The 144179-nt window shown below is 54.6% G+C and overlaps 1 protein-coding gene across 1 annotated transcript; it reads right to left on the bottom strand.

Moving 5' to 3' along the window:
• Nucleotides 1-67983: 67983 nt before the first annotated feature.
• Nucleotides 67984-125478, bottom strand: ZNF513 (zinc finger protein 513). Its single transcript, XM_083178988.1, is given in 5 exon segments — nt 67984-68868; nt 75752-76381; nt 117242-117370; nt 125344-125397; nt 125400-125478. Coding segments are annotated over 5 exon segments (1632 nt in total). The 5' UTR covers nt 125464-125478; the 3' UTR covers nt 67984-68113.
• Between the last annotated feature and the right edge of the window lie 18701 nt (nt 125479-144179).

Below are 144179 nucleotides of genomic sequence, written 5' to 3'. Positions count from 1 at the left end.
TCTTTCCAAATGATTACCCACACTGTTCTATTATGTAGTGTCAACTAGTCACATTTTAGCAGACACGGGACTTTGGGTTGTGTGTGCTTATTTGTCATGGAATTTTAAGGAAATAGTCACATTTGAAGGGGATAAGCATTGGGAATTGCATACTATATGTAAGCGCCACTTGTTTTGCTACATTTCAACCACCTCAGCTCAATGATCCATGTCACCTCCATCCATTAAGCCTATGTTAATTTGTATTTGCCAACATTTGTACACACAGAAAACTACAGTACTTACTTGACATTGGTATAGGTGGTATCATGTTGCCAGGCATAAAGTATGCTGTGGTGGGGTAGCTTGCAGGTGTTGCCCATCATTGTTGGTCTGCTTCTGGGCAATTAACATGGACAGGGAAAAATGTAATGTTACCAATGTATGTGTGTTACAGGTTCCCCTTTACTATTCATTGTACGCACAAAAATTACCTGTGAAATGCTGCAGGATCATCCGTGTACGAACCACATCCCCCCTCCGTGTACTTCGCACTACAACATCAGTAGTTTGAGCTTCCTGCACGACTGCTGCAGGGGCCACATCAACATAATTTGGTTGACCCAAAGCTATTTAATGCAGCATGCAGCAAGCCTGGACAACCAAAACCACTTTGGCAGGGTGGTATAGCAGTGTACCTGCTGACCTGTCCAAACACCGAAATCGGCTTTTCAGCACCCCAAAGGTGCGTTCCACTACATTGCGGGTAGCAATGTGTGCAGCATTGTAGCGGTGCTGTGCAGGGCTTTGTGGGTTCCGCAGAGGTGTCATGAGCCACGAATGACACCCATATCCTGAGTCACCTAACGTGTAAAGGGATTTGTGTGGTCACATATCATGTGGGTAATTGGTACATAATAGTAGCAGCCTATACTACATTGTTTGGGCTGGTATAAAGAATTAAAACAGAAATGACTCTTGATTAGAAGGTCCCACACATGGATGTTAAAGGTAAAGACATAGGTAAGCAAACAACATGTAAACAGTGGTAAGTGACTTACCAAGTAGCAGGCCCTCTGGCATGGTGTTGTTGTGGAAACGGTCCCAGAGAGCTGAGTGCCGCAGGATATAGGCATCATGGCAGTTCCCGGGGTAGCCTGCAACCACACTGAGAATTCTGAGGTTGGCATCGCAGACCACCTGCACATTGAGGGAATGTCTGCCCCTGCGATTGACATAGACATGCTCCCTCACGTGCGGGGCCCGAATCCCAATGTGGGTGCAGTCTATGGCTCCAAGCACATTTGGAAATGCTGAGAGCCGATAGAATGCCACTTTCAGGTCCTGCCACTCGGACTCACAACGTGGGAATGTGATATATGTGCGCCACAGCTTCTTTAATGCATTTAACACTTGAGAAAAATGTTTAGAGAAAGTGGCTTGTGACACCCCCAAGGCCCATGAGCTCACAGACTGAGTGGAGCCTGTGGCAAACAAGTGGAGGGCACACATTAATTTCTGCAGCCCAGACACTGCATAGTTGGCCCCCCCACAAGGGTCCAAATCATCTCTCACCTGCTCATATAAGTTCAACAGGTTCTGTCGGTTCAACCTAAACATGTCCACCACCTGTTGATCAGAGAGGGAGTCCAGGTACACCCTGGCACGGTACCGACGAGAAGCACGGAGTGGTCGGGGTACCTGGATCTGGTGGGCAGCATCATCCCTCCTGCGTAGCTCCTCCAAACGCCCCAGCTCACACACCTCCAGTCCACTCTGCAAAATGTCCATCTCAAACAGCCTCACAGGTGTCCATAATCATGTGGGGGTATATGTAGGGGAGTTAGTAAGTGATATGTGGGTCACCTGTGAGAGATTTAACCGTTTCTACGCTCAAACGCTGGTGATTTTAAGCAAATCGCCACCCTGTACTTGGTCTATTTTTTTTTTGGGGGGGGGGGGGGGGGGAATCACATTTTGCTGCCGATTTCCAAATGCGGCAGACATTAAATTAGCGATTTGTATCTTTTTCAATGGGAAAACATCAGGATGCGATGTTGTAAATCGCCACTTCAGAAAGTGCGAATTAGCGGCAAAAAGTGCAATTTATGCCGCAAATCGCCACACATTAAATAGTCGATTTGGGAAAAAAATGAAAAAACGGCCAAAAACCCAACATCGATCTCTAATGTCACCCATAGTATATGATGGAAGTGTTCCCTGGGAAGGAGCCATGTGCTGTGTGTCACAACTAATTCCATACCCCGTAGCCAATCGTTGCAGTGTTTTACAGGGTGCCGCGCCCTGCCCATTTTTGGACTTCTAAAGCGTCTGCACCAATACCCATCCCTACTCTGCAACAGGCAAAAACCTTTACTACCCCTCATGCCCACACACCTCTATCACTGCCCTGCCTCCTGTTCTCCTGCCCCGTAACTTCCGCCAGTGGGGACCCGCTCACCCTGTGTTGCCCACATTCCCCTATCATGTTTTACCACCCAGCCTCCTGCTCTCATGCACCCTAACTCCCACCCAGTAGGAGGAGACACTGACTCAGGGGCACCGTCCTGTACTCCTGTGCTGCCATGCTGGACCCTCACCCACTGGCAGAAGCTGCACAGTGTCCCCCACCCTCCTCTTTGGTCCCCCGTATGCCCACACACCCCTATCACTACCCAGCCTCCTGTTTTCCTGTGTCGTGACCTCCGCCAGTGGGGAGCCGCTAACTCAATAACACCCTACTATACTATTGCACACACACACACACCTAAACAACACGCACACCCCCCACACCCACAAATGTCACTGTACCACCACACTATCAATGTACATCTTACTCTGTAACCGCTTTTTAATTAAACAAAACAATACACACCCCCTTCCACATCATATGCTCTCTATTTAACACATTTCACCTATAACTCAAGTTGCAATACAGGCCATCTTTCATACAATTCTAACCATCTTTCTCATATACAAATGTTCACAAATTAAGGGGGCGCAGCCCCTTACGCCGGTGTGAAGAAGATGAATCACCTAGTGTATATATATATATTGACTATAACAATGACAAAGGATCCCAACGTGTCCCAGCTTGTAGTGCTTGTATGGACCTGTGTGATGACAAACCTGAGGATCTGGAAACATTCACGGACTATGGTGCCAATACCCATCACCAGTCACGGATGGGTAATAAATGATTGCCCTTACATGGCAAAGACCGAGAACAGATGCGCCGAGTCAAATTTGCCGTAGATATCACCAGGTACCGCCACAAGGGTTAGGGACGTAGCTCCATCTGACTCTGACATAGGAGTGCACCCAGGAACTTCCTCTTATAGCTGAAAATCCCTTCAAACAGAACCTCCCTTGTTGGTGTCTTTACCCCTAGCAACAAGCACATCCTCATGTCGGCCAGGACCACCTGTGCCGGGAGCTGCTGGAGAGCAGGACACAGTAGCAGCCGGGCACCATAAGCTGCACATGCCCCTTTCTCCCGATCTACCAATCCTATCACCTTGTACGGACCACGTGTATCATAGGTGGGTCCTGCCAGACAGACGTGGTACGCTCAACACCAGGCACACAGTGGGGAGGTACCACCCTGCTAACCTGGCCTGCAGCCCAGCTTTAGCACCTGAGATTGGCATTGGTAGTGTTCCCGCTAGGCTTATTTCACAGGGCGCTGCACCCTGGCCCTTTTAAAGACGCTGAGTTCCGCCCTGCCCATTTCTGGCAGCCCTGCACCCTGCAGTTAATAAGGTCGCTGACACTCCGGCCGTTGCAAGAGCGGCATCAGGCGCAGGTCCGTGTGTCCGGGCTGCCCGTACGCTCAGATGATCGCTGTCATAGATAAGGCAGGTGTGTGATGCTACTGTATGTGCCGCCTCCTCCCGCTCTCACGCACAGGGACGCAGCTGCTCACAGATCACCAGCCAATCCCTGCTACTACTGTATGTGCCGCCTCCTCCCGCTCTCACGCACAGGGACGCAGCTGCTCGCAGATCACCAGCCAATCCCCGCTACTACTGTATGTGCCGCCTCCTCCCGCTCTCACGCACAGGGACGCAGCTGCTCGCAGATCACCAGCCAATCCCCGCTACTACTGTATGTGCCGCCTCCTCCCGCTCTCACGCACAGGGACGCAGCTGCTCGCAGATCACCAGCCAATCCCCGCTACTACTGTATGTGCCGCCTCCTCCCGCTCTCACGCACACAGGCACAGGGTCGCAGCTGCTCGCAGATCACCAGCCAATCCCCGCTACTACTGTATGTGCCGCCTCCTCCCGCTCTCACGCACAGGGACGCAGCTGCTCGCAGATCACCAGCCAATCCCCGCTACTACTGTATGTGCCGCCTCCTCCCGCTCTCACGCACACAGGCACAGGGACACAGCTGCTCGCAGATCACCAGCCAATCCCCGCTACTACTGTATGTGCAGCCTCCTCCCGCTCTCACGCACAGGGACGCAGCTGCTCGCAGATCACCAGCCAATCCCCGCTACTACTGTATGTGCCGCCTCCTCCCACTCTCACGCACACAGGCACAGGGACACAGCTGCTCGCAGATCACCAGCCAATCCCCGCTACTACTGTATGTGCCGCCTCCTCCCGCTCTCACGCACAGGGACACAGCTGCTCGCAGAACACCAGCCAATCCCCGCTACTACTGTATGTGCCGCCTCCTCCCGCTCTCACGCACACAGGCACAGGGACACAGCTGCTCGCAGAACACCAGCCAATCCCCGCTACTACTGTATGTGCCGCCTCCTCCCGCTCTCACGCACAGGGACGCAGCTGCTCGCAGATCACCAGCCAATCCCCGCTACTACTGTATGTGCCGCCTCCTCCCGCTCTCACGCACAGGGACGCAGCTGCTCGCAGATCACCAGCCAATCCCCGCTACTACTGTATGTGCCGCCTCCTCCCGCTCTCACGCACAGGGACGCAGCTGCTCGCAGATCACCAGCTAATCCCCGCTACTACTGTATGTGCCGCCTCCTCCCGCTCTCACGCACAGGGACACAGCTACTCGCAGATCACCAGCCAATCCCCGCTACTACTGTATGTGCCGCCTCCTCCCGCTCTCACGCACACAGGCACAGGGACACAGCTGCTCGCAGATCACCAGCCAATCCCCGCTACTACTGTATGTGCTGCCTCCTCCCGCTCTCACGCACACAGGCACAGGGACACAGCTGCTCGCAGATCACCAGCCAATCCCGCTACTACTGTATGTGCCGCCTCCTCCCGCTCTCACGCACACAGGCACAGGGACACAGCTGCTCGCAGATCACCAGCCAATCCCCGCTACTACTGTATGTACCGCCTCCTCCCGCTCTCACGCACACAGGCACAGGGACGCAGCTGCTCGCAGATCACCAGCCAATCCCAGCTACACTGTATGTGCCGCCTCCTCCCGCTCTCACGCACACAGGGACGCAGCAGCTCGCAGATCACCAGCCAATCCCCGCTACTACTGTATGTACCGCCTCCTCCCGCTCTCACGCACACAGGCACAGGGACGCAGCTGCTCGCAGATCACCAGCCAATCCCCGCTACTACTGTATGTGCCGCCTCCTCCCGCTCTCACGCACACAGGCACAGGGACGCAGCTGCTCGCAGATCACCAGCCAATCCCCGCTACTACTGTATGTGCCGCCTCCTCCAGCTCTCACGCACACAGGCACAGGGACACAGCTGCTTGCAGATCACCAGCTAATCCCCGCTACTACTGTATGTGCCGCCTCCTCCCGCTCTCACGCACACAGGCACAGGGACGCAGCTGCTCGCAGATCACCAGCCAATCCCCGCTACTACTGTATGTGCCGCCTCCTCCCGCTCTCACGCACAGGGACGCAGCTGCTCGCAGATCACCAGCCAATCCCCGCTACTACTGTATGTGCCGCCTCCTCCCGCTCTCACGCACAGGGACACAGCTGCTCGCAGATCACCAGCCAATCCCCGCTACTACTGTATGTGCCGCCTCCTCCCGCTCTCACGCACAGGGACACAGCTGCTCGCAGATCACCAGCTAATCCCCGCTACTACTGTATGTGCCGCCTCCTCCCGCTCTCACGCACACAGGCACAGGGACGCAGCTGCTCGCAGATAACCAGCTAATCCCCGCTACTACTGTATGTGCCGCCTCCTCCCGCTCTCACGCACACAGGCACAGGGACGCAGCTGCTCGCAGATCACCAGCTAATCCCGCTACTACTGTATGTGCCGCCTCCTCCCGCTCTCACGCACACAGGCACAGGGACACAGCTGCTCGCAGATCACCAGCCAATCCCCGCTACTACTGTATGTGCCGCCTCCTCCAGCTCTCACGCACACAGGCACAGGGACGCAGCTGCTCGCAGATCACCAGCCAATCCCCGCTACTACTGTATGTGCTGCCTCCTCCCGCTCTCACACACACAGGCACAGGGACACAGCTGCTCGCAGATCACCAGCCAATCCCGCTACTACTGTATGTGCCGCCTCCTCCCGCTCTCACGCACACAGGCACAGGGACACAGCTGCTCGCAGATCACCAGCTAATCCCCGCTACTACTGTATGTGCCGCCTCCTCCCGCTCTCACGCACAGGGACGCAGCTGCTCGCAGAACACCAGCCAATCCCCGCTATTACTGTATGTGCCGCCTCCTCCCGCTCTCACGCACACAGGCACAGGGACACAGCTGCTCGCAGATCACCAGCTAATCCCCACTACTACTGTATGTGCCGCCTCCTCCCGCTCTCACGCACAGGGACGCAGCTGCTCGCAGATCACCAGCCAATCCCCGCTACTACTGTATGTGCCGCCTCCTCCCGCTCTCACACACAGGGACACAGCTGCTCGCAGATCACCAGCCAATCCCGCTACTACTGTATGTGCCGCCTCCTCCCGCTCTCACACACAGGGACACAGCTGCTCGCAGATCACCAGCCAATCCCCGCTACTACTGAATGTGCCGCCTCCTCCCGCTCTCACGCACACAGGCACAGGGACACAGCTGCTCGCAGATCACCAGCCAATCCCCGCTACTACTGTATGTGCCGCCTCCTCCCGCTCTCACGCACAGGGACGCAGCTGCTCGCAGATCACCAGCCAATCCCTGCTACTACTGTATGTGCCGCCTCCTCCCGCTCTCACGCACACAGGCACAGGACGCAGCTGCTCGCAGATCACCAGCCAATCCCCGCTACTACTGTATGTGCCGCCTCCTCCCACTCTCACGCACACAGGCACAGGGACGCAGCTGCTCGCAGATCACCAGCCAATCCACGCTACTACTGTATGTGCCGCCTCCTCCCGCTCTCACGCACACAGGCACAGGGACGCAGCTGCTCGCAGATCACAGCCAATCCCGCTACTACTGTATGTGCCGCCTCCTCCCGCTCTCACGCACAGGGACAGGGACGCAGCTGCTCGCAGATCACCAGCCAATCCCCGCTACTACTGTATGTGCCGCCTCCTCCCGCTCTCACACACAGGGACACAGCTGCTCGCAGATCACCAGCCAATCCCCGCTACTACTGAATGTGCCGCCTCCTCCCGCTCTCACGCACACAGGCACAGGGACACAGCTGCTCGCAGATCACCAGCCAATCCCCGCTACTACTGTATGTGCCGCCTCCTCCCGCTCTCACGCACAGGGACGCAGCTGCTCGCAGATCACCAGCCAATCCCTGCTACTACTGTATGTGCCACCTCCTCCCGCTCTCACGCACAGGGACGCAGCTGCTCGCAGATCACCAGCCAATCCCTGCTACTACTGTATGTGCCGCCTCCTCCCGCTCTCACGCACAGGGACGCAGCTGCTCGCAGATCACCAGCCAATCCCTGCTACTACTGTATGTGCCACCTCCTCCCGCTCTCACGCACACAGGCACAGGGACACAGCTGCTCGCAGATCACCAGCCAATCCCGCTACTACTGTATGTGCCGCCTCCCCCGCTCTCACGCACAGGGACGCAGCTGCTCGCAGATCACCAGCCAATCCCCGCTACTACTGTATGTGCCGCCTCCTCCCGCTCTCACGCACACAGGCACAGGGACACAGCTGCTCGCAGATCACCAGCCAATCCCTGCTACTACTGTATGTGCCGCCTCCTCCCGCTCTCACGCACACAGGCACAGGGACACAGCTGCTCGCAGATCACCAGCCAATCCCCGCTACTACTGTATGTGCCGCCTACTCTCGCTCTCACGCACAGGGACACAGCTGCTCGCAGATCACCAGCCAATCCCCGCTACTACTGTATGTGCCGCCTCCTCCCGCTCTCACGCACAGGGACGCAGCTGCTCGCAGATCACCAGCCAATCCCCGCTACTACTGTATGTGCCGCCTCCTCCCGCTCTCACGCACACAGGCACAGGGACGCAGCTGCTCGCAGATCACCAGCCAATCCCCGCTACTACTGTATGTGCCGCCTCCTCCCGCTCTCACGCACACAGGCACAGGGACGCAGCTGCTCGCAGATCACCAGCCAATCCCCGCTACTACTGTATGTGCCGCCTCCTCCCGCTCTCACGCACAGGGACGCAGCTGCTCGCAGAACACCAGCCAATCCCCGCTACTACTGTATGTGCCGCCTCCTCCCGCTCTCACGCACACAGGCACAGGGACGCAGCTGCTCGCAGATCACCAGCCAATCCCTGCTACTACTGTATGTGCCGCCTCCTCCCGCTCTCACGCACACAGGCACAGGGACGCAGCTGCTCGCAGATCACCAGCCAATCCCCGCTACTACTGTATGTGTCGCCTCCTCCCGCTCTCACGCACACAGGCACAGGGACGCAGCTGCTCGCAGATCACCAGCTAATCCCCGCTACTACTGTATGTGCCGCCTCCTCCCGCTCTCACGCACACAGGCACAGGGACGCAGCTGCTCGCAGATCACCAGCCAATCCCTGCTACTACTGTATGTGCCGCTTCCTCCCGCTCTCACGCACACAGGCACAGGGACGCAGCTGCTCGCAGATCACCAGCCAATCCCCGCTACTACTGTATGTGCCGCCTCCTCCCGCTCTCACGCACACAGGCACAGGGACGCAGCTGCTCGCAGATCACCAGCTAATCCCCGCTACTACTGTATGTGCCGCCTCCTCCCGCTCTCACGCACACAGGGACGCAGCAGCTCGCAGATCACCAGCCAATCCCCGCTACTACTGTATGTGCCGCCTCCTCCCACTCTCACGCACACAGGCACAGGGACACAGCTGCTCGCAGATCACCGGCCAATCCCGCTACTACTGTATGTGCCGCCTCCTCCCGCTCTCACGCACACAGGCTCAGGGATGCAGCTGCTCGCAGATCACCAGCTAATCCCGCTACTACTGTATGTGCCGCCTCCTCCCACTCTCACGCACAGGGACGCAGCTGCTCGCAGAACACCAGCTAATCCCCGCTACTACTGTATGTGCTGCCTCCTTCCGCTCTCACGCACACAGGCACAGGGACACAGCTGCTCGCAGATCACCAGCCAATCCCCGCTACTACTGTATGTGCCGCCTCCTCCCACTCTCACGCACAGGGACACAGCTGCTCGCACATCACCAGCCAATCCCCGCTACTACTGTATGTGCCGCCTCCTCCCGCTCTCACGCACACAGGCACAGGGACACAGCTGCTCGCAGATCACCAGCCAATCCCCGCTACTACTGTATGTGCCGCTTCCTCCCGCTCTCACGCACACAGGCACAGGGACACAGCTGCTCGCAGATCACCAGCCAATCCCCGCTACTACTGTATGTGCCGCCTCCTCCCGCTCTCACGCACACAGGCACAGGGACGCAGCTGCTCGCAGATCACCAGCTAATCCCGCTACTACTGTATGTGCCGCCTCCTCCCGCTTTCACGCACACAGGCACAGGGACGCAGCTGCTCGCAGATCACCAGCCAATCCCCGCTACACTGTATGTGCCGCCTCCACCCGCTCTCACGCACACAGGCACAGGGACACAGCTGCTCGCAGATCACCGGCCAATCCCGCTACTACTGTATGTGCCGCCTCCTCCCGCTCTCACGCACACAGGCACAGGGACGCAGCTGCTCGCAGATCACCAGCTAATCCCGCTACTACTGTATGTGCCGCCTCCTCCAGCTTTCACGCACACAGGCACAGGGACGCAGCTGCTCGCAGATCACCAGCCAATCCCCGCTACACTGTATGTGCCGCCTCCTCCCGCTCTCACGCACACAGGCACAGGGACACAGCTGCTCGCAGATCACCGGCCAATCCCGCTACTACTGTATGTGCCGCCTCCTCCCGCTCTCACGCACACAGGCACAGGGACACAGCTGCTCGCAGATAACCAGCTAATCCCGCTACTACTGTATGTGCCGCCTCCTCCCGCTCTCACGCACACAGGCACAGGGACACAGCTGCTCGCAGATCACCAGCTAATCCCGCTACTACTGTATGTGCCGCCTCCTCCCGCTCTCACGCACACAGGCACAGGGACGCAGCTGCTCGCAGATCACCAGCCAATCCCCGCTACTACTGTATGTGCCGCCTCCTCCCGCTCTCACGCACAGGGACACAGCGTCTCGCAGATCACCAGCTAATCCCCGCTACTACTGTATGTGCCGCCTCCTCCCGCTCTCACGCACACACACACAGGGACACAGCTGCTCGCAGATCACCAGCCAATCCCCGCTACTACTGTATGTGCCGCCTCCTCCCGCTCTCACGCACACAGGCACAGGGACGCAGCTGCTCGCAGATCACCAGCCAATCCCCGCTACTACTGTATGTGCCGCCTCCTCCCGCTCTCACGCACAGGGACGCAGCTGCTCGCAGATCACCAGCCAATCCCGCTACTACTGTATGTGCCGCCTCCTCCCGCTCTCACGCACAGGGACGCAGCTGCTCGCAGAACACCAGCCAATCCCGCTACTACTGTATGTGCCGCCTCCTCCCGCTCTCACGCACACAGGCACAGGGACGCAGCTGCTCGCAGATCACCAGCCAATCCCGCTACTACTGTATGTGCTGCCTCCTCCCGCTCTCACGCACAGGGACACAGCTGCTCGCAGATCACCAGCCAATCCCCGCTACTACTGTATGTGCCGCCTCCTCCCGCTCTCACGCACAGGGACACAGCTGCTCGCAGAACACCAGCCAATCCCGCTACTACTGTATGTGCTGCCTCCTCCCGCTCTCACGCACACAGGCACGGGGACGCAGCTGCTCGCAGATCACCAGCCAATCCCCGCTACTACTGTATGTGCCGCCTCCTCCCGCTCTCACGCACACAGGCACAGGGACGCAGCTGCTCGCAGATCACCAGCCAATCCCCGCTACTACTGTATGTGCCGCCTCCTCCCGCTCTCACGCACAGGGACACAGCTGCTCGCAGAACACCAGCCAATCCCCGCTACTACTGTATGTGCCGCCTCCTCCCGCTCTCACGCACAGGGACGCAGCTGCTCGCAGATCACCAGCCAATCCCGCTACTACTGTATGTGCTGCCTCCTCCCGCTCTCACGCACACAGGCACAGGGACGCAGTTGCTCGCAGATCACCAGCCAATCCCCGCTACTACTGTATGTGCCGCCTCCTCCCGCTCTCACGCACAGGGACACAGCTGCTCGCAGAACACCAGCCAATCCCCGCTACTACTGTATGTGCCGCCTCCTCCCGCTCTCACGCACAGGGACGCAGCTGCTCGCAGATCACCAGCCAATCCCGCTACTACTGTATGTGCTGCCTCCTCCCGCTCTCACGCACACAGGCACAGGGACGCAGCTGCTCGCAGATCACCAGCCAATCCCCGCTATTACTGTATGTGCCGCCTCCTCCCGCTCTCACGCACACAGGCACAGGGATGTAGCTGCTCGCAGACCACCAGCTAATCCCGCTACTACTGTATGTGCCGCCTCCTCCCGCTCTCACGCACACAGGCACAGGGACGCAGCTGCTCGCAGATCACCAGCTAATCCCCGCTACTACTGTTTGTGCCGCCTCCTCCCGCTCTCACGCACACAGGCACAGGGACGCAGCTGCTCGCAGATCACCAGCCAATCCCCGCTACTACTGTATGTGCCGCCTACTCCCGCTCTCACGCACAGGGACACAGCTGCTCGCAGAACACCTGCCAATCCCCGCTACTACTGTATGTGCCGCCTCCTCCCGCTCTCACGCACAGGGACACAGCTGCTCGCAGATCACCAGCCAATCCCTGCTACTACTGTATGTGCCGCCTCCTCCCGCTCTCACGCACAGGGACGCAGCTGCTCGCAGATCACCAGCCAATCCCCGCTACTACTGTATGTGCCGCCTCCTCCCGCTCTCACGCACAGGGACACAGCTGCTCGCAGATCACCAGCCAATCCCTGCTACTACTGTATGTGCCGCCTCCTCCCGCTCTCACGCACAGGGACGCAGCTGCTCGCAGATCACCAGCCAATCACCGCTACTACTGTATGTGCCGCCTCCTCCCGCTCTCACGCACACAGGCACAGGGACGCAGCTACTCGCAGATCACCAGCCAATCCCCGCTACTACTGTATGTGCCGCCTCCTCCCGCTCTCACGCACACAGGCACAGGGACACAGCTGCTCGCAGATCACTAGCCAATCCCGCTACTACTGTATGTGCCGCCTCCTCCCGCTCTCACGCACACAGGGACGCAGCTGCTCGCAGACCACCAGCCAATCCCGCTACTACTGTATGTGCCGCCTCCCCCCGCTCTCACGCACAGGGACGCAGCTGCTCGCAGATCACCAGCCAATCCCCGCTACTACTGTATGTGCCGCCTCCTCCTGCTCTCACGCACACAGGCACAGGGACGCAGCTGCTCGCAGATCACCAGCCAATCCCCGCTACTACTGTATGTGCCGCCTCCTCCCGCTCTCACGCACACAGGCATACGGACACAGCTGCTCGCAGATCACCAGCCAATCCCGCTACTACTGTATGTGCCGCCTCCTCCCGCTCTCACGCACACAGGCACAGGGATGCAGCTGCTCGCAGATCACCAGCCAATCCCCGCTACTACTGTATGTGCCGCCTCCTCCCGCTCTCACGCACACAGGCACAGGGACGCAGCTGCTCGCAGATCACCAGCCAATCCCCGCTACTACTGTATGTGCCGCCTCCTCCCGCTCTCACGCACAGGGACACAGCTGCTCGCAGATCACCAGCCAATCCCGCTACTACTGTATGTGCCGCCTCCTCCCGCTCTCACGCACAGGGACACAGCTGCTCGCAGATCACCAGCCAATCCTGCTACTACTGTATGTGCCGCCTCCTCCCGCTCTCACGCACAGGGACGCAGCTGCTCGCAGAACACCAGCCAATCCCCGCTACTACTGTATGTGCCGCGTCCTCCCGCTCTCACGCACACAGGCACAGGGACGCAGCTGCTCGCAGATCACCAGCCAATCCCCGCTACTACTGTATGTGCCGCCTCCTCCCGCTCTCACGCACACAGGCATACGGACACAGCTGCTCGCAGATCACCAGCCAATCCCCGCTACTACTGTATGTGCCGCCTCCTCCCGCTCTCACGCACAGGGACGCAGCTGCTCGCAGAACACCAGCCAATCCCCGCTACTACTGTATGTGCCGCGTCCTCCCGCTCTCACGCACACAGGCACAGGGACGCAGCTGCTCGCAGATCACCAGCCAATCCCCGCTACTACTGTATGTGCCGCCTCCTCCCGCTCTCACGCACAGGGACGCAGCTGCTCGCAGAACACCAGCCAATCCCCGCTACTACTGTATGTGCCGCCTCCTCCCGCTCTCACGCACACAGGCATACGGACACAGCTGCTCGCAGATCACCAGCCAATCCCCGCTACTACTGTATGTGCCGCCTCCTCCCGCTCTCACGCACAGGGACGCAGCTGCTCGCAGATCACCAGCCAATCCCCGCTACTACTGTATGTGCCGCCTCCTCCCGCTCTCACGCACACAGGCACAGGGACGCAGCTGCTCGCAGATCACCAGCTAATCCCGCTATTACTGTATGTGCCGCCTCCTCCTGCTCTCACGCACACAGGCACAGGGACGCAGCTGCTCGGAGATCACCAGCCAATCCCCGCTACTACTGTATGTGCCGCCGCCTCCCGCTCTCACGCACACAGGCACAGGGACGCAGCTGCTCGCAGATCACCAGCTAATCACCGCTACTACTGTATGTGCCGCCTCCTCCCGCTCTCACGCACACAGGCACAGGGAAGCAGCTGCTCGCAGATCACCAGCCAATCCCCGCTACTACTGTATGTGCCGCCTCCTCCCGCTCTCACGCACACAGGTACAGGGACACAGCTGCTCGCAGATCACCAGCCAATCCCGCTACTACTGTATGTGCCGCCTCCTCCCGCTCTCACGCACACAGGCACAGGGAAGCAGCTGCTCGCAGATCACCAGCTAATCCCCGCTACTACTGTATGTGCCGCCTCCTCCCGCTCTCACGCACAGGGACGCAGCTGCTCGCAGATCACCAGCCAATCCCCGCTACTACTGTATGTGCCGCCTCCTCCCGCTCTCACGCACAGGGACACAGCTGCTCGCAGATCACCAGCCAATCCCCGCTACTACTGTATGTGCCGCCTCCTCCCGCTCTCACGCACACAGGTACAGGGACGCAGCTGCTCGCAGATCACCAGCTAATCCCCGCTACTACTGTATGTGCCGCCTCCTCCCGCTCTCACGCACAGGGACGCAGCTGCTCGCAGATCACCAGCCAATCCCCGCTACTACTGTATGTGCCGCCTCCTCCCGCTCTCACGCACAGGGACGCAGCTGCTCGCAGAACACCAGCCAATCCCCGCTACTACTGTATGTGCCGCCTCCTCCCGCTCTCACGCACACAGGCACAGGGACGCAGCTGCTCGCAGATCACCAGCCAATCCCCGCTACTACTGTATGTGCCGCCTCCTCCCGCTCTCACGCACACAGGCATACGGACACAGCTGCTCGCAGATCACCAGCCAATCCCCGCTACTACTGTATGTGCCGCCTCCTCCCGCTCTCACGCACACAGGCACAGGGACACAGCTGCTCGCAGATCACCAGCCAATCCCGCTACTACTGTATGTGCTGCCTCCTCCCGCTCTCACGCACACAGGCACAGGGACGCAGCTGCTCGCAGATTACCAGCCAATCCCCGCTACTACTGTATGTGCCGCCTCCTCCCGCTCTCACGCACAGGGACGCAGCTGCTCGCAGATCACCAGCCAATCCCGCTACTACTGTATGTGCCGCCTCCTCCCGCTCTCACGCACACAGGCACAGGGACACAGCTGCTCGCAGATCACCAGCCAATCCCCGCTACTACTGTATGTGCCGCCTCCTCCCGCTCTCACGCACACAGGCACAGGGACGCAGCTGCTCGCAGATCACCAGCCAATCCCTGCTACTACTGTATGTGCCGCCTCCCCCCGCTCTCACGCACACAGGCATACGGACACAGCTGCTCGCAGATCACCAGCCAATCCCCGCTACTACTGTATGTGCCGCCTCCTCCCGCTCTCACGCACACAGGCACAGGGACGCAGCTGCTCGCAGATCACCAGCCAATCCCGCTACTACTGTATGTGCCGCCTCCTCCCGCTCTCACGCACACAGGCACAGGGACGCAGCTGCTCGCAGATCACCAGCCAATCCCGCTACTACTGTATGTGCCGCCTCCTCCCGCTCTCACGCACACAGGCACAGGGACGCAGCTGCTCGCCGATCACCAGCCAATCCCTGCTACTACTGTATGTGCCGCCTCCCCCCGCTCTCACGCACAGGGACGCAGCTGCTCGCAGATCACCAGCCAATCCCCGCTACTACTGTATGTGCCGCCTCCTCCCGCTCTCACGCACAGGGACGCAGCTGCTCGCAGATCACCAGCCAATCCCCGCTACTACTGTATGTGCCGCCTCCTCCCGCTCTCACGCACAGGGACGCAGCTGCTCGCAGATCACCAGCCAATCCCGCTACTACTGTATGTGCCGCCTCCTCCCGCTCTCACGCACACAGGCACAGGGACACAGCTGCTCGCAGATCACCAGCCAATCCCGCTACTATTGTATGTGCCGCCTCCTCCCGCTCTCACGCACACAGGCATACGGACACAGCTGCTCGCAGATCACCAGCCAATCCCCGCTACTACTGTATGTGCCGCCTCCTCCCACTCTCACTCACACAGGCATACGGACACAGCTGCTCGCAGATCACCAGCCAATCCCCGCTACTACTGTATGTGCCGCCTCCTCCCGCTCTCACGCACACAGGCACAGGGACACAGCTGCTCGCAGATCACCAGCCAATCCCGCTACTACTGTATGTGCCGCCTCCTCCCGCTCTCACGCACACAGGCATACGGACACAGCTGCTCGCAGATCACCAGCCAATCCCCGCTACTACTGTATGTGCCGCCTCCTCCCGCTCTCACGCACACAGGCACAGGGACACAGCTGCTCGCAGAACACCAGCCAATCCCGCTACTACTGTATGTGCCGCCTCCTCCCGCTCTCACGCACACAGGCACAGGGACGCAGCTGCTCGCAGATCACCAGCCAATCCCCGCTACTACTGTATGTGCCGCCTCCTCCCGCTCTCACGCACAGGGACACAGCTGCTCGCAGATCACCAGCCAATCCCCGCTGCTACTGTATGTGCCGCCTCCTCCCGCTCTCACGCACACAGGCACAGGGACGCAGCTGCTCGCAGATCACCAGCTAATCCCCGCTACTACTGTATGTGCCGCCTCCTCCCGCTCTCACGCACACAGGCACAGGGAAGCAGCTGCTCGCAGATCACCAGCCAATCCCCGCTACTACTGTATGTGCCGCCTCCTCCCGCTCTCACGCACACAGGTACAGGGACACAGCTGCTCGCAGATCACCAGCCAATCCCGCTACTACTGTATGTGCCGCCTCCTCCCGCTCTCACGCACACAGGCACAGGGAAGCAGCTGCTCGCAGAACACCAGCTAATCCCCGCTACTACTGTATGTGCCGCCTCCTCCCGCTCTCACGCACAGGGACGCAGCTGCTCGCAGATCACCAGCCAATCCCCGCTACTACTGTATGTGCCGCCTCCTCCCGCTCTCACGCACAGGACACAGCTACTCGCAGATCACCAGCCAATCCCCGCTACTACTGTATGTGCCGCCTCCTCCCGCTCTCACGCACACAGGTACAGGGACGCAGCTGCTCGCAGATCACCAGCTAATCCCCGCTACTACTGTATGTGCCGCCTCCTCCCGCTCTCACGCACAGGGACGCAGCTGCTCGCAGATCACCAGCCAATCCCCGCTACTACTGTATGTGCCGCCTCCTCCCGCTCTCACGCACAGGGACGCAGCTGCTCGCAGAACACCAGCCAATCCCCGCTACTACTGTATGTGCCGCCTCCTCCCGCTCTCACGCACACAGGCACAGGGACGCAGCTGCTCGCAGATCACCAGCCAATCCCCGCTACTACTGTATGTGCCGCCTCCTCCCGCTCTCACGCACACAGGCATACGGACACAGCTGCTCGCAGATCACCAGCCAATCCCCGCTACTACTGTATGTGCCGCCTCCTCCCGCTCTCACGCACACAGGCACAGGGACACAGCTGCTCGCAGATCACCAGCCAATCCCGCTACTACTGTATGTGCTGCCTCCTCCCGCTCTCACGCACACAGGCACAGGGACGCAGCTGCTCGCAGATTACCAGCCAATCCCCGCTACTACTGTATGTGCCGCCTCCTCCCGCTCTCACGCACAGGGACGCAGCTGCTCGCAGATCACCAGCCAATCCCGCTACTACTGTATGTGCCGCCTCCTCCCGCTCTCACGCACACAGGCACAGGGACACAGCTGCTCGCAGATCACCAGCCAATCCCCGCTACTACTGTATGTGCCGCCTCCTCCCGCTCTCACGCACACAGGCACAGGGACGCAGCTGCTCGCAGATCACCAGCCAATCCCTGCTACTACTGTATGTGCCGCCTCCCCCCGCTCTCACGCACACAGGCATACGGACACAGCTGCTCGCAGATCACCAGCCAATCCCCGCTACTACTGTATGTGCCGCCTCCTCCCGCTCTCACGCACACAGGCACAGGGACGCAGCTGCTCGCAGATCACCAGCCAATCCCGCTACTACTGTATGTGCCGCCTCCTCCCGCTCTCACGCACACAGGCACAGGGACGCAGCTGCTCGCAGATCACCAGCCAATCCCGCTACTACTGTATGTGCCGCCTTCTCCCGCTCTCACGCACACAGGCACAGGGACGCAGCTGCTCGCCGATCACCAGCCAATCCCTGCTACTACTGTATGTGCCGCCTCCCCCCGCTCTCACGCACAGGGACGCAGCTGCTCGCAGATCACCAGCCAATCCCCGCTACTACTGTATGTGCCGCCTCCTCCCGCTCTCACGCACAGGGACGCAGCTGCTCGCAGATCACCAGCCAATCCCCGCTACTACTGTATGTGCCGCCTCCTCCCGCTCTCACGCACAGGGACGCAGCTGCTCGCAGATCACCAGCCAATCCCGCTACTACTGTATGTGCCGCCTCCTCCCGCTCTCACGCACACAGGCACAGGGACACAGCTGCTCGCAGATCACCAGCCAATCCCGCTACTATTGTATGTGCCGCCTCCTCCCGCTCTCACGCACACAGGCATACGGACACAGCTGCTCGCAGATCACCAGCCAATCCCCGCTACTACTGTATGTGCCGCCTCCTCCCACTCTCACGCACACAGGCATACGGACACAGCTGCTCGCAGATCACCAGCCAATCCCCGCTACTACTGTATGTGCCGCCTCCTCCCGCTCTCACGCACACAGGCACAGGGACACAGCTGCTCGCAGATCACCAGCCAATCCCGCTACTACTGTATGTGCCGCCTCCTCCCGCTCTCACGCACACAGGCATACGGACACAGCTGCTCGCAGATCACCAGCCAATCCCCGCTACTACTGTATGTGCCGCCTCCTCCCGCTCTCACGCACACAGGCACAGGGACACAGCTGCTCGCAGGACACCAGCCAATCCCGCTACTACTGTATGTGCCGCCTCCTCCCGCTCTCACGCACACAGGCACAGGGACGCAGCTGCTCGCAGATCACCAGCCAATCCCCGCTACTACTGTATGTGCCGCCTCCTCCCGCTCTCACGCACAGGGACACAGCTGCTCGCAGATCACCAGCCAATCCCCGCTGCTACTGTATGTGCCGCCTCCTCCCGCTCTCACGCACACAGGCACAGGGACACAGCTGCTCGCAGATCACCAGCCAATCCCCGCTACTACTGTATGTGCCGCCTCCTCCCGCTCTCACGCACACAGGCACAGGGACGCAGCTGCTCGCAGACCACCAGCTAATCCTGCTACTACTGTATGTGCCGCCTCCTCCCGCTCTCACGCACACAGGCACAGGGACGCAGCTGCTTGCAGATCACCAGCTAATCCCCCTACTACTGTATGTGCCGCCTCCTACAGCTCTCACGCACACAGGCACAGGGACACAGCTGCTCGCAGATCACCAGCTAATCCCCGCTATTACTGTATGTGCCGCCTCCTCCCGCTCTCACGCACAGGGACACAGCTGCTCGCAGATCACCAGCCACTCCCCGCTACTACTGTATGTGCCGCCTCCTCCCGCTCTCACGCACACAGGCACAGGGATGCAGCTGCTCGCAGATCACCAGCCAATCCCTGCTACTACTGTATGTGCCGCCTCCTCCCGCTCTCACGAACACAGGCACAGGGACGCAGCTGCTCGCAGATCACCAGCCAATCCCCGCTACCACTGTATGTGCCGCCTCCTCCCGCTCTCACGCACACAGGCACAGGGACGCAGCTGCTCGCAGATCACCAGCCAATCCCGCTACTACTGTATGTGCCGCCTCCTCCCGCTCTCACGCACACAGGCACAGGGACGCAGCTGCTCGCAGATCACCAGCCAATCCCCGCTACTACTGTATGTGCCGCCTCCTCCCGCTCTCACGCACACAGGCACAGGGACGCAGCTGCTCGCAGATCACCAGCCAATCCCCACTACTACTGTATGTGCCGCCTCCTCCCGCTCTCACGCACACAGGCACAGGGACGCAGCTGCTCGCACATCACCAGCCAATCCCCGCTACTACTGTATGTGCCGCCTCCTCCCGCTCTCACGCACACAGGCACAGGGACGCAGCTGCTCGCAGATCACCAGCCAATCCCCGCTACTACTGTATGTGCCGCCTCCTCCCGCTCTCACGCACACAGGCAAAGGGACGCAGCTGCTCGCAGATCACCAGCCAATCCCCGCTACTACTGTATGTGCCGCCTCCTCCCGCTCTCACGCACACAGGCACAGGGACGCAGCTGCTCGCAGACCACCAGCCAATCCCCGCTACTACTGTATGTGCCGCCTCCTCCCGCTCTCACGCACACAGGCACAGGGACGCAGCTGCTCGCAGATCACCAGCCAATCCCCGCTACTACTGTATGTGCCGCCTCCTCCCGCTCTCACGCACACAGGCACAGGGACGCAGCTGCTCGCAGATCACCAGCCAATCCCCACTACTACTGTATGTGCCGCCTCCTCCCGCTCTCACGCACACAGGCACAGGGACGCAGCTGCTCGCACATCACCAGCCAATCCCCGCTACTACTGTATGTGCCGCCTCCTCCCGCTCTCACGCACACAGGCACAGGGACGCAGCTGCTCGCAGATCACCAGCCAATCCCCGCTACTACTGTATGTGCCGCCTCCTCCCGCTCTCACGCACACAGGCAAAGGGACGCAGCTGCTCGCAGATCACCAGCCAATCCCCGCTACTACTGTATGTGCCGCCTCCTCCCGCTCTCACGCACACAGGCACAGGGACGCAGCTGCTCGCAGACCACCAGCCAATCCCCGCTACTACTGTATGTGCCGCCTCCTCCCGCTCTCACGCACACAGGCACAGGGACGCAGCTGCTCGCAGATCACCAGCCAATCCCCGCTACTACTGTATGTGCCGCCTCCTCCCGCTCTCACGCACACAGGCACAGGGACGCAGCTGCTCGCAGATCACCAGCCAATCCCTGCTACTACTGTATGTGCCGCCTCCCCCCGCTCTCACGCACACAGGCATACGGACACAGCTGCTCGCAGATCACCAGCCAATCCCCGCTACTACTGTATGTGCCGCCTCCTCCCGCTCTCACGCACACAGGCACAGGGACACAGCTGCTCGCAGATAACCAGCTAATCCCGCTACTACTGTATGTGCCGCCTCCTCCCGCTCTCACGCACACAGGCACAGGGACACAGCTGCTCGCAGATCACCAGCTAATCCCGCTACTACTGTATGTGCCGCCTCCTCCCGCTCTCACGCACACAGGCACAGGGACGCAGCTGCTCGCAGATCACCAGCCAATCCCCGCTACTACTGTATGTGCCGCCTCCTCCCGCTCTCACGCACAGGGACACAGCGTCTCGCAGATCACCAGCTAATCCCCGCTACTACTGTATGTGCCGCCTCCTCCCGCTCTCACGCACACACACACAGGGACACAGCTGCTCGCAGATCACCAGCCAATCCCCGCTACTACTGTATGTGCCGCCTCCTCCCGCTCTCACGCACACAGGCACAGGGACGCAGCTGCTCGCAGATCACCAGCCAATCCCCGCTACTACTGTATGTGCCGCCTCCTCCCGCTCTCACGCACAGGGACGCAGCTGCTCGCAGATCACCAGCCAATCCCGCTACTACTGTATGTGCCGCCTCCTCCCGCTCTCACGCACAGGGACGCAGCTGCTCGCAGAACACCAGCCAATCCCGCTACTACTGTATGTGCCGCCTCCTCCCGCTCTCACGCACACAGGCACAGGGACGCAGCTGCTCGCAGATCACCAGCCAATCCCGCTACTACTGTATGTGCTGCCTCCTCCCGCTCTCACGCACAGGGACACAGCTGCTCGCAGATCACCAGCCAATCCCCGCTACTACTGTATGTGCCGCCTCCTCCCGCTCTCACGCACAGGGACACAGCTGCTCGCAGAACACCAGCCAATCCCGCTACTACTGTATGTGCTGCCTCCTCCCGCTCTCACGCACACAGGCACGGGGACGCAGCTGCTCGCAGATCACCAGCCAATCCCCGCTACTACTGTATGTGCCGCCTCCTCCCGCTCTCACGCACACAGGCACAGGGACGCAGCTGCTCGCAGATCACCAGCCAATCCCCGCTACTACTGTATGTGCCGCCTCCTCCCGCTCTCACGCACAGGGACACAGCTGCTCGCAGAACACCAGCCAATCCCCGCTACTACTGTATGTGCCGCCTCCTCCCGCTCTCACGCACAGGGACGCAGCTGCTCGCAGATCACCAGCCAATCCCGCTACTACTGTATGTGCTGCCTCCTCCCGCTCTCACGCACACAGGCACAGGGACGCAGTTGCTCGCAGATCACCAGCCAATCCCCGCTACTACTGTATGTGCCGCCTCCTCCCGCTCTCACGCACAGGGACACAGCTGCTCGCAGAACACCAGCCAATCCCCGCTACTACTGTATGTGCCGCCTCCTCCCGCTCTCACGCACAGGGACGCAGCTGCTCGCAGATCACCAGCCAATCCCGCTACTACTGTATGTGCTGCCTCCTCCCGCTCTCACGCACACAGGCACAGGGACGCAGCTGCTCGCAGATCACCAGCCAATCCCCGCTATTACTGTATGTGCCGCCTCCTCCCGCTCTCACGCACACAGGCACAGGGATGTAGCTGCTCGCAGACCACCAGCTAATCCCGCTACTACTGTATGTGCCGCCTCCTCCCGCTCTCACGCACACAGGCACAGGGACGCAGCTGCTCGCAGATCACCAGCTAATCCCCGCTACTACTGTTTGTGCCGCCTCCTCCCGCTCTCACGCACACAGGCACAGGGACGCAGCTGCTCGCAGATCACCAGCCAATCCCCGCTACTACTGTATGTGCCGCCTACTCCCGCTCTCACGCACAGGGACACAGCTGCTCGCAGAACACCTGCCAATCCCCGCTACTACTGTATGTGCCGCCTCCTCCCGCTCTCACGCACAGGGACACAGCTGCTCGCAGATCACCAGCCAATCCCTGCTACTACTGTATGTGCCGCCTCCTCCCGCTCTCACGCACAGGGACGCAGCTGCTCGCAGATCACCAGCCAATCCCCGCTACTACTGTATGTGCCGCCTCCTCCCGCTCTCACGCACAGGGACACAGCTGCTCGCAGATCACCAGCCAATCCCTGCTACTACTGTATGTGCCGCCTCCTCCCGCTCTCACGCACAGGGACGCAGCTGCTCGCAGATCACCAGCCAATCACCGCTACTACTGTATGTGCCGCCTCCTCCCGCTCTCACGCACACAGGCACAGGGACGCAGCTACTCGCAGATCACCAGCCAATCCCCGCTACTACTGTATGTGCCGCCTCCTCCCGCTCTCACGCACACAGGCACAGGGACACAGCTGCTCGCAGATCACTAGCCAATCCCGCTACTACTGTATGTGCCGCCTCCTCCCGCTCTCACGCACACAGGGACGCAGCTGCTCGCAGACCACCAGCCAATCCCGCTACTACTGTATGTGCCGCCTCCCCCCGCTCTCACGCACAGGGACGCAGCTGCTCGCAGATCACCAGCCAATCCCCGCTACTACTGTATGTGCCGCCTCCTCCTGCTCTCACGCACACAGGCACAGGGACGCAGCTGCTCGCAGATCACCAGCCAATCCCCGCTACTACTGTATGTGCCGCCTCCTCCCGCTCTCACGCACACAGGCATACGGACACAGCTGCTCGCAGATCACCAGCCAATCCCGCTACTACTGTATGTGCCGCCTCCTCCCGCTCTCACGCACACAGGCACAGGGATGCAGCTGCTCGCAGATCACCAGCCAATCCCCGCTACTACTGTATGTGCCGCCTCCTCCCGCTCTCACGCACACAGGCACAGGGACGCAGCTGCTCGCAGATCACCAGCCAATCCCCGCTACTACTGTATGTGCCGCCTCCTCCCGCTCTCACGCACAGGGACACAGCTGCTCGCAGATCACCAGCCAATCCCGCTACTACTGTATGTGCCGCCTCCTCCCGCTCTCACGCACAGGGACACAGCTGCTCGCAGATCACCAGCCAATCCTGCTACTACTGTATGTGCCGCCTCCTCCCGCTCTCACGCACAGGGACGCAGCTGCTCGCAGAACACCAGCCAATCCCCGCTACTACTGTATGTGCCGCGTCCTCCCGCTCTCACGCACACAGGCACAGGGACGCAGCTGCTCGCAGATCACCAGCCAATCCCCGCTACTACTGTATGTGCCGCCTCCTCCCGCTCTCACGCACACAGGCATACGGACACAGCTGCTCGCAGATCACCAGCCAATCCCCGCTACTACTGTATGTGCCGCCTCCTCCCGCTCTCACGCACAGGGACGCAGCTGCTCGCAGAACACCAGCCAATCCCCGCTACTACTGTATGTGCCGCGTCCTCCCGCTCTCACGCACACAGGCACAGGGACGCAGCTGCTCGCAGATCACCAGCCAATCCCCGCTACTACTGTATGTGCCGCCTCCTCCCGCTCTCACGCACAGGGACGCAGCTGCTCGCAGAACACCAGCCAATCCCCGCTACTACTGTATGTGCCGCCTCCTCCCGCTCTCACGCACACAGGCATACGGACACAGCTGCTCGCAGATCACCAGCCAATCCCCGCTACTACTGTATGTGCCGCCTCCTCCCGCTCTCACGCACAGGGACGCAGCTGCTCGCAGATCACCAGCCAATCCCCGCTACTACTGTATGTGCCGCCTCCTCCCGCTCTCACGCACACAGGCACAGGGACGCAGCTGCTCGCAGATCACCAGCTAATCCCGCTATTACTGTATGTGCCGCCTCCTCCTGCTCTCACGCACACAGGCACAGGGACGCAGCTGCTCGGAGATCACCAGCCAATCCCCGCTACTACTGTATGTGCCGCCGCCTCCCGCTCTCACGCACACAGGCACAGGGACGCAGCTGCTCGCAGATCACCAGCTAATCACCGCTACTACTGTATGTGCCGCCTCCTCCCGCTCTCACGCACACAGGCACAGGGAAGCAGCTGCTCGCAGATCACCAGCCAATCCCCGCTACTACTGTATGTGCCGCCTCCTCCCGCTCTCACGCACACAGGTACAGGGACACAGCTGCTCGCAGATCACCAGCCAATCCCGCTACTACTGTATGTGCCGCCTCCTCCCGCTCTCACGCACACAGGCACAGGGAAGCAGCTGCTCGCAGATCACCAGCTAATCCCCGCTACTACTGTATGTGCCGCCTCCTCCCGCTCTCACGCACAGGGACGCAGCTGCTCGCAGATCACCAGCCAATCCCCGCTACTACTGTATGTGCCGCCTCCTCCCGCTCTCACGCACAGGGACACAGCTGCTCGCAGATCACCAGCCAATCCCCGCTACTACTGTATGTGCCGCCTCCTCCCGCTCTCACGCACACAGGTACAGGGACGCAGCTGCTCGCAGATCACCAGCTAATCCCCGCTACTACTGTATGTGCCGCCTCCTCCCGCTCTCACGCACAGGGACGCAGCTGCTCGCAGATCACCAGCCAATCCCCGCTACTACTGTATGTGCCGCCTCCTCCCGCTCTCACGCACAGGGACGCAGCTGCTCGCAGAACACCAGCCAATCCCCGCTACTACTGTATGTGCCGCCTCCTCCCGCTCTCACGCACACAGGCACAGGGACGCAGCTGCTCGCAGATCACCAGCCAATCCCCGCTACTACTGTATGTGCCGCCTCCTCCCGCTCTCACGCACACAGGCATACGGACACAGCTGCTCGCAGATCACCAGCCAATCCCCGCTACTACTGTATGTGCCGCCTCCTCCCGCTCTCACGCACACAGGCACAGGGACACAGCTGCTCGCAGATCACCAGCCAATCCCGCTACTACTGTATGTGCTGCCTCCTCCCGCTCTCACGCACACAGGCACAGGGACGCAGCTGCTCGCAGATTACCAGCCAATCCCCGCTACTACTGTATGTGCCGCCTCCTCCCGCTCTCACGCACAGGGACGCAGCTGCTCGCAGATCACCAGCCAATCCCGCTACTACTGTATGTGCCGCCTCCTCCCGCTCTCACGCACACAGGCACAGGGACACAGCTGCTCGCAGATCACCAGCCAATCCCCGCTACTACTGTATGTGCCGCCTCCTCCCGCTCTCACGCACACAGGCACAGGGACGCAGCTGCTCGCAGATCACCAGCCAATCCCTGCTACTACTGTATGTGCCGCCTCCCCCCGCTCTCACGCACACAGGCATACGGACACAGCTGCTCGCAGATCACCAGCCAATCCCCGCTACTACTGTATGTGCCGCCTCCTCCCGCTCTCACGCACACAGGCACAGGGACGCAGCTGCTCGCAGATCACCAGCCAATCCCGCTACTACTGTATGTGCCGCCTCCTCCCGCTCTCACGCACACAGGCACAGGGACGCAGCTGCTCGCAGATCACCAGCCAATCCCGCTACTACTGTATGTGCCGCCTCCTCCCGCTCTCACGCACACAGGCACAGGGACGCAGCTGCTCGCCGATCACCAGCCAATCCCTGCTACTACTGTATGTGCCGCCTCCCCCCGCTCTCACGCACAGGGACGCAGCTGCTCGCAGATCACCAGCCAATCCCCGCTACTACTGTATGTGCCGCCTCCTCCCGCTCTCACGCACAGGGACGCAGCTGCTCGCAGATCACCAGCCAATCCCCGCTACTACTGTATGTGCCGCCTCCTCCCGCTCTCACGCACAGGGACGCAGCTGCTCGCAGATCACCAGCCAATCCCGCTACTACTGTATGTGCCGCCTCCTCCCGCTCTCACGCACACAGGCACAGGGACACAGCTGCTCGCAGATCACCAGCCAATCCCGCTACTATTGTATGTGCCGCCTCCTCCCGCTCTCACGCACACAGGCATACGGACACAGCTGCTCGCAGATCACCAGCCAATCCCCGCTACTACTGTATGTGCCGCCTCCTCCCACTCTCACTCACACAGGCATACGGACACAGCTGCTCGCAGATCACCAGCCAATCCCCGCTACTACTGTATGTGCCGCCTCCTCCCGCTCTCACGCACACAGGCACAGGGACACAGCTGCTCGCAGATCACCAGCCAATCCCGCTACTACTGTATGTGCCGCCTCCTCCCGCTCTCACGCACACAGGCATACGGACACAGCTGCTCGCAGATCACCAGCCAATCCCCGCTACTACTGTATGTGCCGCCTCCTCCCGCTCTCACGCACACAGGCACAGGGACACAGCTGCTCGCAGAACACCAGCCAATCCCGCTACTACTGTATGTGCCGCCTCCTCCCGCTCTCACGCACACAGGCACAGGGACGCAGCTGCTCGCAGATCACCAGCCAATCCCCGCTACTACTGTATGTGCCGCCTCCTCCCGCTCTCACGCACAGGGACACAGCTGCTCGCAGATCACCAGCCAATCCCCGCTGCTACTGTATGTGCCGCCTCCTCCCGCTCTCACGCACACAGGCACAGGGACGCAGCTGCTCGCAGATCACCAGCTAATCCCCGCTACTACTGTATGTGCCGCCTCCTCCCGCTCTCACGCACACAGGCACAGGGAAGCAGCTGCTCGCAGATCACCAGCCAATCCCCGCTACTACTGTATGTGCCGCCTCCTCCCGCTCTCACGCACACAGGTACAGGGACACAGCTGCTCGCAGATCACCAGCCAATCCCGCTACTACTGTATGTGCCGCCTCCTCCCGCTCTCACGCACACAGGCACAGGGAAGCAGCTGCTCGCAGAACACCAGCTAATCCCCGCTACTACTGTATGTGCCGCCTCCTCCCGCTCTCACGCACAGGGACGCAGCTGCTCGCAGATCACCAGCCAATCCCCGCTACTACTGTATGTGCCGCCTCCTCCCGCTCTCACGCACAGGGACACAGCTACTCGCAGATCACCAGCCAATCCCCGCTACTACTGTATGTGCCGCCTCCTCCCGCTCTCACGCACACAGGTACAGGGACGCAGCTGCTCGCAGATCACCAGCTAATCCCCGCTACTACTGTATGTGCCGCCTCCTCCCGCTCTCACGCACAGGGACGCAGCTGCTCGCAGATCACCAGCCAATCCCCGCTACTACTGTATGTGCCGCCTCCTCCCGCTCTCACGCACAGGGACGCAGCTGCTCGCAGAACACCAGCCAATCCCCGCTACTACTGTATGTGCCGCCTCCTCCCGCTCTCACGCACACAGGCACAGGGACGCAGCTGCTCGCAGATCACCAGCCAATCCCCGCTACTACTGTATGTGCCGCCTCCTCCCGCTCTCACGCACACAGGCATACGGACACAGCTGCTCGCAGATCACCAGCCAATCCCCCGCTACTACTGTATGTGCCGCCTCCTCCCGCTCTCACGCACACAGGCACAGGGACACAGCTGCTCGCAGATCACCAGCCAATCCCGCTACTACTGTATGTGCTGCCTCCTCCCGCTCTCACGCACACAGGCACAGGGACGCAGCTGCTCGCAGATTACCAGCCAATCCCCGCTACTACTGTATGTGCCGCCTCCTCCCGCTCTCACGCACAGGGACGCAGCTGCTCGCAGATCACCAGCCAATCCCGCTACTACTGTATGTGCCGCCTCCTCCCGCTCTCACGCACACAGGCACAGGGACACAGCTGCTCGCAGATCACCAGCCAATCCCCGCTACTACTGTATGTGCCGCCTCCTCCCGCTCTCACGCACACAGGCACAGGGACGCAGCTGCTCGCAGATCACCAGCCAATCCCCGCTACTACTGTATGTGCCGCCTCCTCCCGCTCTCACGCACACAGGTACAGGGACACAGCTGCTCGCAGATCACCAGCCAATCCCGCTACTACTGTATGTGCCGCCTCCTCCCGCTCTCACGCACACAGGCACAGGGAAGCAGCTGCTCGCAGAACACCAGCTAATCCCCGCTACTACTGTATGTGCCGCCTCCTCCCGCTCTCACGCACAGGGACGCAGCTGCTCGCAGATCACCAGCCAATCCCCGCTACTACTGTATGTGCCGCCTCCTCCCGCTCTCACGCACAGGGACACAGCTACTCGCAGATCACCAGCCAATCCCCGCTACTACTGTATGTGCCGCCTCCTCCCGCTCTCACGCACACAGGTACAGGGACGCAGCTGCTCGCAGATCACCAGCCAATCCCCGCTACTACTGTATGTGCCGCCTCCTCCCGCTCTCACGCACACAGGCACAGCTGCTCGCAGATCACCAGCCAATCCCTGCTACTACTGTATGTGCCGCCTCCCCCCGCTCTCACGCACACAGGCATACGGACACAGCTGCTCGCAGATCACCAGCCAATCCCCGCTACTACTGTATGTGCCGCCTCCTCCCGCTCTCACGCACACAGGCACAGGGACGCAGCTGCTCGCAGATCACCAGCCAATCCCGCTACTACTGTATGTGCCGCCTCCTCCCGCTCTCACGCACACAGGCACAGGGACGCAGCTGCTCGCAGATCACCAGCCAATCCCGCTACTACTGTATGTGCCGCCTTCTCCCGCTCTCACGCACACAGGCACAGGGACGCAGCTGCTCGCCGATCACCAGCCAATCCCTGCTACTACTGTATGTGCCGCCTCCTCCCACTCTCACTCACACAGGCATACGGACACAGCTGCTCGCAGATCACCAGCCAATCCCGCTACTACTGTATGTGCCGCCTCCTCCCGCTCTCACGCACACAGGCACAGGGACACAGCTGCTCGCAGATCACCAGCCAATCCCCGCTACTACTGTATGTGCCGCCTTCTCCCGCTCTCACGCACACAGGCATACGGACACAGCTGCTCGCAGATCACCAGCCAATCCCCGCTACTACTGTATGTGCCGCCTCCTCCCACTCTCAATCACACAGGCATACGGACACAGCTGCTCGCAGATCACCAGCCAATCCCCGCTACTACTGTATGTGCCGCCTCCTCCCGCTCTCACGCACACAGGCACAGGGACACAGCTGCTCGCAGATCACCAGCCAATCCCGCTACTACTGTATGTGCCGCCTCCTCCCGCTCTCACGCACACAGGCATACGGACACAGCTGCTCGCAGATCACCAGCCAATCCCCGCTACTACTGTATGTGCCGCCTCCTCCCGCTCTCACGCACACAGGCACAGGGACACAGCTGCTCGCAGAACACCAGCCAATCCCGCTACTACTGTATGTGCCGCCTCCTCCCGCTCTCACGCACACAGGCACAGGGACGCAGCTGCTCGCAGATCACCAGCCAATCCCCGCTACTACTGTATGTGCCGCCTCCTCCCGCTCTCACGCACAGGGACACAGCTGCTCGCAGATCACCAGCCAATCCCCGCTGCTACTGTATGTGCCGCCTCCTCCCGCTCTCACGCACACAGGCACAGGGACGCAGCTGCTCGCAGATCACCAGCTAATCCCCGCTACTACTGTATGTGCCGCCTCCTCCCGCTCTCACGCACACAGGCACAGGGAAGCAGCTGCTCGCAGATCACCAGCCAATCCCCGCTACTACTGTATGTGCCGCCTCCTCCCGCTCTCACGCACACAGGTACAGGGACACAGCTGCTCGCAGATCACCAGCCAATCCCGCTACTACTGTATGTGCCGCCTCCTCCCGCTCTCACGCACACAGGCACAGGGAAGCAGCTGCTCGCAGAACACCAGCTAATCCCCGCTACTACTGTATGTGCCGCCTCCTCCCGCTCTCACGCACAGGGACGCAGCTGCTCGCAGATCACCAGCCAATCCCCGCTACTACTGTATGTGCCGCCTCCTCCCGCTCTCACGCACAGGGACACAGCTACTCGCAGATCACCAGCCAATCCCCGCTACTACTGTATGTGCCGCCTCCTCCCGCTCTCACGCACACAGGTACAGGGACGCAGCTGCTCGCAGATCACCAGCTAATCCCCGCTACTACTGTATGTGCCGCCTCCTCCCGCTCTCACGCACAGGGACGCAGCTGCTCGCAGATCACCAGCCAATCCCCGCTACTACTGTATGTGCCGCCTCCTCCCGCTCTCACGCACAGGGACGCAGCTGCTCGCAGAACACCAGCCAATCCCCGCTACTACTGTATGTGCCGCCTCCTCCCGCTCTCACGCACACAGGCACAGGGACGCAGCTGCTCGCAGATCACCAGCCAATCCCCGCTACTACTGTATGTGCCGCCTCCTCCCGCTCTCACGCACACAGGCATACGGACACAGCTGCTCGCAGATCACCAGCCAATCCCCGCTACTACTGTATGTGCCGCCTCCTCCCGCTCTCACGCACACAGGCACAGGGACACAGCTGCTCGCAGATCACCAGCCAATCCCGCTACTACTGTATGTGCTGCCTCCTCCCGCTCTCACGCACACAGGCACAGGGACGCAGCTGCTCGCAGATTACCAGCCAATCCCCGCTACTACTGTATGTGCCGCCTCCTCCCGCTCTCACGCACAGGGACGCAGCTGCTCGCAGATCACCAGCCAATCCCGCTACTACTGTATGTGCCGCCTCCTCCCGCTCTCACGCACACAGGCACAGGGACACAGCTGCTCGCAGATCACCAGCCAATCCCCGCTACTACTGTATGTGCCGCCTCCTCCCGCTCTCACGCACACAGGCACAGGGACGCAGCTGCTCGCAGATCACCAGCCAATCCCTGCTACTACTGTATGTGCCGCCTCCCCCCGCTCTCACGCACACAGGCATACGGACACAGCTGCTCGCAGATCACCAGCCAATCCCCGCTACTACTGTATGTGCCGCCTCCTCCCGCTCTCACGCACACAGGCACAGGGACGCAGCTGCTCGCAGATCACCAGCCAATCCCGCTACTACTGTATGTGCCGCCTCCTCCCGCTCTCACGCACACAGGCACAGGGACGCAGCTGCTCGCAGATCACCAGCCAATCCCGCTACTACTGTATGTGCCGCCTTCTCCCGCTCTCACGCACACAGGCACAGGGACGCAGCTGCTCGCCGATCACCAGCCAATCCCTGCTACTACTGTATGTGCCGCCTCCCCCCGCTCTCACGCACAGGGACGCAGCTGCTCGCAGATCACCAGCCAATCCCCGCTACTACTGTATGTGCCGCCTCCTCCCGCTCTCACGCACAGGGACGCAGCTGCTCGCAGATCACCAGCCAATCCCCGCTACTACTGTATGTGCCGCCTCCTCCCGCTCTCACGCACAGGGACGCAGCTGCTCGCAGATCACCAGCCAATCCCGCTACTACTGTATGTGCCGCCTCCTCCCGCTCTCACGCACACAGGCACAGGGACACAGCTGCTCGCAGATCACCAGCCAATCCCGCTACTATTGTATGTGCCGCCTCCTCCCGCTCTCACGCACACAGGCATACGGACACAGCTGCTCGCAGATCACCAGCCAATCCCCGCTACTACTGTATGTGCCGCCTCCTCCCACTCTCACGCACACAGGCATACGGACACAGCTGCTCGCAGATCACCAGCCAATCCCCGCTACTACTGTATGTGCCGCCTCCTCCCGCTCTCACGCACACAGGCACAGGGACACAGCTGCTCGCAGATCACCAGCCAATCCCGCTACCACTGTATGTGCCGCCTCCTCCCGCTCTCACGCACACAGGCATACGGACACAGCTGCTCGCAGATCACCAGCCAATCCCCGCTACTACTGTATGTGCCGCCTCCTCCCGCTCTCACGCACACAGGCACAGGGACACAGCTGCTCGCAGGACACCAGCCAATCCCGCTACTACTGTATGTGCCGCCTCCTCCCGCTCTCACGCACACAGGCACAGGGACGCAGCTGCTCGCAGATCACCAGCCAATCCCCGCTACTACTGTATGTGCCGCCTCCTCCCGCTCTCACGCACAGGGACACAGCTGCTCGCAGATCACCAGCCAATCCCCGCTGCTACTGTATGTGCCGCCTCCTCCCGCTCTCACGCACACAGGCACAGGGACACAGCTGCTCGCAGATCACCAGCCAATCCCCGCTACTACTGTATGTGCCGCCTCCTCCCGCTCTCACGCACACAGGCACAGGGACGCAGCTGCTCGCAGACCACCAGCTAATCCTGCTACTACTGTATGTGCCGCCTCCTCCCGCTCTCACGCACACAGGCACAGGGACGCAGCTGCTTGCAGATCACCAGCTAATCCCCCTACTACTGTATGTGCCGCCTCCTACAGCTCTCACGCACACAGGCACAGGGACACAGCTGCTCGCAGATCACCAGCTAATCCCCGCTATTACTGTATGTGCCGCCTCCTCCCGCTCTCACGCACAGGGACACAGCTGCTCGCAGATCACCAGCCACTCCCCGCTACTACTGTATGTGCCGCCTCCTCCCGCTCTCACGCACACAGGCACAGGGATGCAGCTGCTCGCAGATCACCAGCCAATCCCTGCTACTACTGTATGTGCCGCCTCCTCCCGCTCTCACGAACACAGGCACAGGGACGCAGCTGCTCGCAGATCACCAGCCAATCCCCGCTACCACTGTATGTGCCGCCTCCTCCCGCTCTCACGCACACAGGCACAGGGACGCAGCTGCTCGCAGATCACCAGCCAATCCCGCTACTACTGTATGTGCCGCCTCCTCCCGCTCTCACGCACACAGGCACAGGGACGCAGCTGCTCGCAGATCACCAGCCAATCCCCGCTACTACTGTATGTGCCGCCTCCTCCCGCTCTCACGCACACAGGCACAGGGACGCAGCTGCTCGCAGATCACCAGCCAATCCCCACTACTACTGTATGTGCCGCCTCCTCCCGCTCTCACGCACACAGGCACAGGGACGCAGCTGCTCGCACATCACCAGCCAATCCCCGCTACTACTGTATGTGCCGCCTCCTCCCGCTCTCACGCACACAGGCACAGGGACGCAGCTGCTCGCAGATCACCAGCCAATCCCCGCTACTACTGTATGTGCCGCCTCCTCCCGCTCTCACGCACACAGGCAAAGGGACGCAGCTGCTCGCAGATCACCAGCCAATCCCCGCTACTACTGTATGTGCCGCCTCCTCCCGCTCTCACGCACACAGGCACAGGGACGCAGCTGCTCGCAGACCACCAGCCAATCCCCGCTACTACTGTATGTGCCGCCTCCTCCCGCTCTCACGCACACAGGCACAGGGACGCAGCTGCTCGCAGATCACCAGCCAATCCCCGCTACTACTGTATGTGCCGCCTCCTCCCGCTCTCACGCACACAGGCACAGGGACGCAGCTGCTCGCAGATCACCAGCCAATCCCCACTACTACTGTATGTGCCGCCTCCTCCCGCTCTCACGCACACAGGCACAGGGACGCAGCTGCTCGCACATCACCAGCCAATCCCCGCTACTACTGTATGTGCCGCCTCCTCCCGCTCTCACGCACACAGGCACAGGGACGCAGCTGCTCGCAGATCACCAGCCAATCCCCGCTACTACTGTATGTGCCGCCTCCTCCCGCTCTCACGCACACAGGCAAAGGGACGCAGCTGCTCGCAGATCACCAGCCAATCCCCGCTACTACTGTATGTGCCGCCTCCTCCCGCTCTCACGCACACAGGCACAGGGACGCAGCTGCTCGCAGACCACCAGCCAATCCCCGCTACTACTGTATGTGCCGCCTCCTCCCGCTCTCACGCACACAGGCACAGGGACGCAGCTGCTCGCAGATCACCAGCCAATCCCCGCTACTACTGTATGTGCCGCCTCCTCCCGCTCTCACGCACACAGGCACAGGGACGCAGCTGCTCGCAGATCACCAGCCAATCCCAGCTACTACTGTATGTGCCGCCTCCTCCCGCTCTCACGCACACAGGCACAGGGACACAGCTGCTCGCAAGTCACCAGCCAATCCCAGCTACTACTGTATGTGCCGCCTCCTCCCGCTCTCACGCATACAGGCACAGGGACGCAGCTGCTCGCAGATCACCAGCCAATCCCCGCTACTACTGTATGTGCCGCCTCCTCCCGCTCTCACGCACAGGGACACAGCTGCTCGCAGATCACCAGCTAATCCCCGCTACTACTGTATGTGCCGCCTCCTCCCGCTCTCAGGCACACAGGCACAGGGACACAGCTGCTCGCAGAACACCAGCCAATCCACGCTAATACTGTATGTGCCGCCTCCTCCCGCTCTCACGCACAGGGACGCAGCTGCTCGCAGATCACCAGCCAATCCCGCTACTACTGTATGTGCCGCCTCCTCCCGCTCTCACGCACACAGGCACAGGGACGCAGCTGCTCGCAGATCACCAGCTAATCCCCACTACTACAGTATGTGCCGCCTCCTCCCGCTCTCACGCACACAGGCACAGGGACGCAGCTGCTCGCAGATCACCAGCCAATCCCCGCTACTACTGTATGTGCCGCCTCCTCCAGCTCTCACGCACAGGGACACAGCTGCTCGCAGAACACCAGCCAATCCCCGCTACTACTGTATGTGCCGCCTCCTCCTGCTCTCACGCACACAGGCACGCAGCTGCTCGCAGATCACCAGCCAATCCCCGCTACTACTGTATGTGCCGCCTCCTCCCGCTCTCACGCACAGGGACACAGCTGCTCGCAGATCACCAGCTAATCCCCGCTACTACTGTGTGCCGCCTCCTCCCGCTCTTACGCACACAGGCACAGGGACACAGCTGCTCGCAGAACACCAGCCAATCCCCGCTACTACTGTATGTGCCGCCTCCTCCCGCTCTCACGCACACAGGCACAGGGACACAGCTGCTCGCAGATCACCAGCTAATCCCCGCTACTACTGTATGTGCCGCCTCCTCCCGCTCTCACGCACACAGGCACAGGGACGCAGCTGCTCGCAGATCACCAGCTAATCCCCGCTACTACTGTATGTGCCGCCTCCTCCCGCTCTCACGCACACAGGCACAGGGACGCAGCTGCTCGCAGATCACCAGCCAATCCCCGCTACTACTGTATGTGCCGCCTCCTCCCGCTCTCACGCACAGGGACACAGCTGCTCGCAGAACACCAGCCAATCCCCGCTACTACTGTATGTGCCGCCTCCTCCCGCTCTCACGCACAGGGACGCAGCTGCTCGCAGATCACCAGCCAATCCCCGCTACTACTGTATGTGCCGCCTCCTCCCGCTCTCACGCACATGGACGCAGCTGCTCGCAGATCACCAGCCAATCCCGCTACTACTGTATGTGCCGCCTCCTCCCGCTCTCACGCACACAGGCACAGGGACGCAGCTGCTCGCAGATCACCGGCCAATCCCGCTACTACTGTATGTGCCGCCTCCTCCCGCTCTCACGCACACAGGCACAGGGACGCAGCTGCTCGCAGATCACCAGCCAATCCCCACTACTACTGTATGTGCCGCCTCCTCTCGCTCTCACGCACACAGGCACAGGGACACAGCTGCTCGCAGATCACCAGCCAATCCCCGCTACTACTGTATGTGCCGCCTCCTCCAGCTCTCACGCACACAGGCACAGGGACGCAGCTGCTCGCAGATCACCAGCTAATCCCCGCTACTACTGTATGTGCCGCCTCCTCCCGCTCTCACGCACACAGGCACAGGGACGCAGCTGCTCGCAGATCACCAGCCAATCCCCGCTACTACTGTATGTGCCGCCTCCTCCCGCTCTCACGCACAGGGACACAGCTGCTCGCAGATCACCAGCCAATCCCCGCTGCTACTGTATGTGCCGCCTCCTCCCGCTCTCACGCACACAGGCACAGGGACACAGCTGCTCGCAGATCACCAGCCAATCCCCGCTACTACTGTATGTGCCGCCTCCTCCCGCTCTCACGCACACAGGCACAGGGACGCAGCTGCTCGCAGACCACCAGCTAATCCTGCTACTACTGTATGTGCCGCCTCCTCCCGCTCTCACGCACACAGGCACAGGGACGCAGCTGCTTGCAGATCACCAGCTAATCCCCCTACTACTGTATGTGCCGCCTCCTACAGCTCTCACGCACACAGGCACAGGGACACAGCTGCTCGCAGATCACCAGCTAATCCCCGCTATTACTGTATGTGCCGCCTCCTCCCGCTCTCACGCACAGGGACACAGCTGCTCGCAGATCACCAGCCACTCCCCGCTACTACTGTATGTGCCGCCTCCTCCCGCTCTCACGCACACAGGCACAGGGATGCAGCTGCTCGCAGATCACCAGCCAATCCCTGCTACTACTGTATGTGCCGCCTCCTCCCGCTCTCACGAACACAGTCACAGGGACGCAGCTGCTCGCAGATCACCAGCCAATCCCCGCTACCACTGTATGTGCCGCCTCCTCCCGCTCTCACGCACACAGGCACAGGGACGCAGCTGCTCGCAGATCACCAGCCAATCCCGCTACTACTGTATGTGCCGCCTCCTCCCGCTCTCACGCACACAGGCACAGGGACGCAGCTGCTCGCAGATCACCAGCCAATCCCCGCTACTACTGTATGTGCCGCCTCCTCCCGCTCTCACGCACACAGGCACAGGGACGCAGCTGCTCGCAGATCACCAGCCAATCCCCACTACTACTGTATGTGCCGCCTCCTCCCGCTCTCACGCACACAGGCACAGGGACGCAGCTGCTCGCACATCACCAGCCAATCCCCGCTACTACTGTATGTGCCGCCTCCTCCCGCTCTCACGCACACAGGCACAGGGACGCAGCTGCTCGCAGATCACCAGCCAATCCCCGCTACTACTGTATGTGCCGCCTCCTCCCGCTCTCACGCACACAGGCAAAGGGACGCAGCTGCTCGCAGATCACCAGCCAATCCCCGCTACTACTGTATGTGCCGCCTCCTCCCGCTCTCACGCACACAGGCACAGGGACGCAGCTGCTCGCAGACCACCAGCCAATCCCCGCTACTACTGTATGTGCCGCCTCCTCCCGCTCTCACGCACACAGGCACAGGGACGCAGCTGCTCGCAGATCACCAGCCAATCCCCGCTACTACTGTATGTGCCGCCTCCTCCCGCTCTCACGCACACAGGCACAGGGACACAGCTGCTCGCAAGTCACCAGCCAATCCCAGCTACTACTGTATGTGCCGCCTCCTCCCGCTCTCACGCATACAGGCACAGGGACGCAGCTGCTCGCAGATCACCAGCCAATCCCCGCTACTACTGTATGTGCCGCCTCCTCCCGCTCTCACGCACAGGGACACAGCTGCTCGCAGATCACCAGCTAATCCCCGCTACTACTGTATGTGCCGCCTCCTCCCGCTCTCAGGCACACAGGCACAGGGACACAGCTGCTCGCAGAACACCAGCCAATCCACGCTAATACTGTATGTGCCGCCTCCTCCCGCTCTCACGCACAGGGACGCAGCTGCTCGCAGATCACCAGCCAATCCCGCTACTACTGTATGTGCCGCCTCCTCCCGCTCTCACGCACACAGGCACAGGGACGCAGCTGCTCGCAGATCACCAGCTAATCCCCACTACTACAGTATGTGCCGCCTCCTCCCGCTCTCACGCACACAGGCACAGGGACGCAGCTGCTCGCAGATCACCAGCCAATCCCCGCTACTACTGTATGTGCCGCCTCCTCCAGCTCTCACGCACAGGGACACAGCTGCTCGCAGAACACCAGCCAATCCCCGCTACTACTGTATGTGCCGCCTCCTCCTGCTCTCACGCACACAGGCACGCAGCTGCTCGCAGATCACCAGCCAATCCCCGCTACTACTGTATGTGCCGCCTCCTCCCGCTCTCACGCACAGGGACACAGCTGCTCGCAGATCACCAGCTAATCCCCGCTACTACTGTATGTGCCGCCTCCTCCCGCTCTTACGCACACAGGCACAGGGACACAGCTGCTCGCAGAACACCAGCCAATCCCCGCTACTACTGTATGTGCCGCCTCCTCCCGCTCTCACTGTTAGGACTCCCGGGCTCATGGGTGCATGGAGGGGCCTATCGCTCGTATCCGCCTTGAGAAAGGCAGTGTTTACAGCATTTGCACAGTCCCGGGAGAACCTCGGTTCGCGGATCACACAGTAAGGCCACAAAAGCAAGGTACAAAGCGCACCTTTATTTCATATTAACAGTACATGAAAACCATAACCACACCACTAACACTACACAATACAGGTAGCCTACAATATACACAGCACACACTAACTATATCAGAACCACACAAAGGTGAACACCTCCCCTTCCCTTCCACAGTCAATAGTCACCTTGGGCAGTCTCTGGTGGGGCCTTGGTGAGGGGGGAATGCGGAACCCCAGCGGAGGTACGGGCTCCACTGAGCCAAGGCCGATGCCCGCTGCCGGTCCTGCAGGTGATGAATCCCAGCCGCTTGGCCTGTGGGTGCCGTCGGGGTGCTGGCACGCTGGAGGCAACCGCTGGCTGTGGTATGGGGTCCACTGCGCCAGGGCCGACTGCCCACTGCTGGTCCTGCAGGTGATGAATCCCAGCCGCTTGGCCTGTGGGTGCCGTCGGGGTGCTGGCCCGCTGGATGCAACCGCTGGCTGTGGTATGGGGTCCACTGCGCCAGGGCCGACTGCCCACTGCTGAAGTTCTGGTGGGGTCTGGAGGGAACTCAGCTTCCTCCCCTGGGATCCTGCCTCGCCGGGTCAGGGATCCTGGATGGATGCAGAAAGTTTAACCCAGAGCTGCTGTGTCAGCCCCTTTTATTCTTGAGTTCTGCGACCGGATTGGTCGTTGCTTGAATCCTGAGATGTAAATGCCCCTGAGTCCTGTGTAGGGATTGGCTGAGGCCGGAGCCCTGGAAACTGGTTGTTCTCTGGGACTCTCTGGCCCCCTGCTGGTCTGGTGCCGGCCAGTCTATAACAAGTCCCCGGGGAGAACAAAAGGCCAGGAACCATTGCTGATAAGGGGCGGCCCAGGTGTGAAGTCAAAACAGACCATGTTGTGGATTGCAAGGTCTCAGTCTATTCAACTGGCTGATGCTTCCTGTAGGAGAAAGGGGGGATGAGATAAGGCATTTCCTGCTGGATTCAGACACCCTTAGAGAAATAGTACAGTTTCAGGCCTGCAAAGGTCTGGTAGTCACTGGGCGCTGTTTAGGAATAGCTGGGTGCCTGCCCCCCTGTGTTGGGGTGCAAGCACGGTAGGCCTTTAGGGGGGCTACCCATTGACGAACTGGGGTGGGGCATCCGAAGGTTCGTCACAGTCCTCCCCCTTCCTAAACCCGGTCGGAGGGGCTGGCTCTTGGATCAGGGCCAGTCGGGAGGATCGGGGCCAGTGGTTTCCTGGGAGCGGGATCCGGCTCCTCCTGTCGGGACAGTCCATCCGCATTGGCGTGGTCCTTCCCCTTTTTGTGAGAAATAGAAAAATTATAAGCTTGGAGGGCAAGGCTCCACCGTAGTAGCCTCCCGTTCTCTCCAGACGTTTTTTGAAGCCAGCTCAGGGGGTTATGGTCGGTCAGGACAGTGAACTCCTTCCCATAAAGATATGGTTGGAGCTTCTTTAGGGCCCACACAATGGCCAGGCATTCCTTTTCGATTGTGGCATAGGCCTTCTCTCGCTCCACCAGTTTCCGGGACAGGTACACTACGGGGTGGTCTCGGCCATCTGCCCCTACTTGGCTTAAGACGGCCCCCAGCCCATGGTCTGAGGCATCAGTCTGAACCAGGAACCGTTTGTCAAAGTCGGGGGTGGCTAGCACGGGGGAGCTGGCTAAGGCCAATTTGAGTTGGGAGAAGGCATGGTCACAGGGGGCTGTCCACGCTATCTGTTTGGCGTGTTTCTTTTTAGTCAAGTCGGTCAGGGGCTGGGCTATGGTACTGTATTGGGGTACAAACTTTCGGTAGTACCCCGCAGTCCCCAGGAAGGCGCGGACCTGCTTCTGGGAGGAAGGCCGGGGCCAGTTTAGAATGGCCTCTACTTTAGCGGGCTCCGGGCGCAGCTGCCCGCTTCCCACTCGGTGTCCTAGGTATTGGACCTCAGCCATTCCCATGTGGCATTTGTCGGGGCGGATGGTGAACCCGGCTCGCTGGATCCGGGTCAGCACCTCCCTAACGTGAGTCAGATGCTCCTCCCAGCTGTCACTAAAGATAGCTATGTCGTCCAGGTAGGCGTGGGCAAACTCCTGGCACCCCTCCAGCATGTTATCCACTGTGCGCTGGAAGGTGGCAGGGGCATTCTTCATCCCAAATGGCAGCATCGTGAATTCGAAGAGGCCACAGGGGGTGGTGAATGCAGAGCGCTCCTGTGCTCCGCTGGATAGGGGTATTTGCCAATACCCTTTGCTCAAATCCAGGGTGGACACATAGCGGGCCCCACCTAATCTGTCCAACAGCTCATCCATTCGTGGCATGGGATACGCATCGGTCACCGTTACCTCATTGAGCTTCCGGTAATCCACGCAGAACCGGGTGGTACCATCTTTCTTCGGCACCAGCACCACCCCGGCTGCCCAGGGGCTACGGGAGGGGACTATTACTCCAAGTTGCAGCATCTCTTCTATTTCGGCCCGGACCTGTCTCAATACTTCCGGGGTTATTCTGTACGCCGCCTGTCGGCAAGGTTTGGCCTCCCCGGTGTCCACATTGTGGGTGGCCAGTGGGGTGCAGCCCGGACGGCAGGTGAACTGGGCTTCATGCTCCCGGAGCACCTCCCCCAGTTCCTGCTGCTGTTGGGGTTCCAGCTGGGCGCCTATCTGCACTGCCTCAATGCCCTGGTTTTGTCGAGCTACCTCTAGCAGGTCAGGGAGGGGGTCTAGCTCGGTCTCACCCATGGGTGGGCAGCACACCACCATCGCCCCTATGTGCCTCTCCACGTACCCCTTAAGCCGGTTTATGTGGAAGACGCGGCATTGCCGGCCCCCTTTGTCTAGGGATACTAGGTAAGAGACGGGACCTTTTCTCTCCATGACGGTGTAGGGACCTGCCCACGTGGCCTGGAGCTTGTTATGCTTCACCGGTATCAGGACCATCACTTTCTGCCCCGGGACCATTTCCCGGAGGCGAGCATGCTGGTCATACCATCCTTTTTGTTTGTCCTGGGCCTGGATTAGGTTCTCTCTGGCTAAGCCCATCACCCGCTTCAGTCGCGCCTGCAGTTGTTCAACGTACTGCAGAACCGGCTGTTCTGGGTCTCGGAAGGTCCCTTCCCACCCTTCCTTGACTAGGTCGAGGGGTCCCCGTACTGAGTGGCCATACAACAGCTCAAAGGGGGAGTAGCCGGTAGACTCTTGTGCCACCTCTCGGTAGGCAAACAGGAGTTGCGGCAGCGCCTTCTCCCAGTCCTTCCCCTCTGAGTGGACGTATGCTTTGAGCAGGGACTTGAGGGTCCCATTGAACCGTTCGCACAACCCATTGGTTTGGGGGTGGTAAGCGGTGGTCCGGAGAGCCCTCACCCCCCACTTCTCCCACAGGGTCTTCACTAGCTCTCCCTGGAATTGGGACCCCTGGTCTGTGAGCACCTCCTGGGGGTACCCCACTCTGCTGAAGATGTCCACCAGGGCCTGTACCACGTGCTCCGCATCTATGGAGGCGAGAGCCACTGCCTCAGGGTACCGGGTGGCCACATCTACCAGAGTGAGGATGTACTTTTTGCCGGACCGACTGGGCACCTTAAGGGGGCCCACAAGGTCTATCGCTACCCTTTTGAATGGCTCCCCTATGATGGGCATGGGCAACAAGGGGGCTTTGGTTGGGGCGCCGGCTAACCGCTGGCAGGTGTCACAAGAGGCGCGGTACTCTTTTACCGCCCGTGACACCCCCGGCCAGAAGAAGTTCTTCACTAGCCGGTTCCGTGTCTTACGGGTGCCCAGGTGGCCGGCGGCCGGGATGTCATGGGCCAGGGCTAGGAGCTCGGGTCTATAGGCTGCGGGGACTATCAGTTGTTTGGGTGAGGTGCCGGGCCCCAGGTCAGGCCTTATGGGGACTATCCTATACAGCAGCCCCTTTTCCCAGACTATACGATTCCCTCCCCGGTCCAGGCCCCCCTGTTCGGCGGCCCGGCGCAACTCGGCCAATGAGGGATCCGTAGCCTGGGCCTTCCTAAACTTCTCTCGGTCGCCCTCCCCCAAGTCAGGAACAGTCGGGAGGTCATGGTTACTTGGTTCACTCACCCTCTCAGGACCGGGGCCTTGTTCCAGGGTTGCACGCCAGGACGGCGCCTGGGTTGGTGTCGGGATCCGTAGTCGGGGGTTCGGGTCTCCCCTCCCTACTCCCCGAGTTTGGCTTCTGGTAACGGGTTGCACAAAATGGGTCACGAGTCCTTGCCCAAGGTCGTTACCTAAAATGACCTTGGCGGGCAGTCCGCTGAGCACGCCCACTTCTATGGTTCCTTGCCCGGCCTTCCAGTCCATTCGAACCCGGGCTACAGGAATGTCCCGCTCCTGGCCTCCTGCGGTGCGGATGGTCACTCGCTGTTGTTGCAGAAGGAGGCCGGGAGGGATTAGGTCGGGCTCCACCAGGGTTAGAGAAGCTCCAGAGTCTCTGAGTCCAGTTACTTCCCGTCCCTCGACCCATACTGGCTGCATGTGTCCCCGCATGTTTTTCGGGGCAGGTGCCCCCGGGTCGCCTACCAGGTCCACGGCATAGACCCCCTCATTGTCCTCATCCCCATCGGTATATAGGTCCTCCTCCTCTTCACCGGGCCCCTTTGCCGGCTGCCCGTAGACAAGGGCTACGGGGGTGGGGCGGTCTTGACCCCGGGGACAGTTCCTCTGCAGGTGCCCCGGCTGTCCACAGCGGAAGCAGTCCCGAGGTCCAATTGGGGTTCGGGACCTGGGAATGGGTGGTGGGAAGTTGGCTGCCGGGGCTCTCGGGGGCTCCCACCGTGGGACCAAGGGTTTGGTAGGGGGCTTCCCTGGCGGGGAGCCCTGAATGGCTCGCCGTAGCCCGGTGGAGGGGGTAGAGAGCGTGTTCCTCCATCCCGAGCGGTTAGCCAGGAATTCGTCGGCTAGGCTGGCGGCCTTCCCCGGGCTGATGGGGTCGCGATCCGCCACCCACTCCCGGAGGTCCACGGGTAATTGGGCCAATAATTGTTCCATTACCATCAGATCCGCAATCTGCCCAGCGCTGGCCGCCTGCTTCCCTTCAGTCCACTTTCGGTAGAGGCTCTGCAGCTGTGAGCCATACTCCACGTAGGAACTACCTTCCTTCTTCCTAATACTTCGGAAGCGCTGGCGGTAGGTTTCAGCAGTGATCTGGAACCGGGCCAGTAGTGCCTTCTTCAGCTCGGCATAGTTCCCACAGGCCTGTACACTGAGTCCTTGGTAGGCTTCCAGGGCCTTCCCGGTCAGACTCGGCCCTAGGTACTTGGGCCAGTCCTCCGGACCTACCCGGTGGACTCCCATCAGGTTCTCAAACATCTGGAGGTGTGTGTCAATGTCCGTCTCGGCCTCCCGGAATGGAGGCACATCCCGGAACCCTAGGCGGGGCCCCCGGTGTCCCAGCGTGTCCAACGCTGCAAGGAGTTGGGCCGGGAGGGTATCCATCGCCGGCTGTGCAGAGGTCCCCGTGCCGGAGTCCTCCGCAGGACTTGTGGCAGTCTCGTCGTCGGGGCCGGCCGGATGGGTGCGTACCCACTCACCGAGCCGACCAATGAGGACTTCACGGGTGTCCGTATCCACAAAGGCGATGTCTTTGGACTGGCATAATACCTGCAGCTCTGGCTTGCGGGCCCTCCGGTAGGGATGTTCGCGCTCCTGTCGAGCCCGCTGCTCCTCATTCTCCTGCATTTTAGCCTGCTTAGGGTCTGGCTTACGTGTTCCCCCCTGTGTGGTTCTATACTATCAGGTTATGGGCTATTGTGCCAACAGAACCTGGCCGTATAACGATACGGGCCCCTGGTTCTGCCTGGTGTACAGGACTGTGTGATCCCCACTGCTTGCCACCAATTGTTAGGACTCCCGGGCTCATGGGTGCATGGAGGGGCCTATCGCTCGTATCCGCCTTGAGAAAGGCAGTGTTTACAGCATTTGCACAGTCCCGGGAGAACCTCGGTTCGCGGATCACACAGTAAGGCCACAAAAGCAAGGTACAAAGCGCACCTTTATTTCATATTAACAGTACATGAAAACCATAACCACACCACTAACACTACACAATACAGGTAGCCTACAATATACACAGCACACACTAACTATATCAGAACCACACAAAGGTGAACACCTCCCCTTCCCTTCCACAGTCAATAGTCACCTTGGGCAGTCTCTGGTGGGGCCTTGGTGAGGGGGGAATGCGGAACCCCAGCGGAGGTACGGGCTCCACTGAGCCAAGGCCGATGCCCGCTGCCGGTCCTGCAGGTGATGAATCCCAGCCGCTTGGCCTGTGGGTGCCGTCGGGGTGCTGGCACGCTGGAGGCAACCGCTGGCTGTGGTATGGGGTCCACTGCGCCAGGGCCGACTGCCCACTGCTGGTCCTGCAGGTGATGAATCCCAGCCGCTTGGCCTGTGGGTGCCGTCGGGGTGCTGGCCCGCTGGATGCAACCGCTGGCTGTGGTATGGGGTCCACTGCGCCAGGGCCGACTGCCCACTGCTGAAGTTCTGGTGGGGTCTGGAGGGAACTCAGCTTCCTCCCCTGGGATCCTGCCTCGCCGGGTCAGGGATCCTGGATGGATGCAGAAAGTTTAACCCAGAGCTGCTGTGTCAGCCCCTTTTATTCTTGAGTTCTGCGACCGGATTGGTCGTTGCTTGAATCCTGAGATGTAAATGCCCCTGAGTCCTGTGTAGGGATTGGCTGAGGCCGGAGCCCTGGAAACTGGTTGTTCTCTGGGACTCTCTGGCCCCCTGCTGGTCTGGTGCCAGCCAGTCTATAACAAGTCCCCGGGGAGAACAAAAGGCCAGGAACCATTGCTGATAAGAGGGCGGCCCAGGTGTGAAGTCAAAACAGACCATGTTGTGGATTGCAAGGTCTCAGTCTATTCAACTGGCTGATGCTTCCTGTAGGAGAAAGGGGGGATGAGATAAGGCATTTCCTGCTGGATTCAGACACCCTTAGAGAAATAGTACAGTTTCAGGCCTGCAAAGGTCTGGTAGTCACTGGGCGCTGTTTAGGAATAGCTGGGTGCCTGCCCCCCTGTGTTGGGGTGCAAGCACGGTAGGCCTTTAGGGGGGCTACCCATTGACGAACTGGGGTGGGGCATCCGAAGGTTCGTCACAGTCACGCACACAGGCACAGGGACACAGCTGCTCGCAGATCACCAGCTAATCCCCGCTACTACTGTATGTGCCGCCTCCTCCCGCTCTCACGCACACAGGCACAGGGACGCAGCTGCTCGCAGATCACCAGCTAATCCCCGCTACTACTGTATGTGCCGCCTCCTCCCGCTCTCACGCACACAGGCACAGGGACGCAGCTGCTCGCAGATCACCAGCCAATCCCCGCTACTACTGTATGTGCCGCCTCCTCCCGCTCTCACGCACAGGGACACAGCTGCTCGCAGAACACCAGCCAATCCCCGCTACTACTGTATGTGCCGCCTCCTCCCGCTCTCACGCACAGGGACGCAGCTGCTCGCAGATCACCAGCCAATCCCCGCTACTACTGTATGTGCCGCCTCCTCCCGCTCTCACGCACATGGACGCAGCTGCTCGCAGATCACCAGCCAATCCCGCTACTACTGTATGTGCCGCCTCCTCCCGCTCTCACGCACACAGGCACAGGGACGCAGCTGCTCGCAGATCACCGGCCAATCCCGCTACTACTGTATGTGCCGCCTCCTCCCGCTCTCACGCACACAGGCACAGGGACGCAGCTGCTCGCAGATCACCAGCCAATCCCCACTACTACTGTATGTGCCGCCTACTCTCGCTCTCACGCACACAGGCACAGGGACACAGCTGCTCGCAGATCACCAGCCAATCCCCGCTACTACTGTATGTGCCGCCTCCTCCAGCTCTCACGCACACAGGCACAGGGACGCAGCTGCTCGCAGATCACCAGCTAATCCCCGCTACTACTGTATGTGCCGCCTCCTCCCGCTCTCACGCACACAGGCACAGGGACGCAGCTGCTCGCAGATCACCAGCCAATCCCCGCTACTACTGTATGTGCCGCCTCCTCCCGCTCTCACGCACACAGGCACAGGGACGCAGCTGCTCGCAGATCACCAGCCAATCCCCGCTACTACTGTATGTGCCGTCTCCTCCCGCTCTCACGCACACAGGCACAGGGACGCAGCTGCTCGCAGATCACCAGCCAATCCCCGCTACTACTGTATGTGCCGCCTCCTCCCGCTCTCACGCACACAGGCACAGGGACGCAGCTGCTTGCAGATCACCAGCTAATCCCGCTACTACTGTATGTGCCGCCTCCTCCCGCTCTCACGCACACAGGCATACGGACGCAGCTGCTCGCAGATCACCAGCTAATCCCCGCTACTACTGTATGTGCCGCCTTCTCCCGCTCTCACGCACACAGGCACAGGGACGCAGCTGCTCGCAGATCACCAGCTAATCCCCGCTACTACTGTATGTGCCGCCTCCTCCCGCTCTCACGCACACAGGCTCAGGGACGCAGCTGCTCGCAGATCACCAGCCACTCTCCGCTACTACTGTATGTGCCGCCTCCTCCCGCTCTCACGCACACAGGCACAGGGACGCAGCTGCTCGCAGATCACCAGCCAATCCCCGCTACTACTGTATGTGCCGCCTCCTCCCGCTCTCACGCACACAGGCACAGGGACGCAGCTGCTCGCAGATCACCAGCTAATCCCCGCTACTATTGTATGTGCCGCCTCCTCCCGCTCTCACGCACACAGGCACAGGGACGCAGCTGCTCGCAGATCACCAGCCAATCCCCGCTACTACTGTATGTGCCGCCTCCTCCCGCTCTCACGCACACAGGCACAGGGACGCAGCTGCTCGCAGATCACCAGCTAATCCCCGCTACTACTGTATGGGCCGCCTCCTCCCGCTCTCACGCACACAGGCACAGGGACGCAGCTGCTCGCAGACCACCAGCTAATCCCGCTACTACTGTATGTGCCGCCTCCTCCCGCTCTCACGCACACAGGCACAGGGACGCAGCTGCTCGCAGATCACCAGCTAATCCCCGCTACTACTGTATGTGCCGTCTCCTCCCGCTCTCACGCACACAGGCACAGGGACGCAGCTGCTCGCAGATCACCAGCCAATCCCCGCTACTACTGTATGTGCCGCCTCCTCCCGCTCTCACGCACACAGGCTCAGGGACACAGCTGCTCGCAGATCACCAGCCAATCCCCGCTACTACTGTATGTGCCGCCTCCTCCCGCTCTCACGCACACAGGCACAGGGACGCAGCTGCTCGCAGATCACCAGCTAATCCCGCTACTACTGTATGTGCCGCCTCCTCCCGCTCTCACGCACACAGGCACAGGGACGCAGCTGCTCGCAGATCACCAGCCAATCCCCGCTACTACTGTATGTGCCGCCTCCTCCCGCTCTCACGCACACAGGCACAGGGACACAGCTGCTCGCAGATCACCAGCCAATCCCCCTACTACTGTATGTGCCGTCTCCTCCCGCTCTCACGCACACAGGCACAGGGACGCAGCTGCTCGCAGATCACCAGCCAATCCCCGCTACTACTGTATGTGCCGCCTCCTCCCGCTCTCACGCACACAGGCACAGGGACGCAGCTGCTTGCAGATCACCAGCTAATCCCGCTACTACTGTATGTGCCGCCTCCTCCCGCTCTCACGCACACAGGCATACGGACGCAGCTGATCGCAGATCACCAGCTAATCCCGCTACTACTGTATGTGCCGCCTTCTCCCGCTCTCACGCACACAGGCACAGGGACGCAGCTGCTCGCGGATCACCAGCTAATCCCCGCTACTACTGTATGTGCCGCCTCCTCCCGCTCTCACGCACACAGGCTCAGGGACACAGCTGCTCGCAGATCACCAGCCAATCCCCGCTACTACTGTATGTGCCGCCTCCTCCCGCTCTCACGCACACAGGCACAGGGACGCAGCTGCTCGCAGATCACCAGCCAATCCCCGCTACTACTGTATGTGCCGCCTCCTCCCGCTCTCACGCACACAGGCACAGGGACACAGCTGCTCGCAGATCACCAGCTAATCCCCGCTACTATTGTATGTGCCGCCTCCTCCCGCTCTCACGCACACAGGCACAGGGACGCAGCTGCTCGCAGATCACCAGCCAATCCCCGCTACTACTGTATGTGCCGCCTCCTCCCGCTCTCACGCACACAGGCACAGGGACGCAGCTGCTCGCAGATCACCAGCTAATCCCCGCTACTACTGTATGGGCCGCCTCCTCCCGCTCTCACGCACACAGGCACAGGGACGCAGCTGCTCGCAGACCACCAGCTAATCCCGCTACTACTGTATGTGCCGCCTCCTCCCGCTCTCACGCACACAGGCACAGGGACGCAGCTGCTCGCAGATCACCAGCTAATCCCCGCTACTACTGTATGTGCCGTCTCCTCCCGCTCTCACGCACACAGGCACAGGGACGCAGCTGCTCGCAGATCACCAGCCAATCCCCGCTACTACTGTATGTGCCGCCTCCTCCCGCTCTCACGCACACAGGCCCAGGGACACAGCTGCTCGCAGATCACCAGCCAATCCCCGCTACTACTGTATGTGCCGCCTCCTCCCGCTCTCACGCACACAGGCACAGGGACGCAGCTGCTCGCAGATCACCAGCTAATCCCGCTACTACTGTATGTGCCGCCTCCTCCCGCTCTCACGCACACAGGCACAGGGACGCAGCTGCTCGCAGATCACCAGCCAATCCCCGCTACTACTGTATGTGCCGCCTCCTCCCGCTCTCACGCACACAGGCACAGGGACACAGCTGCTCGCAGATCACCAGCCAATCCCCCTACTATTGTATGTGCCGCCTCCTCCCGCTCTCACGCACACAGGCACAGGGACACAGCTGCTCGCAGATCACCAGCCAATCCCCGCTACTACTGTATGTGCCGCCTCCTCCCACTCTCACGCACACACAGGGACACAGCTGCTCGCAGATCACCAGCTAATCCCCGCTACTACTGTATGTGCCGCCTCCTCCCGCTCTCACGCACACAGGCACAGGGACGCAGCTGCTCGCAGATCACCAGCTAATCCCCGCTACTACTGTATGTGCCGCCTCCTCCCGCTCTCACGCACACACAGGGACACAGCTGCTCGCAGATCACCAGCCAATCCCCGCTACTACTGTATGTGTCGCCTCCTCCCGCTCTCACGCACACAGGCACAGGGATGCAGCTGCTCGCAGATCACCAGCCAATCCCCGCTACTACTGTATGTGCCGCCTCCTCCCGCTCTCACGCACACAGGTACAGGGACGCAGCTGCTCGCAGATCACCAGCAAATCCCCGCTAATACTGTATGTGCCGCCTCCTCCCGCTCTCACGCACACAGGCACAGGGACGCAGCTGCTCGCAGATCACCAGCCAATCCCCGCTACTACTGTATGTGCCGCCTCCTCCCGCTCTCACGCACACAGTCACATGGACGCAGCTGCTCGCAGATCACCAGCCAATCCCCGCTACTACTGTATGTGCCGCCTCCTCCTGCTCTCACGCACACAGGCACAGGGACGCAGCTGCTCGCAGATCACCAGCCAATCCCCGCTACTACTGTATGTGCCGCCTCCTCCCGCTCTCACGCACACAGGCACAGGGACGCAGCTGCTCGCAGATCACCAGCCAATCCCCGCTACTACTGTATGTGCCGCCTCCTCCCGCTCTCACGCACACAGGCACAGGGACGCAGCTGCTCGCAGATCACCAGCCAATCCCCGCTACTACTGTATGTGCCACCTCCTCCCGCTCTCACGCACACAGGCACAGGGACGCAGCTGCTCGCAGATCACCAGCTAATCCCCGCTACTAATGTATGTGCCGCCTCCTCCCGCTCTCACGCACACAGGCACAGGGACGCAGCTGCTCGCAGATCACCAGCTAATCCCCGCTACTACTGTATGTGCCGCCTCCTCCCGCTCTCACGCACACAGGCACAGGGACACAGCTGCTCGCAGATCACCAGCCAATCCCCGCTACTACTGTATGTGCCGCCTCCTCCTGCTCTCACGCACACAGGCACAGGGACGCAGCTGCTCGCAGATCACCAGCCAATCCCCGCTACTACTGTATGTGCCGCCTCCTCCCGCTCTCACGCACACAGGCACAGGGACGCAGCTGCTCGCAGATCACCAGCCAATCCCCGCTATTACTGTATGTGCCGCCTCCTCCCGTTCTCACGCACACAGGCATAGGGACGCAGATCACCAGCCAATCCCCACTACTACTGTATGTTCCGTCTCCTCCCGCTCTCACGCACACAGGCACAGGGACGCAGCTGCTCGCAGATCACCAGCCAATCCCGCTACTACTGTATGTGCTGCCTCCTCCCGCTCTCCCGCACACACAGGGACACAGCTGCTCGCAGATCACCAGCTAATCCCCGCTACTACTGTATGTGCCACCTCATCCTGCTCTCACGCACACAGGCACAGGGACGCAGCTGCTCGCAGATCACCAGCTAATCCCCGCTACTACTGTATGTGTCGCCTCCTCCCGCTCTCACGCACACAGGCACAGGGACGCAGCTGCTCGCAGATCACCAGCTAATCCCCGCTACTACTGTATGTGCCGCCTCCTCCCGCTCTCACGCACACAGGCACAGGGACGCAGCTGCTCGCAGATCACCAGCCAATCCCGCTATTACTGTATGTGCCGCCTTCTCCCGCTCTCACGCACACAGGCACAGGGACACAGCTGCTCGCAGATCACCAGCTAATCCCCGCTACTACTGTATGTGCCGCCTCCTCCCGCTCTCACGCACACAGGCACAGGGACGCAGCTGCTCGCAGATCACCAGCCAATCCCCGCTACTACTGTTTGTGCCGCCTCCTCCCGCTCTCACGCACACAGGCACAGGGACGCAGCTGCTCGCAGATCACCAGCCAATCCCCGCTACTACTGTATGTGCCGCCTCCTCCCGCTCTCACGCACAGGGACGCAGCTGCTCGCAGATCACCAGCCAATCCCCGCTACTACTGTATGTGCCGCCTCCTCCCGCTCTCACGCACACAGGCACAGGGACACAGCTGCTCGCAGATCACCAGCTAATCCCCGCTACTACTGTATGTGCCGCCTCCTCCCGCTCTCACGCACACAGGCATACGGACGCAGCTGCTCGCAGATCACCAGCCAATCCCCACTACTACTGTATGTGCCACCTGGTCCCGCTCTCACGCACACAGGCACAGGGACACAGCTGCTTGCAGATCACCAGCTAATCCCCGCTACTACTGTATGTGCCGCCTCCTCCCGCTCTCACGCACACAGTCATACGGACGCAGCTGCTCGCAGATCACCAGCCAATCCCCGCTATTACTGTATGTGCCGCCTCCTCCCGCTCTCACGCACACAGGCACAGGGACACAGCTGCATGCAGATCACCAGCTAATCCCCGCTACTACTGTATGTGCCGCCTCCTCCCGCTCTCATGCACACAGGCATACGGACGCAGCTGCTCGCAGATCACCAGCCAATCCCCGCTACTACTGTATGTGCCGCCTCCTCCCGCTCTCACGCACACAGGCATACGGACGCAGCTGCTCGCAGATCACCAGCTAATCCCGCTACTACTGTATGTGCCGCCTCCTCCCCCTCTCACGCACACAGGCACAGTGACGCAGCTGCTCGCAGATCACCAGCCAATCCCGCTACTACTGTATGTGCCGCCTCCTCCCGCTCTCACGCACACAGGCACAGGGACGCAGCTGCTCGCAGATCACCAGCCAATCCCCGCTACTACTGTATGTGCCGCCTCCTCCCGCTCTCACGCACACAGGCTCAGGGACACAGCTGCTCGCAGATCACCAGCCAATCCCCGCTACTACTGTATGTGCCGCCTCCTCCCGCTCTCACGCACACAGGCTCAGGGACACAGCTGCTCGCAGATCACCAGCCAATCCCCGCTACTACTGTATGTGCCGCCTCCTCCCGCTCTCACGCACACAGGCACAGGGACGCAGCTGCTCGCAGATCACCAGCCAATCCCCGCTACTACTGTATGTGCCACCTCCTCCCGCTCTCACGCACACAGGCACAGGGACGCAGCTGCTCGCAGATCACCAGCTAATCCCCGCTACTAATGTATGTGCCGCCTCCTCCCGCTCTCACGCACACAGGCACAGGGACGCAGCTGCTCGCAGATCACCAGCTAATCCCCGCTACTACTGTATGTGCCGCCTCCTCCCGCTCTCACGCACACAGGCACAGGGACACAGCTGCTCGCAGATCACCAGCCAATCCCCGCTACTACTGTATGTGCCGCCTCCTCCTGCTCTCACGCACACAGGCACAGGGACGCAGCTGCTCGCAGATCACCAGCCAATCCCCGCTACTACTGTATGTGCCGCCTCCTCCCGCTCTCACGCACACAGGCACAGGGACGCAGCTGCTCGCAGATCACCAGCCAATCCCCGCTATTACTGTATGTGCCGCCTCCTCCCGTTCTCACGCACACAGGCATAGGGACGCAGATCACCAGCCAATCCCCACTACTACTGTATGTTCCGTCTCCTCCCGCTCTCACGCACACAGGCACAGGGACGCAGCTGCTCGCAGATCACCAGCCAATCCCGCTACTACTGTATGTGCCGCCTCCTCCCGCTCTCACGCACACAGGCACAGGGACGCAGCTGCTCGCCGATCACCAGCCAATCCCGCTACTACTGTATGTGCCGCCTCCTCCCGCTCTCACGCACACAGGCACAGGGACGCAGCTGCTCGCCGATCACCAGCCAATCCCGCTACTACTGTATGTGCTGCCTCCTCCCGCTCTCCCGCACACACAGGGACACAGCTGCTCGCAGATCACCAGCTAATCCCCGCTACTACTGTATGTGCCACCTCATCCTGCTCTCACGCACACAGGCACAGGGACGCAGCTGCTCGCAGATCACCAGCTAATCCCCGCTACTACTGTATGTGTCGCCTCCTCCCGCTCTCACGCACACAGGCACAGGGACGCAGCTGCTCGCAGATCACCAGCTAATCCCCGCTACTACTGTATGTGCCGCCTCCTCCCGCTCTCACGCACACAGGCACAGGGACGCAGCTGCTCGCAGATCACCAGCCAATCCCGCTATTACTGTATGTGCCGCCTTCTCCCGCTCTCACGCACACAGGCACAGGGACACAGCTGCTCGCAGATCACCAGCTAATCCCCGCTACTACTGTATGTGCCGCCTCCTCCCGCTCTCACGCACACAGGCACAGGGACGCAGCTGCTCGCAGATCACCAGCCAATCCCCGCTACTACTGTTTGTGCCGCCTCCTCCCGCTCTCACGCACACAGGCACAGGGACGCAGCTGCTCGCAGATCACCAGCCAATCCCCGCTACTACTGTATGTGCCGCCTCCTCCCGCTCTCACGCACAGGGACGCAGCTGCTCGCAGATCACCAGCCAATCCCCGCTACTACTGTATGTGCCGCCTCCTCCCGCTCTCACGCACACAGGCACAGGGACACAGCTGCTCGCAGATCACCAGCTAATCCCCGCTACTACTGTATGTGCCGCCTCCTCCCGCTCTCACGCACACAGGCATACGGACGCAGCTGCTCGCAGATCACCAGCCAATCCCCACTACTACTGTATGTGCCACCTGGTCCCGCTCTCACGCACACAGGCACAGGGACACAGCTGCTTGCAGATCACCAGCTAATCCCTGCTACTACTGTATGTGCCGCCTCCTCCCGCTCTCACGCACACAGTCATACGGACGCAGCTGCTCGCAGATCACCAGCCAATCCCCGCTATTACTGTATGTGCCGCCTCCTCCCGCTCTCACGCACACAGGCACAGGGACACAGCTGCTTGCAGATCACCAGCTAATCCCCGCTACTACTGTATGTGCCGCCTCCTCCCGCTCTCATGCACACAGGCATACGGACGCAGCTGCTCGCAGATCACCAGCCAATCCCCGCTACTACTGTATGTGCCGCCTCCTCCCGCTCTCACGCACACAGGCATACGGACGCAGCTGCTCGCAGATCACCAGCTAATCCCGCTACTACTGTATGTGCTGCCTCCTCCCCCTCTCACGCACACAGGCACAGTGACGCAGCTGCTCGCAGATCACCAGCCAATCCCGCTACTACTGTATGTGCCGCCTCCTCCCGCTCTCACGCACACAGGCACAGGGACGCAGCTGCTCGCAGATCACCAGCCAATCCCCGCTACTACTGTATGTGCCGCCTCCTCCCGCTCTCACGCACACAGGCTCAGGGACACAGCTGCTCGCAGATCACCAGCCAATCCCCGCTACTACTGTATGTGCCGCCTCCTCCCGCTCTCACGCACACAGGCTCAGGGACACAGCTGCTCGCAGATCACCAGCCAATCCCCGCTACTACTGTATGTGCCGCCTCCTCCTGCTCTCACGCACACAGGCACAGGGACGCAGCTGCTCGCAGATCACCAGCCAATCCCCGCTACTACTGTATGTGCCGCCTCCTCCCGCTCTCACGCACACAGGCACAGGGACGCAGCTGCTCGCAGATCACCAGCCAATCCCCGCTACTACTGTATGTGCCGCCTCCTCCCGCTCTCACGCACACAGGCACAGGGACGCAGCTGCTCGCAGATCACCAGCCAATCCCCGCTATTACTGTATGTGCCGCCTCCTCCCGTTCTCACGCACACAGGCATAGGGACGCAGATCACCAGCCAATCCCCACTACTACTGTATGTTCCGTCTCCTCCCGCTCTCACGCACACAGGCACAGGGACGCAGCTGCTCGCAGATCACCAGCCAATCCCGCTACTACTGTATGTGCTGCCTCCTCCCGCTCTCCCGCACACACAGGGACACAGCTGCTCGCAGATCACCAGCTAATCCCCGCTACTACTGTATGTGCCACCTCATCCTGCTCTCACGCACACAGGCACAGGGACGCAGCTGCTCGCAGATCACCAGCTAATCCCCGCTACTACTGTATGTGTCGCCTCCTCCCGCTCTCACGCACACAGGCACAGGGACGCAGCTGCTCGCAGATCACCAGCTAATCCCCGCTACTACTGTATGTGCCGCCTCCTCCCGCTCTCACGCACACAGGCACAGGGACGCAGCTGCTCGCAGATCACCAGCCAATCCCGCTATTACTGTATGTGCCGCCTTCTCCCGCTCTCACGCACACAGGCACAGGGACACAGCTGCTCGCAGATCACCAGCTAATCCCCGCTACTACTGTATGTGCCGCCTCCTCCCGCTCTCACGCACACAGGCACAGGGACGCAGCTGCTCGCAGATCACCAGCCAATCCCCGCTACTACTGTTTGTGCCGCCTCCTCCCGCTCTCACGCACACAGGCACAGGGACGCAGCTGCTCGCAGATCACCAGCCAATCCCCGCTACTACTGTATGTGCCGCCTCCTCCCGCTCTCACGCACACAGGCACAGGGACGCAGCTGCTCGCAGATCACCAGCCAATCCCCGCTACTACTGTATGTGCCGCCTCCTCCCGCTCTCACGCACACAGGCACAGGGACACAGCTGCTCGCAGATCACCAGCTAATCCCCGCTACTACTGTATGTGCCGCCTCCTCCCGCTCTCACGCACACAGGCATACGGACGCAGCTGCTCGCAGATCACCAGCCAATCCCCACTACTACTGTATGTGCCACCTGGTCCCGCTCTCACGCACACAGGCACAGGGACACAGCTGCTTGCAGATCACCAGCTAATCCCCGCTACTACTGTATGTGCCGCCTCCTCCCGCTCTCACGCACACAGTCATACGGACGCAGCTGCTCGCAGATCACCAGCCAATCCCCGCTATTACTGTATGTGCCGCCTCCTCCCGCTCTCACGCACACAGGCACAGGGACACAGCTGCTTGCAGATCACCAGCTAATCCCCGCTACTACTGTATGTGCCGCCTCCTCCCGCTCTCATGCACACAGGCATACGGACGCAGCTGCTCGCAGATCACCAGCCAATCCCCGCTACTACTGTATGTGCCGCCTCCTCCCGCTCTCACGCACACAGGCATACGGACGCAGCTGCTCGCAGATCACCAGCTAATCCCTCTACTACTGTATGTGCCGCCTCCTCCCCCTCTCACGCACACAGGCACAGTGACGCAGCTGCTCGCAGATCACCAGCCAATCCCGCTACTACTGTATGTGCCGCCTCCTCCCGCTCTCACGCACACAGGCACAGGGACGCAGCTGCTCGCAGATCACCAGCCAATCCCCGCTACTACTGTATGTGCCGCCTCCTCCCGCTCTCACGCACACAGGCTCAGGGACACAGCTGCTCGCAGATCACCAGCCAATCCCCGCTACTACTGTATGTGCCGCCTCCTCCCGCTCTCACGCACACAGGCTCAGGGACACAGCTGCTCGCAGATCACCAGCCAATCCCCGCTACTACTGTATGTGCCGCCTCCTCCCGCTCTCACGCACACAGGCTCAGGGACACAGCTGCTCGCAGATCACCAGCCAATCCCCGCTACTACTGTATGTGCCGCCTCCTCCCGCTCTCACGCACACAGGCACAGGGACACAGCTGCTCACAGATCACCAGCCAATCCCGCTACTACTGTACAGTAGGAGCAAGTTTCATCTTTGCTCCTTTGGGCATGGCTAGCCATGGCTATTCTATTGTTCTCAGCTGCAATACAATACATATTGCAGCTGAGAACAATAGAATAGCCATGGCCAAAGGAGCAAAGATGAAACTTGCTCCTACTGTATGTGCCGCCTCCTCCCGCTCTCACGCACACAGCACAGGGACACAGCTGCTCGCAGATCACCAGCCAATCCCCGCTACTACTGTATGTGCCGCCTCCTCCCGCTCTCACGCACAGGGACACAGCTGCTCGCAGATCACCAGCTAATCCCCGCTACTACTGTATGTGCCGCCTCCTCCCCCTCTCACGCACACAGGCACAGTGACGCAGCTGCTCGCAGATCACCAGCCAATCCCGCTACTACTGTATGTGCCACCTCCTCCCGCTCTCACGCACACAGGCACAGGGAAGCAGCTGCTCGCAGATCACCAGCCAATCCCCGCTACTACTGTATGTGCCGCCTCCTCCCGCTCTCACGCACACAGCACAGGGACACAGCTGCTCGCAGATCACCAGCCAATCCCCGCTACTACTGTATGTGCCGCCTCCTCCCCCTCTCACGCACACAGGCACAGTGACGCAGCTGCTCGCAGATCACCAGCCAATCCTGCTACTACTGTATGTGCCACCTCCTCCCGCTCTCACGCACACAGGCACAGGGAAGCAGCTGCTCGCAGATCACCAGCCAATCCCGCTACTACTGTATGTGCCGCCTCCTCCCGCTCTCACGCACACAGGCACAGGGACACAGCTGCTCGCAGATCACCAGCCAATCCCCACTACTACTGTATGTACTGCCTCCTCCCGCTCTCACGCACACAGGCACAGGGACACAGCTGCTCGCAGATCACCAGCTAATCCCCGCTACTACTGTATGTGCCGCCTCCTCCCGCACACAGGCACAGGGACACAGCTGCTCGCAGATCACCAGCCAGTCCCCGCTACTACTGTATGTGCCGCCTCCTTCCGCTCTCACGCACACAGGCACAGGGACGCAGCTGCTCGCAGATCACCAGCTAATCCCCGCTACTACTGTATGTGCCGCCTCCTCCCGCTCTCACGCACAGGGACACAGCTGCTCGCAGATCACCAGCTAATCCCCGCAACTACTGTATGTGCCGCCTCCTCCCGCTCTCACGCACACAGGCACAGGGACACAGCTGCTCGCAGATCACCAGCCAATCCCCGCTACTACTGTATGTGCCGCCTCCTCCCGCTCTCACGCACACAGGCACAGGGACGCAGCTGCTCGCAGATCACCAGCCAATCCCGCTACTATTGTATGTGCCGCCTCCTCCCGCTCTCACGCACACAGGCACAGGGACGCAGCTGCTCGCAGATCACCTTCCCCTCTGAGCCGCCCGGGACCAGAAGCACAGCAGCCGCGGCTCACACTGTGATGTACATAAACACGGGGCAGAGGAGGGATAGCGGGGTGACAGTGTGATCTGCTGCGCGGTCTCAGCTGTAATCTGGCGGCGGCTGATGGAGGAGGTGATATACAGCCCCGTGTATGAGAGCTTTCCCTGGTGATAGCCAATGCCAGGCTACTCTGCAAATGGATGCAACTCCTCCAGTGTAGTGTAAGGAGGGGGCTTGGACAATGACACCTTCTCCCCTGTGCTCCGCTGCACCACCACCACTACTACCCCTTGTCACTGCACCGTGCACCTACTGCCCGCTACACAACCGCGTCACTTACGTATTATTACTCATTACATCACCTTCACTGTCCTCCCAAATGGGGCATATTCACCTAGATACTGGCTGAGCGTTCAGTGCTTTTCCCTGCGGGATACGGTCATATTGTCTACAGCATTTAGGTCTACACCACTAGGTCGACCTGCATTTAGGTAGACATGCATTTAGGTTGACATGACTTAGGTCGACAGGGTCATTAGGTCGACTTTTATAAGGTCGACAGGCAAAAGGTAGACATGGGGTCATTTGACTGTTTTATGAGTCGACCATGCCCTACCATCCACTAGGGCGTGGTGGGAGAATAAAATAGTGTGCCCGAAGCATGGCGAGTGCAGCGAGCCATGCGAGGGGACGCGGTGCTATGTTGACTGTGTCGACGCTTGGGGGGGAAAAAACCATGTCGACTTTTTCACTGTCGACCTAATGACCCTGATGACCTAAGACATGTCGACCTAATGACCCTGTCGATCTAATGACCAGGTCGACCTAAATGCAAGTCGACCTAATGCTTGTAGACCTAAATGCAGTCTGACGAATGATCCCATTCCTTCCCTGCACATTAAAATGAAGTTTTCTTTGCAGCCATAAAAAAATGATGTCCCTGTTAACTGGAGCGCTGTGTACGCTGCTGAGCGTGCCAGAAACCCCCTCAGCCCTCAGTGTCCACCTCGCTTCTAGTGTCCGCCCACTGCCGCACTCACAGTGTACGCTGCTGAGCGCGGCAGAAACCCCCTCAGCCCTCAGTGTCCACCTCGCTTCTAGTGTCCGCCCACTGCCGCACTCACAGTGTACGCTGCTGAGCGTGCCAGAAACCCCCTCTGCCCTCAGTGTCCACCTCGCTTCTAGTGTCCGCCCACTGCCGCACTCACAGTGTACGCTGCTGAGCGTGCCAGAAACCCCCTCAGCCCTCAGTGTCCACCTCGCTTCTAGTGTCCGCCCACTGCCGCACTCACAGTGTACGCTGCTGAGCGCGGCAGAAACCCCCTCAGCCCTCAGTGTCCACCTCGCTTCTAGTGTCCGCCCACTGCCGCACTCACAGTGTACGCTGCTGAGCGTGCCAGAAACCCCCTCTGCCCTCAGTGTCCACCTCGCTTCTAGTGTCCGCCCACTGCCGCACTCACAGTGTACGCTGCTGAGCGTGCCAGAAACCCCCTCAGCCCTCAGTGTCCACCTCGCTTCTAGTGTCCGCCCACTGCCGCACTCACAGTGTACGCTGCTGAGCGTGCCAGAAACCCCCTCTGCCCTCAGTGTCCACCTCGCTTCTAGTGTCCGCCCACTGCCGCACTCACAGTGTACGCTGCTGAGCGCGGCAGAAACCCCCTCAGCCCTCAGTGTCCACCTCGCTTCTAGTCTCCGCCCACTGCCGCACTCACAGTGTACGCTGCTGAGCGCGGCAGAAACCCCCTCAGCCCTCAGTGTCCACCTCGCTTCTAGTGTCCGCCCACTGCCGCACTCACAGTGTACGCTGCTGAGCGTGCCAGAAACCCCCTCAGCCCTCAGTGTCCACCTCGCTTCTAGTGTCCGCCCACTGCCGCACTCACAGTGTACGCTGCTGAGCGTGCCAGAAACCCCCTCTGCCCTCAGTGTCCACCTCGCTTCTAGTGTCCGCCCACTGCCGCACTCACAGTGTACGCTGCTGAGCGCGGCAGAAACCCCCTCAGCCCTCAGTGTCCACCTCGCTTCTAGTCTCCGCCCACTGCCGCACTCACAGTGTACGCTGCTGAGCGTGCCAGAAACCCCCTCAGCCCTCAGTGTCCACCTCGCTTCTAGTGTCCGCCCACTGCCGCACTCACAGTGTACGCTGCTGAGCGTGCCAGAAACCCCCTCAGCCCTCAGTGTCCACCTCGCTTCTAGTGTCCGCCCACTGCCGCACTCACAGTGTACGCTGCTGAGCGTGCCAGAAACCCCCTCAGCCCTCAGTGTCCACCTCGCTTCTAGTGTCCGCCCACTGCCGCACTCACAGTGTACGCTGCTGAGCGTGCCAGAAACCCCCTCAGCCCTCAGTGTCCACCTCGCTTCTAGTGTCCGCCCACTGCCGCACTCACAGTGTACGCTGCTGAGCGTGCCAGAAACCCCCTCAGCCCTCAGTGTCCACCTCGCTTCTAGTGTCCGCCCACTGCCGCACTCACAGTGTACGCTGCTGAGCGCGCCAGAAACCCCCTCAGCCCTCAGTGTCCACCTCGCTTCTAGTGTCCGCCCACTGCCGCACTCACAGTGTACGCTGCTGAGCGCGCCAGAAACCCCCTCAGCCCTCAGTGTCCACCTCGCTTCTAGTCTCCGCCCACTGCCGCACTCACAGTGTACGCTGCTGAGCGTGCCAGAAACCCCCTCAGCCCTCAGTGTCCACCTCGCTTCTAGTGTCCGCCCACTGCCGCACTCACAGTGTACGCTGCTGAGCGTGCCAGAAACCCCCTCAGCCCTCAGTGTCCACCTCGCTTCTAGTGTCCGCCCACTGCCGCACTCACAGTGTACGCTGCTGAGCGCGCCAGAAACCCCCTCAGCCCTCAGTGTCCACCTCGCTTCTAGTGTCCGCCCACTGCCGCACTCACAGTGTACGCTGCTGAGCGCGCCAGAAACCCCCTCAGCCCTCAGTGTCCACCTCGCTTCTAGTCTCCGCCCACTGCCGCACTCACAGTGTACGCTGCTGAGCGCGGCAGAAACCCCCTCAGCCCTCAGTGTCCACCTCGCTTCTAGTCTCCGCCCACTGCCGCACTCACAGTGTACGCTGCTGAGCGTGCCAGAAACCCCCTCAGCCCTCAGTGTCCACCTCGCTTCTAGTGTCCGCCCACTGCCGCACTCACAGTGTACGCTGCTGAGCGCGCCAGAAACCCCCTCAGCCCTCAGTGTCCACCTCGCTTCTAGTGTCCGCCCACTGCCGCACTCACAGTGTACGCTGCTGAGCGTGCCAGAAACCCCCTCAGCCCTCAGTGTCCACCTCGCTTCTAGTGTCCGCCCACTGCCGCACTCACAGTGTACGCTGCTGAGCGTGCCAGAAACCCCCTCAGCCCTCAGTGTCCACCTCGCTTCTAGTGTCCGCCCACTGCCGCACTCACAGTGTACGCTGCTGAGCGTGCCAGAAACCCCCTCAGCCCTCAGTGTCCACCTCGCTTCTAGTGTCCGCCCACTGCCGCACTCACAGTGTACGCTGCTGAGTGTGCCAGAAACCCCCTCAGCCCTCAGTGTCCACCTCGCTTCTAGTGTCCGCCCACTGCCGCACTCACAGTGTACGCTGCTGAGCGTGCCAGAAACCCCCTCAGCCCTCAGTGTCCACCTCGCTTCTAGTGTCCGCCCACTGCCGCACTCACAGTGTACGCTGCTGAGCGCGGCAGAAACCCCCTCAGCCCTCAGTGTCCACCTCGCTTCTAGTGTCCGCCCACTGCCGCACTCACAGTGTACGCTGCTGAGCGTGCCAGAAACCCCCTCAGCCCTCAGTGTCCACCTCGCTTCTAGTGTCCGCCCACTGCCGCACTCACAGTGTACGCTGCTGAGCGTGCCAGAAACCCCCTCAGCCCTCAGTGTCCACCTCGCTTCTAGTGTCCGCCCACTGCCGCACTCACAGTGTACGCTGCTGAGCGTGCCAGAAACCCCCTCAGCCCTCAGTGTCCACCTCGCTTCTAGTGTCCGCCCACTGCCGCACTCACAGTGTACGCTGCTGAGTGTGCCAGAAACCCCCTCAGCCCTCAGTGTCCACCTCGCTTCTAGTGTCCGCCCACTGCCGCACTCACAGTGTACGCTGCTGAGCGTGCCAGAAACCCCCTCAGCCCTCAGTGTCCACCTCGCTTCTAGTGTCCGCCCACTGCCGCACTCACAGTGTACGCTGCTGAGCGCGGCAGAAACCCCCTCAGCCCTCAGTGTCCACCTCGCTTCTAGTGTCCGCCCACTGCCGCACTCACAGTGTACGCTGCTGAGCGTGCCAGAAACCCCCTCAGCCCTCAGTGTCCACCTCGCTTCTAGTGTCCGCCCACTGCCGCACTCACAGTGTACGCTGCTGAGCGTGCCAGAAACCCCCTCAGCCCTCAGTGTCCACCTCGCTTCTAGTGTCCGCCCACTGCCGCACTCACAGTGTACGCTGCTGAGCGTGCCAGAAACCCCCTCAGCCCTCAGTGTCCACCTCGCTTCTAGTGTCCGCCCACTGCCGCACTCACAGTGTACGCTGCTGAGCGTGCCAGAAACCCCCTCAGCCCTCAGTGTCCACCTCGCTTCTAGTGTCCGCCCACTGCCGCACTCACAGTGTACGCTGCTGAGCGTGCCAGAAACCCCCTCAGCCCTCAGTGTCCACCTCGCTTCTAGTGTCCGCCCACTGCCGCACTCACAGTGTACGCTGCTGAGCGTGCCAGAAACCCCCTCAGCCCTCAGTGTCCACCTCGCTTCTAGTGTCCGCCCACTGCCGCACTCACAGTGTACGCTGCTGAGCGTGCCAGAAACCCCCTCAGCCCTCAGTGTCCACCTCGCTTCTAGTGTCCGCCCACTGCCGCACTCACAGTGTACGCTGCTGAGCGTGCCAGAAACCCCCTCAGCCCTCAGTGTCCACCTCGCTTCTAGTGTCCGCCCACTGCCGCACTCACAGTGTACGCTGCTGAGCGTGCCAGAAACCCCCTCAGCCCTCAGTGTCCACCTCGCTTCTAGTGTCCGCCCACTGCCGCACTCACAGTGTACGCTGCTGAGCGTGCCAGAAACCCCCTCAGCGTCCACCTCGCTTCTAGTCTCCGCCCACTGCCGCACTCACAGCGTACGCTGCTGAGTGTGCCAGAACCCCCCTCAGCCCTCAGTGTCCACCTCGCTTCTAGTGTCCGCCCACTGCCGCACTCACAGTGTACGCTGCTGAGTGTGCCAGAAACCCCCTCAGCCCTCAGTGTCCACCTCGCTTCTAGTGTCCGCCCACTGCCGCACTCAGTGTACGCTGCTGAGCGCGGCAGAAACCCCCTCAGCCCTCAGTGTCCACCTCGCTTCTAGTCTCCGCCCACTGCCGCACTCACAGCGTACGCTGCTGAGCGTGGCAGAAACCCCCTCAGCCCTCAGTGTCCACCTCGCTTCTAGTGTCCGCCCACTGCCGCACTCACAGTGTACGCTGCTGAGTGTGCCAGAAACCCCCTCAGCCCTCAGTGTCCACCTCGCTTCTAGTGTCCGCCCACTGCCGCACTCACAGTGTACGCTGCTGAGCGCGGCAGAAACCCCCTCAGCCCTCAGTGTCCACCTCGCTTCTAGTCTCCGCCCACTGCCGCACTCACAGCGTACGCTGCTGAGCGCGGCAGAAACCCCCTCAGCCCTCAGTGTCCACCTCGCTTCTAGTGTCCGCCCACTGCCGCACTCACAGTGTACGCTGCTGAGCGTGCCAGAAACCCCCTCAGCCCTCAGTGTCCACCTCGCTTCTAGTGTCCGCCCACTGCCGCACTCACAGTGTACGCTGCTGAGCGCGGCAGAAACCCCCTCAGCCCTGCAGTCTCCATAGCCGTGGTGACAGCCCCGCCTCAGCTATGGCGTGGTGCCTGAAAGCGTCTATCAATTCCAACTTCCTCCTGCATACAGACCATAGGTCTGCTCAGTGACGGTCATGTGCCCCCCCAAAAAATGCGCTGCCTAGGGGCGGTATGACATTTAAATCCGGCCCTGTGTAACCCCTGGCAAGGATCGTGGTAGACATACAGCAAGTGGCACTTACAAAGTGGCACTTACATGGAATATGTGATAAGCATTATGTTGTGTGGTATAATGTGTAATGGGCATTATGGTGTGTGGTTTAATGTGTAATGGGCATTTTGGTGTGTGGTACAATGTGTAATGGGCATTATGGTGTGTGGTATAATGTGTAATGGGCATTACGGCGTGTGGTATAGTGTGAAATGGGTATTACGGTGTGTGGTATAATGTGTAATGGGCATTACGGTGTGTTATATAGTATGTAATGGGCATTACGGTGTGTTATCTAGTATGTAATGGGCATTATGGTGTGTGGTATAGTGTGAAATGGGCATTACTGTGTGCGGTATAATGTGTAATGGGCATTACGGTGTGTTATATAGTATGTAATGGGCCTTACGGTGTGTTATATAGTATGTAATGGGCATTATGGTGTGTGGTATAATGTGTAATGGGCATTATGGTGTGTGGTGTAATGGGCATTATGGTGTGTGGTATAATGTGTAATGGGCATTATAGTGTGTGGTATAGTGTGAAATGGGCATTACGGTGTGTGGTATAATGTGTAATGGGCATTACGGTGTGCTATATAGTATGTAATGGGCATTATGGTGTGTGGTATAGTGTGAAATGGGCATTACTGTGTGTGGTATAATGTGTAATGGGCATTACGGTAGGTTATATAGTATGTAATGGGCATTACGGTGTGTTATATAGTATGTAATGGGCATTATGGTGTGTGGTATAATGTGTAATGGGCATTATGGTGTGTGGTATAATGTGTAATGGGCATTACGGTGTGTGGTATAATGTGTAATGGACGTTACGGTGTGTTATATAGTATGCAATGGGCATTATGGTGTGTGGTATAATGTGTAATGGACATTATGGTGTGTGGTATAATGTGTAATGGGCATTATGGTGTGTGGTATAATGTGTAATGGGCATTATGGTGTGTGGTATAATGTGTAATGGGCATTATGGTGTGTGGTATAGTGTGAAATGGGCATTATGGTGTGTGGTATAGTGTGAAATGGGCATTACTGTGTGTGGTATAATGTGTAATCGGCATTATGGTGTGTGGTTTAATGTGTAATGGGCATTTTGGTGTGTGGTTTAATGTGTAATGGGCATTTTGGTGTGTGGTATAATGTGTAATGGGCATTATGGTGTGTGGTATAATGTGTAATGGGCATTACGGCGTGTGGTATAGTGTGAAATGGGCATTACGGTGTGTGGTATAATGTGTAATGGGCATTACGGTGTGTTATCTAGTATGTAATAGGCATTACGGTGTGTGGTATAGTGTGAAATGGGCATTACTGTGTGTGGTATAATGTGTAATGGGCCTTACGGTGTGTTATGAAGTATGTAATGGGCATTATGGTGTGTGGTATAATGTGTAATGGGCATTATGGTGTGTGGTATAATGTGTAATGGGCATTATGGTGTGTGGTATAATGTGTAATGGGCATTATGGTGTGTGGTTTAATGTGTAATGGGCATTATGGTGTGTGGTATAATGTGTAATGGGCATTATGGTGTGTGGTTTAATGTGTAATGGGCATTACGGTGTGTGGTATAATGTGTAATGGGCATTACGGTGTGTTATCTAGTATGTAATAGGCATTACGGTGTGTGGTATAGTGTGAAATGGGCATTACTGTGTGTGGTATAATGTGTAATGGGCCTTACGGTGTGTTATGAAGTATGTAATGGGCATTATGGTGTGTGGTATAATGTGTAATGGGCATTATGGTGTGTGGTATAATGTGAAATGGGCATTACTGTGTGTGGTATAATGTGTAATGGGCATTATGGTGTGTGGTTTAATGTGTAATGGGCATTTTGGTGTGTGGTTTAATGTGTAATGGGCATTTTGGTGTGTGGTATAATGTGTAATGGGCATTATGGTGTGTGGTATAATGTGTAATGGGCATTACGGCGTGTGGTATAGTGTGAAATGGGCATTACGGTGTGTGGTATAATGTGTAATGGGCATTACGGTGTGTTATCTAGTATGTAATGGGCATTACGGTGTGTTATATAGTATGTAATGGGCATTATGGTGTGTGGTATAATGTGTAATGGGCATTATGGTGTGTGGTATAATGTGTAATGGGCATTATGGTGTGTGGTATAATGTGTAATGGGCATTATGGTGTGTGGTATGTGTAATGGGCATTATGGTGTGTGGTATAGTGTGAAATGGGCATTACGGTGTGTGGTATAATGTGTAATGGGCATTACGGTGTGTTATATAGTATGTAATGGGCATTACGGTGTGCTATATAGTATGTAATGGGCATTATGGTGTGTGGTATAGTGTGAAATGGGCATTACTGTGTGTGGTATAATGTGTAATGGGCATTACGGTGTGTTATATAGTATGTAATGGGCATTACGGTGTGTTATATAGTATGTAATGGGCATTATGGTGTGTGGTATAATGTGTAATGGGCATTATGATGCGTGGTATAATGTGTAATGGTCATTATGGTGTGTGGTATAATGTGTAATGGGCCTTATGGTGTGTGGTATAATGTGTAATGGGCATTATGGTGTGTGGTATAATGTGTAATGGGCATTACGGTGTGTTATATAGTATGTAATGGGCATTATGGTGTGTGGTATAATGTGTAATGGGCATTATGCTGTGTGGTATAATGTGTAATGGGCATTACTGTGTGTGGTATAATGTGTAATGGGCATTACGGTGTGTTATATAGTATGTAATGGGCATTACGGTGTGTTATATAGTATGTAATGGGCATTATGGTGTGTGGTATAATGTGTAATGGGCATTATGGTGTGTGGTATAATGTGTAATGGGCATTATGGTGTGTGGTATAATGTGTAATGGGCCTTATGGTGTGTGGTATAATGTGTAATGGGCATTATGGTGTGTGGTATAATGTGTAATGGGCATTATGGTGTGTGGTATAGTGTGAAATGGGCATTATGGTGTGTGGTATAGTGTGAAATGGGCATTACGGTGTGTGGTATAATGTGAATGCCAGCGTTCAGGATACTTGCCCTTTTAAATAAAAATGTGCCTTCCTGACTGAAAAATGTGCCCTCACCGTGGTCAGCACCCTGCCCTAAATACATTTCTAGAGTGAACACTACATTGTGTCCCCTGAGATCGTGGTAGACATACAGCAAGTCAGAGAACCTTTAGTGTAACTCATATGTAATCATACTGATGCCACAACATAGAACAGGCACATGAACCAGCCATGCAATACTCTATAATGTGCAGACAGACAGGGTAACCACTATACACAGGGCAGGAACATCATGCCCTCAGGCTGCCCTCTCAGAGTCCGCAGCCAGGGGAGAACGCTCAGTAAATACGCTGTCCTTCTCCTCAGAGTGGCCATGGGTCTTCTGGTGCCGCTTGTAGTTGTCCCAGTGGCCGGTGGTGTAGTGGCAGCGGGCACAGCGGAACGGCTTTTCCCCAGTGTGCCGCAGCATGTGGCGTTTCAGGTTCATGCTCTGGTTGCAGCTGTAGTTGCACAAGCCGCAGTGAAAGGGTTTATCCCCAGAGTGAATGCGGCCGTGCCGCTTCAGGTTGGCAAGGTTCCCGCAGGCATAGTCACACAGCTGGCACTTGTAGGGCTTCTCACCAGTATGTACCCTTTGGTGCCGCTTCAGGTTGTCGTAGTGCGCAGAAGCATAGGAGCAGAGTTGGCACTTGTATGGCTTCTCCCCGCTGTGCGTCTTCATGTGGCGGGACAAGTGGTTGGGGTAGTGAGTCACAAAGGAGCAGAGGACACATGAAAACCCTTTGCCAGGGCTCCCGGAAGGGGCTGGAACACTGCACCGAGAGCAGTACTGTTCTTCCATCACAGCATCATCCTCATCCTCATCCTGGGGGCAGCCATCATCTAGAACCATGCCACAGGAACGACATGTGAATGGAAAGAGAAGCTCTGGGAGGCCGTCGTCAGTGGTAGCTGGAAGCGCAGGGGGTGAGGGGGCACGACCAGTACAAGATGGCAAGAAGACGTCTAGGTCACTGGATGGCACCGGAAGGGTCAGGATTGTGACAGAAACATCTGCAGTAAGAAGCAAATAAGACATTAAATAAGGTGTTCAAGGATGTGGCACTCAGTATCCGTCATCCACAATGTGCATATATAGTGGGCACCTACCTATCCCTGGCAAACAGATGGTAATCAGGTCTAGTTGTACGATGCCAAGTCCCACCTCAGCTCATGTTCCCCTATTCCATGTCTAATATTCATACAAACGGTCAACGGAGCCTGTGCCCCCTCCACTAGCCACATCTTACATACGCAGAGCCTGTGCCCCCTCCACTAGCCACATCTTACATACGCAGAGCCAGTGCCCCCTCCACTAGCCAAGACTAAGCCTACAGTATGTCCCCTGCACTAGCCACATCTTACAAAAGCAGAGCCTGTGCCCCATCCACTAGCCACATCGGTACTCTTTACCTAGCACGGCGCCCACGATGTCCATCGCGGTCATCGGGGGTAAAAAATTGCGGGCATCGCGGCCATCGCATGCACTAAAAAAACGGGTGCGACGCGATGCCCACGATTTCCCATAGGGATCAATGTTAAAAGTGTGATTGGACGCGATTTTACTGTTCAATGCCTCAATGCCCGCGATTTTTCCATAGGAAACAATGTTAAATGGGCCACAGAGCCCTAATAGTCCCCCTGAAGTCTGAAATGGCCCCCACAATTGTTAACGCCACCCCACGATCAACGGCGGTACGCGTCCTCCGACCTTTTCATACCCCCACTATCCACATCGGCGTGGAGTTGAGAATAGAATAGTGTGGCGAGCGCAGCGAGCCACCGAGCCCGAAGCGTGGCGAGCCCCGCGAGGGGACGTGGATACCTGTGAAGCCCGCGAAGGGACGCGTTTACCTGTGAGCGCGGGGCTCGGTGGCTCACTGCGCTCGCCACACTATTCTATTCTCAACTCCACGCCGACGTGGATAGTGGGGGTATGAAAAGGTCGGAGGACGCGTACCGCCGCCGCTCGCCACGCTTTGGGTTCACGTTGATCGTGGGGTGGCGTTAACAATTGTGGGGGCCATTTCAGACTTCAGGGGGACTATTTGGGCTCTGTGGCCCATTTAACATTGTTTCCTATGGAAAAATCGCGGGCATTGAGGCATTGAACAGTAAAATCGCGTCCAATCACACTTTTAACATTGTTCCCTATGGGAAATCGCGGGCATCGCGGCCATCGCGTCGCACCCGTTTTTTAGTGCATTTGATGGCCGCGATGCCCGCGATGGGCGCCGTGCTAGGTAAAGAGTACCGCCACATCTAAAGGTGCCCATACACGTTACAATTATTGTATACAATATTGGATACAATATCACATCTCATCGCATATCGGTTTTGCGATGAGATCAGATGAGATGAGATCTAGTACAAAAAGTATGTGCAGCACATACTTTTTGTACTAGATCTCATCTCACCAAATCTCATTGCATAACCGATATTCGATGAGATGCGATATTGTATACAATATTGTATACAATAATTGTAATGTGTATGGGCACCTTTACAAAAGCAGAGCCTGTGCCCCCTCCACTAGCCACATCTTACATATGGGGAGCCTGTGCCCCATCTGATAGCCAAGACTAAGCCAACTAGCCGCATCTTACATACACAGAGCCAGTGCCCCCTCCACTAGCCACATCTTACATACGCAGAGCCTGTGCCCCCTCCACTAGCCACATCTTACATATGGGGAGCCTGTGCCCCATCTGATAGCCAAGACTAAGCCAACTAGCCACATCTAACATACGCAGAGCCAGTGCCCCCTCCACTAGCCACATCTTACATATGCAGAGCCTGGTCCCCCTCCACTAGCCACATCTTACATATGGGGAGCCTGTGCCCCATCTGATAGCCAAGACTAAGCCAACTAGCCACATCTTACATACGCAGAGCCAGTGCCCCCTCCACTAGCCACATCTTACATACGCAGAGCCTGTGCCCCCTCCACTAGCCACATCTTACATATGGGGAGCCTGTGCCCCATCTGATAGCCAAGACTAAAGGGGCATACAAACGTAGAGATCTGTGCTAAGCAATTTTGCTAAGCTATTTTGCTAAGCAATTTTGCTGGTGTCAAGATCTCCCATGGGGAGCACATACACATGCAGAGATTTGTGCTAAGTGATTTTGCTAAGTGATTTTGCTAAGCAATTTTGCTTAAGCAAAAAAAGGCCGGGTAATGGTTCAGAATGAGAGATTGTGATCAGTATCTCTCATTCGGTACACACAGAGAGATTTAAGGGGTGTACACACGGAGCAAATTTGTGCTATTTTCTAAGCAATCTGACTAGATTGCTTAGAAAGTAAGCACAGATCTCTCCGTGTGTATGCTCCGAGAGATTAAATATCTCTTGCTAACTAAGTCAGTGCATGCAGTCCCAATCTAGTTAGATTGCTTAGCACATGACTGCAAATCTCTCTGTGTGTATAGAATGAGAGATACTGATCGCAATCTCTCATTCTGAACAACTACCTGGCCTTTTTTTGCTTAAGCAAAATTGCAAAGAAAAATTGCTTAGCAAAATTGTTTAGCACAAATCACTGCCTGTGTATGTGCTCTGCATGGGAGATCTTGACACCAGCAATATTGCTCAGCAAAATTGCTTAGCACAGATCTCTACGTGTGTATGCCCCACAGTCATTTGCTAAGCAATTTGACTAGATTTTGACTGCATGCACTGACTTAGTTAGCAAGAGATATTTAATCTCTCGGAGCATACACACGGAGAGATCTGTGCTTACTTTCTAAGCAATGTAGTCAGATTGCTTAGAAAATAGCACAAATTTGCTCCATGTGTATACCCCTTTAGCCAACTAGCCACATCTTACATACACAGAGCCAGTGCCCCCTCCACTAGTAGCATCTTACATACGCAGAGCCAGTGCCCCCTCCACTAGCCAAGACTAAGCCTGTGCCCCCTCCACTAGCCACATCTTACATATGCAGAGCCAGTGCCCCCTCCACTAGCCAAGACTAAGCCTATGTCCCCTGCACTAGCCACATCTTACATACGCAGAGCCTGTGCCCCATCCACTAGTAGCATCTTACATACGCAGAGCCAGTGCCCCCTCCACTAGCCAAGACTAAGCCTGTGCCCCCTCCACTAGCCACATCTTACATACGCAGAGCCAGTGCCCCCTCCACTAGCCAAGACTAAGCCTATGTCCCCTGCACTAGCCACATCTTACATACGCAGAGCCAGTGCCCCCTCCACTAGCCACATCTTACATACGCAGAGCCAGTGCCCCCTCCACTAGCCAAGACTAAGCCTATGTCCCCTGCACTAGCCACATCTTACATACGCAGAGCCAGTGCCCCCTCCACTAGCCAAGACTAAGCCTATGCCCCCTCCACTAGCCACATCTTACATACGGGGAGCCTGTGCCCCATCTGATAGCCAAGACTAAGCCAACTAGCCACATCTTACATACGCAGAGCCAGTGCCCCCTCCACTAGCCACATCTTACATACGCAGAACCTGTGCCCCCTCCACTAGCCAAGACTAAGCCTATGTCCCCTGCACTAGCCACATCTTACATACGCAGAGCCAGTGCCCCCTCCACTAGCCAAGACTAAGCCTACAGTATGTCCCCTGCACTAGCCACATCTTACAAAAGCAGAGCCTGTGCCCCATCCACTAGCCGCATCTTACAAAAGCAGAGCCTGTGCCCCATCCACTAGCCAGGACTACACCTGTGCCCCCTCCGTTAGCCAAGTCTAAGCTTATGCCCCCCTCCGCTTGCCAAGGATAGGCCTGTGCCCCGTACACTAGCCAAAACTAAGCCTGTGCCCCATCCGCTAGCCAAGTCTAAGCCTGTACCCCCTCCGCTAGCCAAAACTAAGTCTGTGCCCCCTCCGCTACCCAATTATAAGTCTGTGCCCCCTCCACTAGCCAAGACTAAGCCTGTGCACCCTCATCTGACCAAGCTTTAATACATGGGCTGCCAGCTGAACGTGTGCCCCCTCCACTAGCCACATTTTACATAGGCGAAGCCTGTGTTCCACCCCCACTAGACAAACCTTACCACATGGGCTATCAGCAGAGCCTGTGCCCTTTTCACCTCTCACACCATCTGCCCTGTCCCATGCCTCAGACTCCCCATCTGCCCTACCCCACACACACCATCTGCCCAGTCCCATGCCTCAGACTCCCCATCTGCCCTACCCCACACACACCATCTGCCCTGTCCCATGCCTCAGACTCCCCATCTGCCCTACCCCACACACACCATCTGCCCAGTCCCATGCCTCAGACTCCCCATCTCCCCTACCCCACACACACCATCTGCCCTGTCCCATGCCTCAGACTCCCCATCTGCCCTACCCCAAACACACACACCATCTGCCCAGTCCCATGCCTCAGACTCCTCGGGTGAGATTTAATAGGATGAGAGATTCAGAAAGTGAAAGATTTGGTCAGAAATCTCCAGTTTTTTTAAAGCGGCAATCATTTACACTGCAAAACCAGTTTGATTTTTCAGTGTAAATGATTGCCGCTTTAAAAAAACTGGAGATTTCTCACAAAATTTCTCACTTTCTGAATCTCTCATCCTATTAAATATCACCCCCCATCTCCCCTAACCCACACACACCATCTGCCCAGTCCCATGCCTCAGACTCCCCATCTCCTCTACACACCATCTGCCCAGTCCCATGCCTCAGACTCCCCATCTCCCCTACCCCACACACACCATCTGCCCTGTTCCATGCCTCAGACTCCCCATCTGCCCTACCCCACACACACACCATCTGCCCAGTCCCATGCCTCAGACTCCCCATCTCCCCTACCCCACACACACACACCATCTGCCCAGTCCCATGCCTCAGACTCCCCATCTGCCCTACCCCACACACACCATCTGCCCTGTACCATGCCTCAGTCTCCCCATCTCCCCTACCCCACACACACCATCTGCTCTGTCCCATGCCTAAGACTCCCCATCTCCCCTAGCCCACACACACCATCTGCCCAGTCCCATGCCTCAGACTCCCCATCTCCCCTACCCCACACACACCATGTCCCATGCCTCAGACTCCCCATCTCCCCTACCCCACACACACCATCTGCCCAGTCCCATGCCTCAGACTCCCCATCTGCCCTAACCCACACACACCATCTGCCCAGTCCCATGCCTCAGACTCCCCATCTCCCCTACACACACCATGCCCCATGCCTCAGACTCCCCATCTCCCCTACCCCACACACACCATGTCCCATGCCTCACACGCACACACAAACCATCTACCCTGTCTCATGCCTCAGATCACCGGGGGGGGGGGGGGGGAATTTACTGGGAGATCTATTCATATGGGATGTATCTATGGGCAACCAACCAGAATCTAATATCTTCTAGCAGATGCTAAATATGTACAATATAATTGGTTTCCCATAGCAACATCTCATGTGAAATAGACCTCCCATCTTAGTAAATTCCCCCATGTCCCCTGTACCACGCCTCACACACACCATCTGCCCTGTCCCACGCCTCAGACTCCCCATGTCTTCTGTCCCATGCCACACACAATGTCTCCTGTACCATGCCTCAATGCATTTGCATGTGTGTGTGTTCACGAGGCATCGGACAGGGAACATGGGGAGTCTGAGGCGTGGGACAGGAGACATGGGGAGTCTGAGGAGTGGGACAGGAGACATGGGAAGTCTGAGGCGTGGGACAGGGAACATGGGGAGTCTGAGGCGTGGGACAAGGAACATGGGGAGTCTGAGGCGTGGGACAAGGAACATGGGGAGTCTGAGGTGTGGGACAGGAGACATGGGGAGTCTGAGGCGTGGGACAAGGAACATGGGGAGTCTGAGGCGTGGGACAAGGAACATGGGGAGTCTGAGGCATGGGACAAGGAACATGGGGAGTCTGAGGCGTGGGACAGGAGACATGGGGAGTCTGATGCGTGGGACAGGAGACATGGGGAGTCTGAGGCGTGGGACAAGGAACATGGGGAGTCTGGAGGTGTGGGACAGGAGACATGGGGAGTCTGAGGCGTGGGACAAGGAACATGGGGAGTCTGAGGCGTGGGACAAGGAACATGGGGAGTCTGAGGCGTGGGACAAGGAACATGGGGAGTCTGAGGCGTGGGACAGGAGACATGGGGAGTCTGATGCGTGGGACAGGAGACATGGGGAGTCTGAGGTGTGGGACAGGGAACATGGGGAGTCTGAGGCGTGAGACAGGAGACATGGGGAGTCTGAGGTGTGGGACAGGGAACATGGGGAGTCTGAGGTGTGGGACAGGGAACATGGGGAGTCTGAGGTGTGGGACAGGACATTTCCATATCTCATACAGATGGAGCCACCGTCAGCCAGCCAAATTTCATTAGCTCATGCATCCGATTGCCGAAAAAGGGGCGTGCCAGCATCTTGTGCATGCGCGCCCCATACTGTCGGACTCCGGTGGAAGGTCGGGAGATGGCACATGGCGATAGAATCACCAGGAGCTCTAAAGAGAGTGGCTCCACCTGTAGCTCCTCTGTCTGTGTCACTTCGCTGTGGGAGGGGCGGTCTCTGTTACCCTGCAGTGGGAGGGGAAGTCTCCATGTCTCAAAGCTCCACCATCTGTGTCACCCTGCAGTGGGAGGGGCCTGCACTCAGTCTCCAGAACTCCCTTAGTTACCATGTCTCAAAGCTCCACCATCTGTGTCACCCTGCAGTGGGAGGGGCCTGCACTCAGTCTCCAGAACTCCCTTAGTTACCATGTCTCAAAGCTCCACCATCTGTGTCACCCTGCAGTGGGAGGGGCCTGCACTCAGTCTCCAGAACTCCCTTAGTTACCATGTCTCAAAGCTCCACCATCTGTGTCACCCTGCAGTGGGAGGGGCCTGCACTCAGTCTCCAGAACTCCCTTAGTTACCATTGCTTGCATTGAGCATGTGGAACTGTACCTTTGGGCTGGCTGCTCCCTATTTCTCTTCCCTCTCCATCCTCTTCTCCATCATCATCATCTTCCTCTTTCATCTGTTGCAGCCTCCTGCGCCGGTGGGCCAGCAGATGGCGTTTTAGGTTGCGGCTCTGGTTGCAGCGATACGTGCACAGATTACACGCGTACGGCTTCTCTTGGGTGTGGACCCGTTGATGGCGTTTCAGGTTCCCAGGGCTGCTGCAGGAGAAGCTGCAGAGCTCACAGCGGAAAGGCTTCTCCCCGGTATGTGTGCGCAGGTGACGCTTCAGGTTCACCAGCTGTGCGGAGGCATAGAGACAATGGGGGCAGCAGAAAGGTTTCTCCCCATTATGGGTCTTCATGTGCCGCTTCAGGTGACTGGAGTAGTGTGTAGAGAAAGGACACAGACGGCAGGTGTACAGCAGCCGATCCTTCTGTGTGTCAGAGGCTGGGGATGGAGCAGGACCTTCGGGGTGTGCCAGGTACAGGCAACGGGTGCTCTCACACTGTCTGCAGGGGGATGGAAGGTTCCCCACCTCCTCGGGATCACTGTCAGCGCTCAGAGGCCTGTACCCCGAGTATTCATCTTCACTGAGAGAGTAGCAAGGAATCTCCATCTTACACACCACAGAATCTGCAGGGACAACACAAGGCAGGGAACATTCCCTCATTAGGAGGATTCGGATTGTTCTGGGGACTGCGCATGGTAGCGGGGAACATTCCCTCATTAGGAGGATTCGGATTGTTCTGGGGACTGCGCATGGTAGCGGGGAACATCCCCTCATTAGGGGGATTCGGATTGTTCTGGGGACTGCGCATGGTAGCGGGGAACATTCCCTCATTAGGGGGATTCGGATTGTTCTGGGGACTGCGCATGGTAGCGGGGAACATCCCCTCATTAGGGGGATTCGGATTGTTCTGGTGGTAGCGGGGAACATTCCCTCATTAGGAGGATTCGGATTGTTCTGGGGACTGCGCATGGTAGCGGGGAACATTCCCTCATTAGGGGGATTCGGATTGTTCTGGGGACTGCGCATGGTAGTGGGGAACATTCCCTCATTAGGGGGATTCGGATTGTTCTGGGGACTGCGCATGGTAGCGGGGAACATTCCCTCATTAGGGGGATTCGGATTGTTTTGGGGACTGCGCATGGTAGCGGGGAACATTCCCTCATTAGGAGGATTCGGATTGTTCTGGGGACTGCGCATGGTAGCGGGGAACATCCCCTCATTAGGGGGATTCGGATTGTTCTGGGGACTGCGCATGGTAGCGGGGAACATTCCCTCATTAGGGGGATTCGGATTGTTCTGGGGACTGCGCATGGTAGCAGGGAACATTCCCTCATTAGGAGGATTCGGATTGTTCTGGGGACTGCGCATGGTAGCGGGGAACATTCCCTCATTAGGGGGATTCGGATTGTTCTGGGGACTGCGCATGGTAGCGGGGAACATTCCCTCATTAGGGGGATTCGGATTGTTCTGGGGACTGCGCATGGTAGCGGGGAACATCCCCTCATTAGGGGGATTCGGATTGTTCTGGGGACTGCGCATGGTAGCGGGGAACATTCCCTCATTAGGGGGATTCGGATTGTTCTGGGGACTGCGCATGGTAGCGGGGAACATTCCCTCATTAGGGGGATTCGGATTGTTCTGGGGACTGAGCATGGTAGCGGGGAACATTCCCTCATTAGGGGGATTCGGATTGTTCTGGGGACTGCGCACGGTAGCGGGGAACATTCCCTCATTAGGGGGATTCGGATTGTTCTGGGGACTGAGCACGGTAGCGGGGAACATTCCCTCATTAGGAGGATTCGGATTGTTCTGGGGACTGCGCACGGTAGCGGGGAACATTCCCTCATTAGGGGGATTCTGATTGTTCTGGGGACTGCGCATGGTAGCGGGGAACATTCCCTCATTAGGGGGATTCGGATTGTTCTGGGGACTGCGCATGGTAGCGGGGAACATTCCCTCATTAGGGGGATTCGGATTGTTTTGGGGACTGCGCATGGTAGCGGGGAACATTCCCTCATTAGGAGGATTCGGATTGTTCTGGGGACTGCGCATGGTAGCGGGGAACATCCCCTCATTAGGGGGATTCGGATTGTTCTGGGGACTGCGCATGGTAGCGGGGAACATTCCCTCATTAGGGGGATTCGGATTGTTCTGGGGACTGCGCATGGTAGCGGGGAACATTCCCTCATTAGGAGGATTCGGATTGTTCTGGGGACTGCGCATGGTAGCGGGGAACATTCCCTCATTAGGGGGATTCGGATTGTTCTGGGGACTGCGCATGGTAGCGGGGAACATTCCCTCATTAGGGGGATTCGGATTGTTCTGGGGACTGCGCATGGTAGCGGGGAACATTCCCTCATTAGGAGGATTCGGATTGTTCTGGGGACTGCGCATGGTAGCGGGGAACATTCCCTCATTAGGGGGATTCGGATTGTTCTGGGGACTGAGCATGGTAGCGGGGAACATTCCCTCATTAGGGGGATTCGGATTGTTCTGGGGACTGAGCATGGTAGCGGGGAACATTCCCTCATTAGGGGGATTCGGATTGTTCTGGGGACTGCGTATGGTAGCGGGGAACATTCCCTCATTAGGAGGATTCGGATTGTTCTGGGGACTGCGCATGGTAGCGGGGAACATTCCCTCATTAGGAGGATTCGGATTGTTCTGGGGACTGCGCATGGTAGCGGGGAACATTCCCTCATTAGGGGGATTCGGATTGTTCTGGGGACTGCGCATGGTAGCGGGGAACATTCCCTCATTAGGAGGATTCGGATTCTTCTGGGGACTGCGTACGGTAGCGGGGAACATCCCCTCATTAGGAGGATTCGGATTGTTCTGGGGACTGCGTACGGTAGCGGGGAACATCCCCTCATTAGGAGGATTCGGATTGTTCTGGTGGTAGCGGGGAACATCCCCTCATTAGGGGGATTCGGATTGTTCTGGGGACTGCGCATGGTAGCGGGGAACATTCCCTCATTAGGGGGATTCGGATTGTTCTGGGGACTGCGCATGGTAGCGGGGAACATTCCCTCATTAGGAAGATTCGGATTGTTCTGGGGACTGAGCATGGAAGCGGGGAACATTCCCTCATTAGGGGGATTCGGATTGTTCTGGGGACTGAGCATGGAAGCGGGGAACATTCCCTCATTAGGGGGATTCGGATTGTTCTGGGGACTGCGCATGGTAGCGGGGAACATTCCCTCATTAGGGGGATTCGGATTGTTCTGGGGACTGCGCATGGTAGCGGGGAACATTCCCTCATTAGGGGGATTCGGATTGTTCTGGGGACTGCGCATGGTAGCGGGGAACATTCCCTCATTAGGGGGATTCGGATTGTTCTGGGGACTGCGCATGGTAGCGGGGAACATTCCCTCATTAGGGGGATTCGGATTGTTCTGGGGACTGCGCATGGTAGCGGGGAACATTCCCTCATTAGGGGGATTCGGATTGTTCTGGGGACTGCGCATGGTAGCGGGGAACATTCCCTCATTAGGGGGATTCGGATTGTTCTGGGGACTGCGCATGGTAGCGGGGAACATTCCCTCATTAGGGGGATTCGGATTGTTCTGGGGACTGCGCATGGTAGCGGGGAACATTCCCTCATTAGGGGGATTCGGATTGTTCTGGGGACTGCGCATGGTAGCGGGGAACATTCCCTCATTAGGGGGATTCGGATTGTTCTGGGGACTGCGCATGGTAGCGGGGAACATTCCCTCATTAGGGGGATTCGGATTGTTCTGGGGACTGCGCATGGTAGCGGGGAACATTCCCTCATTAGGGGGATTCGGATTGTTCTGGGGACTGCGCATGGTAGCGGGGAACATTCCCTCATTAGGGGGATTCGGATTGTTCTGGGGACTGCGCATGGTAGCGGGGAACATTCCCTCATTAGGGGGATTCGGATTGTTCTGGGGACTGCGCATGGTAGCGGGGAACATCCCCTCATTAGGGGGATTCGGATTGTTCTGGGGACTGCGCATGGTAGCGGGGAACATCCCCTCATTAGGGGGATTCGGATTGTTCTGGGGACTGCGCATGGTAGCGGGGAACATCCCCTCATTAGGGGGATTCGGATTGTTCTGGGGACTGCGCATGGTAGCGGGGAACATCCCCTCATTAGGGGGATTCGGATTGTTCTGGGGACTGCGCATGGTAGCGGGGAACATCCCCTCATTAGGGGGATTCGGATTGTTCTGGGGACTGCGCATGGTAGCGGGGAACATCCCCTCATTAGGGGGATTCGGATTGTTCTGGGGACTGCGCATGGTAGCGGGGAACATTCCCTCATTAGGGGGATTCGGATTGTTCTGGGGACTGCGCATGGTAGCGGGGAACATTCCCTCATTAGGGGGATTCGGATTGTTCTGGGGACTGCGCATGGTAGCGGGGAACATTCCCTCATTAGGGGGATTCGGATTGTTCTGGGGACTGCGCATGGTAGCGGGGAACATTCCCTCATTAGGGGGATTCGGATTGTTCTGGGGACTGCGCATGGCAGCGGGGAACATTCCCTCATTAGGAGGATTCGGATTGTTCTGGGGACTGCGCATGGTAGCGGGGAACATTCCCTCATTAGGGGGATTCGGATTGTTCTGGGGACTGCGCATGGTAGCGGGGAACATTCCCTCATTAGGGGGATTCGGATTGTTCTGGGGACTGCGTATGGTAGCGGGGAACATTCCCTCATTAGGGGGATTCGGATTGTTCTGGGGACTGCGCATGGTAGCGGGGAACATTCCCTCATTAGGAGGATTCGGATTGTTCTGGGGACTGCGTATGGTAGCGGGGAACATCCCCTCATTAGGGGATTCGGATTGTTCTGGGGACTGCGCATGGTAGCGGGGAACATTCCCTCATTAGGGGGATTCGGATTGTTCTGGGGACTGCGTATGGTAGCGGGGAACATTCCCTCATTAGGGGGATTCGGATTGTTCTGGGGACTGCGTATGGTAGGGGGATTCGGATTGTTCTGGGGACTGCGTATGGTAGCAGGGAACATTCCCTCATTAGGGGGATTCGGATTGTTCTGGGGACTGCGCATGGTAGCGGGGAACATTCCCTCATTAGGGGGATTCGGATTGTTCTGGGGACTGCGCATGGTAGCGGGGAACATTCCCTCACTAGGGGGATTCGGATTGTTCTGGGGACTGTGCATGGTAGCGGGGAACATTCCCTCATTAGGGGATTCGGATTGTTCTGGGGACTGCGTATGGCAGCGGGGAACATTCCATCATTAGGGGGATTCGGATTGTTCTGGGGACTGTGCATGGTAGCGGGGAACATTCCCTCATTAGGGGGATTCGGATTGTTCTGGGGACTGCGTATGGCAGCGGGGAACATTCCCTCATTAGGAGGATTCGGATTGTTCTGGGGACTGCGTATGGTAGCGGGGAACATTCCCTCATTAGGGGGATTCGGATTGTTCTGGGGACTGCGTATGGTAGCGGGGAACATTCCCTCATTAGGGGGATTCGGATTGTTCTGGGGACTGCGCATGGTAGCGGGGAACATTCCCTCATTAGGGGGATTCGGATTGTTCTGGGGACTGCGTATGGCAGCGGGGAACATTCCCTCATTAGGAGGATTCGGATTGTTCTGGTGGTAGCAGGGAACATTCCCTCATTAGGGGGATTCGGATTGTTCTGGGGACTGCGCATGGTAGCGGGGAACATTCCATCATTAGGGGGATTCGGATTGTTCTGGGGACTGCGCATGGTAGCGGGGAACATTCCCTCATTAGGGGGATTCGGATTGTTCTGGGGACTGTGCATGGTAGCGGGGAACATCCCCTCATTAGGAGGATGCGGATTGTTCTGGGGACTGCGCATGGTAGCGGGGAACATTCCCTCATTAGGAGGATTCGGATTGTTCTGGGGACTGCGTATGGTAGCGGGGAACATTCCCTCATTAGGGGGATTCGGATTGTTCTGGGGACTGCGCATGGTAGCGGGGAACATTCCCTCATTAGGGGGATTCGGATTGTTCTGGGGACTGCGTATGGTAGCGGGGAACATTCCCTCATTAGGAGGATTCGGATTGTTCTGGGGACTGCGCATGGTAGCGGGGAACATTCCCTCATTAGGGGGATTCGGATTGTTCTGGGGACTGAGCATGGTAGCGGGGAACATTCCCTCATTAGGGGGATTCGGATTGTTCTGGGGACTGAGCATGGTAGCGGGGAACATTCCCTCATTAGGAGGATTCGGATTGTTCTGGGGACTGCGTATGGTAGCGGGGAACATTCCCTCATTAGGGGGATTCGGATTGTTCTGGGGACTGCGTATGGTAGCGGAGAACATTCCCTCATTAGGAGGATTCGGATTGTTCTGGGGACTGCGCATGGTAGCGGGGAACATTCCCTCATTAGGGGGATTCGGATTGTTCTGGTGGTAGCGGGGAACATTCCCTCATTAGGGGGATTCGGATTGTTCTGGGGACTGCGTATGGTAGCGGGGAACATTCCCTCATTAGGGGGATTCGGATTGTTCTGGGGACTGCGTATGGTAGCGGGGAACATTCCCTCATTAGGAGGATTCGGATTGTTCTGGGGACTGCGCATGGTAGCGGGGAACATTCCCTCATTAGGGGGATTCGGATTGTTCTGGTGGTAGCGGGGAACATTCCCTCATTAGGGGGATTCGGATTGTTCTGGGGACTGAGCATGGTAGCGGGGAACATTCCCTCATTAGGAGGATTCGGATTGTTCTGGGGACTGCGCATGGTAGCGGGGAACATTCCCTCATTAGGAGGATTCGGATTGTTCTGGGGACTGCGTATGGTAGCGGGGAACATTCCCTCATTAGGGGGATTCGGATTGTTCTGGGGACTGCGTATGGTAGCGGGGAACATCCCCTCATTAGGAGGATTCGGATTGTTCTGGGGACTGCGTGTGGTAGCGGGGAACATCCCCTCATTAGGAGGATTCGGATTGTTCTGGTGGTAGCGGGGAACATCCCCTCATTAGGGGGATTCGGATTGTTTTGGGGACTGCGCATGGTAGCGGGGAACATTCCCTCATTAGGGGGATTCGGATTGTTCTGGGGACTGCGCATGGTAGCGGGGAACATTCCCTCATTAGGGGGATTCGGATTGTTCTGGGGACTGCGCATGGTAACGGGGAACATTCCCTCATTAGGGGGATTCGGATTGTTCTGGGGACTGCGCATGGTAGCGGGGAACATTCCCTCATTAGGGGGATTCGGATTGTTCTGGGGACTGCGCATGGTAGCGGGGAACATTCCCTCATTAGGGGGATTCGGATTGTTCTGGGGACTGCGCATGGTAGCGGGGAACATTCCCTCATTAGGGGGATTCGGATTGTTCTGGGGACTGCGCATGGTAGCGGGGAACATTCCCTCATTAGGGGGATTCGGATTGTTCTGGGGACTGCGCATGGTAGCGGGGAACATTCCCTCATTAGGGGGATTCGGATTGTTCTGGGGACTGCGCATGGTAGCGGGGAACATTCCCTCATTAGGGGGATTCGGATTGTTCTGGGGACTGCGCATGGTAGCGGGGAACATTCCCTCATTAGGGGGATTCGGATTGTTCTGGGGACTGCGCATGGTAGCGGGGAACATTCCCTCATTAGGGGGATTCGGATTGTTCTGGGGACTGCGCATGGTAGCAAGGAACATTCCCTCATTAGGGGGATTCGGATTGTTCTGGGGACTGCGTATGGTAGCGGGGAACATTCCCTCATTAGGGGGATTCGGATTGTTCTGGGGACTGCGTATGGTAGCGGGGAACATCCCCTCATTAGGGGGATTCGGATTGTTCTGGGGACTGCGCATGGTAGCGGGGAACATCCCCTCATTAGGGGGATTCGGATTGTTCTGGGGACTGCGCATGGTAGCGGGGAACATCCCCTCATTAGGGGGATTCGGATTGTTCTGGGGACTGCGCATGGTAGCGGGGAACATTCCCTCATTAGGGGGATTCGGATTGTTCTGGGGACTGCGCATGGTAGCGGGGAACATCCCCTCATTAGGGGGATTCGGATTGTTCTGGGGACTGCCCATGGTAGCGGGGAACATTCCCTCATTAGGGGGATTCGGATTGTTCTGGGGACTGCGCATGGCAGCGGGGAACATTCCCTCATTAGGAGGATTCGGATTGTTCTGGGGACTGCGCATGGTAGCGGGGAACATTCCCTCATTAGGGGGATTCGGATTGTTCTGGGGACTGCGCATGGTAGCGGGGAACATTCCCTCATTAGGGGGATTCGGATTGTTCTGGGGACTGCGTATGGTAGCGGGGAACATTCCCTCATTAGGGGGATTCGGATTGTTCTGGGGACTGCGCATGGTAGCGGGGAACATTCACTCATTGGGGGGGGATTCGTATGGTTCTGGGTACTGAGCATGCGCATGGTAGCAGGGAACATACCCTCATGGGGGGGGGGTGATTCAGATTGTTCTGGGGACTGAGCATGCGCATGGTAGCAGGGAACATACCCTCATGGGGGGGGGGGGTGATGCGGATTGTTCTGGGGACTGAGCATGCGCATGGTAGCAGGGAACATTCCCTCTTTGGGGGGGTGGTGGTGATGCGGATTGTTCTGGGGACTGATCATGCGCATGGTAGCAGGGAACATACCCTCATGGGGGGGGTGATGCGGACTGTTCTGGGGACTGAGCATGCGCATGGTGGCAGGGAACATTCCCTCATTGGGGGGGGGGGGGGGGTGATGCGGATTGTTCTGGGGACTGAGCATGCGCATGGTAGCAGGGAACATTCCCTCATTGGGGGGGGGAGGGGGGTGATGCGGATTGTTCTGGGGACTGAGCATGCGCATGGTAGCAGGGAACATTCCCTCATTGGGGGGGAGGGGGTGATGCGGACTGTTCTGGGGACTGAGCATGCGCATGGTAGCAGGAAACATTCCCTCATTGGGGGGGGGGTGATGCGGACTGTTCTGGGGACTGAGCATGCGCATGGTGGCAGGGAACATTCCCTCATTGGGGGGGGGGGTGATGCGGATTGTTCTGGGGACTGAGCATGTGCATGGTAGCAGGGAACATTCCCTCATTGCGGGGGAGGGGGGTGATGCGGACTGTTCTGGGGACTGAGCATGCGCATGGTGGCAGGGAACATTCCCTCATTGGGGGGGGAGGGGGTGATGCGGACTGTTCTGGGGACTGAGCATGCGCATGGTAGCAGGGAACATTCCCTCATTGGGGGGGAGGGGGGTGATGCGGACTGTTCTGGGGACTGAGCATGCGCATGGTAGCAGGGAACATTCCCTCATTGGGGGGGGAGGGGGGTGATGCGGACTGTTCTGGGGACTGAGCATGCGCATGGTGGCAGGGAACATTCCCTCATTGGGGGGGAGGGGGGTGATGCGGACTGTTCTGGGGACTGAGCATGCGCATGGTGGCAGGGAACATTCCCTCATTGGGGGGGAGGGGGGTGATGCGGATTGTTCTGGGGACTGAGCATGCGCATGGTAGCAGGGAACATTCCCTCATTGGGGGGGGTGATGCGGATTGTTCTGGGGACTGAGCATGCGCATGGTAGCAGGGAACATTCCCTCATTGGGGGGGAGGGGGGTGATGCGGATTGTTCTGGGGACTGAGCATGCGCATGGTAGCAGGGAACATTCCCTCATTGGGGGGGAGGGGGGTGATGCGGATTGTTCTGGGGACTGAGCATGCGCATGGTAGCAGGGAACATTCCCTCATTGGGGGGGGAGGGGGGTGATGCGGATTGTTCTGGGGACTGAGCATGCGCATGGTAGCAGGGAACATTCCCTCATTGGGGGGGGAGGGGGGTGATGCGGATTGTTCTGGGGACTGAGCATGCGCATGGTAGCAGGGAACATTCCCTCATTGGGGGGGAGGGGGGTGATGCGGACTGTTCTGGGGACTGAGCATGCTCATGGTAGCAGGGAACATTCCCTCATTGGGGGGGGGGAGGGGGGTGATGCGGATTGTTCTGGGGACTGAGCATGCGCATGGTAGCAGGGAACATTCCCTCATTGGGGGGGGAGGGGGGTGATGCGGATTGTTCTGGGGACTGAGCATGCGCATGGTAGCAGGGAACATTCCCTCATTGGGTGGGGGGGGGGGGTGATGCGGATTGTTCTGGGGACTGAGCATGCGCATGGTAGCAGGGAACATTCCCTCATTGGGGGGGAGGGGGTGATGCAGACTGTTCTGGGGACTGAGCATGCGCATGGTAGCAGGGAACATTCCCTCATTGGGGGGGAGGGGGGTGATGCGGATTGTTCTGGGGACTCAGCATGCGCATGGTAGCAGGGAACATTCCCTCATTGGGGGGGGAGGGGGGTGATGCGGATTGTTCTGGGGACTGAGCATGCGCCTGGTCTATTGTGTGCATGTGCAATTTCACTTTGCAAATGCCTTTGACAACGAATTGGGCGGTAGGGACAAGAATCACCCATGGGAACGCCCTGGGAGTACCCATAGGTATGCAGGCTGGATGATGCCTGCCTCGGGTGGGTGAGTGATGTCAAATGACCCTGTCTTCGTCCTGGTGCTCTCAAATAAAAAACTAAATTTTTACTGATTTCTATTTGCAAAGGCAGAAGAAATCATGTGATGGTGGCCGACTAGAGCACCGGGAGTGGCGTGCAGCGGGGAAGGAAGCCCGGGGGTGGCGTGTAGCGGGGAGGGAGCCCGGGGGTGGCGTGCAGCGGGGGGGGGGGGGAGCCCGGGGGTGGCGTGCAGCCGGGGAGGGAGCCCGGGGGTGGCGTGCAGCGGGGGAGGGAGCCCGGGGGTGGCGTGCAGCGGGGGAGGGAGCCCGGGGGTGGCGTGCAGCGGGGGAGGGAGCCCGGGGGTGGCGTGCAGCGGGGGAGGGAGCCCGGGGGTGGCGTGCAGCCGGGGAGGGAGCCCGGGGGTGGCGTGCGGCGGGGGAGGGAACCCGGGGGTGGCGTGTAGCCGGGGAGGGAGCCCGGGGTTGGCGTGTAGCGGGGGAGGGATCCCGGGGGTGGCGTGCAGCGGGGGTGGCGTGCAGCGGGGGAGGGAGCCCGGGGGTAGCGTGCAGCATGGGAGGGAGCCCGGGGGTGGCGTGTAGCAGGGGAGGGAGCCCGGGGGTGGCGTGCATCGGGGGAGGGAGCCCGGGGGTGGCGTGCAGCGGGGGAGGGAGCCGTAGAGAATATTATTTCCAGTTATTATATAGCGCACACATATTCTGCAGCGATGTACAGAGAATATTATTACCAGTTATTATATAGCGCACACATATTCCGCAGCGCTGTACAGAGAATATTATTACCAGTTATTATATAGCGCACACATATTCCGCAGCGCTGTACAGAGTATATTATTACCAGTTATTTTATAGCGCAAAAATATTCCACAGCGCTGTACAGAGACTATTATTACCAGTTATTATATAGCGCACATATATTCCGCAGTGCTGTACAGAGATATTACCAGTTATTTATATAGCGCACACATATTCTGCAGCGCTGTACAGAGATATTACCAGTTATTTATATAGCGCACACATATTCTGCAGCGCTGTACAGAGATTATTATTACCAGTTATTATATAGCGCACACATATTCCGCAGCGCTGTACAGAGAATATTATTACCAGTTATTATATAGCGCACACATATTCGGCAGCACTGTACAGAGATTATTATTACCAGTTATTATATAGCACACATATTCCGCAGCGCTGTACAGAGAATATTATTACCAGTTATTATATAGCGCACACATATTCCGCAGCGCTGTACAGAGAATATTATTACCAGTTATTATCTAGCGCACACATATTCTGCAGCGATGTACAGAGAATATTATTACCAGTTATTATAAAGCGCACACATATTCCGCAGCGCTGTACAGAGACTATTATTACCAGTTATATTACATAGCGCACACATATTCCACAGCACTGTACAGAGAATATTACCAGTTATTATATAGCGCACACATATTCCACAGCGCTGTACAGAGACTATTATTACCAGTTATATTACATAGCGCACACATATTCCGCAGAGCTGTACAGAGACTATTATTACCAGTTATATTACATAGCGCACACATATTCCGCAGCGCTGTACAGAGACTATTATTACCAGTTATTATATAGCGCACACATATTCCGCAGCGCTGTACAGAGACTATTATTACCAGTTATTTATATAGCGCACACATATTCCGCAGCGCTGTACAGAGAATACTATTACCAGTTATTATATAGCGCACACATATTCCACAGCGCTGTACAGAGAATATTATTACCAGTTATCATATAGCGCACACATATTCCGCAGCGCTGTACAGAGACTATTATTACCAGTTATTATATAGCGCACACATATTCTGCAGCGCTGTACAGAGAATATTATTACCAGTTATTATATAGCGCACACATATTCCGCAGCGCTGTACAGAGAATACTATTACCAGTTATTATATAGCGCACACATATTCTGCAGCGATGTACAGAGACTATTATTACCAGTTATTATATAGCGCACACATATCCCACAGCGCTGTACAGAGAATATTATTACCAGTTATTATATAGCGCACACATATTCCGCAGCACTGTACAGAGAATATTATTACCAGTTATTATATAGCGCACACATATTCCGCAGCGCTGTACAGAGATTATTATTACCAGTTATTATATAGCGCACACATATTCCACAGCGCTGTACAGAGAATATTATTACCAGTTATTATATAGCGCACACATATTCCGCAGCGCTGTACAGAGAATATTATTACCAGTTATTATATAGCGCACACATATTCTGCAGCGATGTACAGAGAATATTATTACCAGTTATTATATAGCGCACACATATTCCGCAGCGCTGTACAGAGACTATTATTACATAGCGCACACATATTCCACAGCACTGTACAGAGAATATTACCAGTTATTATATAGCGCACACATATTCCACAGCGCTGTACAGAGACTATTATTACCAGTTATATTACATAGCGCACACATATTCTGCAGCGCTGTACAGAGAATATTATTACCAGTTATTATATAGCGCACACATATTCCGCAGCGCTGTACAGAGAATACTATTACCAGTTATTATATAGCGCACACATATTCTGCAGCGATGTACAGAGACTATTATTACCAGTTATTATATAGCGCACACATATCCCGCAGCGCTGTACAGAGAATATTATTACCAGTTATTATATAGCGCACACATATTCCGCAGCACTGTACAGAGAATATTATTACCAGTTATTATATATCGCACACATATTCCGCAGCGCTGTACAGAGATTATTATTACCAGTTATTATATAGCGCACACATATTCCGCAGCGCTGTACAGAGAATATTATTACCAGTTATTATATAGCGCACACATATTCCGCAGCGCTGTACAGAGAATACTATTACCAGTTATTATATAGCGCACACATATTCCGCAGCGCTGTACAGAGACTATTATTACCAGTTATTATATAGCGCACACATATTCTGCAGCGATGTACAGAGAATATTATTACCAGTTATTATATAGCGCACACATATTCCGCAGCGCTGTACAGAGACTATTATTACCAGTTATTATATAGCGCACACATATTCCGCAGCGCTGTACAGAGACTATTATTACCAGTTATTATATAGCGCACACATATTCCGCAGCACTGTACAGAGACTATTATTACCAGTTATTATATAGCGCACACATATTCCGCAGCGCTGTACAGAGAATATTATTACCAGTTATTATATAGCGCACACATATTCCACAGCGCTGTACAGAAACTATTATTACCAGTTATTTATATAGCGCACACATATTCCGCAGTGCTGTACAGAGACTATTATTACCAGTTATATATATAGCGCACACATATTCCGCAGCGCTGTACAGAGACTATTATTACCAGTTATTATATAGCGCACACATATTCTGCAGCGATGTACAGAGAATATTATTACCAGTTATTATATAGTGCACACATATTCCGCAGCGCTGTACAGAGACTATTATTACCAGTTATATTACATAGCGCACACATATTCCGCAGCGCTGTACAGAGACTATTATTACCAGTTATTATATAGCGCACACATATTCCGCAGCGCTGCACAGAGAATATTATTACCAGTTATTATATAGCGCACACATATTCCACAGCGCTGTACAGAGACTATTATTACCAGTTATTATATAGCTCACACATATTCCGCAGCGCTGTACAGAGACTATTATTACCAGTTATTATATAGGGCACACATATTCCGCAGCGCTGTACAGAGACTATTATTACCAGTTATTTATGTAGCGCACACATATTCCACAACACTGTACAGAGAATATTATTACCAGTTATTATATAGCGCACACATATTCTGCAGCGCTGTACAGAGAATATTATTACCAGTTATTATATAGCACACATATTCCGCAGCGCTGTACAGAGACTATTATTACCAGTTATTATATAGCGCACACATATTCTGCAGCGATGTACAGAGAATATTATTACCAGTTATTATATAGCGCACACATATTCCGCAGCGCTGTACAGAGACTATTATTACCAGTTATTATATAGCGCACACATATTCTGCAGCGATGTACAGAGAATATTATTACCAGTTATATAACGCACACATATTCCACAGTGCTGTACAGAGACTATTATTACCAGTTATTATATAGCGCACACATATTCCGCAGCGCTGTACAGAGACTATTATTATCAGTTATTATATAGCGCACACATATTCCGCAGCACTGTACAGAGATTATTATTACCAGTTATATAACGCACACATATTCCGCAGCGCTGTACAGAGACTATTATTATCAGTTATTATATAGCGCACACATATTCCGCAGCGCTGTACAGAGACTATTATTACCAGTTATTATATAGCGCACACATATTCTGCAGCGCTGTACAGAGACTATTATTACCAGTTATTATATAGCGCACACATATTCCGCAGCGCTGTACAGAGAATATTATTACCAGTTATTATATAGCGCACACATATTCCACAGCACTGTACAGAGACTATTATTACCAGTTATTATATAGCGCACACATATTCCACAGCGCTGTACAGAGACTATTATTACCAGTTATTATATAGCGCACACATATTCCGCAGTGCTGTACAGAGACTATTATTACCAGTTATTATATAGCGCACACATATTCCGCAGCGCTGTACAGAGACTATTATTACCAGTTATTATATAGCGCACACATATTCCGCAGCGCTGTACAGAGACTATTATTACCAGTTATTATATAGCGCACACATATTCCGCAGTGCTGTACAGAGACTATTATTACCAGTTATTATATAGTGCACACATATTCTGCAGCGCTGTACAGAGAATATTATTACCAGTTATTATATAGCGCACACATATTCCGCAGCGCTGTACAGAGACTATTATTACCAGTTATTATATAGCGCACACATATTCCGCAGCGCTGTACAGAGACTATTATTACCAGTTATTATATAGCGCACACATATTCCGCAGCGCTGTACAGAGACTATTATTACCAGTTATTATATAGCGCACACATATTCCACAGCGCTGTACAGAGACTATTATTACCAGTTATTATATAGCGCACACATATTCTGCAGCGCTGTACAGTGACTATTATTACCAGTTATTATATAGCGCACACATATTCCGCAGCGCTGTACAGAGACTATTATTACCAGTTATATTACATAGCGCACACATATTCCGCAGAGCTGTGTATATATTACTACCAAACCAATTATCTGTAAAACTCACCCAATATAATCGGTGAATTTATCAGAAATTGGCCAATCAGCAAATCAATCGTTCTAGTGTGTGGGCACTACACGTCCAAGCTCGACGCCGGGCTGTCTGGCTGGAGCTGGAGTTTTCCCACCTAAATTATTTCCAGGAGCCTGCCAGGGTACCAGCTCACCACTCCTAGCCCAGATTTGAGCTCCAGGGATCAGAATCAGCTTTATTGGCCATATATACTTGCGTATATTAGGAATTTGATTTGGGTGGTAACAAGTAAAACAGTGACAGTACAGATATACACTATGTCACGATCCGGGTATCTCAACAAACCTATTTACCGTCCAGATGCTTGAGAAGACACTGGCGCCGTGAAACTACACAAGTACCGACTGGCGCTACGCTCCAGACATGGTTTCCACTAGTGCTGTGTCCGCGCTGCCCGCACCGTACAGCATCTGCAGTTACCCGGCGCCGTGGTCTCAGTGATTGCGCTTCACTCCCTGCCTGTCACTCCCAAGGTTCAGCTTCAGCCTCCAGTGGTTTCCATGCCGCCGCCATTACAGTAGCTCAAACCATGTGCCAAACAATCAAGGCTTCCCGCCTGTCCCAGACATAAGAGCAGCCATGTCTTTCCTGTCACATGTTCCAGTCCCAGCCAATCCTGACCATCCCTCAGTCTTGCTCATTGCCCCGCCTTTCCACTTCCACTGCTTCCTATAAATAGGTTGGGTGAAGTCAGATCAGGGCCAGTGTGTTCTGTCGCCAAGCGGTGTTGCAGGTTCCAGTCCCTGAAGATTCCACTCCTTTTAGGTTGTGTCATCTCCTGCAAGCAGCCGCCTGGCTTCAACATCTGTGCTCCGTCATCCTTCCTCTGCAACATCGGTGCTCTGTCATCCTTCCTCTGCAACATCGGTGCTCTGTCATCCTTCCTCTGCAACATCGGTGCTCCGACATCCTTCCTCTGCAACATCGGTGCTCTGTCATCGTTGTTCTTCATCATTGGTGCTCCATCATCATTTAGGGGGAAATTTACCAATATGGATTCGTAAAAAATAGGTGTATTCATAGGCAGAAATACACCTATTTTTTACACATTTGTATTTTCGGGATTTACAATCCCGAAAATACAACAATTCGTATTCCTAAAGATGGGACATTCGTATTTGTATTTACAAATACGAATGTCTACACCATTGATAGGATACGACAGGAATCACCATTCAAAAGAATGGTGGTTCCTGATGTACTAATACACCTTGCTTTCCCTGTCGTATTTGGCTTTAGCCTGCACGGATTAGTCAGATCCGTGCAGGCTTTAGTGTAAAAAAAAAAAAAGGAAAATTAAATAAATAAAAAGAACGGCGTGGGGTCCCCCCCACAGCTGTAACCAGCACCAGGCTGAAAGAGCCGGGTCGGTAATTAAAAATCAGGGAACCCGACAAATAGGGGTTCCCCGATTTTTTAACAACCAGCCCCAGGCTCCAGGTCCGGGGCTGGTTCCCAAAATACGGGGGACAAAAGGAGTAGGGGTCCCCGTATTTTAAGAACCAGCCCCAGGCACAAGCAGCCAGCAGGGTAATGTCACAGCCGGGGGACACTTATTATATAAGGTCCCGCGGCCAAAACATTAACCCCCTGACCGGTCAGCCTGGCCAGGGGCCCTGGGGGAGTGGGGACCCCCCCAATAAAGGGGTCCCCCCCTCCAGGACTTACCTGACCAGGCTGAAGCCTGGTGCTGTCCCCGGTGACCCTGGGCTGTGGTTTAAAACTGTGGAACTATGAGTCCCAGCAAGCCTCCCCCGCAAGCTGGGACTTGGAGAACCACAAGTCCCAGCCTGCGGGGCATTAAAGGCCCCGCTGGGTCTTGTAGTTCCACAGTTAAAAAAATAGTACAATAAACACACACTGACACAATGAAAATAAAAGTTGAATACATCCATTACACACATACTGATACTTACCTATCTTGATCCCGTAGGTAGCCCTCTGTCCTGGTGTCCGGAGGGGACGTAGTCCAGGTAATCTTCAAGCTGTCGCCGGTCCCCGCACTGTCCGCATCACACCTAGGAGAGATGCTGAGATGTTTCATACTCGGCGCCTCTCCTCAGAATGATTTCTATTGGCCGCCTAGCGGCCAATCAGGAGCCAAGAAAGTCGGCTCCTGATTGGCCGCTAGGCGGCCAATAGAAATCATTCTGAGGAGAGGCACCGAGTATGAAATATCTCTGCATCTCTCCTCAGTGCGATGCGGACATTGCGGGGACCGGCGACAGCATGAAAATTACCTGGACTACGTCAGACCAAGAGAAGACATCTTCAGCACAGGACCAGGTGAGTAGGATTTCCTTCCACAGCTCCAACATGGATTTCTTCGGACCCGGACACCACCATGGACCTGGAGGACGACGCGGACCGCCGACATGGACCTGGAGGACGACACAGGACACCAGGACAGAGGGCTACCAAGATAGGTAAGTATCAGTATGTGTGTAATGTATGTATTAAACTTTTATTTTCATTGTGTCAGTGTGTATTTATTGTACTATTTTTTTAACTGTGGAACTACAAGACCCAGCGGGCCCTTTAATGCCCCGCAGGCTGGGACTTGTGGTTCTCCAAGTCCCAGCTTGCGGGGGAGGCTTGCTGGGACTCATAGTTCCACAGTTTTAAACAATAGTTTTTTCATCTATTTTTTTTACACCATAATCAGCCCGATGCCCACCGCCCAGGGTCACCGGGGACAGCACCAGGCTTCAGCCTGGTCAGATAAGTCCTGGAGGGGGGGGGGGCCTTTATTGGGGGGGTCCCCACTCCCCCAGGGCCCCTGGCCAGGCTGACCGGTCAGGGGGTTAATGTTTTGGCCGCGGGACCTTATATAATAAGTGTCCCCCGGCTGTGACATTACCCTGCTGGCTGCTTGTGCCTGGGGCTGGTTCTTAAAATACGGGGGACCCCTACTCATTTTGTCCCCCGTATTTTGGGAACCAGCCCCGGACCTGAAGCCTGGGGCTGGTTGTTAAAAATCGGGGAACCCCTATTTGTCGGATTCCCTGATTTTTAATTACCGGCCCCGGCTCTTTCAGCCTGGTGCTGGTTTTGGCTGTGGGGGGGACCCCACGCTGTTTTTTTTTTTTTTAAATGTATTTATTTTTCTATTTTTTTTACACCTTGCAGCCTGCACGGATCTGACTGATATGATGGATCTGACTGATATGATGGATCTGACTGATATGATGGATCTGACTGATATGATGGATCTGACTGCTCCGTGCAGACTGCCTGTACGAATTCGTATTAGCGGCCGTATATATGGCCAGCTAATACGAATGGTTACACCATCGGAGGGTTACAAAGCAGTCGTATCCGACTGCTTTGTACATTCCCCTCCGGAACACGACTTTGCATACGACTGAAACAGTCGTATGCAGTCGTAGGGGAAATACCAATACGAAAAACTAGGTTTTTCATATTAGTAAATTTCTCCCTTACTCTCATCATCGGTGCTCCGTCATCGCAATACCAACTTCACCAGTGGGCTCTTCATCCTTCCACGTCACCATCGCTGTCATCCCATCACAGCTGATCACACAGGTGCCCTCTACATCGATATCCACCACCATCGGTAAATCACTGCCATCATCGATGCTGCATCAGTGACTCTCTGTTCTTCCCAGTGACTGTGTAGCAGTGCCCACTACCTTCAATACCTTCATCCTGTGACCATTCTCCTTGGTATCCAGCTCCTCACAGAGGTCAGTATTCATTACCATCTGCATTGCATATTATACTGTGGACTCCATCTGTGTTCTTACACGGCTCCTTCATATTTATTTATTTATTTATTTATTTACAGGTTCTTATATAGCGCAGCAGATTCCGTTGCGCTTTACAATAGTAGACAGTGATAAAACAAACTGGGTAACAACATACAGACTTGGAGGTAGGAGGGCCCTGCTGCAAGCTTACAATCTATAGGGATATAGGGGGAAACACAAGGACAGGCACCAGTAATACCATAGCAGTCCCACCAAGTTACAAGTCCAGAAGGGTAGCTATATAATACATAAGTGCCTCAGAGGGTTATGCATGTAGAACTTAAACATTATAGGCTTGCCTGAAGAGGTGAGTTTTCAGGGAACGCTTGAATGTTTGGAGGCTTTTGGAGAGTCTTATTGTGCGTGGAAGGGCATTCCATAGGATGGGAGCAGCCCGATGAAAGTCCTGTAATAGTGAATGGGAGCTGGTGATCCGTGCAGAAGAGAGACGCAGATCTTGTGCAGAGCGGAGTGGTCGAGATGGGAGATATTTTGTGATAAGTAGAGAGATATATGCTGGTGCAGTATGGTTAGGGTTAGGGTTCATATAGGCTCTGGACTCCATCAGTGCGTTCAGCACTGCACCAGCTTCCTTCCATCTATGCTATATGTTAATGGTCTTTATCATTGCATACACTGCAGCTAATACCAATCTTGCTATTGCCATTGATGCTTATTGATTACTGCCTGTGATCCTCTGCGTTACCATTCCTCAAACTTACCAATTGTTTATCTGCTATAGTCAATAAAGACTTTTACTTTTATCCCAAGTGGTCACGTCTGCTACTGTCCGAGGGTCTCTGGCATGCACCACACCCTCATCAAGGTTCCCAGGTTCCAGTACCAGTCAGCCCCTACGCCTGTGGTTATTTCTAGCCAAGATCTAAACACAGGCATGACCGTTAGCACTGGCCAAATGTATTCCTCCGGCGAGCAAACCCCGCCCACCAGCCCTGTCCAGCAATTTGCCAGTCGACTGGATCAACAAGAGGATTCACAGGGACAAGTGATCCGGTACAAGATCTCTCCAGCCGGATGGATCATCTACAAACATCCCTCCAGGGATCAGGGGCTGCTACTAATCCTCCAGTGGTTCCACCACCTCCTGTGGCTGCGGTGCCTTCTCGTCTTCAACTTTCAACACCTTCTAAATATGATGGTTCTCCTAAAACCGGTCGCGTTTTTTTGAACCAGTGTGGAATTAATTTCCCATCAGAGAGAGCTAAAGTGGCATAGATCATCTCTCTCCTCTCCGGCTCTGCCCTGGATTGGGCCTCCCCGTTATGGGAAAGGTCAGATGAACTGCTCTCCTCTTACTCAAACTTTGTTACCACCTTCAGGCAGATATTCGATGAGTCTGGTCGATTGATGTCAGCAGTAGCAGAAATTTTTCGTCTCCGCCAAGGCTCTCGCTCTGTGGGACAATAGCCCGTATTCTGATCGGTGCGGCCGGAGCCGATTATGCGGCCAGGGCCGTGCGTGCGAAACCCCGCCTTCCATACTGATCGCCAACTCCGTCCGTACGCGGTAAGAAGCTGTCCGAACGGACCGCACGTGTATTTTTCACGGAATACGCCTCCTCCATATAAGGGAACCTCCCCCATCATTCGATGGTCGCAGACCATCGAATGCAGGACCGTGTGCTCCACCAGCACCCGCAACCTCAGACCACACGGACATTTTTCCGTGCAAAAGCAGGGATCTGGGCGGGCAGCTGACATCCGGCGATGTCATATGTCCGCCCCCTACACGTGCGTCACGGCCGCATTACCATACGTACGCCCAGCGTTTGCATGGGAACGCCCATGAAACGCGGGGCGTATGCATATGGTAATGAGCCCAAATAGCCCTTCACGCCCCTCTCCACCCCCTGTTCGGAGTGTTCACATATCATGCGGGATTTGGCCGTACGCCCCGCTCGCACATGCGCAGAGACGCCTCTGCACATGCGCAGACACAAAACATCGGCGGGCCAAACGCACGCGGATATATCCGCACCGATCAGAATAAGGGCCAATATCTGGTACAATTTCAAATACTGGCTTCAGAACTGTCCTGGAACAATGAAGCACTACATGCAGGCTTCTGGCATGGCTTGTCAGATCGTATGAAAGACGAGCTTGCTACCTGTGATCTTCCTGATAAACTAGAGGATCTCATTTCCCTTTGTATTAAAGTTGACCTACGCTTCAGAGAAAGAGTGCTCGAACGTAAGAGGTTGGCACCTGTAAAGACACATCTTACTCCTCCTCGTCAAAATTCTTCTGCCAAGGAAGAGCCCATGGAGATCAACCGCTCTTGTTTGTCTACAGAGGAGTGTTGAAGAAGGTGCAAGGCCCAACTATGTCTCTACTGTGCTGCACCTTCCCATGCCATTGAGCAGTGTCCCAAGCGTTAGGGAAACATCAAATCCTAGGTCGCCATGGAGAGGGCCAGTTAGGAGTAATGAGACTCTCTCCAAATGACTGAGACTGTAATCTGTCAGTATGCTTACAGGTCCCACGAGGAGTCCGGCGACTCTCTGCCCTTCTGGATGCCGGAGCTGCTGGGAACTTTATTACTGCAGAACTAGTCCAGCAGTGGGCAATACCCACTGAGAAATTAGACACTCCGATTTTCCTGACAGCCGTGGATGGCAGCAGAATATCGGATGCTACTGTTTCATGCAGAACGCTACCCCTATGTCTCAAGGTGGGGTTCTGCATACTGAACTGTTATAGTTTCTGGTCATTCCCAGAGCCACTCATCCTCTGGTCCTGGGTCTTCCGTGGCTTCGCCTCCATAATCCCCAGATTTATTGGAGAACCTCTCGTTTCTGCATGGGGCCCCTCCTGCCACAGTACCGGTCTTCAACAGATTCTTCCTGCGCGTAACTCCAAATCCAAGTCCTCCGAGACTCCTCCTTCTCCTTATACCGTGTTCTCTAATGTCTTCAGCAAGTCCGGTGCCGATCTCCTACCACCACATCGTGAATAGGACTGTCCTATTGACCTCATGCCTGGCAAATCTCCTCCTAGCGGTCGTACCTACCCTCTTTCTCTTCCAGAGACTGAAGCTATGACAGCTTACATCAAGGAGAATCTTGCCAAGGGGTTTATTCGGCCATCCTCTTCTCCTGCTGGGGCAGGGTTCTTCTTAGTAAAGAAAAAAAAATGGTGGTCTCCGGCCCTGCATTGACTATCATGGACTGAATGACATTGCATGCCATACACCCAATGCACAGCGATGCGATTTAAGCCCCTTATACGATTTTAAATTGTATAAGTACCCTAATGGGTGTTTTTAAGCACCCTAACGGGTGCTTACAATGTTAAATGCACCCCCACGCCACCCCCAGTATGAACGTGAACCCGAAGCGTGGCGGCGGTACGCGTCCTCCGACCTTTTCATACCCCCAATATCCACGTCGGCGTGGAGTTAATTTTATATAGTGTGGCGAGCCACCGAGCCCGAAGCGTGACGAGCGGACGCGGAATACATGTAAAGTAATACGCGTCCCCTCGCGTATTACTTTACATGTATTCCGCGTCCGCTCGCCATGCTTTGGGCTCGGTGGCTCGCTGCGCCTGCCACACTATAAAAAAATCAACTCCATGCCGACGTGGTTAGTGGGGGAATGAAAAGGGCGGAGGACGCGTACCGCCGCTGCGCTCGCCGCCCTTCGGGTTCACATTCATAGTGGGGGTGGTGTGGGGGTCCATTTAACATTGTAAGCCCCCATTAGGGTGCTTATACAATTTATAATCGCATCGCATCGTATGGCATTGTATGCCAGATACAATGCCATACAATTTTAACGCGGAACATCGCATCGCATACCATCGCATGCCTTATGGTCTGCGATGCGATGGGCGCCGTGATAATACACAAGTACCATAAAATCAACTCCACGCCGACGTGGATAGTGGGGGTATGAAAAGGTCGGAGGACGTGTACCGCCGCCCCTCGCGGGCTCGCTGAGCTCGCCACGCTTCGGGTTGGCGTTGATAGTGGGGTGGCGTTAACAATGGGGGGGGGGCATTTAACATAGTCATTACCCATCAGGGTGGGTGTACAATCAAAAATCGGGTCTGGGGGGGCATTTAACATAGGCATCAGGCATCTGGGTGCCTGTACAATTAAAAATCTGGTCCAATCGCATCGCATGCGATATGATTGCATGCGGTGCGACCAATTTTTGGTTGTACAATGCCCTATGATGGAAATCGTGGGCGCCATGATAATACACAAGTACCCCATAAAAAACCGGTATCCTTTATCATCACACAATTGTTTGATCGTGTCAGTGGTGCTACTATCTTCACGAAACTCAATTTAAGAGGAGCTTACAATCTCATCAGGATCCGAGAGGGTGACGAATGGAAAACCGCTTTCAACACCAGAGACGATCACTACGAATACCTGGTCATGACTTTCAGACTCCGTAACGCTCCAGCAGTGTTTCAAAATTTCGTGAACGAGATTTTTAGAGACTTACTATATCGACACGTTGTGGTTTATTTGGATGATATTCTCATCTTCGCAAACAACATTAAAGATCATTGATTCTGGGTAAAAGAGGTGCTTTCCCGATTACGTGCAAATCATCTATACTGCAAACTCGAAAAATGTGTGTTTGAAGTCAAAACCATTCCTTTTCTGGGTTACATAATTTCTGGTTCTGGCCTTAAGATGGGCCCACAGAAACTCCAAGCAATTTGTGATTGGCCGATCCCAACAGCTCAGCGATTCCTTGGTTTCGACAACTATTATCGCAAATTCATTCAGAACTTCTCCACCATTGTTGCTCCCATCACAGCCCTCACCAGAAAAGGGTCTAAGTGGTCAGATGAAGCCATTCAAGCCTTTAATACCCTGAAACAAAAATTTGTATCTGCACCAGTCCTGAAGCAACCTGACACCTCGTTCTGGAACAACTTCATTCTGGAAGTTGACGCTTCGTCCATAGGAGTTTGTGCTGTTCTTTCTCAAAGATCATCTGACGATCATCTCCATCCCTGTGGGTACTTCTCTCGAAACTTCATGCCAGCTGAGAACAACTATGCCATTGGTGAGCAGGAGTTACTTGCTATCAAGCTAGCTTGAAGAATGGAGATATCTATTGGAAGGGGCTTTACATGAAATCACAATTATGACGGATCATAAAAATCTTCTTTATTTGAAATCAGCGCAATGCCTCAATCCACGTCCTGGATCACAGCAAAGCTGATCCGTTATCTCGCTCCTGGGAACAAGAAAAAAAGACTGGTTCCATCATCGATCCTGTTGCATTCTTGGCGGTCAGATTGGATTCCACTCCTCCAGTAGGGAAAACTTTCATTAAACCTGCTCTTCGTAAGAAACTTTTGCAGTGGGCTCATGCACCTCGTTTTGCAGGTCACTCTGGTGTCCAAAAGACTCTAGAATTTGTGTCCAGGTCCTATTGGTGGCCGACTCTTAAAAAGGACGTTCAAGTCTTCATTGCTTCCTGTACCAAATGTGCTCAACACAAGTCTAGTCGGCAATCACCTCCAGGGCAGTTGATGCCTCTCTCAGTACCTCATCGTCCTTGGACGCATCTGTCCATGGATTTCATGATTGATCTTCCGGAATCAAATAAATTCAACACCATCTGGGTGATAGTTGACCGGTTCACCAAGATGGCACTCTTCATTCCTTCAACCGGCCTTCCGTCAGCTTCTAAGTTGGCACAGCTTTTCATCAAAGAAATCTTCAGACTCCATGGACTCCCTCTTGAAATCGTTTCTGATCGAGGAGTCCAGTTTGTGGCAAAATTCTGGCGAAGTTTGTGCACGTTTCTTTAAGTAAAGGTTAATTTCTTAACAGCATATCTCCCTCAAAGCAATGGGCAAACTGAGAGGGTGAATCAAGACTTAAGAGACTTTCCTTCGTATTTACGTTAATTCTTCTCAAGATGATTGGTCTCAATGGCTTCCATGGGCCGAATTCACTCATAATAACCAGTATCATTCTTCTTCTACAACCACACCTTTCTACGCAAACTATGGGTTCCATCCAAGAGTCCCAGTCTTCAGCAAACTTCCAGCTTCTTCTCTTCCGGCAGTAGAGACTACGCTTCGCCAATTTTCTAAAAATTGTAAGAAAATCCGGTCTGCACTAAGAACTTGAGACAGAGTACCTTCTATGAAATTCGCTCCACGATTCATTGGTCCTTTTGCAATTGAGCGGGTCATCAATCCTGTAGTCTACAAACTGAAGCTTCCTCCATTCCTAAAGGTCCCCAACACCTTCCACATCTTGCTGTTGAAACCTCTGGTGTTAAATCAATTCCATTCCAGATTGCCCAAAACTCCCAAAGTTCTGACTCAGCGTGGTGTCGAATACGAAGTGTCGAAAATCTTGGACTCTCGCATTAGGTGTGGTCATTTACAGTACTTGATCGACTAGATGGGCTATGGCCCAGAAGAGCGTTCTTGGAATGATTCTGATGTAGATGCTCCAAGAATTATCCAGAGCTTTCATTCCAAAAGGGGGGGGGGGGGGGGTGCTGTCACGATCCGGGTATCTCAACAAACCGATTTACCGTCCAGATGCCTGAGAAGACTGGCGCTATGCTCCAGACATAGTTTCCACTTGCGCTGTTTCCACACTGTACAGCATCTGCAATTACCTGGTGTCGTGGTCTCAGTGATTGCGCGTCACTCCCTGCCTTTCACTCCCGAGGTTCAGCTTCAGCCTCCTGTGGCTTCCATGCTGCCGCCATTACAGTATCTCAGACCATGTGCCAAACAAACAAGGCTTCACGCCTTTCCCAGACATGGGAGCAGCCATGTCTTTCCTGTCACATGTTCCAGTTCCAGCCAATCCTGGCCATCCTTCAGTCTGGCTCATTGCCCCGCCTTTCCACTTCCACTGCTCCCTATAAATAGGCTGGGTGAAGTCCGATCAGGGCAAGTGCTACTGACCCCATCCTGAGGTTATTACCTGTTGGTGTGTTCTGTCTCCAAGCTGTGTTTCAGGTTCCAGACCCTGAGGATTCCACTCCTTCCAGGTTGTGTCATCTCCTGCAAGCAGCCGCCTGGCTTCAACATCGGTGCTCTGACATTGTTCATCTGCAACATCAGTGCTCTGACATTATTCATCTCCAACATCGGTGCCCTGTTATCATTCCTATGCAACATCGGTGCCCTGTCAATATTCCTCTGCAACATCGGTGCCCTGTCAATATTCCTCTGCAACATCGGTGCCCTGTCAATATTCCTCTGCAACATCGGTGCTCTGTCATCGTTCCTCTGCAACATTGGTGCTCTGTCATCGTTCCTCTGCAACATCGGTGCTCTGTCATAGTTCCTCTGCAACATCGGACACCAACTTCACCAGTGGGCTCTTCATCCTTCCACGTCACCATCGCTGTCATCCCATCACAGCTTATCAGACAGGTGCCCTCTACATCGATATCCACCACCATCGATAAATCACTGCCATCATAGATGCTGCATCAGTGACTCTCTGTTCTTCCCAGTGACTGTGTAGCAGTGCCCACTACCTTCAATACCTTCATCCTGTGACCATTCTCCTTGGTATCCAGCTCCTCACAGTGGTCAGCATTCATTACCATCTGCATTGCATATTATACAGTGGACTCCATCTGTGTTCTTACACAGCTCCTTCATATACTATGTGGAAGAAAGTCACGGACATGGAGAACATATATTACTGAGCTGTACAGCACCAGGCAGCCATTCAGCAGCACCACTTGGTGATTACACCAGCCAGATAGGTAGCCAGTAACAGTACAGATAAAGGACACGTACATATACAGATGTATCGGGACTCATCTTTGCAGGTGATGGCGATGGCGTCGCCATCGCCATCACCTGCATCCCCGCCATCTGTATGCCGGAAGGGGACGCGCGCGCACGAGATGCGCGCGCGTCCCCTTCCGACGGTGCTGCCCTCGGTCGCCCGGTGCCCACACCGGGTGACCCCACCCCCCCGCAGTGCCCTCGGGTCCCCCCCTGCCCCCTCGAGCGGGAGGCGGACAGTATTGCGTCCGCCTCGCCGCCCGGATACTGAGACGCACGCGCGTCTCAGTCAGATGGAGCGCCGTCTTCGCCAGCAAAGATAAAACCGGCCCCATCTGTATACACTAGATGTATCCTGATGGGGGACACGGACATGGGGAACATATATTACTGCTCTGTACAGCACCCAGGCAGCCAAATAAGAAGCACCACTTGGTGATTACACAGCCAGATAGGTAGCCAGTAACAGTACAGATATAGGACACGTACAGATATATACTAGATGTATCCTGATGGAGGACACGGACATGGGGAACATATATTACTGATCTGTACAGCACCAGGCAGCCATTCAGCAGCACCACTTGGTGATTACACAGCCAGATAGGTAGCCAGTAACAGTACAGATATAGGACATGTACAGATATATACTAGATGTATCCTGATGGAGGACACGGACATGGGGAACATATATTACTGATCTGTACAGCACCAGGCAGCCATTCAGCAGCACCACTTGGTGATTACACAGCCAGATAGGTAGCCAGTAACAGTACAGATATAGGACACATACAGATATACACTAGATGTATCCTGATGGGGGACACGGACATGGGGAACATATATTACTGATCTGTACAGCACCAGGCAGCCATTCAGCAGCACCACTTGGTGATTACACAGCCAGATAGGTAGCCAGTAACAGTACAGATATAGGACACACACAGATATACACTAGATGTATCCTGATGGGGGACACGGACATGGGGAACATATATTACTGATCTGTACAGCACCAGGCAGCCATTCAGCAGCACCACTTGGTGATTACACCAGCCAGATAGGTAGCCAGTAACAGTACAGATATAGGACATGTACAGATATACACTAGATGTATCCTGATGGGGGACACGGACATGGGGAACATATATTACTGAGCTGTACAGCACCAGGCAGCCATTCAGCAGCACCACTTGGTGATTACACAGCCAGATAGGTAGCCAGTAACAGTACAGATATAGGACACATACAGATATACACTAGATGTATCCTGATGGGGGACACGGACATGGGGAACATATATTACTGATCTGTACAGCACCAGGCAGCCATTCAGCAGCACCACTTGGTGATTACACAGCCAGATAGGTAGCCAGTAACAGTACAGATATAGGACACGTACAGATATACACTAGATGTATCCTGATGGGGGACACGGACATGGGGAACATATATTACTGAGCTGTACAGCACCAGGCAGCCATTCAGCAGCACCACTTGGTGATTACACAGCCAGATAGGTAGCCAGTAACAGTACAGATATAGGACATGTACAGATATACACTAGATGTATCCTGATGGGGGACACGGACATGGGGAACATATATTACTGCTCTGTACAGCACCAGGCAGCCATTCAGCAGCACCACTTGGTGATTACACAGCCAGATAGGTAGCCAGTAACAGTACAGATATAGGACATGTACAGATATACACTAGATGTATCCTGATGGGGGACACAGACATGGGGAACATATATTACTGAGCTGTACAGCACCAGGCAGCCATTCAGCAGCACCACTTGGTGATTACACAGCCAGATAGGTAGCCAGTAACAGTACAGATATAGGACACATACAGATATACACTAGATGTATCCTGATGGGGGACACAGACATGGGGAACATATATTACTGATCTGTACAGCACCAGGCAGCCATTCAGCAGCACCACTTGGTGATTACACCAGACAGATAGGTAGCCAGTAACAGTACAGATATAGGACATGTACAGATATACACTAGATGTATCCTGATGGGGGACACGGACATGGGGAACATATATTACTGATCTGTACAGCACCAGGCAGCCATTCAGCAACACCACTTGGTAATTACACAGCCAGATAGGTAGCCAGTAACAGTACAGACATAGGACATGTACAGATATACACTAGATGTATCCTGATGGGGACACGGACATGGGGAACATATATTACTGATCTGTACAGCACCCAGGCAGCCATTCAGCAGCACCACTTGGTGATTACACAGCCAGATAGGTAGCCAGTAACTGTACAGATATAGGACATGTACAGATATACACTAGATGTATCCTGATGGGGGACACGGACACATGGGGAACATATATTACTGATATGTACAGCACCAGGCAGCCATTCAGCAGCACCACTTGGTGATTACACAGCCAGATAGGTAGCCAGTAACAGTACAGATATAGGACATGTACAGATATACACTAGATGTATCCTGATGGAGGACACGGACATGGGGAACATATATTACTGATCTGTACAGCACCCAGGCAGCCATTCAGCACCACCACATGGTGATTACACCAGACATACAGGTAGCCAGTAACAGTACAGATATAGGACATGTACAGATATATACTAGATGTATCCTGATGGGGGACATGGGGAACATATAATTACTGATCTGTACAGCACCCAGGCAGCCATTCAGCAGCACCACTTGGTGATTACACAGCCAGACAGGTAGCCAGTAACAGTACAGATATAGGACACGTACAGATATATACTAGATGTATCCTGATGGGGGACACGGACATGGGGAACATATATTACTGATCTGTACAGCACCAGGCAGACATTCAGCAGCACCACTTGGTGATTACACAGCCAGATAGGTAGCCAGTAACAGTACAGATATAGGACATGTACAGATATACACTAGATGTATCCTGATGGGGGACACGGACACATGAGGAACATATATTACTGATCTGTACAGCACCAGGCAGCCATTCAGCAGCACCACTTGGTGATTACACAGCCAGATAGGTAGCCAGTAACAGTACAGATATAGGACACATACAGATATATACTAGATGTATCCTGATGGGGGACACGGACATGGGGAACATATATTACTGATCTGTACAGCACCAGGCAGCCACTCAGCAGCACCACTTGGTGATTACACCAGCCAGATAGGTAACCAGTAACAGTACAGATATAGGACATGTACAGATATACACTAGATGTATCCTGATGGGGGACACAGACATGGGGAACATATATTACTGATCTGTACAGCACCAGGCAGCCATTCAGCAGCACCACTTGGTGATTACACAGCCAGATAGGTAGCCAGTAACAGTACAGATATAGGACATGTACAGATATACACTAGATGTATCCTGATGGGGGACACAGACATGTTAAACATATATTACTGATCTGTACAGCACCAGGCAGCCATTCAGCAGCACCACTTGGTGATTACACAGCCAGATAGGTAGCCAGTAACAGTACAGATATAGGACATGTACAGATATACACTAGATGTATCCTGATGGGGGACACGGACATGGGGAGCATATATTACTGATCTGTACAGCACCAGGCAGCCATTCAGCAGCACCACTTGGTGATTACACAGCCAGATAGGTAGCCAGTAACAGTACAGATATAGGACATGTAACGATATACACTAGATGTATCCTGATGGGGGACACAGACATGGGGACATATATTACTGATCTGTACAGCACCCAGGCAGCCATTCAGCAGCACCACATGGTGATTACACAGCCAGATAGGTAGCCAGTAACAGTACAGATATAGGACATGTACAGATATACACTAGATGTATCCTGATGGGGGACACGGACACATGAGGAACATATATTACTGATCTGTACAGCACCAGGCAGCCATTCAGCAGCACCACTTGGTGATTACACAGCCAGATAGGTAGCCAGTAACAGTACAGATATAGGACACGTACAGATATATACTAGATGTATCCTGATGGGGGACACAGACATGGGGAACATATATTACTGATCTGTACAGCACCAGGCAGCCATTCAGCAGCACCACTTGGTGATTACACAGCCAGATAGGTAGCCAGTAACAGTACAGATATAGGACATGTACAGATATACACTAGGTGTATCCTGATGGGGGACACAGACATGTTGAACATATATTACTGATCTGTACAGCACCAGGCAGCCATTCAGCAGCACCACTTGGTGATTACACAGCCAGATAGGTAGCCAGTAACAGTACAGATATAGGACATGTACAGATATACACTAGATGTATCCTGATGGGGGACACGGACATGGGGACATATATTACTGATCTGTACACCACCCAGGCAGCCATTCAGCAGCACCACTTGGTGATTACACCAGCCAGATAGGTAGCCAGTAACGGTACAGATATAGGACACATACAGATATACACTAGATGTATCCTGATGGGGGACACGGACATGGGGAACATATATTACTGATCTGTACAGCACCAGGCAGCCATTCAGCAGCACCACTTGGTGATTACACAGCCAGATAGGTAGCCAGTAACAGTACAGATATAGGACCCGTACAGATATACACTAGATGTATCCTGATGGGGGACACGGACATGGGGAACATATATTACTGATCTGTACAGCACCAGGCAGCCATTCAGCAGCACCACTTGGTGATTACACAGCCAGATAGGTAGCCAGTAACAGTACAGATATAGGACATGTACAGATATACACTAGATGTATCCTGATGGGGGACACGGACATGGGGAACATATATTACTGATCTGTACAGCACCAGGCAGCCATTCAGCAGCACCACTTGGTGATTACACAGCCAGATAGGTAGCCAGTAACAGTACAGATATAGGACCCGTACAGATATACACTAGATGTATCCTGATGGGGGACACAGACATGGGGAACATATATTACTGATCTGTACAGCACCAGGAAGCCATTCAGCAGCACCACATGGTGATTACACAGCCAGATAGGTAGCCAGTAACAGTACAGATATAGGACACATACAGATATACACTAGATGTATCCTGATGGGGGACACGGACATGGGGAACATATATTACTGATCTGTACAGCACCAGGAAGCCATTCAGCAGCACCACATGGTGATTACACAGCCAGATAGGTAGCCAGTAACAGTACAGATATAGGACACGTACAGATATACACTAGATGTATCCTGATGGGGGACACGGACATGGGGAACATATATTACTGATCTGTACAGCACCAGGAAGCCATTCAGCAGCACCACATGGTGATTACACAGCCAGATAGGTAGCCAGTAACAGTACAGATATAGGGCATGTACAGATATACACTAGATGTATCCTGATGGGGGACACGGACATGGGGAACATATATTACTGATCTGTACAGCACCAGGCAGCCATTCAGCAGCACCACATGGTGATTACACAGACAGATAGGTAGCCAGTAACAGTACAGATATAGGACATGTACAGATATACACTAGATGTATCCTGATGGGGGACACGGACATGGGGAACATATATTACTGATCTGTACAGCACCAGGAAGCCATTCAGCAGCACCACATGGTGATTACACAGCCAGATAGGTAGCCAGTAACAGTACAGATATAGGACATGTACAGATATACACTAGATGTATCCTGATGGGGACACGGACATGGGGAACATATATTACTGATCTGTACAGCACTCAGGCAGCCATTCAGCAGCACCACTTGGTGATTACACAGCCAGATAGGTAGCCAGTAACAGTACAGATATAGGACACGTACAGATATACACTAGATGTATCCTGATGGGGGACACGGACATGGGGAACATATATTACTGATCTGTACAGCACCAGGCAGCCATTCAGCAGCACCACTTGGTGATTACACAGACAGATAGGTAGCCAGTAACAGTACAGATATAGGACATGTACAGATATACACTAGATGTATCCTGATGGGGACACGGACATGGGGAACATATATTACTGATCTGTACAGCACTCAGGCAGCCATTCAGCAGCACCACTTGGTGATTACACAGCCAGATAGGTAGCCAGTAACAGTACAGATATAGGACATGTACAGATATACACTAGATGTATCCTGATGGGGGACACGGACATGGGGAACATATATTACTGATCTGTACAGCACCAGGCAGCCATTCAGCAGCACCACTTGGTGATTACACAGACAGATAGGTATCTAGTAACAGTACAGATATAGGACATGTACAGATATACACTAGATGTATCCTGATGGGGACACGGACATGAGGAACATATATTACTGATCTGTACAGCACTCAGGCAGCCATTCAGCAGCACCACTTGGTGATTACACCAGACAGATAGGTAGCCAGTAACAGTACAGATATAGGACATGTACAGATATACACTAGATGTATCCTGATGGGGGACACGGACATGGGGAACATATATTACTGATCTGTACAGCACCCAGGCAGCCATTCAGCAGCACCACATGGTGATTACACAGCCAGATAGGTAGCCAGTAACAGTACAGATATAGGACATGTACAGATATACACTAGATGTATCCTGATGGGGGACACGGACATGGGGAACATATATTACTGATCTGTACAGCACCCAGGCAGCCATTCAGCAGCTCCACTTGGTGATTACACAGCCAGTTAGGTAGCCAGTAACAGTACAGATATAGGACATGTACAGATATACACTAGATGTATCCTGATGGAGGACACGGACATGGGGAACATATATTACTGATCTGTACCGCACCAGGCAGCCATTCAGCAGCACCACTTGGTGATTACACAGCCAGATAGGTAGCCAGTAACTGTACAGATATAGGACACGTACAGATATACACTAGATGTATCCTGATGGGGGACACGGACATGGGGAACATATATTACTGATCTGTACAGCACCCAGGCAGCCATTCAGCAGCACCACTTGGTGATTACACCAGACAGATAGGTAGCCAGTAACAGTACAGATATAGGACATGTACAGATATACACTAGATGTATCCTGATGGGGGACACGGATATGGGGAACATATATTACTGATCTGTACAGCACCCAGGCAGCCATTCAGCAGCACCACATGGTGATTACACAGCCAGATAGGTAGCCAGTAACAGTACAGATAGAGGACATGTACAGATATACACTAGATGTATCCTGATGGGGGACACGGATATGGGGAACATATATTACTGATCTGTACAGCACCAGGCAGCCATTCAGCAGCACCACTTGGTGATTACACCAGACAGATAGGTAGCCAGTAACAGTACAGATATAGGACATGTACAGATATACACTAGATGTATCCTGATGGGGGACACGGATATGGGGAACATATATTACTGATCTGTACAGCACCCAGGCAGCCATTCAGCAGCACCACATGGTGATTACACAGCCAGATAGGTAGCCAGTAACAGTACAGATATAGGACATGTACAGATATACACTAGATGTATCCTGATGGGGGACACGGACATGGAAACATATATTACTGATCTGTACAGCACCCAGGCAGCCATTCAGCACCACCACATGGTGATTACACAGTCAGATAGGTAGCCAGTAACAGTACAGATATAGGACACATACAGATATACACTAGATGTATCCTGATGGGGGACACGGACATGGGAACATATATTACTGATCTGTACAGCACCAGGCAGCCATTCAGCAGCACCACTTGGTGATTACACCAGACAGATAGGTAGCCAGTAACAGTACAGATATAGGACACGTACAGATATACACTAGATGTATCCTGATGGGGGACACGGACATGGGGAACATATATTACTGATCTGTACAGCACCAGGCAGCCATTCAGCAGCACCACTTGGTGATTACACCAGACAGATAGGTAGCCAGTAACAGTACAGATATAGGACACGTACAGATATACACTAGATGTATCCTGATGGGGGACATGGACATGGGGAACATATATTACTGATCTGTACAGCACCCAGGCAGCCATTCAGCAGCACCACTTGGTGATTACACCAGACAGATAGGTAGCCAGTAACAGTACAGATATAGGACATGTACAGATATACACTAGATGTATCCTGATGGGGGACACGGATATGGGGAACATATATTACTGATCTGTACAGCACCCAGGCAGCCATTCAGCAGCACCACATGGTGATTACACAGCCAGATAGGTAGCCAGTAACAGTACAGATAGAGGACATGTACAGATATACACTAGATGTATCCTGATGGGGGACACGGATATGGGGAACATATATTACTGATCTGTACAGCACCAGGCAGCCATTCAGCAGCACCACTTGGTGATTACACCAGACAGATAGGTAGCCAGTAACAGTACAGATATAGGACATGTACAGATATACACTAGATGTATCCTGATGGGGGACACGGATATGGGGAACATATATTACTGATCTGTACAGCACCCAGGCAGCCATTCAGCAGCACCACATGGTGATTACACAGCCAGATAGGTAGCCAGTAACAGTACAGATATAGGACATGTACAGATATACACTAGATGTATCCTGATGGGGGACACGGACATGGAAACATATATTACTGATCTGTACAGCACCCAGGCAGCCATTCAGCACCACCACATGGTGATTACACAGTCAGATAGGTAGCCAGTAACAGTACAGATATAGGACACATACAGATATACACTAGATGTATCCTGATGGGGGACACGGACATGGGAACATATATTACTGATCTGTACAGCACCAGGCAGCCATTCAGCAGCACCACATGGTGATTACACCAGACAGATAGGTAGCCAGTAACAGTACAGATATAGGACACGTACAGATATACACTAGATGTATCCTGATGGGGGACACGGACATGGGGAACATATATTACTGATCTGTACAGCACCAGGCAGCCATTCAGCAGCACCACTTGGTGATTACACCAGACAGATAGGTAGCCAGTAACAGTACAGATATAGGACACGTACAGATATACACTAGATGTATCCTGATGGGGGACACGGACATGGGGAACATATATTACTGATCTGTACAGCACCAGGCAGCCATTCAGCAGCACCACTTGGTGATTACACCAGACAGATAGGTAGCCAGTAACAGTACAGATATAGGACACGTACAGATATACACTAGATGTATCCTGATGGGGGACACGGACATGGGGAACATATATTACTGATCTGTACAGCACCCAGGCAGCCATTCAGCAGCACCACTTGGTGATTACACCAGACAGATAGGTAGCCAGTAACAGTACAGATATAGGACATGTACAGATATACACTAGATGTCTCCTGATGGGGGACACGGATATGGGGAACATATATTACTGATCTGTACAGCACCCAGGCAGCCATTCAGCAGCACCACATGGTGATTACACAGCCAGATAGGTAGCCAGTAACAGTACAGATAGAGGACATGTACAGATATACACTAGATGTATCCTGATGGGGGACACGGATATGGGGAACATATATTACTGATCTGTACAGCACCAGGCAGCCATTCAGCAGCACCACTTGGTGATTACACCAGACAGATAGGTAGCCAGTAACAGTACAGATATAGGACATGTACAGATATACACTAGATGTATCCTGATGGGGGACACGGATATGGGGAACATATATTACTGATCTGTACAGCACCCAGGCAGCCATTCAGCAGCACCACATGGTGATTACACAGCCAGATAGGTAGCCAGTAACAGTACAGATATAGGACATGTACAGATATACACTAGATGTATCCTGATGGGGGACACGGACATGGAAACATATATTACTGATCTGTACAGCACCCAGGCAGCCATTCAGCACCACCACATGGTGATTACACAGTCAGATAGGTAGCCAGTAACAGTACAGATATAGGACACATACAGATATACACTAGATGTATCCTGATGGGGGACACGGACATGGGAACATATATTACTGATCTGTACAGCACCAGGCAGCCATTCAGCAGCACCACATGGTGATTACACCAGACAGATAGGTAGCCAGTAACAGTACAGATATAGGACACGTACAGATATACACTAGATGTATCCTGATGGGGGACACGGACATGGGGAACATATTTTACTGATCTGTACAGCACCATGCAGCCATTCAGCAGCACCACATGGTGATTACACAGCCAGATAGGTAGCCAGTAACAGTACAGATATAGGACATGTACAGATATACACTAGATGTATCCTGATGGGGGACACGGATATGGGGAACATACAAGGTGTGTCTATTAAATCCCAGGACTGTACGTGTAGTTAATGCATGAATATGTGTAGGAACGCGTCATCATGCGGATGTGATAGCGTAACCAATGAGGCGCGATGGTGGAACAAATGCGCAGTGATTGCGTCAGCATTTCCGGTTTGGAGAAGGTAAACGCAGGTGGTTCACCGCGTGTCAGTCAGTGATGGAGCAAAGTACGAGTTACTGAATATTGCATATGGAGATGCTGCTATGTCCCGCTCCTGTACTTTTGAATGGTATGCACGCTTTCGCGATGGCAGGGAAAGCACGGAAGATGACCAGCGCAGTGGGCGACCCATCACAAAACAGAAAATGAGGTCACAAAAGTCCACGCTTTGGTGACTGCAGATCGCCGAAAGACCCTTAGGATGCTTTCTACTACTGCACGACAACGCGAGGCCCCACTGTGCTCTCAGTGTGAAGCGCTTTTTGGCAAAACATGACATCCTGGAGCATGGGTCCTCAAACTGCGGCACTCCAGATGTTGTGAAACTACAATTCCCAGCATGCCTTGCCACAGTTTTAACACTCCCTTATAGGAAAAATGTGGCAAGGCATGCTGGGATTTGTAGTTTCACCACATCTGGAGGGCCGCAGTTTGAGGACTCATGTCCTAGAGGTTTAATCATCTCCGTATTCTCCTGATTTGTCACCTCCTGACTTTTACTTGTTCCCAAGACTGCTCTGAAAGAGCATCGATTTCAGGACGTAGAGGACATAAAGTAATAACAGAACAGATATAGGACACGACAGGGTACATATTTTGGCTAGTGGCACAGATCCTAGGCAGTCATCAGCAGCACCATCTTAACACTGCTACTCACAGGCAGCAGTGGTGGGGGCTCAAGGCCCATCTCCCTTCAGCACCCATAGGAGTCAGCTTGGATAGATCCAGAGGCTGTGCTGCTTAGGGGAGGGAGGGGGAGAAGCATGCCAGAGGCCCTGGCTAGAGGGAGAGCCAGCGTGGCTGGTGGTGATGGTGGTGGAGGGGAGAGAGAGTCAGTGAGGCCGGGGGTGAGTCCGTCGGGCCTGAGGCCAGAGTTGGGCCCTTTCTGGGACGAACTGCATCCATGGGGAGTTACCATCACTGGGTTTACCCGGAGCTGAAACATCAGGTGGGGGGTGGGCGGCCTCCCGCAGTCTGGAGGACAGCAGCTCCCACATTCTGGAGGACTCCCGCAGTCTGTACAACCCACTCCCGGCATGGTGGCGTGGCCTAGTGACGCGGCCGATGGTGGTCAGGTCTCACCGGGGCAGACGGTTATGCCGCCACCTGTCCGTGTGGCGCAGCTAGGTGACGCGGCCGATGATCGTGTCATGCCGGGGGCTGTCACTGGTGCCGCCGCCTGTCCCAGCCGGGAGGGAAGGCCGTCAGGTCCTGCGCCAGGGGACACTCAACAGTCCTCCTCTGCGCTTTCTTCATACCCGTTCGCCTCATCTGTACCCCTCTGCCATCATCTAGGCATTTCTCCTCCTCTGGGGGCCAAGAATGGGAGCACGGGCGTCGGAGCTCCACGTGCATGCGACCATCCCCAGCCCCCACCGGAACTGGAAGATGGGTAGCCCTGATACCCTGCCAGATCCTCTTGCCCACTGACAAAGAGCCCCATGGAGCTTGTTAGAAATCTGACTTTCCCCGCAGCTCCCAGCTTGGAGAATGCCAAGGCAGGCATTCTGTTTTTTAGGGGGGGAAAACACACAGAGCCATGGATTCCCAGGCAGTTTGTACACTTTACCTTTACAATATATGGTTCTTGTGTAGTTTCACGGTGCCAGTAGTTTCACGGCGCAAGGGGACTCAGACACATGGCGCCATAAATCTACACAAGTACCCAATATATTCCTGGTACACTTTACATATCAGATTAATACAGGTAACATATATTATAACTGCAGCCTGCAGTTCCCGGCATAGCCCCTGCTCAGCACTTCCCTGCATAGTCCCTGCCCAGCACTGCAACCTGCAGTTCCCGGCATAGTCCCTGCCCAGCACTGCAACCTGCAGTTCCCGGCATAGTCCCTGCCATAGTCCCTGCCCAGCACTGCAGCCTGCAGTTCCCGGCATAGTCCCTGCTTAGCACTGCAGCCTGCAGTTCCCGGCATAGTCCCTGCCCAGCACTTCCCTGCATAGTCCCTGCCCAGCACTGCAGCTCCCGGCATAGTCCCTGCCCAGCACTGCAACCTGCAGTTCCCGGCATAGTCCCTGCCATAGTCCCTGCCCAGCACTGCAGCCTGCAGTTCCCGGCATAGTCCCTGCTCAGCACTGCAGCCTGCAGTTCCCGGCATAGTCCCTGCCCAGCACTTCCCTGCATAGTCCCTGCCCAGCACTGCAGCCTGCAGTTCCCGGCATAGTCCCTGCACAGCACTGCAACCTGCAGTTCCCGGCATAGTCCCTGCCATAGTCCCTGTCCAGCACTGCAGCCTGCAGTTCCCGGCATAGTCCCTGCTCAGCACTGCAGCCTGCAGTTCCCGGCATAGTCCCTGCCCAGCACTTCCCTGCATAGTCCCTGCCCAGCACTGCAGCCTGCAGTTCCCTGCATAGTCCCTGCCCAGCACTGCAGCCTGCAGTTCCCGGCATAGTCCATGCTCAGCACTGCAGCCTGCAGTTCCCGGCATAGTCCCTGCCCAGCACTGCAACCTGCAGTTCCCGGCATAGTCCCTGCCCAGCACTGCAGCCTGCAGTTCCCGGCATAGTCACTGCCCAGCACTTCCCTGCATAGTCCCTGCACAGCACTGCAGCCTGCAGTTCCCGGCATAGTCCCTACTCAGCACTGCAGCCTGCAGTTCCCTGTATAGTCCCTGCCCAGCACTGCAACCTGCAGTTCCCGGCATAGTCCCTGCCATAGTCCCTGCCCAGCACTGCAGCCTGCAGTTCCCGGCATAGTCCCTGCCCAGCACTTCCCTGCATAGTCCCTGCACAGCACTGCAGCCTGCAGTTCCCAGCATAGTCCCTGCTCAGCACTGCAGCCTGCAGTTCCCGGCATAGTCCCTGCCCAGCACTTCCCTGCATAGTCCCTGCCCAGCACTACAGCCTGCAGTTCCCGGCATAGTCCCTGCTCAGCACTGCAGCCTGCAGTTCCCGGCATAGTCCCTGCCCAGCACTTCCCTGCATAGTCCCTGCCCAGCACTGCAGCCTGCAGTTCCCGGCATAGTCCCTGCCCAGCACTCCAACCTGCAGTTCCCGGCATAGTCCCTGTCCAGCACTGCAGCCTGCAGTTCCCGGCATAGTCCCTGCTCAGCACTGCAGCCTGCAGTTCCCGGCATAGTCCCTGCCCTGCACTTCCCTGCATAGTCCCTGCCCAGCACTGCAGCCTGCAGTTCCCGGCATAGTCCCTGCCCAGCACTTCCCTGCATAGTCCCTGCCCAGCACTGCAGCCTGCAGTTCCCGGCATAGTCCCTGCCCAGCACTCCAACCTGCAGTTCCCGGCATAGTCCCTGTCCAGCACTGCAGCCTGCAGTTCCCGGCATAGTCCCTGCCCAGCACTGCAGCCTGCAGTTCCCTACATAGTCCCCGCCCAGCACTGCTGCCTGCAGTTCCCGGCATAGTCCCTGCCATAGTCCCTGCCCAGCACTGCAGCCTGCAGTTCCCTGCATAGTCCCTGCCCAGCACTGCTGCCTGCAGTTCCCGGCATAGTCCCTGCGGACACCTAGGTTTCCTTGAACCTCTGTAATTTCGGGAGAAATTATACTTTTTTTTTCAGATGTCCTAATGAAATATTTCCCACATGTTTCTTTGTGGCTAAATGATTGAAACGTGTAATTCTATTACACAGCTCAGTATATACAGCCATGTTTATCAGATATTTCCCAGCATTCATACATCATGCGCTATTTTATACTAACCCTCGCAGTCCTTAGAGAATGAGAGAAGACGGTCGCTGCTATCAGACAGGTCCATCTCATCGCCCAGGAGAAGATCTGTGTCCAACACCAGGCTGCTGGGATTAGGATCTAGAGGGTCCTGGCTTCCCCCTGAGACACAGAACCAAAGATGTACAAGGTATGGATAGGGAGATCCCGGCATAATAACACAGCGGGGTGCACGCAGGAGATCCCCCATAATATAACAGCGGGGTACACACAGGAGATCCCCCCATTATATAACACAGCGGGGTACACACAGGAGATCCCCCCATTATATAACACAGCGGGGTAAACACAGGAGATCCCCCCATTATATAACACAGCGGGTTACACACAGGAGATCCCCCCCATAATATAACAGCGGGGTACACACAGGAGATCCCCCCATTATATAACACAGCGGGGTAAACACAGGAGATCCCCCCATTATATAACACAGCGGGGTACACATAGGAGATCCCCCCATTATATAACACAGCGGGGTAAACACAGGAGATCCCCCCATTATATAACACAGCGGGGTACACACAGGAGATCCCCCCCATAATATAACAGCGGGGTACACACAGGAGATCCCCCCATTATATAACACAGCGGGGTACACATAGGAGATCCCGGCATAATAACAGCGGGGTACACACAGGAGATCCCGCCATAATAACACAGTGGGGTACACACAGGAGATCCCCCCATTATATAACACAGTGGGGTACACACAGGAGATCCCCCCCATTATATAACATAGCGGGGTACACACAGGAGATCCCCCCCATTATATAACACAGCGGGGTACACACAGGAGATCCCCCCCCCATAATATAACAGCGGGGTACACACAGGAGATCCCCCCATTATATAACACAGCGGGGTACACACAGGAGATCCCCCCCATAATATAACAGCAGGGTACACACAGGAGATCCCCCCATTATATAACACAGCGGGGTGCACGCAGGAGATCCCCCCATAATAACACAGCGGGGTGCACGCAGGAGATCCCCCCATTATATAACACAGCGGGGTACACACAGGAGATCCCCCCATTATATAATACAGCGGGGTGCACGCAGGAGATCCCGGCATAATAACACAGCGGGGTACACACAGGAGATCCCCCCATTATATAATACAGCGGGGTGCACGCAGGAGATCCCGGCATAATAACACAGCGGGGTGCACGCAGGAGATCCCCCATAACATAACACAGCGGGGTACACACAGGAGATCCCGGCATAATAACACAGCGGGGTACACGCAGGAGATCCCCCATAACATAACACAGCGGGGTACATACAGGAGATCCCCCCCATTATATAACACAGCGGGGTACATATAGGAGATCACGGCATAATAACACAGTGGGGTGCACGCAGGAGATCCCCCCCATTATATAACACAGCGGGGTACACACAGGAGATCCCCCCATTATATAACACAGCGGGTTACACACAGGAGATCCCCCCCATAATATAACAGCGGGGTACACAGGAGATCCCCCCATTTTATAACACAGCGGGGTACACACAGGAGATCCCCCCCATAATTTAACAGCAGGGTACACATAGGAGATCCCGGCATTATAACACAGTGGGGTACACAAAGGAGATCCCCCCATTATATAACACAGCGGGGTACACACAAGAGATCCCGGCATAATAACACAGTGGGGTACACAAAGGAGATCCCCCCATTATATAACACAGCGGGGTACACACAGGAGATCCCCCCATAATATAACACAGCGGGATACACACAGGAGATCCTGCCATAATAACAGCGGGGTACACACAGGAGATCCCCCCATAATATAACACAGCGGGGTGCACACAGGAGATCCCGGCATAATAACAGCGGGGTACACACAGGAGATCCCCCCATTATATAACACAGCGGGGTACACATAGGAGATCCCGGCATAATAACAGCGGGGTACACATAGGAGATCCCGGCATAATAACAGCGGGGTACACACAGGAGATCCCGCCATAATAACACAGTGGGGTACACACAGGAGATCCCCCCATTATATAACACAGCGGGGTACACATAGGAGATCCCGGCATAATAACAGCGGGGTACACATAGGAGATCCCGGCATAATAACAGCGGGGTACACACAGGAGATCCCGCCATAATAACACAGTGGGGTACACACAGGAGATCCCCCCATTATATAACACAGCGGGGTAAACACAGGAGATCCCCCCATTATATAACACAGCGGGTGCACGCAGGAGATCCTGGCATAATAACACAGCGGGGTACACACAGGAGATCCCCCCCATTATATAACATAGCGGGGTACACACAGGAGATCCCCCCCCATTATATAACACAGCGGGGTACACACAGGAGATCCCCCCCATAATATAACAGCGGGGTACACACAGGAGATCCCCCCATTATATAACACAGCGGGGTACACACAGGAGATCCCGGCATAATAACACAGCGGGGTACACACAGGAGATCCCGGCATAAAAACACAGCGGGGTGCACGCAGGAGATCCCCCATAACATAACACAGCGGGGTACACACAGGAGATCCCGGCATAATAACACAGCGGGGTGCACGCAGGAGATCCCCCATAACATAACACAGCGGGGTACACACAGGAGATCCCGGCATAATAACACAGCGGGGTACATACAGGAGATCCCCCCCATTATATAACACAGCGGGGTACATATAGGAGATCACGGCATAATAACACAGTGGGGTGCACGCAGGAGATCCCCCCCATTATATAACACAGCGGGGTACACACAGGAGATCCCCCCATTATATAACACAGCGGGTTACACACAGGAGATCCCCCCCATAATATAACAGCGGGGTACACAGGAGATCCCCCCATTATATAACACAGCGGGGTACACACAGGAGATCCCCCCCATAATTTAACAGCAGGGTACACATAGGAGATCCCGGCATTATAACACAGTGGGGTACACAAAGGAGATCCCCCCATTATATAACACAGCGGGGTACACACAGGAGATCCCCCCATAATATAACACAGCGGGATACACACAGGAGATCCTGCCATAATAACAGCGGGGTACACACAGGAGATCCCCCCATAATATAACACAGCGGGGTACACACAGGAGATCCCCCCATTATATAACACAGCGGGGTACACATAGGAGATCCCGGCATAATAACAGCGGGGTACACACAGGAGATCCCGCCATAATAACACAGTGGGGTACACACAGGAGATCCCCCCATTATATAACACAGCGGGTGCACGCAGGAGATCCCCCCATTATATAACACAGCGGGGTAAACACAGGAGATCCCCCCATTATATAACACAGCGGGTGCACGCAGGAGATCCTGGCATAATAACACAGCGGGGTACACACAGGAGATCCCCCCCATTATATAACATAGCGGGGTACACACAGGAGATCCCCCCCCATTATATAACACAGCGGGGTACACACAGGAGATCCCCCCCATAATATAACAGCGGGGTACACACAGGAGATCCCCCCATTATATAACACAGCGGGGTACACACAGGAGATCCCGGCATAATAACACAGTGGGGTACACAAAGGAGATCCCCCCCCATTATATAACACAGCGGGGTACACACAGGAGATCCCCCCATAATATAACACAGCGGGGTACACATAGGAGATCCCCCCATTATATAACACAGCGGGGTACACACAGGAGATCCCGCCATTATATAACACAGCGGGGTGCACACAGGAGATCCCCCCATTATATAACACAGCGGGGTGCACGCAGGAGATCCCCCCATTATATAACACAGCGGGGTGCACGCAGGAGATCCCGGCATAATAACACAGCGGGGTACATACAGGAGATCCCCCCATTATATAACACAGCGGGGTACACACAGGAGATCCCGGCATAATAACACAGCGGGGTGCACGCAGGAGATCCCCCATAACATAACACAGCGGGGTACACACAGGAGATCCCCCCATTATATAACACAGCGGGGTACATATAGGAGATCCCGGCATAATAACACAGCGGGGTGCACGCAGGAGATCCCCCCCATTATATAACACAGCGGTATAATAACACAGCGGGGTGCACGCAGGAGATCCCCCCATAATATAACACAGCGGGGTACACATAGGAGATCCCCGCATAATAACACAGCGGGGTGCATATGAGATCCCCCCATTATTTAACACAGCGGGGTACATATAGGAGATCCCGGCATAATAACAGCGGGGTGCACGCAGGAGATCCCCCCATTATATAACACAGCGGGGTACACGCAGGAGATCCCCCCATTATATAACACAGCGGGGTGCATGCAGGAGATCCCGCCATTATATAACACAGCGGGGTGCATGCAGGAGATCCCCCCCCATTATATAACACAGCGGGGTGCACACAGGAGATCCCCCCATTATATAACACAGCGGGGTGCACGCAGGAGATCCCTCCATTATATAACACAGCGGGGTGCACACAGGAGATCCCCCCATTATATAACACAGCGGGGTGCACGCAGGAGATCCCTCCATTATATAACACAGCGGGGTGCACGCAGGAGATCCCCCCATAATATAACACAGCGGAGTACACACAGGAGATCCCGGCATAATAACACAGCGGGGTGCATATAGGAGATCCCCCCCATTATTTAACACAGCGGGGTACATATAGGAGATCCCGGCATAATAACACAGCGGGGTACATATAGGAGATCCCGGCATAATAACACCGCAAAACCAGTTTGATTTTGATTTTCTACACTGCAAAACCAGTCTGATTTTGCAGTGTAAATAAATTGCCGCTTTAAAAAAACTGGAGATTTCTTACCAAATCTCTCACTTTCTGAATCTCTCATCCTATTAAATCTCACCTGAGGTGTGAGGTGTAACACATGGTGTCACACAGGAGGTGTGAGGTGTAACATGAGGTGTCACACAGGAGGTGTGAGGTGTAACATGAGGTGTCACATAGGAGGTGTGAGGTGTAACATGAGGCACACATGAGGTAGGAGGTGTATATAAAGGCACACAGTAGGTGCGAGGTGTTACATGAGGCAATCGTGAGGTGTGCGGTGTGACATGAGGCTCGCAGGCGGTGTGCGGTGTAACATGAAGTGTCACACAGAAGGTGTGAGGTGTAACAGGAGGTGTGAGCTGTAACATGAGGTGTCACACAGGAGGTGTGAGGTGTAACATGAGGTGTCACACAGGAGGTGTGAGGTGTCACACAGGAGGTGTGACGTGTAACATGAGGCACACATGAGGTATGAGGTGTATATAAAGGCACACAGGAGGTGCGAGGTGTAACATGAGGCTCACAGGCGGTGTGCGGTGTGACATGAGGCTCACAGGCGGTGTGCGGTGTAACAGGAGGTGTGAGGTGTAACATGAGGCACACAGGAGGTGTGAGGTGTAACACAGAAGGTGTGGGGTGTACCATGAGGCACACAGGAGGTGTGAAGTGTATATAAAGGCACACAGGAGGTGTGAGGTGTCACACAGGAGGTGCGAGGTGTAACATGAGGTGTCACACAGGAGGTGTGAGGTGTAACATGAGTCACACAGGTGGTGTGAGGTGTAACATGAGGTGTCACACAGAAGGTGTGGGGTGTAACATGAGGCACACAGGAGGTGTGAAGTGTATATAAAGGCACACAGGAGGTGTGAGGTGTCACACAGGAGGTGCGAGGTTTAACATGAGGTGTCACACAGGAGGTGTGAGGTGTAACATGAGGCACACATGAGGTGTATATAAAGACACACAGGAGGTGCGAGGTGTAACATGAGGCTCACATTAGGTATGAGGTGTATATAAAGGCACACAGGAGGTGCGAGGTGTAACATGAGGCTCACAGGCGGTGTGACATGAGGTGTCACACAGGAGGTGTGAGGTGTAACATGAGGTGTCACACAGGAGGTGTGAGCTGTAACATGAGGCACACAGGAGGTGTGAAGTGTATATAAACTCACACGGGAGGTGTGAGGTGTAACATGAGGTGTCACACAGGAGGTGCGAGGTGTAACATGAGGCTCACAGGCGGTGTGTGGTGTGACATGAGGTGTGAGCTGTAACATGAGGCACACAGGAGGTGTGAGGTGTAACATGAGGCACACAGGAGGTGTAACATGAGGTGTCACAAAGGAGGTGTGGGGTGGAACATGAGGCACACAGGAGACGTGAAGTGTATATAAAGGCACACAGGAGGTGTGAGGTGTAACATGAGGTGTCACACAGGAGGTGCGAGGAGTGACATGAGGCTCACAGGCGGTGTGCGGTGTGACATGAGGCTCACAGGCGGTGTGCGGTGTAACATGAGGTGTGAGCTGTAACATGAGGCACACAGGAGGTGTAACATGAGGTGTCACACAGGAGGTGTGAGGTGTAACATGAGTTGTCACACAGGAGGTGTGAGGTGTAACATGAGGTGTCACACAGGAGGTGTGAGGTGTAACATGAGGTGTCACACAGGAGGTGTAACATGAGGTGTCACACAGGAGGTGTGAGGTGTAACATGAGGTGTCACACAGGAGGTGTGAGGTGTAACATGAGGCACACAGGAGGTATGAGGTGTAACATGAGGCACACAGGAGGTGTGAGGTGTAACATGAGGCACACAGGAGGTATGAGGTGTAACATGAGGCACACAGGAGGTATGAGGTGTAACATGAGGCACACAGGAGGTGTGAGGTGTAACATAAGGCACACAGGAGGTGTGAGGTGTAACATGAGGCACACAGGAGGTGTGGGGTGTAACATGAGGCACACAGGAGGTGTGAAGTGTATATAAAGGCACACAGGAGGTGTGAGGTGTCACACAGGAGGTGCGAGGTGTAACATGAGGTGTCACACAGGAGGTGTGAGGTGTAACATGAGGCACACATGAGGTGTATATAAAGGCACACAAGAGGTGCGAGGTGTAACATGAGGCTCACATGAGGTATGAGGTGTATATAAAGGCACACAGGAGGTGCGAGGTGTAACATGAGGCTCACAGGCGGTGTGCGGTGTGACATGAGGTGTCACACAGGAGGTGTGAGGTGTAACATGAGGCACACAGGAGGTGCGAGGTGTAACATGAGGCTCACAGGCGGTGTGTGGTGTGACATGAGGCTCACTGGCGGTGTGCGGTGTAAAATGAGGTGTGAGCTGTAACATGAGGCACACAGGAGGTGTAACATGAGGTGTCACACAGGAGGTGTGAGGTGTAACATGAGGTGTCACACAGGAGGTGTGAGGTGTAACATAGGAGGTGTAACATGAGGTGTCACACAGGAGGTGTGAGGTGTAACATGAGGTGTCACACAGGAGGTGTGAGGTGTAACATGAGTCACACAGGAGGTGTGAGGTGTAACATGAGGCACACAGGAGGTGTGAGGTGTAACATGAGGTGTCACACAGGAGGTGTGAGGTGTAACATGAGGCACACAGGAGGTATGAGGTGTAACATGAGGCACACAGGAGGTGCGAGGTGTGACATGAGGCTCACAGGCGGTGTGTGGTGTGACATGAGGCTCACAGGCGGTGTAAAATGAGGTGTGAGCTGTAACATGAGGCACACAGGAGGTGTAACATGAGGTGTCACACAGGAGGTGTGAGGTGTAACATGAGGTGTCACACAGGAGGTGTGAGGTGTAACATAGGAGGTGTAACATGAGGTGTCACACAGGAGGTGTGAGGTGTAACATGAGGTGTCACACAGGAGGTGTGAGGTGTAACATAGGAGGTGTAACATGGTGTCACACAGGAGGTGTGAGGTGTAACATGAGGTGTCACACAGGAGGTGTGAGGTGTAACATGAGTCACACAGGAGGTGTGAGGTGTAACATGAGGCACACAGGAGGTGTGAGGTGTAACATGAGGTGTCACACAGGAGGTGTGAGGTGTAACATGAGGCACACAGGAGGTATGAGGTGTAACATGAGGCACACAGGAGGTGTGAGGTGTAACATGAGGCACACAGGAGGTATGAGGTGTAACATGAGGCACACAGGAGGTGTGAGGTGTATATTGGGGCACACGGGAGAAATGGAGGGATATTGGGGTATGCAGCAGTGACTGGGGTGAGGACAGGCCAGGGGAGGCTCACATTTCACCGGTTGGGGGTGGGACTGTTTCCTCCTGGGCATGGCTGTTCCTGCTCACGGTACTTCCGGTCCCGGCCTCGGTATTTCCGGTCGCAGAGCAGCACACAGCTCCGGTACTTCATGTGTTTCCGGCCAGAGAGACAACACGCATCACTTCCGGTTCAGGCAATGTACTTCCTGTTCAGGCAATGCATGCTGGGAATTGCAGTTCCGAGGCATAAGAAGGTTGTTGGTTATGTCTAGATCCACGTCTATTCCGAGACCAGGATGTGACGTCAGTGAGGGCGGAAGTTGCAGCTGCCCTCACTGCGCTTTTTTATATTAGCTCCACTTATCTTAGGGTTTGGTTATTTCATTTGTTCGCAGCTTGATTGTACTCTTGCCTCACTATTATATCCCCCTCCAGAGCCGTGGAGCCAGGCATGATGGGAAATGTCAGAATACAGCAGTGTCGCCTACCTGACCCCCTCCATCAGGGAGAACATGCTCTGTTCCCTGGTAATGTAGGATTGTAGGAGTCAGGAGCATGGCAACTGCAGTATAATCATACCTCCCAACATGACCCATGCCAGGAGGGACACTCAGCTCTGCTTCTGGACTTTCCTCTTAATGTATGATTGCCATCACCTGTGTTGAACAGGTTAATTGATAAAAAAAGGTGTCAACACAGGTGATGACAATCAGACATTAAGAGGAAAGTCCAGGAACAGAGTATTGTGTCCCTCCTGGAGAGGGTCATGTTGGGAGGTATGGTATAATGCCAAATAATGCAGTGTCATGCACTGGGGACTCAGACTAAATATAGTATAAATGGCACTGTAATGGGAACTACTGAGGAAGAGAGGGATCTAGGTGTCACGATTTCAGGGGACTTAAAGGCAGGTAGGTAATGTAACAAAGCAATGAGAAAGGCAAGTCAGATGCTTGGTTGCATAGGGAGAGGTATCAGCAGTAGGAAGAAAGAAGTAGTAATGCCACTGTATAGACCAGTGGTTCCCAACCTTTTTTCTCTCCCGTACCCCTTGATTAAGCTTGTCATTGATGAGTACCCTGTCCTCTCAATTTGAAATATAGACAGTACTTATGAGTGGAGTGGAAGTGAGCGGTATGTGTATCCTTATATATGCATGTCCTTATATTAAGGAGTAGCTGACAGGAATCGTGCCCTTCTCTGTCTGGCCGCTGGTTGTGTATTGTCTCCAGGGTTCCCACTAACACCTGTAGGATTAATGCCGCTGCTTCCTCCACCTGTCAGCACAGGGCAGATGACTGCTGATGTCTGAGGGCTGCTGCTTCCTCCACCTGTCAGCACAGGGCAGATGATTACTGATGTCTGAGGGCCGATGATTGCTGATGTCTGAGGGCCGCTGCTTCCTCCACCTGTCAGCACAGGGCAGATGATTGCTGATGTCTGAGGGCCGCTGCTTCCTCCACCTGTCAGCACAGGGCAGATGATTGCTGATGTCTGAGGGCCGCTGCTTCCTCCACCTGTCAGCACAGGGCAGATGATTGCTGATGTCTGAGGGCCGCTGCTTCCTCCACCTGTCAGCACAGGGCAGATGATTGCTGATGTCTGAGGGCCGCTGCTTCCTCCACCTGTCAGCACAGGGCAGATGATTGCTGATGTCTGAGGGCCGCTGCTTCCTCCACCTGTCAGCACAGGGCAGATGATCGCTGATGTCTGAGGGCCGCTGCTTCCTCCACCTGTCAGCACAGGGCAGATGATCGCTGATGTCTGAGGGCCGCTGCTTCCTCCACCTGTCAGCACAGGGCAGATGATCGCTGATGTCTGAGGGCCGCTGCTTCCTCCACCTGTCAGCACAGGGCAGATGATCGCTGATGTCTGAGGGCCGCTGCTTCCTCCACCTGTCAGCACAGGGCAGATGATTGCTGATGTCTGAGGGCCGCTGCTTCCTCCACCTGTCAGCACAGGGCAGATAATTGCTGATGTCTGAGGGTAGCATGGGAAGCTCGCAGTGGATTGCTGGTCAGGCAAAAGCACAAGGAAACACTGATGATGCTGAAGACAGAACCGTGACACAACATGGTTCTTCTCCATGGCAATGGGTCTTCTGCCATTGAAATACTTTTTTTCATCTTCCGCCATTACCAATATTATTTTCAAGTACCCCCAACTGGTATTCAGAGTACCCCCAGGGGTATTAGTACCCCAGGTTGGGAACCACTGGTATAGGTCATTGGTACGACCTCACCTAGAGTATTGTGTTCAGTTTTGGAGGCCATATCTCCAGAAGGATATAAATACATTAGAGACTGTACAAAGAAGGGCAACTAAAATGGTGCATGGCCTACATCACAAAACGTACCAGGAAAGACTAAAAGATCTTAATATGTATACTTTAGAGCAGAGAAGGGAAAGGGGGGACATGATAGAAACTTTCACATATATCAGGGGTTATAACAAGGTACAGGTGGGAGACATTCTTCGCACAGGTTTAAAAATGCCTATTGGGTTTGGGTGACACAACCCTGGTTCCCCTCCGGCAACCGCACATCCCGCCATGCACACCCTGCCTGCTGATGAAGCAGACTGCAGTGAGTAACCAGTGCGCGGCAACCAGGATGACTGGCCACATGCTGGGAGACCAGGATAGCCGGCTCCCAGAGGGGTACCGAGTCCCTGCAGTTAGAATGGCTTTCCTGGGAACGCAGCGCTGGGCACAGTACAACATGGTATCTGCAGTATTGAGGTGGGACTACAGGGCCCATGCTGCAGTGGGGGAGAGTGCACAGACAATGTATACAAATGTATTAATATAATGCTGTTTAGGAGCCTGTGCTGTGAATATGCTCAATATCCCCTTTTCTCCCTTCATACATTTTAAAGATTAAGTTCTCTGCTTCTGACTAATGGTTACATTTAGAATTGCACATTGCATTGTTTGTTTAACCCTTTGCCATCCAAATTTTTTTTTTTTTTAATTCAAATTTTTTTTTTTTTTTATTCAAACAGTCTGGGTAAAATTTTTAAAATTAATTGTAATTTTTTTTTAATTCAAAAATGGTCTAAACTGAATGATTATTATTATAATTTTATTTATAAGGCGCCACAAGTGTTTCGCAGCGCCGTACAAAGGAACAATACAGGAAGACAAAGCTTGGCATAACATTGAATAAATAACAAAAATAGAGTACAAATAAATAGCACCATAGATCAATACACATTACAGCTATTAACCATACTGCACCAGCATATATCTCTGCACTTATCACAGAGATCTGCGTCTCTCCTCTGAGCGGATCACTACCTCCCATTCACTATTACAGGAATATCATCGGGCTGCTCCCATCCTATGGAATGCCCCTCCACGCACAATAAGACTCTCCACTAGCCTCCAAACTTTCAAGCGTTCCCTGAAAACTCTCCTCTTCAGGCAAGCCTATCATATTTATATACCGCACACATAACCCTCTGAGGCACTTATGTATTATATAGCTTCCCTTCTGGACTTGTAACTTGGTGGGACTGCTATGCTATTACTGATGCCTGTCCTTGTGTTTCCCTCCTATATCCCTATAGATTGTAAGCTTGCAGCAGGGCCCTCCTACCTCCAAGTCTGTCTGTTGTTACCCAGTTTGTTTTATCACTGTCTACTATTGTAAAGCGCAACGGAATCTGCTGCGCTATATAAGAAACTGCAAATAAATAAATTACAGCTTGTATATAAGTAGTGATGACTCAATCAACATACAACTAGAGGCTTGATGCCAATGATGGAGATGAGTATGCGGACGAAGATGGTCACTGAGTGTTGGAGTATAGGAGAGCTGTGAGTGACATGTGGAGAAGTGGGCTTTGACAACAGGAGGGAAGAGGGATGATGTTAATGTTCTTATATTAAAGTGGCTCACCACTGGATCTGCTACTAGCGCTAGGGCTGTTGAGCCTGACTAGAGGTTGGACCTGAAAGGGTTAAAAACCAAAGTTATATAAGGAGTTAAGGTAACTCCTGTCCACAAGAGTTACATTAGGGGTGTCCGGAGGACCAAAAGTTTAACTTTTAGTCACAGGATGCTCCGGTCCACCTGCACACCCCGTACCGTGACCTCAGGCACTTAGTTTTGTAAGCAAGCCCAAGGCTGGAGCCGGAAGTAACTCAAGAACACATTCTCACAGGAAATGTACAAGTGAGAATAAGTGCACCCGAAAGGCCAGGTGCGTTTAAGGTGGGTGTCCTGTGGACCTTTGAGAAAAAGGAGTTAAGGCCCCATACATTATGTATCTCCTGTGGGCCACCTGGCTGCTCACCGGGAGGCTACATACGATTTGGCACTCGATTTATCACATGTAAACGGGGATCTGCAGCAGGTGGTAAGGAGAAGCAGGACGGGTGCTGCAGTGGGCGGTGAGAAGCAGCAGGGCGGGTGCTGCAGCGGGTGTTGAGGAGAAGCAGGATGGGTGCTGCAGTGGGCGGTGAGAAGCAGCAGGGCGGGTGCTGCAGTGGGTGGTGAGGAGAAGCTGGATGGGTGCTGCAGTGGGCGGTTGGGGGAAGCAGGGCGGGTGCTGCAATGGGCGGTGAGGAAAAGCAGGGCGGGTGCTGCAGTGGGCGGTGAGGAGAAGCAGGACGGGTGCTGCAGCGGGTGGTGAGGAGCAGCAGGGCGGGTGCTGCAGCGGGCGGTGAGGAGCAGCAGGGCGGGTGCTGCAGTGGGCGGTGAGAAGCAGCAGGGCGGGTGCTGCAGTGGGTGGGGAGGAGAAGCAGGACGGGTGCTGCAGTGGGCGGTGAGGAGCAGCAGGGCGGGTGCTGCAGTGGGTGGGGAGGAGAAGCAGGACGGGTGCTGCAGTGAGCGGTGAGGAGCAGAAGGGTGGGTGCTGCAGTGGGCAGTGAGGAGAAGCAGGACGGGTGCTGCAGTGGGCGGTGAGGAGAAGCAGGGCGGGTGGTGAGGAGAAGCAGGGCGGGTGCTGCAGTGGGCGGTGAGGAGCAGCAGGGTGGGTGGTGAGGAGAAGCAGGGCGGGTGCTGCAGTGAGCGGTGATGAGCAGCAGGGTGGGTGCTGCAGTGGGCGGTGAGGAGAAGCAGGACGGGTGCTGCAGTGGGCGTTGAGGAGAAGCAGGGCGGGTGGTGAGGAGCAGCAGGGCGGGTGCTGCAGTGGGCGGTGAGGAGCAGCAGGGTGGGTGGTGAGGAGCAGCAGGGCGGGTGCTGCAGTGGGCGGTGAGGAGCAGCAGGGTGGGTGGTGAGGAGAAGCAGGGCGGGTGCTGCAGCGGGTGGTGAGGAGCAGCTGGGCGGGTGCTGCAGTGGGTGGTGAGGAGCAGCAGGGCGGGTGCTGAGTGCTAGCGGGTGTTCAGCAGGACAGGCAGTGGTGGGTATTAGAATTTTATAATAACCTGTCAAATGACTGGTGGTCCTGACTGGCTGAGAGAGCAATCTCAACCAATCAGCAGCCTCCCTTCTGAGCAAGAGGCCGGCTAGTCATTTGACAGGTTTTTTTTTTACATTCTAAAGCCCGCCGCTGCCCATCCTGCTGAACACCCGCGAGCACTCAGCACCCGCCCAGCTGCTCCTCACCGCCCGCCGCTGCCCGTCCTGCTGAACACCCGCCAGCACTCAGCACCCGTCCCGCTGCTCCTCACCGCCCGCCGCTGCCCGTCCTGCTGAACACCCGCCAGCACTCAGCACCCGTCCCGCTGCTCCTCACCGCCCGCCGCTGCCCGTCCTGCTGAACACCCGCCAGCACTCAGCACCCGTCCCGCTGCTCCTCACCGCCCGCCGCTGCCCGTCCTGCTGAACACCCGCGAGCACTCAGCACCCGTCCTGCTGCTCCTCACAGCCCGCCGCTGCCCGTCCTGCTGAACACCCGCCAGCACTCAGCACCCGTCCCACTGCTCCTCACCGCCCGCCGCTGCCCGTCCTGCTGAACACCCGCCAGCACTCAGCACCCGTCCCGCTGCTCCTCACTGCCCGTCCTGCTGAACATCCACGAGCACTCAGCACCCGTCCCGCTGCTCCTCACTGCCTGCCGCTGCCCTCCTGCTGAACACCCGCCAGCACTCAGCACCCGTCCCGCTGCTCCTCACTGCACGTCCTGCCGAACACCCGCGAGCAGAAAGAGCCAAGACTTGAACCTTAAGGGAGGCTAAACATAACCTAACTCCACGCCAGACCGAATAAACTCCAGAAGACTGGAAACTCTGAACGCTCGAGTATTATAAGCATGAGCACTGCGCCATCCTGCTGGAACTTGTGAAGGACTCTTGGTATTAGAAAGAACAGAGGGAAGAGATATGCCAGGTGGAAAGTCCACTGCATCGCTAGGCTGCCCGGGGGTCTATTGTCCTTGCTCTGAGCATGGGAAGCTTGGTAATGTGATATGAGGCCCGTGGAAGAGAACATTACCCTGCATGGACCTCGTTCTTGCTGAGGAAATCCACTAGCCATTTGAGGACTCCAGCAATAAATATCGTGGAAATGGTCGGATTATGTACATCAGCACAATTTAGGATGAGACGCCTCAGCCATCGCCGGTGGTGGTTTAAGTAGGCCACTGCTGTGGAGTTGTCTGACTGAGGAGGTTATTCTGATCGTAGCGGCCAAACGTGCGTACGTTCCAAATTAACGTACGCTCTCCGTACGCGGCCGTTGGGGTTAAGTCCACCCACAACTCAGCCGCATACGTACGGCCAGAAACAACGTCGAAGGGGAGTGGCGTACAATTGAGCGTACGCCAACGTACATGGACGGACCAGCCCTTACACTCCGACAACTGGCGTACAACAGAGCGTACGCCACCGTTTACGGACGTCTCTCGTCCGTCTTCCCGCCGACTTCTTGCGGCTATCTGAGCGTACGCCAGCTTGCACGGACGGGTTCCTATTGTTTTCAATAGAAAACTCAGCTTATGTCACCGCTCGTGAGAGTGAGCGTACGTCCGTGCACGCTGGCATACCCTTCACATATATGGACCTGCAAATCTTGCCTTTCAACTACAAATCAGACAATTAATTAATTATTCTAATTGTTATTCAATTATTGTTTTCTATTAACTCAATTGTCTACCTTAATAAAGACCCTAATAAAACAACATTTTAACCCTCATTACATGTATATTTGTTATGTTCTAATGTGGCATTTTAATCACTATCTATGTGTCCCCATATTGCTGTTACTTTTAAATCAAGTTATGTTGGTGTTTCTGTATATGTACTAAATTATGTCCATAATTAGTTTGTCCAAAATGTGTAACATGTATACCTACCCTAATGTTATGTGTGATGTTTTAATCTAACAACATTAAACATTCATGCATTTTCACTATGTGTTATTTTACTCAAAAACACACACATTCACACATCAATCATTACCCCTCACCTCAAATTACAAATATAACTTACATTACACATCTGTATGTACCTACCCTTACAAACCCTCAAACATATTTATTATTAACAACACAGGCAATTTATAACACAATATAAACTTTTATTTTGAACAAACATAATAAGGGGGGGGGGGGGGTAAAAATAAATTAAATGCGGGCCTCCAGTTGGGCAAAAAGGATCTGCAAATACAGGAGGGTCAGGAAGATCTCCCGAATAATCGCTGCCACCTCCTCCTGGTGCTGTTCAGTGTCTGTAGTGAAGGGATAAAAAAAAAATGAATATATAACATACACAAATGTTTGTTGTATTTGTACATAATAAAAAGTTGTGAGTTATGTGTGAAGGCCACATACATTTTTAAACTACATTGAAGATGGGTCTGCTGTAAACACAGTACTAAAAAATAATATGTTAACACACACATACTGTACATAGTAAATAACATTAATTCAATTACTCCTTCATCAATGAATGTATGCTGTATCCCAATTGGTAGTTTGGTTTTGGGGGACTCTCCTCTAACCTCACAATTAGGCTGTGCTATTTAAGGGTTATGACATTGTTGCGGCTTAAGCACTCCTTACTATTTTAAATTTAGGACATTGCTCTACAAATTATAGGCCTAAAGCTATGTTTGTAAAGCATGCATCCGCATGGCCTCACACACTATTAACAAAACAATCGATAAATTTATGTTGCACATCATGCTGGGAAGTGGAGTTACCCAACACCTGGAGCCACATAACTACAACACCACTAATGTCGGATATCTCATTGGATGTACTGTTATGTCAATTATTCAAGGGGTGAGGCATGTCCACACTCCAAAAAACCACCAAGGGGACCCTTGTTCCTGGAGAAGGACAGGCCACACCTCATGGTCGCCCTGCAGTGATATGTTGCAACTAATGTTGATGTTGGATACACATATGTGGTTGTTGTGATTGTTTATGTGTAGAAATGTGTAGGTAAACATTAGACACATTATTTACTTACGGCTAGTTTAGCCATCCTGCTCGCCGCTGGTTGGGTGTGCGGTGGTTGGGGGGGTCAGGAGCAAGGGGGATGGGATAGGACTTTGGATACTGGTAGTGGGTGTGAGTGGGGATTGGAGAGGTTTGGGGGTGGGTGGTGGAGAGGTGTAGGGGGGTTGGAAATGGGGTGGGGAGGGGGTGGGGGTTGGGGAGGGGGTGGGGGTAGGGGTGTGGGTGGGGGAGGGGGTGGGGGTTGGGGAAGGGGTGTGGGTGGGGGTTGGGGAGGGGGTGGGGGTTGGGGAAGGGGTGTGGGTGGGGGTAGGGGTGTGGGTGGTGGTTGGGGAAGGGGTGTGGGTGGGGGTTGGGGAGGGGGTGGGGGTTGGGGAGTGGCTGGTGGAAGGGGGGGAAATTTGGTGGGCCCCAGCTTGACCCATTGTCTCCTCCTCTTCCTCCTCCTCCTCTTCCTCCTCCTCTTCCGCCTGCTCCCGGGCTGCCTGCTCCCGGGCTTCTATGCGTGCCCTTGCCCGTGCTGAAATGTTCATGTTGATGGTATAGAAATCGAAGATTGGGGTTCATAAAAAAGGGGGAAAGAAAAATTCACATTAGTCATGCTCATAACCTTCCAAATTATCATTGCTGTTATATTTCAGACATTTATCATGCAAACTAATTGATATGCTACACCCAAAAACTGAGCAACTACTTAACCCCCCCCTATACACCCCATATACACCCCATATACACCCACATACTCAGGAACATATTTATAAAAAGTACAGAAAACATTGCAAAAAAACGCAGACATACTAGTAAATAAAAACTTACATCGGGCAATATGGCGGCGAAGTGTCGAAAGCAACACTGGCTGCCGCCGGCGCAGGTCAGACCAGCGCCGCTCAACTTGGGCCAGGCTCCTGCGGACGCCGGTCCGGGCGAAGATTAGCCGGCGGACAGCATTATACGCCCGCCGCTTGTCCATATTGGACACATATGGGCCCCTGGGCCCCAGGCGCCGGTCCATGACCTCAACCAAGGCCAACAGCTCCTGGGTAGAAAACGCCCTAGCCCTGGTTGAAGTCATAGTGGCAATGGCGCAGTTATTAATTGCAGGTACATATATCACTTTTGGTGCTTGCTGATTGGTGTAAAAAATTGTTTGTTTAGTATTAACTTTATTAATCCTTCTTACATGAACAAACTGGATGCGAATAGAAACTTACGCGGACCGTTCCGATATACACACACCATAACCAACAGCATGCATTCAATGTATAGAGAGGAACTGTATATACAGTGTGCGTAAAATAATACACGCAACCGTCTACTAATAAATACGCTGCTAAAAGGGGCACAATACACCCATTTCCATGGAGAGACGTACTGTATATACAGTGTGCGTAAAAGAATACACGCAACCGTCTACTAATAAATACGCTGCTAAAAGGGGCACAATGCAAAATGTTGGTGTATGACAATTTCATACTCATTACATATGTAAGGAAAGCATTATAACGTGATGTTTTGAAATGTGACTCACAAAGCATACACGAACTCCAACAGATACCAGCTGACAACACTCATCATTGGAATGACAGGTGCACACATTTCACGATGTAGCACACAGAGCTCCACAACCTGTGTATGTGCATATACAGGTGATTGATCAGGTGCGTGGAGACCTGCGTAATTTAAGCGGCAATTATCGGCGGGAAATATCGGCGTAAATTAGCAACTACATTGCGGGGAAAAATATACGCCCCCTTGTTCATGGCGGGAGATTAACATATAAATATTCAGTCAGATGCAGGCCAGAATTGCTGCAAACATGTCTAACTCAGACGATTCCGCAGCTGAGGACGCTCTACAGAGAGCACAAGCAGAATCCCTGCTTGAAGCTTTACAGAAGAGGGAACAGGAGCGGAGAAGGAGGGCTCAAGAGAGAAGTAGCCTGCAAGACCAAGCGGGCCCCTCACTAAAAGGCCCTGTTCAACCTCCACCAGCTCCACAAGGGCCAAGCAACCAGCCAGAACAAGAGGTTGCATCTCTCCAAACAGGTGTGACCCAGCAGGTGCATGTTGAGAGAACTGGGGCCACCAGAAAACGAGCTGCAACATCTAGGGTGAGGACTGAGCAGGATACCACCACCAAAAAGAGAAACCCTGCATTTGTAGAGGCAGAATTAAGAATTTTAGTGCCCAGAGCACGCGATAGGATAGAATTGCCAACCAGGAAGCCGGGTGCCAGTGCAAGGAGAAACCTTTGGGACAAGATCACAGAGGAAGTGAACCAGGTGTCACCAGTGGTCAGAGATTGGCTAGCGGTGAAGAAAAGGCAAGTGTGTTTGTCCCCCTGATAATGTCATATGTGTGTACATATGTTACATGTATGTTTTGAGAATAATAGAAAGGTGTGTTTGTAGATAGTGCTACACTTCAATGTCACATGTGAACACAACCATGTCTAATAACCCACATTGATATATGAAACATGCACCATTGGTGTGATGTGAGGTTATGGGCACAGTTCTGCTCATGTGAAGTATGTGAAGGGACAAGAGAAAGTGTGTTTTGGAAAGAGTTGTTGTAAAGGTGCCCATACACGTTACAATTATTGTATACAATATTGTATACAATATCGCATCTCATAGCATATCGGTTTAGCGATGAGTACAAAAAGTATGTGCAGTAAGTTTTGTACTAGATCTCATCTCATCTGATCTCATCGCAAAACCGATATGCTATGAGATGCAATATTGTATACAATAATTGTAACGTGTATGGGCACCTTTACATGTTCCATATGATGCAACTGAAACAAGAATGAGCAAACTGTGCACATGTAGCTGGTGAGAAACTACACATCCCAGTATGCCATCCCATAGTTAAATGACTCCATAATAACCACACTGTCAAGCTATGGTGGAATGTGTAGTTTCACACCAGGTGGAGGTGCCTAATTTGGCCATGGATGATGTCATTTCTGCATAGTGATCTATGTATGTGCATTTAGTGGCCTAATGAATGAGATGAGACACTGAAATGCCTCCTAATGGAGACATTAATGTGTGTGTGGGACACATATGGCTAAAAAACATAAGATCACCCACACTAGGAAATGTCACGTAGTCATGATGTTCACTAGCACAGTGGTGCACATATCTCATGGTGATATTTGTATTTTTAAACTTGTAGGTGGACAGACTTCAAAACGACACTGAAGAGGAAGATGACTGACCGGTACAACCACAGCATGTCCACCGGGAGAGGTCCTATGCCCGATAATTTGGAGTATACCCCCCTGGAGCAGGACGCCTTGGACGTCATTGATGTGGCCGAGGTCAGGGGGATCTCCAATATGGACAGTGAGCTCCCGGCGGAGGTCTTTGATGCTGCTTTTGATGGTAAGTCACAGTAATGCATTGTATTTTGAAAGATATTTTTTAGTGTGTATATGATGGTGACATTGTTTTCAATTATTATCCTAGCAGAAGCAGAAACCCAGGATGAACCGGCAGCATCTTCCTCTGCAGAGCCACAGGTGGAGCAAGTGGTCCAGCCTCCACCAAGAAGACCCCCAGCCCCAGCCACAGGAGACATGGGATGAGAGCGTGATGGTGATGCTTGAGAGGATCGAGCAGCAAGGGGTGGATGCTGCGCTCCGTCAGCAGCAGATTGGGGAATTTTTGGAGGATTGGAAGGCCACAAACAGGCAGCAGTGTAAGGCCTTCAACCGCATGAATGACACTCTGGCGGCTGGCATGCAAAGCATTGGCCAACACCTCAGCCGCCAGAATGACATTCTTGCGGAGCTGCTGACCACCGCCAGGTCCCTAAGGGACAATCCCCCATCTGCTGGCCCACCCCAAGCTGCTCCCCAACCTTCCACCTCTGCTGACCCTCCTGTGTCCACTAGGGGAAGACGCCGCAAGCCATCTGACCCAAAGGCCCCTGTCCCCAAGGCCCCATCTAAAAGGGGGAAAAAAGGGCCCAAATAATGAGACCTGGTTCACTTCCTCTGTGGTTGGACCCCAAATGTTTAAATTGCACTGGACATCCACTTCCTGAGTTGGCCATCGATCCATTTTCGTGCCATGGGCATTAAAGTTCTTATTTTGACCTCTACAAATGCAGGATACATTTTTGGTGGTGTGTATCTTGCTTAGTATTCACCCTGGTTGTTGCAGTACGTATTCTGGTGTCCCCATTTCTTTCCCTATTGCATTTGCAGGGTAACACATGTTTGGAGATATGCAACCTCTTGTTCTGGCTGTTTTTTTATTTTTGTGTGTATTTTATTTGTTTATTTGATTTATGACATGAAAGTGTCAAATAAGCTGTGATGCTGAACAGCAAATAAATTTATTTTACCAATTAAAACAAAATTGTGGTATGTGTAATTTCTTGTGTGAAACAAATACTAGATTTATGTGTACTTACTGACCAGGGTATTTTTGAACATTTGTTGAAGTGTGGTAGAAGTTTCCCATGTGTAACCCTCTCCATGGCCATTCCCATGTTCTTATCCAACTTTTCCCTGCTAATTAGTTTGTGTCAGCACATGTGCAGAGCAACTTAATAGGTGAGAAAGCAGTTTGTGTGCAGGTGAGGTAGCTCCTACAGTAGTAGGTAAAAGCAGGTCCAGAACAATGCTTTCCTCATGGAGTGGGTGAGGCAGACAAACAAGGGTCAAAAGGTACATTTGTGTAGGAATGCATATGTGTCCTCCCTAAAAAAAGATGTGTGAATTGGCCAAACATGAGAAAATTGCTTGTGAACAAACATGTATAAGTTTTTAAATATATATGATTTTACAGTGTCATAAGCAGATGTAGGAATCCTTTGTTAGAGAGATGTGAGTGCAATAATGTGATTGGTGGCATCTTACATCCAGAGTGTAGTCAAATCCAATTCATAGCAGATCAGATAGTGGTACAGTTCTGTATTTTGGGTACTATACAAAGATTGTGTGCAAAATAGTGGGCATGGGCTTAAAACATTGCTGAAACATCCTTTGTAGGTGTTAGATGTGGTTTATGTTATTGTATCATAAATACAAAACCTATGTTTGTATTAGAGTGAACACGTTGACACATGTCGACTTGTGTAGATTGAGTGTGCTACTGCGTAAAGTCTATGAAAGCACGTAGTGAATGTGTATAACTGTTTAGCAAATACCTACCTTAGCATATATAAGCAGGTCTTAAAAAGATTCTTACCTTAAATTAAACAAACCTTTAAATGTCGAGAAGTATAGAAAGATAAGCTTCCAATGTGTTTGAGGGCTGTGTGTGGCTTGCAGGTAGTGAAATCATGGTTTGGACTTAATAGACTGCAGCATTGCTTATTACATTCAGGTGTATGTGTTTGAGTAGGAATCAGCGTTAATTAGCAAACTCAGGCGCACGCTGGCATGCGGTATCTGTAGGGGTGGTCTGAGATGGCGGTTGGCGGACGCCTGTTTTGTGTCCGAAATGAACGGTGCCTTAGTCGATCGTGCGGTAGTAGCACCGCTCACTTTTGGTGCACACCCCCGTGTACGCCCATGTTTACGCCCATTTTCCCTCATTATTTCGGCCGCTCCCCTCAACACGCCCCTATGCCGCCCCCAATGCCCGTACACTCGCGTACAGGTTTTTTCGCACGTAGAGACCCGTCCGTAAGCGTTGTGGAGTGGTCGCGCCTGCGCATTAGCGAATGTACGCATGCGCAGATCATAAAAAACCCCGGGACGTACGCGTACGGCCCAGCCGCACCAACCCTGAATGTGGACAGCCCTGAAGAATATCATTCTTTAACACAGTGGCTCTCAACCTCAGTCCTCAGGACCCCACACCATTCACATTTTTCAGGTCTCCACACAGAACTGCAAGTGAAATAATTAGCTTCATCTGTGGAACTTTTAGAAAGTGTCAGTGAGTAATGAGTGCAGCTGTGCACCTGCCAGGTGACCTGGAAAACATCAACTGTTGGGGGGGGGGACTGAGGTTTAGAACTGTTCTTGCACATGGGCCCAACATCCATGAAATTATATATGTGGACCGGTCACTGCTCCCCACCCGCGAAGACTGGCATCCGTGGCGAGGAATTTAAACTGCCATTGGTTACAGTGCCATTGTTTAAGTGCAGGGTTGTATCTAGGGTGGCCAATCCCGGGATCGGGATCGGCGGGATCCCGGGATTTGGCCACAAAATGTCCGGGATTTCAATCCCGGGATTGGACTATCCAACCCCGGGATTTTGGGATTAGGCCGCGCATGCGCAGTCTAATGCCGTGCAGCGTCTGAGCAGTCGCTCAGACGCTGCCCGGCTGTTCCCGACCCTGTGTGTGGCCTGCGCAGCGTGATTCGGTCATAGGTCACGCTGCGCAGGCCGCAGCGTGGTATCCCCAGCATCCGGAAGACGCCTCCCACGTCATACCCGACGCGCCTCCCAGCCGCCGCGTCATTCCCGATGCCTGCCCCGCACCCCTGCCGCCTGCCTCCGCACCTTTGCCGCATGCCCCCGCACCACTGCTGTCAGCACCTCTGCCACCTGCCCCCCTCCACAGCTCAAAATGTAAGTAAATGAGGGGGTACAGCGGCAATATTCTTTTAGGGATGCCAATCCCGGGATCCCGGGAATCCCGGGATTGAGCATTTTTCAATCCCGATTCCCGGGATTGAAAAAATGCCCCGGGATTGGCATCCCTAGTTGTATCCAAGAAGGAGTGGTGTGTTTAGAAGAAGCCCAGGTACCTGACCTGTTGAAGGGTGCACAAAAGCAATCTTCACATAAAGACGGACACGTAATCTCACACCAGACACTGGCCCTTATTCTGGTTGGTGCGGTAATATCCGCGTGCGTTCGTGCCGCCGATGTTTTGTGTCTGCGCATGTGCAGAGGCGTCTCTGCGCATGTGCGAGCGGGGCGTACGGCCAAATCCCGCATGAAATGTGTACACTACGAACAGGGGGTGGAGAGGGGCGTGAAGGGCTATTTGGGCTCATTACCATATGCATACGCCCCGCGTTTCATGGGCGTTCCCATGCAAACGCTGGGCGTACGTATGGTAATGCGGCCGTGACGCACGTGTAGGGGGCGGACATATGACATTGCCGGATGTCAGCTGCCCGCCCAGATCCAGGCTTTTGCACAGAGAAATGCCCGTGTGGTCTGAGGTTGCGGGAGCTGCCTGGCCATTCGGTCCTGCATTCGATGGTCTGCGACCATCGAATGATGGGGGAGGTTCCCTGAGATGGAGGAGGTGTATACATGAGAAATACACGTGCGGTCCGTTCAGACAGCTTCTTACCGCGTACGGACGGAGTTTGCGATCCGTATGGAAGGTGGGGTTTAGGACGCACGGTGCTGGCCGCATATTCGGATCCGGCCGCACCGATCAGAATAAGGGCCACTGTGAGGAGGGCAGACCGGCTGCAGGACAGATAAGTATCTTTTCGTTGATTACTGGTAATTGCTGTTCTGTAATACTTACTATTGTACTGGTATGTAATTGGTGTGATTACTGTTCTGTAATACTAATACTATTGTACTGGTATGTAATACTGAGTGGTGTGATTACTGCTCTGTAATACTATTGTACTGGTATGTAATACTGAGTGGTGTGATTACTGCTCTGTAATACTATTGTACTGGTATGTAATACTGAGTGGTGTGATTACTGCTCTGTAATACTATTGTACTGGTATGTAATACTGAGTGGTGTGATTACTGTTCTGTAATACTATTGTACTGGTATGTAATACTGAGTGGTGTGATTACTGCTCTGTAATACTATTGTACTGGTATGTAATACTGAGTGGTGTGATTACTGTTCTGTAATACTATTGTACTGGTATGTAATACTGAGTGGTGTGATTACTGCTCTGTAATACTATTGTACTGGTATGTAATACTGAGTGGTGTGATTACTGTTCTGTAATACTGTTGTACTGGTATGTTATGTTATACTGAGTGGTGTGATTACTGTCCTGTAATACTATTGTACTGGTATGTAATACTGAGTGGTGTGATTACTGTCCTGTAATACTATTGTACTGGTATGTAATACTGAGTGGTGTGATTACTGTTCTGTAATACTATTGTACTGGTATGTAATACTGAGTGGTGTGTTATACTGAGTGGTGTGATTACTGTCCTGTAATACTATTGTACTGGTATGTAATACTGAGTGGTGTGATTACTGTTCTGTAATACTACTGTACTGGTATGTAATACTGAGTGGTGTGATTACTGTTCTGTAATACTATTGTACTGGTATGTAATACTGAGTGGTGTGATTACTGCTCTGTAATACTATTGTACTGGTATGTTATACTGAGTGGTGTGATTACTGCTCTGTAATACTATTGTACTGGTATGTTATACTGAGTGGTGTGATTACTGTTCTGTAATACTGTTGTACTGGTATGTTATACTGAGTGGTGTGATTACTGTCCTGTAATACTATTGTACTGGTATGTAATACTGAGTGGTGTGATTACTGTCCTGTAATACTATTGTACTGGTATGTTATACTGAGTGGTGTGATTACTGTTCTGTAATACTATTGTACTGGTATGTAATACTGAGTGGTGTGTTATACTGAGTGGTGTGATTACTGTCCTGTAATACTATTGTACTGGTATGTAATACTGAGTGGTGTGATTACTGTCCTGTAATACTATTGTACTGGTATGTTATACTGAGTGGTGTGATTACTGTTCTGTAATACTATTGTACTGGTATGTAATACTGAGTGGTGTGTTATACTGAGTGGTGTGATTACTGTCCTGTAATACTATTGTACTGGTATGTAATACTGAGTGGTGTGATTACTGTTCTGTAATACTACTGTACTGGTATGTAATACTGAGTGGTGTGATTACTGTTCTGTAATACTATTGTACTGGTATGTAATACTGAGTGGTGTGATTACTGCTCTGTAATACTGTTGTACTGGTATGTAATACTGAGTGGTGTGATTACTGCTCTGTAATACTATTGTACTGGTATGTTATACTGAGTGGTGTGATTACTGCTCTGTAATACTATTGTACTGGTATGTTATACTGAGTGGTGTGATTACTGTTCTGTAATACTGTTGTACTGGTATGTTATACTGAGTGGTGTGATTACTGTCCTGTAATACTATTGTACTGGTATGTAATACTGAGTGGTGTGATTACTGTCCTGTAATACTATTGTACTGGTATGTTATACTGAGTGGTGTGATTACTGTTCTGTAATACTATTGTACTGGTATGTAATACTGAGTGGTGTGTTATACTGAGTGGTGTGATTACTGTCCTGTAATACTATTGTACTGGTATGTAATACTGAGTGGTGTGATTACTGTCCTGTAATACTATTGTACTGGTATGTTATACTGAGTGGTGTGATTACTGTTCTGTAATACTATTGTACTGGTATGTAATACTGAGTGGTGTGTTATACTGAGTGGTGTGATTACTGTCCTGTAATACTATTGTACTGGTATGTAATACTGAGTGGTGTGATTACTGTTCTGTAATACTACTGTACTGGTATGTAATACTGAGTGGTGTGATTACTGTTCTGTAATACTATTGTACTGGTATGTAATACTGAGTGGTGTGATTACTGCTCTGTAATACTGTTGTACTGGTATGTAATACTGAGTGGTGTGATTACTGTCCTGTAATACTATTGTACTGGTATGTAATACTGAGTGGTGTGATTACTGTTCTGTAATACTACTGTACTGGTATGTAATACTGAGTGGTGTGATTACTGTTCTGTAATACTATTGTACTGGTATGTAATACTGAGTGGTGTGATTACTGCTCTGTAATACTGTTGTACTGGTATGTAATACTGAGTGGTGTGATTACTGTTCTGTAATACTATTGTACTGGTATGTAATACTGAGCGGTGTGATCACTGTTCTGTAATACTATTGTACTGGTATGTAATACTGAGCGGTGTGATTACTGTTCTGTGATACTATTGTACTGGTATGTCATACTGAGCGGTGTGATTACTGTTCTGTGATACTATTGTACTGGTACGTAATACTGAGTGGTGTGATTACTGCTCTGTAATACTATTGTACTGGTATGTAATACTGAGTGGTGTGATTACTGCTCTGTAATACTATTGTACTGGTATGTAATACTGAGTGGTGTGATTACTGCTCTGTAATACTATTGTACTGGTATGTAATACTGAGTGGTGTGATTACTGCTCTGTAATACTATTGTACTGGTATGTAATACTGAGTGGTGTGTTATACTGAGTGGTGTGATTACTGTTCTGTAATACTATTGTACTGGTATGTAATACTGAGTGGTGTGATTACTGTCCTGTAATACTATTGTACTGGTATGTAATACTGAGTGGTGTGATTACTGTTCTGTAATACTATTGTACTGGTATGTAATACTGAGTGGTGTGATTACTGTTCTGTAATACTATTGTACTGGTACGTAATACTTAGTGGTGTGATTACTGTTCTGTAATACTATTGTACTGGTACGTAATACTGAGTGGTGTGATTACTGCTCTGTAATAC

The sequence above is a fragment of the Crinia signifera genome, chromosome 3 (genome assembly GCF_055691185.1).
Source record: "Crinia signifera chromosome 3, ASM5569118v1, whole genome shotgun sequence".
In the NCBI taxonomy this organism is placed as follows: domain Eukaryota; kingdom Metazoa; phylum Chordata; class Amphibia; order Anura; family Myobatrachidae; genus Crinia; species Crinia signifera.
The sequence above is the reverse complement of the archived record's forward strand: the minus strand, read 5'-3'. Positions and strand labels throughout refer to the sequence as shown.